Raw genomic sequence first — 116,003 nt, 5'->3', positions numbered from 1 at the left:
GGAAGTTGTACATCTTGATGATGGCAAACATCTTCAAGAAGTTCTGGTCTTTCCTCTTGAACAGAAAGTTGAATTTTGCTTGGTCCTGTGTTTTGTAATACTCGCCCAGGATCTGCAATGCCATCTTGGTTTGCATAGCGTCATGTGCAGAGACTTTTACTATGCCACTGGGAGGGTTTTTGCGTGAAGTGCACAGAAATTTCCAATGTCTCTGGTATTTATCCTCCTTGGTCATATCATTCTAAAAATAATCAAAGATCATTGTTTGAAATTCAGAAAATGATTGGAGTATGGAACCTTTCAAGGCACTTGGATCACTTTCATCTCCTGATTCAGGTCCTGGGTGATTGATGTGAAATTTTTTTAGCAGCCAAACATGCAATTTTGAATGTTCCTTCTCCCTTAATTTGTAATTTTCATTCTCTTTCTGAGGATCAAAAGGTGTTTTTTGGGTAGCCCATGCCTTGGTAAATAATTCAAGAAACTGTGTATTTCTCAAGTGGATTTCTTCAATCAACTGCCTTGTCTCTTGGATAACTTCTGATTTAGAAAGATCCCCATATATGATGAGGAGTTGAATCAGATCTGGAAGAGACTCTTCATCTATTTCTTCTTTTTGAAGATGATTCCACAGTGTGCTAACAACCTTGACATGTTGCTTTTGGTATTTGTATGCATCTTTTGCCACTTTTCCTGGCATCTCTGTTGTATTTATCCAGGCATAGGTCTCTAATTCAATCCCTGGTACACAAAACAAATTTGCCTGTTCATCGTTTTCTTCAATTGAATTTCCTGATGAAGACAAATCCAAGTGGTGTTGGTTTTCATTGCTTAGCATTTGTTGAGACAGTCCAATACTCTTGATAGGACTGTTGCGACCTGGAAATTGAATTTACATGATCAGTTGAGTTCCAAAGCAGCCGGTAAAATTGGTTCCTTTCCAAAACGCAAACAAAGGTTTACTTACTTGGTGAGTATTCAGGTTGGTAAATGGCCTGTTTTGAAAGCAGTCCATTCTTAAATGACTCTGGATGTAACATATTTGAAGCATATTGTATGTCCAATTGACGTTCATAGTCAGATAACCTGACAGGGTAATGGCCTTGGGGTGCAACCTGCAAAGGTATATTTTTATGGCTGTACTCGGGATGCTGAGCCAAACTGCCAGACTGGTTTTGATCACAGTGTTCAATTGTGTAAATAAATCTACTAGCTTGAGGTGCATCCTGCAAGGGTGAGTGAGATATATGGTTACTTGGATGACTGTACCCTGCATACTGAGCCAAATTTTCAGGTTGATTATGATCCAAAACTTCAATTGTGTTAATTGTGTTGCAAGTGTTGGGGTCATCATGGTACAAACCATTGATAGGAGCCACACTTTCAGGTTGATTGTGATTCAAATCTTCAATTGTGTCAATGGAGCCATAAGTGTTGGGGTGATCATGGTAGAAACCATTGACAGCTTCCATCTGGATTCCTGGGGGTGTAACAGGGATGTGAGTATCCCAATCCTGGTAGAAAATGGAAGGAGTATGATGTGCATTGCCTGATGTTGGTGATGTCAAGGCAGGGATGAAGTTGTTGATGGGCAGTTTTTCTTCTGTTGCTGCTGCCAGCCCAGCTGGAAGATCATCAGATCCATAAAAAGCTGGATTGATGTACCCTGGATGCTGAGCCAAGCTTTGAATATGATTCAAATCTTCAATTGTGTCAATGGAGTTGTAAGTGTTGGGTTCATGATGGTAGAAAGCATTGATAGCTTTACTTGCTGAGGGTGTGATGGGAATGTGAGTGCTGGTGTGAGCATACCAATCCTGGTAATTATAGCTGGAAGGAGTTTGGTCTGAGGCTCCTGAGTGTGGTGATGGCACGGCTGGGATGAAGTTGTTGATGGGCAGTTCTTCTTCTGCTGCTGTTGTTTCCAGCCCAGCTGGAAGATCATCAGATCCATAAAAAGCTGGATTGATGTACCCTGGATGCTGAGCCCAGCTGTGACTATGATTTGAATCTTGGATTGTGCTGATGGGGTTGTAAGTGTTGGGGTGATGATGGTAGAAGGCATGGATAGCTTCGATGTGGCTCTCTGAGGGGGTCATAGGAATGTGGGTGCTGGAGCCATCCTGGTGAAAACTGGCAGGAGGATGCTCTAGTGAAGCTGGTGATGCGGAGGGGTGGTTGATGATGGCCGGGAGTTCTTCTACTGCCTTCCCCGCCGGAAACTCCTCGGACTCGAGAAAGTTTGGCAGATCATTGACTTGGAAGCCCAAGAGCTCTTCCAGCTCAGCATTGCTCAGGGGGATGCTGTGAGTTATCCTGGGTGGTTTGTGATGGAGCATGGGCCAAGCATTGGTGAGAAGATTGAAAAAGATGAGAATCAGCGGGCAGCCATGCAGGATGAGTCTTCTGGCCATGTTGGTTGTGGTTGGATGATTGGAAGGGAGAAAGTTGGCCTTACCGGCCACTGTTGGCAGTCTGAAGTGATACTCAAGATGGGAACAGTCCCATCGACCCGATGCGCTGAGGGTACATATGCTTCAATCGGGTGTGCCCTCCCTTGGAGTGGCTGGTGCTGCCACCCGCCGAGCGCCACTTTCCATGGCTTCCTCGCACTCCTCCGCCGCCCCGCCGCGAGCCAGGCACGGCTCGGTCTCCAGCAGCCCAGCAGCCCTCGCCCCAGCCCCCCGGCTCAGCACGAGCAGCTCGCTGGCCAGTGCCCGGAGCAGCACCACCTCCGTCAGCAGCCCAGCCAGCCCACTGATCACTGCCAAGACCCCCTGCTGACTGCCCGCTCCCCTCCCTCCAGCCCGCCCTCACCCCGTTCAGCTCCTCCCACATGGAATCCACCGTCACCCGGCTGCTCGTCGCCACCAAGCAGCTGCTCGAGTCGCTCACCGACTGGTCCCAGGGCAAGATCGACGAGGGCGGCGTCTCGGACATCTACGTCCGCCTCGGGAACGAGTTCAACGCCGCCAGCCTGGCCTTCACCAAGGAGGGCATCAACATGAGGTCCGTCCCCATCCCCTCTGCTCCGCCCGCTCGCTAGAGCCCAGCCAGCCAATACTGCCTTTCCCCCCACCCAGCGATCTCAACTCGGTCCCAGACGATCTGCGCACCTGTCTCGAGGCCGCCCTGTCCGAGGAAGCCAGCCCGACCACCCTTGACCAGCACCTCCCCCAGATCCGCCAGATCGTCGTCCATCTCCTCCAGGGCCTCAAGGTCAAGCAGGCCAAGTGGCGCGCCGCCAAGCGCCAGCACGAGCACGAGGCCTCCTCCTATACCTCCACCCGCCCGGGCTCGCTCCGCGACCATCCCAATCCGCCCGACAGGCCCCCGCTGCCTCACCCTTCCATCCGCAGCGGGCCTCGCTCGTTGAATGCCGCCAGGAGCAGAGAAGATCTCCGCAGGGTCGCCGTCGTTTCCACCTCCTCACACAGCGACCACCATCGCTCTCAGCCCATACATGCACCCAGCCCCGGCCCCAGCAGCAGCAGTACCACCCACCCATTCTCCCGCTCCGTAGGGCCCTTAGACCATCCTAGCACCACCACCACCACCACCACCACCACCAAATCAAACGACCCCTTACCTGGTACCAGAAGCTCCTACGACAATCCATCCGCCGGCCCACCCGTCCCTTCCAAATCACGCATGTCTCCCGTCAGCCGTGCCGTCCGGTCCGTTAACGATTTCTCCGAACGCCTCCGAGGTAACAACAAAGTCTCCCCCCCGCCGCCCGCCCCGCCCCCACCACCCCCAATACCCCCTCAGTTCGACCCCTCCATCCCCCGCTCACATCGACCCGATCATATCCCTGCACCTCGATCTCCACGCTCAGAATCCTCAAATCAGGCCCAAGCATCATCGCTCGAGGCCTTGCGAAAGGCGGACATGCTCCAGAGACGAGCCTCAAAACGATTCTCAACTTACACCTACAACAAAATCGCTGCAACCGCCTCGCCCCACAAACGATCCGGCGAATCCCAAAACAACTTGGTCCCCAATGTGCCCGCCTTGCCACGCTCGCCCATCAGCATGAACTTCTTACTCCCCCGCGACGATGTGGAATCGGCCCGCGAAACCAGCCAAGCGGGCAGAGAGCTACTCAGAGCATCCAGCAGTCAAAGGTCGCACGATGGTCAATCAGTATCGGACAAGTTGGGCTCCGGCTCTCGGCCAGGCTCACGTGCTACAGAGGTGGAAGGTCAGCTCATCAATCTCCTGAGAAATCTCTCAGATGTCCCCGCTAACGTATTACCCTGAATAATCAATGCCTGATAGATTCATTTGACCAAGCCAAAGATCACATTTCCACAATAGCTGAGGAAACACAGCAGAGTATACGCATCAACCCAATGACACCAGAGTCCTCAAACACCTTCTCCAACTTGATATTAACACCACCACATCACAAGAAGCATGTTGGCTCTTCGGCGAACCTGGCTGATCAGTCATGCACGGTTTTCCTACAGCTGGGGCGGGATGTAAAGAAAGCCAAGCTGGATTCGACACCGACGATCGCCTCCTTGAGAGTCTTGTTCATGGATCGCTTCCAGTTCAATCCCGGATCAGACAACTTCCCTGAGATCTATCTCAGAGATCCCCAGAGTGGAATTCAGTACCAACTGGAAGACATGAGCGAGGTTAAGGATCGAGTAGTTTTAAGCCTAAATATTGATGGTAAGTCCAAGCCCCTCTGCACCAACCAAGCCAATCTCCCCCCATCTCACAAACTGCCTTTTGAATTTCTCAATAATAGCACTGGACCAAGTGAAGACCCACATAGATTCCGGACTATCGACTCTGGCCAGGGAAATCAAAGACTTGAAATCGACTATCACCACCCTCCGTCGACAATCCGTCCCACCTCCACCAGTATCAACTGTGACCGTCTTGAAAGCCAGCAGTCGTCCTTCGACACCTATTCAGCCGGCTACTGATAGCCAATTCAAACAAACTGCCCGTCAAGTCATGAAGTCCACTGAGAGCAGCGCGATACTAAACACCCAAAAAGCCGAGCAACTCGGTGAATCCAGCTCCCCCCGACCGCCCAACTCGGCGAGCAGTTCATCTGATTTGAGGCTACAGCAACTCAACGGAACGTTCAAGAACCAGTACGGCGAAGTACAGGCGCTGCGACGGGACCTGGGGATCCTGAGGCAGCTCTATGGGACCTTTACGGGAGAGACGAAGAGTTTGTTGGCTGGCCTTCGTTCTCAAGCCGAAGCTGTCAAGCAAGCCGCAACTGCCAAAGTGGCATCCTCACGGACATTCATCGACGCGGGTAAGGTGAAGCTCGAGAGTCAGAGTCAAGACTTGGTGACCAAGGTCGAGTCGCTACAAGACACTGTTGAAGATCTCAAGCAGGACGTCACAACTCGGAAGATGAAGCCCAAGCCATCGGCGATGGCCACCGTCTCTCAGTCGATCCAGACCGTCAAGGCCGAGCTGGAACAACTGACGAACCACATCACTACGATCAAGCCGGCATGGAAGAAGTCGTGGGAAGATGAGCTGCAGAACATCGTGGACGAACAACAGCTACTGAACTACCAGGAAGATCTGATCAAGGACCTCAAGGAAGATCTCGAGGCGGTATCGAATCTGTTTGGCCACGTGGAGCACTATCTGGATGCACGCAAGGTGTCGAAGGTCAAGCCGAAAGAGTTTATCCCCATCCTCAGTCCGACCTCGGCCGGAGGACTAATGACGGATCCGAGGGGAGGGTTAGAGACGGTATTGATGCAAGTCAAAGGACTCGAGCCGAACCAGGAGAGCCGGCTGAAAGCGATCGAGGCGGCCGAGAAGCTCCGGGCCAAGAACCTGACGGAAGTGCAGAAGGACAACGAGTTCGCCCAAGAGCTCGCGGGCTTTGTGGGCAACAAGAAGCTGAAGATGACCGGCGGGCACGAGGAGATCGAGCGGCTGCGGAAGATCAAGTCCGAGGCCACGTTGAAAGCTATCGCCGGCACGAGGCCGGCCCCCGACGCCCAGCCGCTCGACGTGCTCCCCGAGCCCGCGCCCCCCAGCCCCCCCGCCCCCGCGCCGACCGCCGCGCCCTCGGCTGATCCCCCCGACCCCTCCGCCCCGCTCGCGTCCCCGTCTGGCGAAGAGCCTCCGGACACCGCCGCCCCGCCCGGCCCGACATCCCCCGCGACTACGGACGCCGGGCCCGCGGACTCGCCGCCTGATGCACTCGAAGACACCGGCGAAGCCGGAGAAGGCACCGCAGAAGCAGACGCCGACGGGCCACACACGCCTGGTGCTCATCCGCCCGGCGCAGACGGCGCGGGCCCGGGGACCGAGGACGCCGGCTCCGCCGGGCCAGACCCGGGCCAGGAGGCCCCGTCTTGACCCTCCCCCCCCCGCCCGCTCTCCTTTCCCCCTCTTCCTGCCCAACCCTCCATGCATCATCATCTCTCTCTCTCTCTTTCTCTTCGAATGTGTTTGGGGCTTTGTCGTTCTAATATATATGGTATGTGAGCATGCGTATACGTGTATTGTGTATAATTCAGTGTTGTGTGTGTGGGGGCGGCGGCGGCGGCGGCACTGCCAGCTTATTTGGCTGGGGTGAAGGCATCCCGGTTTAACTGGGATGCACTCAACCAATTTAAACTTGGGCACTCTCAACTGATGAAATATAAATCCAAGGTACCCGTGCATCCCAGTTTGACTGGGATAACCTCAACCCAGCCAAGTATGCTGGCAGTGCGGCTGTGTGGATCTGAGGTGGGGGGCTCTTTTCTGGGAGCAGTTGAGAGATGTGGCTGTGGCGGTGGAGACCGGGGGGCTTGGGTGGGCTGCAGCCTGTGTGGTTGGCTGGTACTTGTTTAGGTCAGAAGGATTGGGCGGGCCTTGACATTGATGTATGTACGCTGAAGGGGATATGAAGAGATATGTATGTCTGATGAGAATGGAGGGAATTGAATGTGGGCATGTGGATGAGAAGAGTCTTTAGTGGGCCATTTTTGGTGAGCAGAACTGGCAATGCGGGACGGGCCAGATGACCCCAGCTGCAGCAAAACAACATCATGGACACCAGGCACAGAACTTTGACTCTGTGGCAACCCTTTCTGTGATTCTCTCATTCCCTTTGCTCCAGTCTCTATTCCCTCTCACCTTCCTCCTTCCCCCTACTCCCCGCATTCTGTCACAGCTTTGATCTCTCATGTAAGTCATGTCCTTTTTGTGCTATATTTGTTTCTTTGTGGGACTTATCCCAATATAGCTACATTATTTGATAAAATGCATGTGCATAGTGCACAATGTCAAATCAAATGATCTGCACTTCAAAAAAAAAAAAACCCCTCTTGGATCCTGGAGGTGAGCACTGTTTAATGTTTCCATCTGCAGGTCATAAGATCAAGATTTAATGCAATCACAGAGGTGAATAAAAGATGCTTGAGATAGCTTTTCCATCATTACACAATATTTGGAAAGGAGAAACAAAGGAAAACATGAAACCTTGTGCTTTTGATCTGCTGAGGAATCATGAATCATGATCTACTTGATTTTCAACCAAGCCCCAGTGAAATCTATTGAGCCTTTGTGAAAGCATTGATTGTATTATATGGTTACTTCTAATCTGATCTCTCAATGACAGTTGATTAGGGTCTCTCTGCCAAGGTAAGATCTTCAATTGTTCCAGCTGTTGGCCAAGGCTCCAAGTCCTTCCAAGGTTATTCTGGAAGCTGTCCATCTTGATCAGCCCAAACACTTTCACGAAATTCTCATCATTTCTGCCAAACAAAAACTCCCAAGACTTGGGGTTCTTTCCCTTATAATACTCGCCTAAGATCCAGACCGCAGTCTTTGTTTTCACGGCTTCATGTCCAGAGACCATGTATGGACCCCTACTTTTGTTTTCGTTGTAAATGAAATGCCATTTATTTTGACCGTGCATTGTGATGTGTGTATGTTTTTCCTCAAAATAAGAAAACACCTTCTGTTGGAATTCAGATAATGATTCAAGTATGGTATGCTTCATGAGGAGCTTTGGGGCACTGGGACTTGTACATTCAGCGCTCAAGTGCTTGATGTCAAGGTTTTCGTTCATCCATTTATGCAGTTCCAAGTACTCTTCTCCTCTCAGTTTTTCATTACAGTTCTCAATTTCCCAATCAAAAGTGTATTTGTTTTTGGGATTACCAGGTGTAGTGAAGAAATTGAGGAACTGTTTGTTTCGCAAGTCAACCTCTTCAATCAACTCCTTGGTGTCTAGGATGACTTGGTATCTAGGGATATTTCCATGTTTGATAACCATTTGAATGAGATTTGGGAGCATGTCCCCCTGAAGAAGAATCTTCCACAATATGCTAGACCTCTTGATAAATGAATTATTTTTTCCTGGATTTACCTTTCTGTATGTATATCTAAATTTGCTTTCTTTTTCAGGGAATTTGACCGTATTGATCCAGCCAAAAGCCTTCAATTCAATCTCTGATACATCAAACACTTTCTTTTCTTCACATTCTTCTTCAATTTCAATCAATTCATGTGACTCTCTTCTATCTTGGATATCATCATGAATTTCGCCACCTTGAAGGTCAAAGTAGTTAGCATGATTTCTTACATAAAAGAAGAAGTATTCTTACTCACTAGATGGGTTTTTGAATGATTCAATCTGCTGATTTGAAGACATGTGATTCTGAAATGAGTTTGGATCTGACTCTTTGAGTTTCAGGATTGTATCATTTGAGGATGAAGAAGAGGGTATTTCTGAGCAATGCTTGAAGTCATATAAACTTCCAGGAGTTGATTTCTCAGCTTGAAGTGCAACCTGTGAGGGTGGGGGAATAAGGTAATGATTTGAATGGCTGTACCCATTCTGAGATGTAATCAAAGGCTGATTGGGACTCATATCTAGAATTTTGATCATGGTGTTGGAAGTGTTGGGACTGTAGTGGTACAAACTGGCCAGAAAATTGATTCTATTCAATGAGGGTGTAGTAGGATTAAGGTTTTGTGATTGGGTGGACTTATCCTGTTCAAAACTTTCAGAATTATGATGTGGAGTTGCTGATGTTGATGATGCAAATCCAGCAAAACTATCCTTGGGCAAGTCTTTTGTTGTTGTTTTTTCTAACTCATGATCAGGAAAATCGCTCAAATCAAAAAAGTTTGGAAAATCATCAAAGTTATGATTCAACACTATGTCTATCTCAGAATCAGTTAGTGGTGAACTTTGGTTCAAAGTTATGGGGGCCTCATGATGGAATGAAGGCCAAGAATTGCTGTGATGGAATAGATTTTGAAGTATGGGAGAGCAGATGAGTGGAATCCAAAATTTCTGGGTGAACCTGGCCATTCTAAATTGAAAAGTTTCTCCACAATTGGTGACTTAGGGAGGGAAATGAATTCTCCTGGCCTCATACAAATTTTTCAAACTGCAAACTTTATTTTGCTACAAAACATGGATCAAGTCACAATGAAAACAGAGATAAATTTTATAGATCCATCCCGCCAATATAAATAAAAATGACTGTGCCTTTGTGTATACCAGGTCAGGTGTTTTTTGCCATTATTGATTGATGACACAAGTGAGCTAATTGGAAACAAGTTTCATGTAAGAATGTAAGTGTAGAGGTGGAGTGCTTGGTAATTTGACTTGATGCCGCGTTTGTTTTCATATTCCAAGTGTCATAATATAGATTCTTGTGCAATGTGACACCTGATGAAGCTTTGGTGGAATTGATCAGGTGTTGCACAGCATGTCACACAAACTTTGTCCTATTACACTTGTAATATGCCAATGAAAAATGTGCACCCCCAAATTCTTGAGGAACTGAGTTGGAGCCTTCATTAGAGGGTCTCCCAACAGAAATTCAAAAAACTTGACAATCCCATGCCAAGCTGTTTACAAACAACCATTTTCCAAAGAAAGAATTTGTTCTGATTCCTCAGAAACCAACACTATTTTACAGACTTCCAAAACCTTCTCTGCAGCAAGAGGTAACCAAAATACTTGGTGTCTAAAAATGCAGAATCTTTGTACATCCAATTTTTTGTGAATCCAAGATCTGCAATATTGCAGATTTTTTTTATCTCTCTCTATCTCTTTTTTTTTTTTTTTTTTTTTTAAAAAAAAAAACAATAGTACAGGTAGAACTGTTGGGATTAAGGAGATAAGACCAGAACCAAATGAAAGCCTAGGTCCAGAAGCATTTTTGGGCTCTGGGGCAGTTTAACAGGAGCCTGAGGGGGAGGTGTACTGAGGCTTAATATTTTCCTTCTAGCTATTTGTGATTTCTTTCTCAGCCAAAAATTTGACTTTGTGTGCAATTCCCTCTCTGCAACAATGCATCATCTATTATGGTATGGTTAGCATGTAATACCCTAATTTAGATGGTTTTTAGTACCACTATGCTAAACTCAAATTCTATTACAATTACAGCTTACAGAACTTATTTCAGCTACAAATTACAGCTAACTTAGCTCACATTTAGCGTTAGCAGTTTTTAGCTGGTTGGCATTATGCTAAAACTGAACATCCTAAATCATTTGCAGCAACTTATACACTCTATTTTTAGTGGAACTAATTAAATTTAGCGCACTAGATGCATTGTTGCTCTCTGTGGGCTGACAACCCCAGAAAGCCTCCACCAGGGCAGACTGGTGTCAAGTTAGGTCTTGAACCAACACTGGCACACTGAGGTGTGTGCTTCTGGTAATGGGGCACCTTATTGGGCTCTAGACCTTGGCACTTTGCAGATGTGAGACATAGCAAAACCCTTGCAATGCACTAACAGTTCTTCCTGCACAAACCTGGCCTAGGGCTAGGCTTTTGAGCCAAGCACTGCTAGGGATTCTAACTAAAGCCTCAATAACAGGATATTTGATGCTTGTCAATATCATAATGCCGGCGGGCTACGTTACCTAAGTCCCTCAGGAGGTCGCACCTAGAGGGACTTCAACAATTTTGCCGCTTGGTATGCTAAAATCTAACAAAATTAGGGAGTTTGAAAGTTGGCCAGGTGTGACTTGTATGCACTTTTGCAAGTTGGTGTTCAAGTTAATTTTTGAACACTGAGTTGCAAAAGTGTATGCAAGTCACATTGTAATCCACCCCCCAAAACTCTTTGAATTTTTTTTTTGAAAGTTGGTATTCAAGAAAAGCCTTGAACATCAACTTGCAAATGTGCATGCAATTAACGTGTGGCAAACTTTGAATCCCCCTTTATGTTTAATAAGAAAATGAAATACTCTTCACCAGCATCTAGGATTTCCCTTAGGGAACCATTATGAAACAGTTAGTTTGATCACCATCAGGGCGCACAAGCAGGTGAAATGACAATAGAAAAACCACTTGCGCAGTTACTGTAGAAGTGAAATTATTTTTTCACATCCCCTTGTCTAGTAGGCAACACAAGAGGTGTATCTGATAGCCAGTGCCAGTGGGGGTTTGCTTAGCATTGAGACACTTGAGAGCATCTCCAAAGGTCTGGAAATCAATCACCTTAGTCACAGTGCTTATAGGGAAGGCTCAGAGAGGTGTGGGTGTATGTGCTCCCTCCTACATAGTATGGTCCGGGTGCACTTGTCCTTAGACAAGGGCTCAACATGTAGGTGTTGCTTCATGATAATTTCAGTGAAATATATTGGTCAACTAGGCCATCCCACCAGTCAGAAATTCTTAGGCCAAATCCCCAAGATTTTCATCTTTTCATCAATTGTGATCACACCCTCAACTCCGGTCCGAAATCTCTTCTTTTGACCCTCTTACCTTCGATGACGCGTACGCCTTGACTCGTCGTGGTGTGGAGTCTCAGTATGCCCCTCTGCTCGTTATTCATGGATCCTGGGCCCTGTAGGATGTATTCCTACCCCTCTCAATGAGAGGTGTTGGTAGGCAGGGGATCCTCGTACCCGCGAGAATTCTAGTGGGTGGATCCCCTGGAGTCAAAGGACGCTGCCAGCGTATTCCCTCGTATTCAATGCGCCAATTCTATAGTCAAAGAAGGCTTAACCTTTCTTTTTAGCCAAGATTCTTTTCAGCTACTGGTCACTCTAGAGACCTAGCCTGACACTTACTCTATCAAATTCATGGCAAGCGGTCATCACTGACCCGCGCTCGAATTCAACCCCGAACTTATCCAAGTCCCTCCGAGGAGGGCCCGACGGTGCGCGCGACCTCCTCGGAGGGACTGCGTTAAGTTCGATTCAACCCCCACTGCGAGGCTGACGCGCGCCAATCAAAAATATCGACTCCGGGGTACTCTGGGTCCAACAGGTTAGATGTGCAACTGCGGATCGTAAAACATGGCCGACTTGAAAAAGACGGTCAATAGTTGCGTCAACATGAAGCCGTCTGGATTGAGGCATGCCCGAGCAAGGTGGCATTATCAAGATGAAACATGGATATAAATCACTCGGGAATTAATTAGGTCCCATGTTTATAAATGAGGGGGAGCTTTTGAGCGGGCTGGAATTTTCTCCACAAACTGGATATCCCAAAGAGAATCTTTACTCGAACCTAATCAGTATGAATGAAGCTTTTCATCTCTGGTTATTTGGTGTAACTTTTGCTTTTCTTTCTTCTTTAGAGTTCTCAATCAGTACTCTTCCCCCACCATGTTTTGTTGAACCGGTGCGACCAAAAAACGGCGGCACCACACTGCGTAGATCACCACTCAGCCTCCATGAATTCAGAGCTCAATCTTTGGGTCAAGATGGCCGGGCAGAAGCCAACACCTCCGGGATTCTTGAGATTGATTTGAATGAACCTGCATGCGAAGATTTTCACAAAGAATGTAAGCTGGAATAATGTCTCATGTCCTAGTGTTTATCACGGGGCTGAAGTGGGCTGTTGGATTTTATTTGTAAAAAATGAACGCTTTTTAGATCATTCCGGATGGAGGGAAGACCTTTTGGGTAATTCGGGCGATGTGCCTCAAGATTACACAATCCCTTCATTAATCTTGCCTGTTCAATCAAAGAGTGAGTCGTACATGTCTTGATTCTCAACTACCCTGCATGCCTCATCCCTTGCCCTGACACAGATGTGTTGATTGGGATCAGAAGACACAGAGAAATTGAATGTTTTCAAATCCAACGCACCAGCGGCTAATAATGGCCAAAGTGCTTGGCAGGCCAGAGCTGTGACGGTTTCTGTTAAGCGTGAGAGGGGGGAAGATCAGACCAAAGAATCAGAAAATCCTCGTCAAAAAAAATTAAAGAGAGAAGCACAAGAGGGTGGGGAGCATAATCAAGGAGCTCTGCCCATCTCTGTGAAGCAGGAACCAATTATGTTTCCAGTTAAATATAACCCAGGGGAATTCAAAATCATTAAATTGGATGAAACTTGGGATCCCCTGTTTAATTGGGCTGCAACATACCTTGGAGATACTGATCAGTCACCAGTCATCAAGGCTTTTTTATTGGAATTTTCAGATAAATTAACACAAATAAACAATAAGCTACCAGCTAATAGGTTTCGGAAAAGGATCAACTTTAACAGTGTCCCAATTGAGCTATTTAAACCTTTATGTCTAACAACAGAACAGCTGAATCCCAATTATCATGACTTTCTAATCCTACCAAAGGGATATAGAGGCAGGGACAATAACTCCCATAGAACCATGCACTATGCAAAAGAAAAAACTGCCCAAATCCTTGAACTATTGGTACTTTTTCATGGACTGTCCCTTTCATGTGGTTTAAGCCAAACAATTCTGGGCCCTAAGGTTGAAAACAAGTTGGAAGACTTGGTGAAATGGTATAAGAACATATTCTTGGAAGAAACGGAAGATGGTCTTCCAATATTTGGTTGGTTTGAGGGGACATCAAATGAGGCAGAAAAATTAGATGAAAGATTGGGCAGCATTAAGAAAGAAATGGCAATAGTTTTATCCACTTGGCGTTGGAACAGAAAAAGATTACATGACAGAGCTGAATTGGCACTTTCATTGTTAGGTTATTGGTATACAAAGAAGTCTGATTTGAAACTTCATGGTTTGGGAATCACCTATCAAACTAAAACTTATTGGAAGTTGGTTTCTACAATGAGGGAAGCCTCAAAAGCATATTTGAATCAAGACAATAGTGTCATCTATGAAACTAAAGACAAATTACTATCCATCACTCATGATCAGCATGAAACAGTTGCAAAGTCATTAATTTCAATGAAATACCTCTTGAAAAAGGAATACCCTGGTATCCCAGACACATCAAGAGCATATATTGCAAAACAAGTCAAGATTTATGTGGAAAGAGGCCGCTTTGATTTAGATCATGGAGAAATGAAAAGCTTGACTGGTTTACCTCTTTATCTCATGCCAGTTGCTCAATCCAAAGATAGTTGTGGCTATCAGGAGGCTTTTGTTGGATTGAAGGGAATTGAAGCAAGGCACAATCAAAAGCGGCATAAGATGAAGTTACTTACAAATAGAATAACAGAAATAGTTGAGTCACTTGAGATTATCCACATAGTTGCAAGCCACCTTCCTGGAAATAGAATGGTGGAAAACCGTGATGACCTCATAAAATGGTTCCTAAGACTTTTGTTTCATAAGACAGATGATAGTTTACCAATTTTTGGCTGGGTTAAAATCAAATTTCAAGATATTCAGTCACCAGAAAGCTTGTTTGATTCTGTACACAAATACTTGTCAACAAGACTGAACCATCCAGGAAAACAATCACCACATCAGACAAACAAGATTTCAATCTCACTGTTTGGATTTTGGTATGAAGAGGTAGCATCAAAATACAATGCACTTCATCCAACTTATTCTCACCTCCCTTCCTATCAAAATATTCTGGACCAAATGAATTCTTTTTTTCAAATTCACAACATTCAATAAATGCTACTTTGAATCATTCATTATTCAAAATACAAGACTTTCAGTGTCCTCCTAATTTGCATTAACAAATCCTTGAGTTGGTTGAAAGTCATGTTTTTTCTCATTTGTGATTTGGGCATCTTGAATTCATTATTTCACTTCTTTGATTTGTTCTTTGTTGGTTCACCATGGCGTTCCAGGACTAGTTGGTTCTCAAATTCAATAAACCCGTATCATAGTTTTTTTATTTCCTTCATTGTCACTTAAAATAGGAAGTATGCAGTTTTGAACTTTCCATCCAGAACAATCCATTTGGCCATATTTATTCCTTCAGTATTGGAAGATAAACTCTGAAAAAATATCCAGAAAGAGTAAGATTGACTCCACAGAAATAATAGGGGGGGGGGTTCACAATAGAGATGTCAGCAGGTACTTGTTTGCGGGTACCCGGCACCTGTTTGCGGGTACCTGTTTTCAAAGACAGGTACCCGCAAACAGGTGCCGGGTGCGGGTGCGGGTGTCAACTTTTGAGGTGAAAATTTGGCAAGTACTTGGACCAAGTACTTGCCAGCACCCACCCAATTTTGCTGGTCAAGATATGTATACATATATCTGGACACATGCTTATAGATACAAGCATATTGCTGTGTACCTGACTCAACCCCGTCGCCGGAGAATAGAGATCCGTACTGTCAGTCCCCTCTTCACCAAATCACCATACCACTCAGCCTCCACCATGGGAAGAAGCAGGAAGCGCCACAAGTCAACCGGATCAACATCTTCTTCTATCTCAATCCCGGCCAGAAATCAAGAACCTTCTGAACCATCTGGAAAAAAACGAAGCCGCACAATAGTTGACGTACCCGACGATTCTGATGGAAATGAGAATGTCAATGACTCCGAAACTCCAGCAAGCACTCAGAACGGAAAGGTTAGAGGGCTTTCCGATGAGCAAGAGCTCAGTAAGTCAAGTCAACTTTTACTCAAGATTAACCTAAAAATTAACTTTAGTCTTTATGACTTTGTGACCTTCCAGAAAAAGCACAGAGACTTCACGGAAATCGTCTCAGCTCATGCTATGCTGCTTTTGAAACCCCGCAACTCTCCGATTTACTCGACAAAAACGGTCGGAGGATGATTGCTTACCCTTGTAAAACGTAAGTCAATTTCATCGCCGTTATTGTATTTTTGTCCTACCTGTATCTAATGATGATCGATCATCATCTCTTTGAATTTTTTCAGTTGTGGCAGCAAAATACATCGGCCGATTTACGACACTTCCCCATCAAATTTATCTAAACATGTAGCGAGCTGCTCCAAGAAAGAACGGGAGGCAAGTCATAACCAAAAACTGGCTTCCATGGGGATATCTGGGACAGGTGATATTGATCCGCGAGAAGTGAGCCAATTTTTTCCCTTTCCCTTCCCGAGAATTTCAGCAAGTTGTCACTGAGTCTGAATTGATTTCCAGGTACCCCAGCTGTGTGCCGTTTGGTGTGCTGAAGCTGCCCGACCTTTTTCAGCTCTTGGAGACGAAGCTCATCGACGCTTATTGCACCCGGTGGTCCACAACTTGATTGCTGAGGTGATCTTGCGACCATTTGGAAGCCACAAAAGCAATTGTACCGCGGCAAGCTCACTCGATGATGAGGACCAAGAATCTGACGATAATGAGGAATATGAAGATCCAGAAGAACAAATAAAACTGTAAGTTTTAATCTGATTATAAGCTCTCTGCGACATTGGTACTGTGACTTATTTTTACACATTTACACTTAGGTTTACTACTGATGAATCAGATCATGACTATGATGACAACCGCGACGAAGGCGAGGACAACCATATCTTGGCCGCTGAGCTCACCGGTGAAGATGAGATTGAACTGGAGGACATTGATGTGATTGAGTTGAGCGACGAGGAGGAGGATGATCGATACACTTCCAAATCGTGCAAGGAGACCTTAGCCAAGGTAAGCAACCATCTCCAACTCATTAATAATTTGATCAATCAATTACTGAAGATAATAAATGAAGTTCCGAGCCATTTCCAGGAAGTTGAATAAGTCTCCAAATTCAAAAACTCTCTTCAAAGAGATCTGTCAGGATTGTGAGTGTTCAACACCACATAATGTTGGGCGTGACATTCGGACCCGGTGGAATGCAACTCTGGAACAATTGAAAGATATACTGCGATGCTCAGCAGCAATGTGAGTCAATTTTTTTTTCCTACTCGCAACCTCAACTGTCAGTGCTGATTGATACTATTCAAATTCAAGCCTTGAGTGGCAGAAAGACAAACGCCACGGTCCAGCGCGACAATATCACATCCACCGGGAGGATCTCGACTTAGCGCGTGACCTCGTTGAGGTTCTTCAACCTTTTTATGACATTACTCTCCAGGTCTCAATGCGTGGAGCTGCTCGAATTGCCGACATTGTTGTCTTCATTGACCAGATTACTAGCCATCTTTCTTCTGCCATCTCAGATAAGCGCGACGATTACCCCCCGGCATTGAGAAATGCCTGCCGTGCTGGACTTCAGCTCACAAATAAATACTATACTCTGACCGACTGCTCTCCATTATACCGGGTTTCTATGGGTATGGTTTTGATAATTACTGCGGATCTCTTATTTTACTGATGGTGTTTCTACAGTTCTGCATCCATCGTTCAAAGATGACTACTTCAAGCTCGCTAAGTGGCAACCAGAATGGATCAAAGAATCAATCAGGCTCACTCGTGATATGTGGGAAACCTATTACAAACCTGTATCTCACCAGCCATTGTCTTCACAAACACCAATCTCTTGTCCCAAGGTGAGTACATGGGATAAGTATATCATAATCCATCGATTCCAATTTGATCTAAACTGAATACCTCACTGTAATACAGCCCCAAAAAGGAGTTCTTGCAGGTTTGATTGGTGCCTCCAAAGCTCGAGGAGGTAACGCATCAAGCGATCCGATTCACATGTGGCTCGCTGGAGGGTTAACTTTGACGGCCGATGGTCAGCCGGTGAATCTCCTCAAATGGTGGATGCGACAAAGGCGTGCAGGAAATCATCACGGGGGTCTGCTGCAGATGGCCCTTGATGTCTTAAGCTGTCCTGGTAAGGTTTCCCTCTCCTGGATGTCTGGTTTGCTTCGCCAACAGCCTTACATCTACCGCAGCAACGACCATCGATGTTGAACGATTGTTCAGCTTTGGGAGGGATTATGTTTCCCTCCAAAGGCACCGGCTCAGTCCTTCGTCAGTCACGAAAGGTATGGCCGTGGCTTTTTACTCGAAGAATGGTATAATTAAACCGGGAGTGTTACATAAATGGAAGGCAAATAAGGTGAACGAGGCAAAGCAGCAAAAAGCAAAAGAGTCTATTAGGAAAAGTCAAGGCAAATCGGCAAGAAAATGAAGGGTTAGGATTTATATATATATATATGATATTTCTTATTAGCAATGCAAGAGTCTTCAAAAAGCGTCAGCACCCGCGGGTACTTGCCCCTGCCCCCCTGCACAGGTGCGGGTGCGGGTGCGGGTATTGAGATTCTGGGATTTTTGAGCCGGGTACCCGCACCTGTTTTGGGTACCCGGGTATCAGCCGCCATCTCTAGTTCACAATTCAAATTTGCTTAACTTTAGGGTAGATTTTAAGGTGTTTCTGAATAACTTTTATAAAAATTGACAAGCTGCACTGATTCATCAGAAGCACTTCCATGTGGACAGATTTCCAAACCTTATTTATTTTCTTCATAAACCCCTTAATATATTATTGAATCTCAAGTTTTGAAAAATTCAATTGTGAACTCCCCTTGGTGATTTGCACTGCCAGCATGTTTGGCTCATCCCAGTTTAACTGGGATGCACTCAACCGATTTGAAATGGGTTGATCTTGACCAATGAAATATAAATCCAAAGGGGGGACCTTGGATTTATATTTCATCAGTTGAGATCAACCAAGTTTAAATTGGTTGAGTTCATCCCAGTTCAACTGGGATAACCTTAACCCAGCTAATTTTTGAGCTTCCCAGCCAATTGGATTGAAGAGCTACGTTTTCCATGTCTGCCACTCAAGTCGTGTTTGTTACCCCCAATGAAGATCGGTAATAATTACGAACAAGAACGATAGAGAACATGGCGACCAGCGGCGGAGGATACCGGCTGAATAAAGTGCTCAACAGGATCGTGCCGAGCTTGATGTTTCTGATGATCTTCTTGGGCTCCCGGTTAGTCTTGAACCACTCAAGTTGAGTGTCTTCGATAATCGACTCACATGCAGATACACCGCCGAACGTATTTTGTGTGATATACGTATTAGTACCTCACTTGCTGGCGAATTCTTCGGGCGACGGCCATCGTTGGATCAGTGAGTCCCCTCTTCACCCTCCCAAGCGTCCAGTGTAAAGGCAGCTAACCGCATGGCTCTTGGTTCGGTAATGATGTGTGGTCAGAGCTCTACAGGCTCGTGTTCATCTCCCAGCTCTCGTTAGCCGTGGGATGGTATCTGGCTATCTACTTCGACCTATTCGGCCACCACCACTCCTCTGCAAACGTTACATCCTCCGCCATCGTCCAGAAAATCATCAACAAGTCTATCGTCAGTCTTTTCTTCTCTCTTTCCTCTCCACACCCCCTGGATGAGGAAGAATAAAGAGCTCACCCTCAGTGTGTTGATTCTCTGTACACATCACTCTGACAGGTCTATCAGTGCGTCGATCAGATCGGGTCGCCTCTACGTTGTCCAATTTGTGATGATCAGATCGTTCCAGTGCGTGCCCGTCATTGTTTAGACTGCGGAATATGCGTGTCAGTCCAATCTTGTCCTCTTCATTTTTCAGTGTTATGATATTTGTTTTTCCGAAGAGTGCGGGAAAAATGCTGAAGGGAAGACTCTGATTCTGATCGCCACAGGCCAGGATTTGACCATCATTGCGTCTGGTTTGCACAATGTATAAGCATCACGAGCACGCTCAAGCCATTCATCCAAGTGCTGGTTCTCGGAGCAACGACGATCGTCGCCGGGGCCGGGCCCATCTACCCGATCGTCGTCCAGCATGTCAAGCAAGTCGTCCGGCTCACCTGGAGCGCCCAATCAAGCGGCGATACGTTGCGTCGAATATGGTGGGATCGGTGGTGGGGTTGGGCTGGCGGCCCCGTCTATAGGTAGCTATCTGGATCCCCTAATCTTTTCAACCCATCCCATTCATAAACGAATCTCGTCCTGGTCTCCAAGCCAGGCATTTAATTTTCGAACGGCTAATTCACATCCAAACTTTGTTATATTCGAATGAATAAAGCGCCATTAACGCCTTTTATGTTGCCAATTATGTAGATACATGGGCGGGCTTTGTCTGGGCTACCTATACTATCATGAGATAAGCCCGCAAGATGCGTCTCCTTCGACCCCCGCGGCCGACGACAGGCCAAAGACTAGTCCGAAAGGGAGTTCAGTGTTGGATGAGCCATCGCTCTCGGTGCTCATGATCATATTAGCAGCGACGATGGTCCTGCTGGTGATTCTGGCAATGCTGACGATAGTATTCAAGAACAACATCCTCAATGGACTTTCGACGATCGAGATCGAACGCGCACGGCGCTCCAGGCGCTCTCCCGGAGACGCTCGCCTCATCAAGCTCTGGGTCCCGCCGTCTGCTTCGGCCGGACAGCCCACAGGAAAGGTCGTCCTCGTCCCGCCCGGCTTGCCCATCTTCGACCTGCGTCCTAGTCTCAACTTCCAGCTCATCATGGGAAAGCGAGTCTGGCATTGGTTTGGTATGTACTCCTCACATCTTCCATCCGGAAAATTCAACATTTACCCACACACATCAACACTATTTTCATCTTCCTCGCTGCCCAAAACCTTTCGGCTTAATCTCTAATGTTGCCTATTTATCTTTCTTGATATCAACCCCGTTTTAATTTTATCTGTAGTGCCGTGGAAAACGAGCGGGACCCCCGACGGGGTTGAATGGCCGATCTCGGATCAGTGGCTGGGCTATCTAAGATCGCTGGATCCGTACACCGAGGAATGAGAGATTATCGGTACCTCGTCGAGATTGACAAACATAGATCAAATCTGTAAGGTTGATCGAGATGAAGTGAAGGTTTCGGTCTCTTTCCTTTGACGTTTGAAGAGTAATAATGTATGTACAGGAATCGACGGGTGTGGTATTTTCCACGCACATTACTTTTTGCCTTTTTTCCGGATTCTAACAATCGCAGCTCTTGGTCATCATTAAGAAGAAAGTCAAATTCAAAGCTCATGCTTAGCTTTCCTTGGGCCTCATCGTTTTATGCTTGAAGTCCCGATTATTATATCCAATTGATCTTTGGGAGGAGTGTAAATATGACATATTCTTCCTACATTATTTCCTTGGCTGATTGAATTTTTCTGTGAGTTTACAGTGATCAAATTGTCTGAGGGCATCAATCTAGATGAGTCAACAGAGCTGCTTAGTGGCAATCTGTTTTTTTATTCGTCAAAATCCTAGATGTATACAAATCCAATGCTAGACCTAGCAACCCGTCACTGGAGGACATTTAGAAGAAGGCTCTAAATCTTGTTTGCTGGTGAAAATCAATGAGTGAAAATCTCATTGATTGTCAACTTCAAGTAAGATTTTTTGGCCCTTCCTTCTAGCTTGACGACTTCATACAGCGGAAAGTCCTGAGCTCAAACTTATCTTTCTTTCAAAGTTTAGTATACGCAAACACATTTGTTATTTTTGCAGTTGCAGCCCCCTGATTTGACTACTTCTCTAGAAATAAAGCACAGCAAGATGTTGGATAGAAGATGTTATATCGGCTTCGTCCAGACCTCTTTGGGCAAGTGAGCATGTCGGCGGTTCATCGTGATGCGATGATTGGCCGTTGAGTTGAACGTACTATACAAGACTGAGTCCAATCACCTAAAACAGGAAAGCACTTGAGACCCAAATGCGCGCATGTACGAGCACCACATGTTGTGTATATTTCTGTGATTGCGAAAGCAAGCCATCATTGTAAATATTTATTTATTTATATTAAATTTATCATTGGTCTACCACTGAAGCATGTCAGCAGGAACCCGGTGGCATTGATCGTCAGCGTATCAAGATACATACGATTTACCAGACCGCGAGGACGAGTGAGGGTTTGCGTCATTGGTTGAACAGGTGGAAATAAATTACGCTTTTAGCCGAGAGGCTCTGGGAATTCTAGATGGTGTAAGCATCGAGCACACAATCGCGATAAAGATGCATCAGCATCGTGGTACAACGACTCAGCGGGGGAAATGATACAGTTGGCGAGCTGGCCAGTTTACATTCAAGATGCATAGAGGATAGATTGCTCATGAGGAATGTTGTTCAAGGAATTCTAATCCAGGGTCCGGAATGGATGCCACAGCGTGGTCAGGAGCCCCTTACCTAAATACTTGATAGATTTCAAAGAAGTTGAAAAAGCGAGAGGCTCCCAGGGCAATGTGAGCCCTTGGTCCAGTGAATCGGCCGTGGCTTCGCGGCACACCTCCCACGCTCGCCCCCCGCCTCTCGCCTTGCCGACCAGCGTTCTCACCGATGGGCGGAGGGGCGGAGCTTGCACACCATCGGAATGCTCTGTGGGCATGTCAGGTGCGGAAGGCTCAAAATGGTCTTCGCCAGTTCAGTGCTTGTTGCTTTCGGCCAGCACGTCCAAGCCGTCTTTTGTTTGCGTGTTTTCTGTTTCTCCACTAGAGTGGGTAATACTGTTGGACACACAGACCCAAGGACTGATAGCCAAAGGGGTATGAGAACTCGGCGATTCTTGAGGATACAATGGTTACCAAGTGAGGGTGATAGTGATACCACCCATCTACATTGCTCAAGGAAACCTTGAGAGCACTGCGTTCGGAATATCCGTTCTCCCCCTTGTTCCAGCCACCTCCTCTACCATTATCCCCTCCCCCTTTTTCTTATTTTTTTAGAATCTACCGCCAATAACATAACCATTGTACATATCAACCACCAGCTCCCCTGTCCTTCGGTGTTGTTGAGGCACACCTACCTCATACGAACCTATCCGATCAGTCAGCGGAGGCGTCTTCGGTAGACAATGACTGCTGAAGCTAGTTTGTCCTAGATATAACTCCTTCCTCCACCCAAGCTTTAAAAGCCCTCCTCAGCTTCTCACCCTCGGCGGTCACACGACTCTCGCTAAGCTCGGCCTGACACCTAAGCTCCCTCAATTAATCCGATCTGTTACCTCATTAAATAGATACCAGAGCTTTCTCATTCAAAGCTTTCGCTATCTGTCATCTGGGGATAATTCTCTTGCCTGGCTATCATCTCTACACCCTTTGTCACTCCGCCACCTCTATCCCAATTTCCGGTGCTTTTCTAAATTCAAACCATGGTCACGTACACTGCCCCTCCGACAATGAGCAAGGCTCACAACAGCTACCCTTTTCCTCCCGGAAGTTATCATCCAACCGACCCTTCCTCGGTAGGACCTGCTCATCCAATCACCGGCTCGAAATTTAACCACAAGCTCAAGAAACTCTGGGAACGCCGCCCGAAATTTATTGCTCCCGTTGGCACCGGTAACACCACTACCGCAACCCTGCCTTCCCCCATTCTCCCGCACTCCTTGAGCCCCAAGTTTAGAGGCAAGAAATCTAATCGTCGCGTGACAATTGGCACCGAGAAAATCGGACACCCTCGGGACTTTATTCATTTCAAGCATGTCGGAATCCACGATGTCAGGGAAATTGCCTACCAAGTATGTGGAAGGCTCTATCTACGCTAAACCTCGCGCCAAAGAGAGCTCGCCCAGATCCGATACTGATAACTTCTCTCTGGATCCTATCAGCCTCGGCATTCAATTGGCGCGGGCGCATTGTTCGATTCTGCAGGCTTAGGCTCGTCGCTCTATCGGACGACGGACTCGGAGCCGGAGTCGCAATCGGAGGAAGACCAGAAGCCGGCAACGATGCCTATGACCCGGCGCCGCTCGCACCACGACCGGCGCTCGCTCGGCTCGCCACCCGTCATACCCGCGTCTCTGCATGAGCTCCAGTCCATACCTCCTCCGCCCCGGTCCAACAAAGTCAAGCGGAAATCCGTCCCCATCCATATCCTCCAAGACCTCCCCGAATCACCGCCTCCTCCACCCCCCAGATCCGTCCGCCAAAGTGAATCTAGCCCTCCGAATCGCTACCGCTTCTCCTGTCTATCGATTGAGGATTCTATCAAGGAACTCATCAGCTACGCCGACCCTCCCGAGCCTGTGGTAGATGAAAAGGGAAGACCACTCCATGTGGTTGGCGGGGTACGAACCTCTTATGTTTTCTCTTGCTTGCTGATTCTTTACATCATCTCAAGCCGTGCTCTTTCTTGCGTAGGAGTACATGTCCCAGACCGTCAAGGCACGATGGGACGAGAAGATGGCCGAAATCGCCCACTCGTTGAAAGCAGAAGCCGCCGCCTCCTAGCACCCCCTCTTCCTCTCCTTTGACTTTTCCCTCATTTTTTTCTTACAAAAAAGCAAGAACTTTTTTTTTTGAAAAACCACTTCCCTACTTATCTTTCTAGGACGTGTTCTTGCTTCTCTTTGTTTCTCTTTTTCGTTTGATGATCGTACATTTCATATATTATCCGATCTATTTGTCCAGCTATGTGTGTAAAAACCTTTAATGATGACCTGTTCCACCGACTGTTATTTTTCAATCTAATTTTAAACTGCTCTGTATATGTAAAAAAATCAGACTCTTTTTCAATTTCTCTTCTTTTTCTTCTGGATCTCTTATTTATATATGTTTATGTGACAAGCCAAAGCACGATTTGTCGATCTCATGACTCTCATTAAGCACGTTTACTACACGATTTTCCATTGTTTTCGATTTGTATTTTCAATATGATTTTGGTTAATTGTTGGTTGCCAGTTTTTTTGCTTTTGAAAGTTTGCACGCTCTTGTGACAGACGGAGAGTCATATTTATCTCATGTGACGCACCGTTGTTTTTGCCCCTGCTATCCACACAAGTCGGGTGGGAGGAGCGTAGCGCCAATTCTATAGTCAAAGAAGGCTTAACCTTTCTTTTTAGCCAAGATTCTTTCCAGCGACTATTCACTCTAGAGACCTAGCCTGACACCTGCTCTATCAAATTCATGGCAAGCGGTCATCACTGACCGGCGCCCACTCGAATTCAACCCCCACTGTGAGGCTGACGCGCGCCAATCAAAAAAATTGACTCCTGGGGTACTTTGGGTCCAACAGGTTATAAGACGTGCAACTGCGGATCGTAAAACATGGCCGACTTGAAAGAGACGGTCAATAGTTGCGCAAACATGAAGCTGTGAAACTGAGGCATGTCCGAGCAAGGTGGCATTATCAAGATCAAACATGTATATAAGCCGCTGAGCAATTAAGGCCCCATGTTTATAAGAAACTTTTGAGCAGGCTGGAATTTTCTCCACAAACTGGATATCCCAAAGACTATCTTTACTCAAAACTATTCAGTATGAATGAAGCTTTTCATCTCTGGTTATTCGGTACAACTTTTGCTTTGCTTTCTTCTTTAGAGTTCTCAATCAGTACTCTTCCCCCACCATGTTGTGTTGAACAGGTGCAACCAAGGAACGGCGGCACCACACTGCATAGATCACCACTCAGCCTTCATGAATTCAGAGCTCAATCTTTCAGTCAAAATAGCCAGTCAGAACCCAACGCCTCCGGTATTCTTGAGATTGATTTGAATGAACCTGCATGTGAAGATTTTCACACAGAATGTAAGCTAGAATGATGCCTCATGTTCTAGTGTTTATCACGTGGCTGAAGTGGGTTGTTGGATTTTATTTGTAAAACATTGAACGCGTGTTAGATCATTCAGGATGGAGGGGAGACCTTTTGGGCAATTCAGGCAATGTGCCTCAAGATTACACAATTCTTCCCATCTTGCCTGTTCGAGGAAAGAGTGAGTCATACAGATTCTCATGTACCTTTGCATGGCTCATACCCTGCCCTGACACAGATATGTTGGTTGGGGTCAGAAGACACAGAGCAATTGAATGTTTTCAAATCCAAATCACCAGCGGCAAATAATGGCAAAAGTGCGTGGCAGGCCAGAGCTGTGACAGTTTCTGTTAAGCGTGAGAGGGGGGAAGATCAGACCAAAAAATCAAAAGATTACCGCCAAAAGAAATTAAAGCAAGAGGCACAAGAGGGTGGGGAGAAAAATAAAGGAGCTCTGGCCATCTCTGTGAAGCAGAAACCAATTATGTTTGCAGATAAATATAACCCAGGGGAATTCAAAATCATTAAATTGGATGATACTTGGGATCCCCTGTTTGATTGGGCTGGAACATACCTTGGAGATACTGATCAGTCACCAGTTATCAAGGCTTTTTTATTGGAATTTGGAGATAAATTAACACAAATCAACAACAAGCTACCAGCTCATAATAGGATATGGAGAAAGATTAAATTGAAAAGCACCTCAATTGAGCTATTTCAAGTTTATGGTATAAAAACAGAATGGCCAAATGATGATCATTATGACTTTCTAATCCTACCAAAAGGATTCAGAGGCCACGCCACAAACTTCAGTAGAACCATGGGCTATGCAAGAGAAAAAACTGTGCAAATCCTGGAACTATTGGTACTTTTTCATGGACTGTCCCTTTCATGTGGTTTAAGCCAAAAGATTCTGGGTCCTCAGGTTGAAAATAAGTTGGAAGACTTAGTGAAATGGTATAAGAACATTTTCTTGGAAGAAACTGAAGATGGTCTTCCATTAATTGGTTGGTTTGAGGGGACATTAAATGAGGCGGAAAAATCAGATGAAAGATTTGGCAGCATTAAGAAAGAAATGGCAATAGTTTTATCCATTTGGCATTGGAACAGAAAAAGATTACATCACAGAGCTGAATTGGCCCTTTCATTGTTAGGTTATTGGTATACAAAGAAGTCTGATTTGAAACTTCATGGTTTGGGAATCACTTATCAAACTGAAACTTATTGGAAGTTGGTTTCTGAAATGAGAGAAGCCTCAAAAGAATATTTGAATCAAGATAATAGTGTCATCTATGAACCTAAAGACAAATTACTATCCATCACTCATGATCAGCAGGAAACAGTTGCAAAGTCATTAATTTCAATGAAATACCTCTTGAGACAGGAATACCCTGGTATCCCAGACACATTAAGAGCATATATTGCAAAACAAGTCAAGAATTATGTGACAAGAAGCCGCTTTGATTTAGATCATGGAGAAATGAAAAGCTTGACTGGTTTACCTCTTTATCTCATGCCGGTTGCTCAATCCCAGGACAGTTTTGGCTATCAAGAGGCTTTTGTTGGATTGAAGGGAATTGAAGCAAGGCACAATCAAAAGCAGCATAAGATGAAGTTACTTACAAATAGAATAACAGAAATAGTTGAGTCACTTGATATTATCCACATAGTTGCAAGCCGACTTCCTGGAAATATAATTGTGGAAAACCGTGATGAACTCATAAAATGGTTCCTAAGAATTTTGTTTCATAAGACAGATGATAGTTTACCAATGTTTGGCTGGGTTAAAATCAAATTTGAAGATATTCAGTCACCAGAAAGCTTGTTTGATTCTGTACACAAATACTTGTCAAGAAGACTGAACCATTCAGGAAAACAATCATCACACCAGGCAAACAAGATTTCAATCTCACTGTTTGGATTTTGGTATGAAGAGGTAGCATCAAAATACAATATACTTCATCTAACTCATTCTCACCTCCCTTCCTACCAAAACCTTCTGGACCAAATGACTGCTTTCTTTCAAATTCACAACATTCAATAAATGCTACTTTGAACCATTCATTATCCAAATGTGGATGCAGAAAAACTTGCAACCATCCATTGAAAACAAATGGGCCCTCACTGGATTGCAATTTGCAGGAAGGCTTTAATTTTCAACCCAAAGTTGTGTTTTTATTTTTTGGGATCCCTGGAGGATTGTCAAAGGGTCTAATACCCCCCTGCAGTGGCAAAGCCGCCTTGGCCTCTAGTTATCCAAAATACAAGAATTTCAGTGTCCTCCTAATTTCCATGAATAAATCCTTGATTTGAAAGTCACTTTTTCTCACATTTGTGATTTGGGCATCTTGAATTCATTATTTCACTTCTTCAATTTGTTCTTTGTTTTTTCTCCATGAAATTCCAGCACTCAAAAAGCTAGTTGGTTTGCAAATTTAATAAACCCATGTCACAAATTTTGCATTTCCTTCATGTTCAATTATGATGCAGTTTCAATTTGGAGAAATACAGTTGGCCATTATCCTTCTAGATTAGAAAAGAGATTATTTAGAATTATCCAGGAATAGTGAGAGTGACTCCTCAGGAAAAAACAGTGATTTGGTGGACCATTCCATGAGTGTGGTTTGTTGTATATTTTGTGTCAAAAAAGGTATGGCTTGATTTAGATGAAACTGTTAACAGGATGGTGCCAAGAAAGGGTTCAAACTACCCTGTTGTGTACTCTGAGTCTGAACCATACAACTTAAGTGTCATCCCAACCCATCCAATAGCCCTAGCTCAACTAAGCCTCTCAAACAGAGAGCCTGAGGCTGGAGGACCCCGCCCAGAGGGCTCTCCATAGGAGAGGCTTAAGCATAATTTCTACAGGCCCACAGACAAATGAAGGTTTTCAATCCTAAAAACACAAAAGCAAAATTCAAAAATTGACAATTAACAAAGAATATACAAAGAAATCTGAGTATACAGGCTTCTTGGTGGTACTGATGGGACCCTCCCCTGAATGTTTGTGGTCAAATCTTTATTACTGACTTAAGGAACCTGTTATGAAGGTCAAAGGAATCCTGAAGGTTTTACCATTGCTATGAAGATCCATTTTTGGATTTTCTGATAATATGCAAGTTTGAATATCCTACCTGCAACAAATTGTAACAATTTATTAGCTAAAGGTGTAAGATATACAAATATCTGGGGGTTTTTGGATTATGGCCATTGATCCTTGTTTACATTTCTTCATTCTTTCTGTATTTTTGAAGGATGAGTACAGGGAAAACAATTGGGATTGAGGAGATGATACCAGCACCAACTGAAAGCTGAGTTCTGAAGGATTATTTGGCTCTGGGGCACGACAGTAGTAGCTGAGGCTGGCTGAGGCTTAATATTTTGCCTCCAGCCATTTGCCATTTCTGTCTCAGCCAAATATTTGACCTTGTGCACAAGTTCCTTACGCAGGAGGGGTGTTGTGGAATTGTAAAATATTGGGAAAGAGCTGTGAGGGGAGATAGTCAACTAAACTACCAATAATGTAGAAGAGGCTACAGGTGCTGGTGAGGCTGCCCTCTTGAATAATGCTGATGGAGAGATGGTTACACTAAGAAAAAGAAAAAGTGTGTATGACGATATCTTTGATTTATATGGCTTTAAAACTAATGGGTTTGAGGTGTATATTGATCCTACTCAGTGAGAGCATAGAAAGGAGATTTCATCTTTTTTTTGTTGTCCAATTTCTGACAACATTTTTCTCTTGTGTTTCTCTAGGATAACCTCAACAAACGGCCTGACCAGTGGAAGCAAGATCATACTGCACTGTCTGATGTAATCAATACTTCAGAAGGACTTGCCAATTTTGTAGATTGATTGCTGATCTTTTACAGTATTGACAAACTGTGATATGGCGAGTCCTCCATGAAATCTGCCTTCAAACAAAATAATCTGATTTATTTCTCTTTTCTTTTGCTAGCTTCTGAAAAATACACAGGAAGCCAAGATAAAGGTTAACACTCCCATCCCTAATTGCAAGGATTTAATGAACAAAGTAGGTAAATAATGAATCCAGAAACCCATAAATATATTCTTCTAATTGATTCTTAATTTCTTGCTAGATATACAATAATCTTCCACCAAAAGGACACAAGCTAACTAAGGCCAAGATTGTGCAACAAGTCAAAGATAACTACACAATTTGGGCCTAAATTTGCTACTGTCAAATTTCCATGGTGTATTTCTTGGTACATAAAAGCAGGAACAATTTGAAATTGTTGGACATTGATGACTGATTGCGCATTCTACGTGGTTTGTCATATGCCTTCCAAGAATAGTAAGCATTACCTCATTATCATTCCATCAAATAGGTATTCTTGCTTTTTTGTAGAAGCCATTTGGTGATTGTCTTGAACAAAGACTTTGAGCTCTTCTCTCACAAATGGTATTACAACAAAATTGGCAAAACCAAATTCACTGTGCCTACTATTGAAGAGGTCCAAGCCTCTGTTGACACCAGAGTTTTCCCAGCTATCCTCTGCTAATCCTCACATCCCTTCTGCCAAAATCTGACAATAACCAGAAATGAACTGTTTTCTTTTCTTTATTTTCCTCATTTTTTTATTTTGTCTGGTTGTTTGATTTCGGTCTGGCCAAATTTCCCTTTCCTTTTGTTTTCTTTTTTTTAAATGCTGCAGTTAGATTTATTTGTTTCTCTTGTTAAATCCATTGGTTTTTCTCAAAAGGAAATCCACAGGTTTTTCTAATTGGCAGTTTGCTGCCAGGGAAGATCCGCTGTTGTTTTTCAAAAAAAAAAAAAAAATGCAACTCATATCTCATGTTGTGTTTGGGCTAACGGCAGGTTTCTGCTGTTGGTGATGTTGGGCAGCTCACGACATCCAGATAGAAGTTAAATCCTGTGCGTCTTTGGTGGGTCGCCGGACAGAAGCCCCACGTGGGACAAAAGACCAACACGGCGCCCACGGCAGGCCATTGTGAGGTTTCTTCAACCGCAGGCCCCGCATGTGGAGAGCTGCACCAACCACGAGCTTAACAAAGCCTCTCAAACAGGGATCCCAAAGGGACTCTCCGTAGGAGATGATTACCTCCAAAGTCACCCGCGTGGCCTGAGCACTTTGAGAAAATGGTGAACTTTTCACCTCAAGAATCATTTGAGCAAAAACCAAGCCCTTCAGAACAATTCTGAATTGGCAAAGTTGTAGCCTTGCTTCTCAGGCATCTTTTCCTTGTTTTTTGGGAAAAAAACAGTGCAAAATAGCTGTTTGCTTGCAATTTGCAGTTGGCCATGTTTGTTCATTTTGTGAAGTCAAGCTTGACAGGTGGGGAACTGTTCAGATCATTGGACCATGAACCCTCTCATGCGAGTTTGACCATGACCCCTGATTGACCCACGTGACACGCCAACACAATGTGTTGGCGGTGTTGGCTTGACATGTGGGTTGGATGGGTCAGACCCACGTAGTTCTGACCCATTGCCGGCGTCAAAGCGTCTCCGTCGTGAAAAGCAGGGAGGAGAGGTCATGCCAGACCTGTTCCTGACCCCGCAGCCGAGCCCACACGCTGATTCAAAATTTATTGAGCGGTGGTGTAAAAGTGAGGTTGTATGTATATGTAGCCTGCAAGTGTAACCTCTAGTCCTGTAGATTCCTGTCCTTGGGCCATAGTCCGTGATTCCTGATGAATAATATGTAAAGAAAAGAAAACAAAGAATTTTTTATTTATTTTTGATGTAGTGGAACCTTTCCGTCTACCACATCGGCTCTGGCTGTTGTTGTGACAAGCAACAAGTGGTACCCCCCATGAATTATTGATTGAAAAATTTAACTCCTGCATTAATATGAAAAACAATGGTGTGTCCCTGCCAGAGCTTGGGAGGCACTTGTTCAAGTGTTGGGAGCCCAGTGAGGTCCAATTGGGTTTACAAGAGAAGAGTTAAGAAACAGAACAGGGATGTCTGATAATCGTAACCTGCTTCCCCAATACAGTGTGGAGAATCTACAAATGGGAAGAAAAATTATGGTTTTGAGCAGCTGATGGATCACAGGTAATGGTCCACTTGACTGTCAACCAAAGCCCAATTGAGTTTATTGAGCCGTTTCAGAAGCTTTGATTTGATGAGATGCTTATCCAAAAACGGATCGTATGAGACTTGGTTCAGGTCTCGCCGCCAAGGGAGGATCTTCAAGTGCTCTAATTCATGGCTCACTTGCCAATTACTACCAGGGTAATTATTGAAACTATTGTTCTTGATCAGCGCAAACACTTTCAAGAAGTTTTCATCATTTTTACCAAACACATATTCCCAAGCCTCCCGGTTCTTCCCTTTATAATATTCTCCCAGAATCCACATTGCAGTCCTGGTTTTCATGGCTTCATGTACAGAGATGGTGTATGGACCCCTGCTCTTAGTTTTATTGTAGATGAAATTCCATCGGTTTTGGCCAGGTATACAGCTGGCAATGTTTGTACCTTTCTCCTGAAAATAACCAAAGAGCTTCTCCTGAAATTCAGATAATGATTCAAGCATGGTACCCTGCAGGAGCTCTGGATCACCATCCTGTGCATATTCAGTGCTCAGATGCTTGATGTGAAGTTTTTTGTCCAGCCATCGATGCAGCTCCAAGTATTCTTCTGCCCTCAATTTTTCATTAGATGTGTGTTTTTCCCAATAAAAGGCTTTCAGGTCTTTGGGATCACCAGGGGTAGTGAAGAGCTTGAGAAACTGCTGGTTGCGCAAGTCAACCTCTTCAAGCAACTCCCTGGTCTCCAGGATAACTTGGTTCCCAGAAAGATTTCCATGTTTGATAACCATTTGAATGAGACTTGGAAGGGTCTTCCATTTAACAGTTTCCTTCCCAAGAATCTTCCACAATATGCTAGAGCTCTTGAGGGTTGATTTATCCTGTGCCGGATGGGCACACTTACCCAGCGTTTTTTTGGGTGCAAGCCTTACTGTGTTGAGCCATGCAAAGATCTTCAATTCGAGATCTGATATTTCAAACAGATTCTTATCTTTGTCTTCTTCTTCAATTGATGAGCCCCTCAAAATTTTATTCAAGAGGGGGAAATCTTCAGCATTTGGGATCTGTTGGGACTTTCTACTATCTGGTACAGGACTGCAGCCATCTTGAAATTGAATTAGAATGGATTGAGTTAGTATTCTCATTTTCCATATGAAACATAAATGTTTGCTCACTTGATGGCTGATTCAATGCATGACTTTGTGGACTATCTGCCGGGGGCAGACTGTCCAAGCAACTACCAGGCGGATTCTCTCCGAGATCTTGCATGATCCGGCTCTGGCTTCGTGCTGAACTTGGAGGGAAAAGTGTCCCTGACAGCTGCTCAGAGCAAGATGTCCAAGCAGTTGTTTTCCGTCGTGAATTATGCTGGTTTGGAGACATATCATTCTGGGTTGATTGTGGATGTAAGCGTTTGAGCGGCAGGCTTGTATTCTTTGGCCCTGAGGATGAGGAAGAATGTGTCTCTGGGAAACTCTCGTGGTCAGATATACTATCTTGAAGTGCAACCTGTGAGGGTAGGGGAAAGAAATAATGACTTCACTGAGAAAAAATTCAAGGCTGGGTGATGGTACTCACATCTTCAATTCTGTCCATGGAGTTGGACTTGTTGGGTGGAAGATTGATCCTGTCTCCTGAGGCTGTAATGCGAATGTGTTTATCGGATAGGTGGTCCAACCCAGCAGAATGATGACAAGGAGCAGCCGACGATGGGGACGGAAATCCAGAGAAGATATCCTGGGGGAAGCCAACGTCAGCCGCATGATCCAAAGGAGGAAACGCATCCGGCTCGAGAAAGTTGGACAAATCGTCGAATCTGAACGCCAAGACCTCGTCTATCTCGGCGCTCGTCAGCGGCGCCTCGTGGGCCCAAGCGCCGCCTCCTGCGGGGGCCTCGAGACGGAAAGACGGCCCGGCGGTACAGCGTGGAAACAGCGCCGGGAGCAGCCGGCCGCAGAGGATCAGGATCCGACATTTGTGGGCGACATGGGCCATCTTCATTCGGCCGCCAGAGTGTGCAAGCTTGGCAATGAAAAAAATCGCTGTGCTTCGCTCAAGGGGAGAAATCAATTCACCAGCGCCCAACGAACTGTTGGCGCAAGTTTTCAGTCGAATGATGTTGCTACATCACATGGATCAAGTCACAATGAAAACACACGAGATGCGTTGCTCCGCTCTGACCAAGGCGAGCCTCGCCGATGGGAAACAAGTTTCAATATGTAAGGATGGAAATGTAAAGGCGGGGTGTTCGGTGACTTGTACTCTGTTACGTATGCACATGCTCGGAGGTTCCGGGCGGAGGCCTGCCTTGCGAGGACGAAGGCGGTTCAGCCGCACGTCTGGAGGGACTTCGAAGTTCGAGCCTTTCGTGCAAGTCTTGCACGTCTTCTGTGCGGGAAATCTGGCCCCCGCCTCCAAATTTTCACACTCCGATCTCCACTGACGCGAAGTTCATCCTCCGTCCGCCCTCCCCTGCTCCTCCCATCCAAGGCACACACAACATGCACATCCGTTTTATGTATTTTCTACGCTTCAAGGGTTGTAGCGGACCACTATTCACCAAAAGCAAGTGCAGGGGGCGAGAAGAAAAAGGAGTGAAAGATTATAATAAGTTAACGATTATGTAAGAAGAGACCACTGCTCAAACCAAGTATCTGAGAGATAGTGTATATAATATATAGGTACATGGACATATGAACAGCTATGGTTCCCGCTCCACGCCCTGCTTCAGAAGAGAAAAGAGAATAAAGGGAGGTGTGTATGTGGGGGGAGAGATTACGGCGGCGACGGGGGTTTTGAGTTTGTATATGATACAGGTGGTCTTGTTTTTATACGAAGAGATCCGGATGCACAGCGGTTGAAAGGAAGGAAGAAGTGGATAAATAAATAATGGGGATGATGAACATTTCAACAAGGAAAACGAAGATAATCCGAAAAGAGAGAGAGGGAGACGTTGATGATGTGGCAGAGGAGAGGGGAGTTTGGAGGGCGGATCTCACGGGGACACGTCCGAGTTTTATGATATAAAGAGAGGCAGAGAGGTGGATGGAGGGGGGGATCAAGAGAGAGGGCGAGGGCCTACGGCTGATGGGAGTCGGCGACGGAGCCCATCTTGGAATGGATGTACCCGAGCCGGAAGGCTTTGTCGTCGTGGACGGCGGCGGGCTCTTCGGCGGGGACGCTGCTGTCTGCCCATGCGTAGGCCTGCTCGAAGTCCAGCCCGGTCGCCTTGGCTTGCTTCGACGTCGACCGTGTGTAGGGCTTCCGGGACGCGTAGTCCTTGAAGAAACCTGCAATCCAAAGACTCCGTCGTCAGTTCGCTGTCTCTTCTTTCAATCAACGGAGGCATGGGACACGCACATAGTGAGATGTACGCCTCGAACAGGAAATCGCCTGGAAAAAACGGAATAAAAGAACAGCTTTCAGAATGCACGGGTCTTCTTGTGCAGGAGAGTTGGTGGCGAGGAGAAAGGGGGGACGACGGACTGTAGTTCTGGGAGTTGAGGAACGAGCGCCATCCGGACGTTGTCTGTCCCGGCTTCATGGCCTTATACGACTCAGCGGAGAACGAGAAGATCATGACGATCCTGCACCAAAAAAGGGGGCCAAAAGGCGATGAGCGATTCGAGTCAAGAGAGAGAGAGAGAGCGTGTGGAAAGACGGACGAGAAGACGACCATTTCGATCGTTGTGCAGAGTGCTTGGAGCCCTTCGCTGACGTTCGTCGGCGTCTGTGGCGGTATTCGGTGGGTGAGATGGGGATCAGGAGGGGAGCAGAGATGGGATGGGGGCGACTGACCCAGTAGAGCGAGCCCTTGATGATCCCGTGTTTCTCGAGAATCGAGAAGACGAAGCCCTGGTAGAACGTGAAAAACACGATCCCTGCGCCACCCCCGAGGCGATGCTGAGTGTCAGTATGGCGTGCCGGGAGGGGCAGGACAGGAGACACGCGCGCACCTTTGATGGTCAGGAACTTGGCCAGCGGGGATTGGCCTTTGAGGTGGATCTTGGTCACTGTGTAGAAGACCATCTAGGGTGTCAAGGGGGGCCGGGACAGTCAGCTCTTGGAGGGCGCGAGAGGCCGTCATGGAGGGCTTACGAGGCCGTAGAGTGCCAAACTGAAGACGATGAAGTCGATCCTGTGAGAGATGATATCGAACGGAGTCAGAGCGTTGGATTGTCCAAGAAGTGGTCAGGACGTACGCTTCGAGATAGACCTGGGCGAAGTAGACGCTGTACTGGGTGGCGCAGAGCACATGGTTGGCCTCGCAGATGATGCCGACGATGGTGATGAGGGGGCGGAAGATGCAGTACTGGAGGACGAGCCACTTGATCGCGTGCAAGAAGTAGGGCTACACACGCACCGCTTGCTCAGTCTCCGGTGGAAGTGTGAGGGGGGTTGGGGACGGACCTTGGAGGGCCGGTAGCGCCAGAAGCAGAACGGGAAGGGCACGCTGCGTTTCGGCGCGCTGGCGAGGATCTGCCGCTGGGAGGCGGGGGCGTTGCCGATGTACTGGACCAACAGAAACAGAAAGGCGCCGATGGCGAAGGCCTCGTAGACCTACATGGGCGGAAGCGTCAGTACGGGGGGTTTGTTTTTTTTTTCAGAAGGGGTTTTTTTGTGGGGTGGACGGACAGTCTCGACGAGTTGGTAGTAGGTGAAGGCGCGGAAGAAGCGGTAGCTGAAGAACGAGATGACCGCTGTGGGGGGGGAGGTGTGTTAGTGTCTGTTGCTGGATGGATGGGAGTGAGCACTGACCGTATACGGGGGGCATGAGGATGATCCGCTGCGGGGCGAACAGCGTCAGAAAAGCACGTGGGATGGAATGGGGAGGGGATGGGGAGATGTGCTCACGATGATCTGGCGCTGTTCGGCGGGGCGATGGTAGTGGCGGGCGTGTTGACAGACGGAGTAGGCGGAGATGATGATGGTCTGTGTGTGTGTGTGTGTTGCATCAGCCGCTGTTTCGAGGAGGTGGGGGAGGAGGAGGGGCTGCTTACGAGGATGGCCATGGAGCCGGCGATGACCCAGCCGATGCGGTGTGCGTCCCAGTTGATGGACTTGTCCGAGAAGAAGTCCGACTCGTCGGTGATCTCGGTGTTGGTGGCATTGCAGACGCGTGCGTCGAACATGTTGGGCTTGAGTAGGAGAGTGCTAGAGACAGATGGAGTGGTGGTGGTGGTGGTATCCTGGATGGTCTTGGTTCATCGACAGCGGGGGGGAGGTGAGTGTGTGTTGTGGTTCTGGGATGGCTGGTTGGGCTGGTTCGATCGGCGGCCAGCTGGGTTGAGTTTTGTCTGGCTCCGAGTGCGGGCCGCGCTTCCCAAGCTGGCTCCGGCTGAGAGTCGGGGCGGGGTGGGGTGGTTGTCAGTGGGGATCTGGTCTGCAGCAGCTCTCCTGCATGGATCGGCTCGAGCACCTGCAGACTCCAAGGGGCGGTGTGCTGACTGACGGCGGGAGAGGAGGCAGTGGTCGTGGGCCCCGGATGCACCAGTCCCGCCAGGGTGCGAGGCCCAAGCCGGGGCCGGGCCTGACGAGGCCGCCGGCGCCGTTCGTCCCTACAAGATGCCAACGCAGGTCCTGGTGGAAATGATCCATGGGCGTTCACGGTGTTTGGGATGTAACTGCACAGTGCGGTCCAGAGATCTCTTTCGAATTAAACCCGGGCCACCCCAGAGATAATTATTTAGGTAAACAACATATTCGTGTGTTCACATGATGTTCTCCGCCCGCCGCCAACAGGAAACATCCAGATCACTCTTTGGGGGATCCACTCTTCATGGCTCCTCCTGCTCTGGTGCCGGCAGGTCCGATTGCGCCGGCTGACCCCAGTCAGTGTTCTGAAACTCCGAAAGCGTGAGGCACCAACTGCTTGTGTCTCCCAGCAAGCTCCTGGCCTGACCAGGGCACCCCCAAACACTCCCTCGGAGAGAGAATCCTCGCGCAAACACACCGACAAACATCCCTCATTGAGAAAGCGGGACGCCCACACAGCAACTCTGCGGCTGGCCTGACGAGCCAGCCAGACTGGTCGCCTCTTTTCAGCCGGAAGCGGCCTGGGCTGGCGGTCCTTCCCAACTGGGCCCAAACCCCATTTCACATCCACGCCAGCTATTAACAGCAATGAGATCCACGCCGCTTGCAGTTGCGCTGCTCTCAACCATCTTCTCTATTGGCCCCGCCAACCCCCAAGCAAAACCCGACCACCCGCACGGCTCCGAAGGATGGCAGAGACCCGGATGCGCGGGGTGCCGCCAATCAGGCGGATGACTCTCTTTAACTCGGCCGTCCTTCTCGGAGCGATCGTCTCGCGCTTGGCCAATGGCCTGGCTCTCGGAGAACCGCCGTGAGTGTCGACAGAAAAGCAAAGACAACAACCACTAAGCTCCCCCACTTGATATTTGGTTTGCAGGGATGGCAAGGCTTACTTGGCCGCCTGGACGGACGGCTCGGCGCCGTATTATGACTCGCCCTCGGCCTTCAATCGGCGCATGTGAGTCCCGGGCCTGGCCCACACATAATCAGAGGAAGAAGAGGAGCTGAGGCCTGCGGAACTTCCCACAGAGGGCAGAACACGTATGCCTTCCAGCTGGCACAGACGATCCCGCTGACGCCGTACAACTCGACCACCGGGGCGGGCGGGCCGATGGACGCCGGGCTGGTGGGCCGGACGGACACGGCGGCGGCGATCTATCTGACCGTCTACCCGCAAGCGATCGGGCGCGTCAGCGAGCTGGACCTGCGGCTGCTGGCCCGCCAGCTCGCAGCCTACCAGGCCGCCGCGCCCCCCAGACAGGTCTTCCTCCGCTTCGCCCCGGAGATGCAGGGCAGATGGATGCCCTACGGCCTCCAGCCCGCCGGCTTCCTCGCCCTCTGGAGGCGCATGTTCGACATCATCAAGGCCACCGCGCCCCACACAATCATCGTCTGGGCTCCCAACGGCGCAATGGTCAGCACACAACTTCTCATATATTCATCATCTGCTATCTTACACACACACACACACCCTCTCAATTAGGGCTATCCATACGGAATCCAACTCTCGGATGTCTCCTCAAAAGCGGACCAGGATCTCCTGGACACCAACAAGAATGGTCAACTGGACTCGAATGATGATGCCTATCTGCCGTACTATCCTGGGGATGCATATGTAGATTGGAACGGGATCTCATGGTGACCACGACCTTTCTCTCAAAACTTCATTTGTAAATAACATCTAAATGGTGGTTGTGCTGTATGCAGGTATTGGAAAGGGAACGAGTATCCCTATCGTGTCAACCAACTCGTGCCATCCGGATACACGGCTGGCGCAATGACCGGCAAAACTCCTGCGGGCGCGATCGGAGCCGGCGGGCCCCAGACATTCACGAGTTTTTACGACACCTACTGCCAGAACAAGCCCTGCATGTTTTCGGAGATGGGAGGTAAGGAACATACATAAACTATAGATAGATGTGCTTGGCCTGACGCCCCTTTGACATCCTGGCGTGCACACACAGCCGCATTTCATACCAATTCGACAACAGCGACGAGCCCGGCCGTGAGCCAGCAGAGTCTCCAGCAAGCTTGGTGGCGCGACAGCCTGACGTCGAGCACGTTCATGAACGCCTTCCCCCGGATCAAGATGTTCATGCTGTTCGAGCACGAGAAGCCGGAGGACGGCGGCGACATGAGAGACTATCGGATCGCGACCGACGCCCAAGTCCGCTCGGCTTTCCTCGACGACTTCCAAGGTATGTAAATATGGACAAAACCAAACCCATCCATCCCGATCTTATCATTCTTGACGCCATGCTTTTTTTTTTGGGCGTGCGTCGAGGTAGCCGTCCAGTCTAGATTTATCTGGGCTGATAACGCGACCGTGGCCCCAAATGCAGCAGGGAAAGGAGCCAAGGGATCCTCAAGTGAGTTGGCTGTTTTGTAGTGGTTGCCTCCCAGAAGAGTAATGTTTCCTTTTTTTCTTTCTTTCCAGCACGTCTGGACAGGTCGCTGGGATGGCTGCTGTCTGTGGCTATTGGATCCACAGTACTGGTCCTGGATTGGTAGGCCATTCCCGGGTTGTGGTCCCTTGTTTTTTTTTGGCTGGCTTCTGTGCCGAAAGTCCATTGATTTATTTATTTGCCTGCACAAATTGTACTTGCTTGTACCTAATTGTCCATGATAAAAATATGTGTTTCTTGTATTTCTTCAAGGACGTCGTTGTTGTTGTGTTTCTAGCAAATTGCATATAAATACATATAAATATTTCTGACAAGAACTGGATGTGCAGGGGAGTCGCCCGACTTGCACGAACCAGCGCCAACATGCCCACAGCACCCGACGGAGACAGCAAGAGGCCCGAAGAGACCAGCACGTCGGTCTACGCCGGCCTAGCGAACAACGCGAGCTCGAACCTGTGCTTCCTGAACTCGGTCATCCAAGCGCTCGCATCGACCAGCGATCTGGAGGACTATCTCCAGCAGCTCCGGGCGACCGCCGAGCACGCTGCTGGCGAGCCCGCCGGGATCGTCGACGGGCTGCTCGAGATCATCGCCGAGCTCAATACGCCTCGGGACCGCAGGACCGTGCTCAGGCCGACCAAGTTCATCGAGTGTTTGCGAGCCAACAACGCCAGCTCGGCCCGCCTCTTCAACTCCAACCAACAGGATGCACACGAACTCTTGGTGATGATTCTCGAGGCCGTGGAGGACGAAGTCAGTCGCTCGGCCCGCCACCGCTCCTCCTCCTCCTCCATCGGCCTCGCCGGCCTCCTCGATACCCACCCCTCTCCTCCTTCGCCTCCCAAACCCGACCGTAAAATCCTCCGCAACCCCTTCCGCGGACTGATGGCTAATCGGATCGCTTGTGCTGCGTGTGGCTTCTCCGCTGGCATTCGCCATTCGCCCACGGACCATCTCTCAATCACTCTACCAGTCTGTGTGAGCCCAGATCTTCTTCATCCCGCCTCCCCCCCCAAAAAAACCCCTCTTAATACATGTCTACCAGAAGAGCGAAACAACTTACCCAGGATGTTTTCGTGTGTGAGACAGGCAACATGTACATTGGAGGATTGCTTGAAAGAATACACGGTATTGGAGCTACTAGACGACTACATGTGTCGGAAATGTACGCTATTGAACCGCGAACGAGAGATGAAGACGGAGCTAGAGGCCTGTCGATCCAAGCGGAAACGGGCCGAGCTCAAGAACGATCTCCAATCGCTCTCAGAAGCCATCAAAGTCCATCCTGAACAAGAGCTCCATCCGCTCCTCGAACACTCTCTCAGTCCGATTTGGAGCCCCATGTCGACCAAACAAACCATGTTCGCTAGGGTAATATTCAAAAACCTCCTCATTCACTTCTTCTCGTCTTTCAGATCACCCGATTGAAGACAGCGAGACGAGACTTATAACGTTCCCTTCTTTTGCGGGTCTTCTTTTATTTTTCACCGATAGCCACCCAGGGTCCTGACTGTGCACGTTTCGCGATCGACGGTGATGGGTGAAGGACACCTGACGAAGAACTACTGTCGCCTAGTGTTCCCCGAGCTACTCATTCTCGACCGATTCACGACCACAGAACGGTTGAGTGCCCGAGCGGAGGCGCCGATATCCCGGCCGCCGGGAGCGCCGAGCGACCGCACCCCCGCCGTCTCGTATCCCTACCGTCTCCTCGCCCTCATCGTCCACCAGGGAACCCATCTCTCCGGCCACTACCTCACCTTCCGTCGCTCCCCGCAAGGCTCCTGGTGGAGACTCTCCGATCAGGACGTCGATCGCTGTCCGGTCCGTGAGGCTTTGGATTCCAATCCTACACTGCTCATCTATCAGCGGCTTGGCGACGAGGATCAGCCGTCAGTCTTTTTTTTTTCTTTCTCGAAACCATCAACTTGCGTACTAGTGATCGCTCCCATTTGTTAAATTGGCCCATTCCTTTTGTTCATCTCACTAGTCAGCTCTAATTCATGGCAATTGATGAAGCATTGGTAAATACCTCGATCCATCTTATAAAATGTAATGATCAATTGTAAAAAAAATACAAGGAAGGGGTTGGAGTCAATTGGTGGAGGGGATCAGAGCGAATATGAAGTATGCCAATAATTGATCTCATTCCTCGACCTCGATTAGCTGTACATCTTCATCGTCGCTATCGTCGTCATCATCGACTGATGGCAGGCCAGCGTCGAGGCGGAAGGTGTCGGTGGCTCCTCGTTGCTCCTCGACCACCCTCGTCGGATCATCCTTGAACAGTCGGATCAGCTTCACTCGGGCGAGGAACGACCGGTCACATCGGTGCTCGTCCTTCCATTGCTCGAGCAGCTTCAGGTTCTCCGCTGTCCGTAGATCCGGTATCACTGTTTGTCCATTGGTTGGTCAACAACAGACATTGCAAGTCACGTCAGGTTTCGATTCCTGTTTGCGCTGTAAATCCTCATACCCTTCGAGAACAGAAAAAAGAGGTCAAGAGAGCAAGACAAACCGAAGCCATTTGAAGTATATTCGAGCATCTCAGCCCGAACCAATGATTCGAGCTTTTCCAAGCTGGTTGATTTAGGGCGATTAGAAAAATGTTTGGATCGTTTCGAATTCTCTTCATTAATCAGAACAGAATTGCGAGCGATGAAGGCATTGATGAGGGCGTGGAGGGCAGATAGGTCTGGTAAGGATGGTTGATTGCACTGTCCGCTCGGATCCTGGTTTCTGGCTTCTTGTTTGTGTGCTTCGATGAACCAGATCAATCTGCTCGCTTTTTTTTGATATGAACGGCCATAAGAATTTAGTCAGCTTCGTCTTTCGATTGAAAGAGGTGGGCACATGTCCCTACTAAACGCGTTCCCTAGTCTCTTCTTTTCTTTCTTGTTGAGCGCTAGTTTGTCATCTCTTAACGCGATCTACAAACATAAGGTTTTTTAGTCGACAAAGAGCAGATGAATGTCAGGTTTAACTTTGTGAAACAAGATGGAAATCAGGGAAATAAGCTGTGGAGAATATCATTCAAACTGACTCTTGTGATTTGCTTGGCTCGTCTGGAATGTGGATGCAATTTCGAGAGAACTGCTTTGCCTTTTTTGCTCTGTAAGGCCTTAGTCGTTTTCACTCTGCGGTTTTCAGTTGGGAAATTGTTTTCGGATCATGGAGAGTCACAAGGGAATATCAAGAGGCAGAAATTCAGTTCCCTCCAACATTGAGTCGGAAGGGAGGAGGGAAAAAAAGAACGGACCGATTGTTTGGCATGATTATTGTCTAGATTCGCTCACGAAATTCTGGTTATGTGCCTGCGCTGTTTCGTCAAGTTCGGGCTAACGATTGGGTTTTGGGTTTGGAAAAAGTGATGGAAGCGAGCTGCAAGTCGCTTGTGATATATGCATCCGTCGGTGCGCAGCACTATTCATTATCCGTCCTGTTTGCTGCCAAGCAAGCGAACTCGGAGCTTTGAAGCTTTTTAGCACACCGAAATTTATCTTAATGTCCAAGCTTTTCTGGTAAAACACCCGAGCCTAGGAGAGAGCATGTGGAAATCAAAATAAGGCTGTTTAAACATCCTCTAGCCAACAGTCCTACTGAATTCCGCCTGAAACTTGTTGATTGAAAGAATTTGCAATGAGGACGTGGATTATCTTGAATGAAAACTTCACAGTTTTCACTACCGCAATCCAGATGAAATTATATTGATATAGGCAAGTTTTTATACTGGTCCTCATCTTCATTTACATACGCTCCTCAATCCTGAGCAGAAGGAACGCAATCCATTTACGCCCAGGGAGCGTGATGTGCAAAATCCAGTGGCGGACCGCGAACACCACGTCTGCACGCAAAACTCAACAAATGGAGTTTTGGTAGAGGGGGATGGTCAAACTGGACAACCAACACGTCTTTTTTTGCAATAGGTACGTGTTGGCGGCTTCTACCTCCATCTCTTCTCAAGTCTAGCCGGAGAGTAACTTGGACAACAGGCAGAGTCTGAGAGAGACCCAGGCAAAGTGCAATGATGCTAGGCCAAGCGCCTATATCAGCATTATGGATATTTAATTGTTACCCAGGGGTCAGCACACCACAAGAGTTTTCCTTAGAGCTCTGGGAGATACAAATACGGAATTCTCTATCCATTATAAATGGGGACATGTAGATCAAACTTCAAAGGATCTAGACTGAAATTTCTTGGTTGCATAGGACATAATCATTCTTGAGACTGAATATTATGTTCTAGAAGAAGTCTTTTACAAGAATAAAATTAATTATTTGTGCTTTGAGATGCGCAGCTCAAGAATAGTCGATACGGAATCCTAGGCGAAGGATGATACGGGTCCTACACAAGGGGCAGTTTAAAGTACCTCGTAGCCATTCCTGAAAAGAAGAGGTGAAAGAATGAGAAACTTGGCGGCGGAGGGATGAAAAAAAAGAGAAACTGACTCACATCAAGACAAGGGAGGTGGAAGTGATGACTGATGTGGCAAGGTAGGCGAGTGATGAAGTCATGTGGCTCATAGCCCTGCAGGCAAATGGCGCATTCAAGAACGTGCTCCTGATACGGGTCGTTGGAGACGATGTCGAATCTATGAATTACTGTATGCACATCCAAGTAGGCCTGGACAAGCAATCTGCCGCGCTCGTGCGGCTCTATGTGGCTATCGACATTATTGATGCTCACCGTGTGGGCTAGGGCGACTAAGAAGCTATTCAATTCTTCCACGTACTCGGAAGTTAGGGCCGCGAACACCCGGTGCAACGGGGCTATGTCTCCGAATGCAACCCCCATTTCCTCGCCAGCGTTGTACTTCCAAGTTGAACGGGGGAGAATCAGCCTGGCGGTGATTGCAGCGTGCGCGTCGGAGAAAAATGTGCGGACGGTCACTTGATCATCGGGCTCGAGGGTCTGTATCATGGGTTCTATTAAGGTCAGGTCACTCAAGTTAGGTATTCTGGCCCGGGGGGCCGGTGGTACTTCGTACTGGTCCATGGCGCGGAGCAATCTCATGATATCAAGGGCATCTCCCCGCAGCTCTACGGGCACTTGGGCAAGGTTGAGGATTTGAAAGCTTCCCGGGTCTACGAGCAGAATGACCATGGGTCCTAATCTGTCTTCACCAGGGGGGAAAGTTTCGTTCAGCGGGGGCGGCGGCGGGGGAGGCTGGTTATTTCCTGGAGGGCCACCGGGGCCCGGAGGTGGGATGTCTTCCGCTGAACGCTGTTGAGTGGAATTGGTGTTGGGGTCCATGTTTTTTTTTTCAATCTGAATTCTTTCGGATGGTTCGTAACGTTGATGATCGTGACTGGAGGTGCTGGTGATGGTATTACTCCCGGCCTGGGGAGTTGCTGGCATAAGCTCATGGGAAGGTGACTTGGCTTATTTTATATCTTTCAGAACGCCGCAAAGCTGAGCCTCTGAGGGCTGCTGGACGGGCATGTGTACATTTTCGAGATGTGGTGTACCAATAGTGACAGTGGCATTCAATGTGCGTCTGCTTTTGATGCGTACATTTCAGGGTCACCTCAGCCAAGCACAAAGAGCGTTTCCGCGAAAGAAAGTCTTGCTCTCATCAAAAGCTTGCATTTCCTCTTTCTCTGGAGAAACCCGGTGCTATTGTGAACCGAAAAGTCTGATTCCTTTGTTGCTGATCAGGGCTTGATTGGCCAACTCTTCTCGCCATGACTTGGCGCATACAAGGCTGGATGGGTGGTGTGGATACCTCGTGGATCTTCCTCCGCAATTAAAACTCACTCGGATGGATCAAGGGCGTGGTATAATGGAATAATCTCAGCTATTCTATTCGCCAAGGCGCCAGTCCCTGTCGCCGCACTTTCACCTTGCGATTACACGCTTCTGAGCTCCGCACCAGCCATGTACCTCTTTGTTCGCGGCCCTGGGCACTTATAATCTCATACTTGGGTCGGGCGAGGCTGTTCTAATTACTGTCAGGACAATTTGGTTGCTGCAGCAGCCCTAGGCCTCGCGTGGTAGCTATTTTTAGTGAATATCAGGCTACCTCTATGAGGCCGGGCACAGGTGGAAAGGATGTTACTTCTTTTGGCGGATTTATCTAAGTGAAGGACAAAGTGAAGTCACGCTGTAAACTAACTTCTGGGACAGTTTTGTCCAAGCAGTTGTTGGACAGACTTTGTCCGACAGCTGCTTGGACAAGACTGTCCGAGCAGTTGACTTCTGCAGTGAGTGGAGTAGCATTACTCTAGTTTGTAACATGAGTATGGGTTCTAAGCCAAAACTCCCCAAAAAGACTCACAGCGTTCTTTCATGAATAAAGGAGGACCGGGCTGAAAATTCTCCTCCTTCCCCCTGTCTGTATGGGTGGATGACATTTGAAAGTTTGGTAGCAAATTCTAGCGCCTTCGCAGCTGTCTCTCATGGGCCCGGAGAAAGGCTACTGAGGTACGGAAGAGAAATGTAAATTGAAAAATTGGGAGACAATAACTGAGAAGAAGTTTAACGATGCAATGAGTGCTCATGTCCGCATCATCAATAGTTGTCACTCCGCACATCGCGGGATTTTCCCCAAAACCCCTTGAAGGTACAAATATGAAATTATGGAGATGTGGAACTGAGATCAGAAGACCTGGGCTATGATTTTATGGCTGCAAAGGTTCCGCATATGTGATTTAAGGTTCTATGCTACCAGCATTAGTCAGGGCAGATAGTGCCGGAATCCTAAACGGAGGATGATAGAGGTCCTGCACAGAGAGCAATTGAGCTTATGTCGTAGCCATTCCTGAAAAGAAGATGCCAAAAGATGAGAAAATTGGCGGAGGCATGGAAAATGAACTAAAAAGAGAAACTGACTCGCTTTGAGACAAGGGAGATGAAAGTGATGACTAGTGTGACAGGGTAGGCGAATGATGGTGTCATCTGGCTCATAGCCCTGCGAGTATATGACGCATTCGAGTCATGGAGGTTGGTGATTTCAAAGTCTCGCAGGTCGAGAAGGAGAATGATCATGGGTCCTAATCTGAACTGCTCTTCAGCTGCAAAATCTGCTGGAGATTGGGTGGAGGATGCGATATTTGGTCCCTGCGGTGTAGCGTCGTCTGAACTCAATCCATTGGGAACTATTGCACCTGGTTGACCGTCAGGTGGGAAGGTTTCGCTCAACGGAGGCGCTGGCGGGGTAGGCTGGTACTTACCTTGAGGGCCATTAGGGCCCGGAGGTGGTGCTGAACGCTGTTGAGTGGGATTGGTGTTAGGTTCCATTCTTTTTTAATCTGAGTTCTGCCTGAGGATTTGTTGATGAGTCTGGCTGGTGCTGAGGTCTTGGTGATTGTAGTTTTGCCGGTCTGAGGACTTTCTGGTATGAGGCCCAATGGGAGATGATTCTTCTGCTTATATCTATATCTCCAGGCAGCAAGACTGAGCCCTTCAGCGCCACTGAAAGGAAGCTTTTGATGCATGCATCTCTCCTCAGCCAAGCAAAAAGAGTCCTCAGTCAAGCAGAAAGAGCGTCCCTCAGTCAAGCATAAGGAGCGTGGGCAAGACAGACAGTCTTACTCTGATCAACACCCCACATTACCTCTTCCCTAGAAAATCCGGTGCTCTTGTGAGCCGTCAAATATGATGCTATGATTTCTGATCAGCGCTCCCTCTCCGAGAATTGGCGCATGTGACGAGTGCTGTAAAAGCAACGGGGATGTTCCTCGGTAAGTGATCCTCCTTCGGAAGAACCATTTAAAGTGTAGTGTAATGGGACAAGAAATCCATGTTCACATTTCAATTCTACTGGATATCAACCGGATCAAACGCGATAATGCTTTTCCATTTAATCCGGATGAGAACAAAACCACCACCTGCAGTATAATAATAGCATTTATTTGGAAAGGAGCAGTGGAGCAGAGAACATAGGTCGGCGATGGTATATGAGACCGGACCTAGTCGACGCTTGATCAGGGGCAGACCGAGCTACTATGTGGGAATCACTCGCTGAGAGTGAGAAGCGCATGCCTATTACACGTATCTTCGTTACGGAGAACCAGAGGCTCTCCACAAGGGCGAGAATCCGGACAGCCAGACAAGTCGATGGCTAGGTCGTTCACGAGCAGGACGTCTCGGGATAGCGCGCCCGAAATGATGTCTAGTCTACACAACAAGGCATGGTTCCAATGATCCATCGATGGCTGGATAGGTCTAGAAACCCACCTCGGCCCATGACAGTGCACGTCGCAAACATCATGTGGAAAGAAGTGACTGGAGGTTCAAGTCCGACGGAATGGTCATCAAGATAAATACGTTTGAGACATCGACGATCACGCCCCGCCCCGATCCATGCCCTACGTTTTGCATATATACCAGTTACCAGGAGGGTGAATATGAAAGCAGTTGATGTGGGTAAGGAGGTATCGTACGCGTCATGTGCTTTTTAAACGGAATGATTTTTACGACCACCCCGCGGGGCCTCGAACATGGCCGAAGCATCACGGAGGCCGAGCCCCCGAAGGGGGTAGCGGTCGACCCGGGTCCCAAGATTGCTCCTGAGTTATCTCTTTCTTGTTTGTTACCGGGAGCGCCAGCGGGAGGTGGGTGGAGTCCATGGTGGCCGCCCAGCCCCGCCGTATGAGCGCCCTACAGGCGAGACACGTGACAGAGAACTGTTTACAGCGTCACGTAATACGACCTGGTAGAAAGGGGGCGCATACAGGGCGGAAGGGGAAGTCGAGGACAAGCCTGACCCTACCCAGGAGCTCCCGTCCTCTTTCTTCCCCCCAGAGGCCTCACTCGGATCCTCATCCTTCCCGCTTTCCCCACCGTCTTCCATCCGGAAATCCCCAGCTCCATAACCCTCCTTAGAGCCCAGATTTTCGGATTCAAACTCAAACTATCCCTTATTTCACACCCTCCATCAACCAACTTCCGCGAATCCAAACAACCATAACTCTAAACCACCCTTACCTAACTCAATTTTCAAACATCCAAAAACCCACAATCTCCAAACATTTCCATCAACCTGCAACCTTCCTCCAAAAAAAAAAAAAAAAAAAAAAAAAAAAAACTCCTCATCTACGATCCCCCTTTTCCACAACTCCTTCTCGTCACAACACCCCCCCCCCCCCCCACCAACCAAAACCCCAAAGCAATGTCAGATTTAAACATCCAAGACACCTCGGACAGCGTGAGAGCCGCAGCTCAAAACCCCCAACCACAGGGCGAGCAAAGCCAACCGGCCCACCAAATTCCTCCCCAAGAGCCAGGCGCGAATACGAGCACACCAAACTTGTCGTCACAAACCTCCGGAGTCCAACCCAAAGCCCCGAAGGCCCCTAAGACGACCAAACCAGTCACCCGGGCAGCGTCAAAGAACAACCCACCCGGGCAACAGGCGGACCAGGAAGCTGGGGAACCCTTGAGAGAGACCCTCAAAGATCCCGACATCGCGGAGATACTCGCAGACCCTAGCGGTAAGCAAAGAGCTCAATACAAGCGTTTAAGTCAAAGGAAGCTGATCAAAAAAAAAAAAAAGAGAAATCTGTAGTACCAAAACGTCCCGAGAAGAGCTTAATCGTGAACGATTCTGATTCGGAAGAAGACAAAGATTGCGAAACCCGAACGTTCCTAATGGCACGTCTGATGAAAGCCGAGAAAGCGGGCGATGAAGCCGCAATAGATCGATACTCCAAGATGTATGAGGCAGTCTTAGCGGACAAAAAGAAGAAGACGAAGATAGCAGTGGATAACGACATCCAAGTCGTATTCCAATCACCCGTCATCCCTCAGAAAAGACCGTCGGTGGCTGAAGAAGCAACACAAGTACGCAACGTGAAATTTATCGTCGGCCGCTCCAACTCTCACGACGACGGCGGGTTTACCCCATATTTCCACAAGTTGCTCCTAGAGTGCAAAGGACCGCTACCCCTCACCATTTTCAATCGCGAATGGCAAGAGAAAGCTCTAATCCACCATTCCCAGAACCGACCTAAAACGGACGAAACGGCCGCAGAGAAGGGACTCCGCTACCACGGCCTCCCGGTCCCGGACGAATTCTCGCAGTCGTTCACAGACTGGACCCTAAACCACCGATGCTTCCACTTAACCATGAAAGACAGGTACAACTACCCAGTACTTGCAGACTGGATACTAGCGCACAAGGGCCACTGCGACCGTCTCCACAGGAAACACGGTTTCATGGTAGCTCTCAGGTACGACATACAGATCAGAAACAACGCCTTTGCGTTTAGGGTGGAAGTCAACGGCGAAGAGTCCTTCTCCGATATCTCTAAGTTCAAGCAGGAAACAGCTGATGAAGCAATATCCCTTTGCCGAGACTTCAACGAGGTTGGCCTTCAAGAGAATCCCTACGCTATCGGAGAAGGCCGAGTGGGCGGAGACCCACTGAAAGGAATCCGACCCCACAAACCATCCAGGGCCAACCACCAAACCCAACCAAACCCACCAAAGACCAAGACGAGTCAGAAGCAATCGGCCAATGAGACACCGTCTTCTTCACACGGCCCATCTTCCTCCCAGCTAAACCGGAACAAGGCAGAGGCCCTCCCGGCAGCGGGTACAAAGGGAACAATTTCAATCCCAATCACACCGGCGGTAGTGTGCGCCACAAAAACCGTGACCAGTAAGTTACGACCACCTTTCGCATTTGATCCCTTTCCCCCCCCACCATCGTCCACTCCTCCTGATCCAGCCACCCTTACCTTCTTTCAAATCCTCCCCCCCCGTCCGTAACCAAAACAGAACCGCACCGTTCTAAAGGAAACCATTGAACCAGGATCCCTTCCTTTGTCTTCCTCAGTCTTCCCGCCTCCCTAGTTCATCTCATTCTTGTTTCTCCCACCCTTTCCTCCTCTCGGCGTATCCGCCTTCCCCAGATTGTTATTTCCAAATGATTTTGAGAAATAAAAATGTTAGGCAAAAAATTCTAATGAGTAACCTCTCCGGTACACCCTTAGGGATTACGGAGCGGGAGAGAGCCCCATTGAGACACCAATGCACATCGAAGAGCTAGAAACGCTTCAGACCAGGCCCAGGTGGCCCATCAAAGTGTCGTGTGAAATGAATATAGGAGAGTGGGAGGAATCCTTAAGGAAAGCAAACCTGCTTGAAGAGTACGCGGACGTGATCCACGGTTTCCGCAACGGTTTCCACCAGGGGATCCCAGAGCACAACCTAGGCCCAGGATTGACCCACTACACCCCTCCGAACCATCAAAGCGCTCTACTCGCCAGAGAGAAGATCGAGGCCACGATAGCTAAAGAAATCGAAGCAGGCCGCATGTTCGGACCGTTCTCTCACAAGGAACTGATGGAGAGATACGATTTTTTCAGAACAAACCCCCTGGGAGCCGCAGTAAACGGAGACGGAACCATCAGGCCCATCAACGACCTGTCATTTCCCAGGAACGTACCGGAGATACCGTCCGTAAACTCATTTGTAGACAAGTTAGACTACCTTACGACCTGGGATGATTTCGAAACAACGTCACGCTTCTTCCGACGCCAAAGCCAACCCCTACTCCTAGCCATCTTCGACTGGGAGAAAGCTTATCGCCAAATTCCAACGGCCAAGAGCCAATGGCGATACCTAATGGTCAAGGACTTCAACGGAGGAATCCTAATTGACACCAGGATAGCTTTCGGAGGAGTAGCCGGGTGCGGCTCATTTGGGAGACCAGCGGATGCCTGGAAAGACTTGATGAAGAAAGAATTTGACTTAGTTGAAGTCTTCCGTTGGGTAGACGACAACCTCTTCATCAAAACCAAGCAATCAGTAGTCGAAATGGACCAAATAGTGAGCCGATCGGAGCAGCTTGGGGTGAAAACAAACGCCACAAAATTTTCTCCCTTCAAAGAAGAACAAAAGTACATCGGATTCGTTTGGAACGCAACCAGGAAAACGGTACGACTACCCGACGACAAAAAGTACCAACGGGTACAACAAGTTAAAGCATTCTTAATCCCTGATGCGGAATTCTCGTTCGGCCAGGTAGAGCAGCTCGCAGGCCGTCTCAACCACGTCTCCTATATCCTACCGCAACTCCGCTGCTATCTGAACAGCTTGTACAGATGGATGAACAATTGGAAATGCAAACACACAGATCGTACCCTTCCCAAAGACGCCCGAACGGACCTCGAGTACTGGCTCACAACCCTCCTCCAGTACAAAGAAACCCGCATGATCCAAAACCCCGACCCAGTCGAAATCGGGTGGGTGGGCGACGCATCTACTAGCTTCGGAATAAGAATCCTCATCGGCAAGAGATGGGCCCAATTCCAACTGGCGGAAAACTGGAACAAAGGCCCAGAACCCAAACGGGATATCGCGTGGCTGGAAACAGTAGCGATAAGGCTCGGTCTAATTGCGCTAAAACAGATGAACATCCGACCGGGGAAGACCCTCATCGTCTGGACCGACAATACAACCACAGAGACGGTCATACGCCAACGGAAATCCCGACACCCAGCGGTCAACGAAGAGTGGAAACTCATACAGAAGACCCTGGTGGAAATGGAAATTGATATTGTGTCGAAACGTGTCACCTCCGCCGAGAACGCAGCTGACGCCTTATCGAGAGGAGACAGATCAGGTCACGACGCAAGGTATCAGATAGCAGTGGTAGTCCCTTGGGACCTAGAATTCAGACTTTTCCAAGTGTAACAAGTTGTACCTAGCCCTAGTTTCTAACTTGTCTCGAATCATGTCTCCCCCCAATGTTCCTCTTCGTTTGCAATTTAAATAGACCACTGTATGCTCCAACTGAGATAGTCTGACTCCCAACCGGAGAAAGACCCTTCCCTCCGAGAATCATGAACTCAGCAGAAGACCCCCCCAACCTGACCGCCTTAATCAGGAAAGGCTCTGGACCAAGAGACATAACCTCGGACGACAAACACTTTCTCCTCGGGTACCGATGGAACACCCTATCTTGTTACAATTCAGCCGTAAAGAAGTACCTGAAGTTCGCACAGACAACAGGACGAATTCCTTTCTCCCTACCCCTCTCGGAAAAGGACATTTACGAGTTCTGCTGCTGGGCAGGAAGAACCTTCGAGTCACCTAAGCCCCAAGAGGTATCCTCCGTCACTTTGGCGAAGTACATCGCGGGAATACAAATGTGGCACACTCTTCACGACGCGAAATACCCCCAAGACACAAAAAATAAGGTCGCCGTACTCCTCAGGTCATCAGCATACGTTGACGCAGAATCCGCCCTTAGACCCAGGAAGAAGGCCGTAATGATAAGGCACCTGGTCATGCTCACCACCGCCTGGATCAAAGGAACAGAGTTCCAGAAGGCTCTGCTGGACCTTTGTATCGTGGCATTCTGGGGACTCGCTCGTTTAGGCGAACTAACCTACAACGACAGGACCGGGACCCTCCGCCGCTCTGCTTCCGTCATGGTTAGCGACGCGACCATCTGGGAATCGTTACCCAGGAAAAGAGCGGTCGTCAGCATCAGAGGAGCCAAAACGGCCGGCCCCGGAATTACACAAGAGCTAAACCTGAACTCCATCGATCTGATGCTCTGCCCGATCCTAGCCTTGGAAAGAAGAATCCAGAATGCGAACGGCCAAGACACCTCACTTTTCGGCTACTGGGAATCGGGGAAACGCGTACACCTCACCAAATCAGACGCCTGCCGTGCCCTGACTCAATTTTGGATGTCGAAGGGGTGCTCCGGGATCTCAGGACATTCATTCAGGGTCGGAGGAACATCTTTCAGACACTCCACGGGAGCATCCAAAGAAGAACTCTGCGCATTAGGGAGGTGGACCTCAGACTGCTACCGACTATACATCCGAACTTATTCGAAAGAAGAGGATGAAGATAGCAGTAACATATTGCGCGAGCTCAAGAGATGCTGGAAGAAGTAGTAACCTGTAGTGTAGATTGTCCCCACAATACAACTACCTCACTTGGCCCTCAGAAGGTCTCATAACCCGAGCAGAATCTATCGGCGCCCGGCTCTGGAACTACGTCCCAGAGAAATGGGTCTAGCGCCTCTGCCCCCGCACCCTCGGGTGCCTTTCTGCTCCGGGAGGCTCCGGTCTGCTGACGTCTCCTCCCTTGGGAGCTTCTCCCTGTGCTTTCCTCCCTCCCGGAGGACCACAGGAGAGGAATGACCAAGTCAGCGGATCGGGGGAAGATACCTCCCCCCGACCCTCACACGGGCGTCTTGGGAGACCACTCCCTGGTCTTCGGGACGCCCCCAATGTAAGCAGTCTGGAAGGGAATAGACCTGAACAGAATCCTGTGTCTACCGGCCGCTGGCACCGCGAAAGCGAGCGCCTGAGAAGCGGACCGGTCACGCTCACCGCGCGCGAGAGCTATCACGCAGCAGCTGCGGGAGACCCCCCCTGCGCTCAGGGATACTCTTCAAGCGCGACTTCCCCGCGGCGTCCAGGCCAGGAATGGACCGAAATAAACTTACAAAATAGCACCTGTTTTTGGATCAGATGGACCAAGGCAGTAAATGGCTGCATTGTGAATTATGTCAAACATTGCTGTTATTTCTTTCGTCAAGAGCTATCAATCCTTTCATACATCTGATAATAAGTTGAAAGATAGAGACACAGTTCTGGGGGTTAATCAAAAGAGATATGTCTTAAAGATATAACTAACTCAAAATGGTGTTGTTGATGATGTTGCTGTGCGGGGGGGTAGGAAGTAATAGATAGATGGAGGTACATACAAAAATACAAAAAGAGACACATAAATTATAAACTACATGATAGAGTCAGAGAAATAAAAACTAAGACTATGGAGAGAGAGCGAGAGAAAGAAATGATAGAATCTATTGAAATCATGCGCGCGGCAGGCCGCGGAACGAAAAAAAAGAAAAAAAAAACGCAGGATAGGGCGGGATAATTTTGGTGCAGGAAAAAAAGGAGGATGCCCGAGAGGAGGAAGATTTACGATGTAGCGGAGGAGGGCGGCGGGGGCGGGTGTGATGGCTCTCGCGGCTCGATCTTCAGGCTGCGCTGGTAGAGCTCATCCGCCGAATCCTGGTAGCTCATCAGGTTGCTCATCGAGAGGCGGATATAGGCTGCGATTTGCGGGACTTCGGAGAAGTTGAAGGGCGCTTGAAAGCGCTCGATCTCGTTCATGATTTTCGTCATTTTCTTTTACCGGAAAGAAAGACAGCATTAGTCTTGTATGTCGGATGGAACTTGGATAGCGATTGTCGAGACTCTCACCTGATATTTGTCGAAGTTGATCAACTGCACCCCCGGTAGATCAGGCGAAGCACGATGGGTGGGATTGCCCTCATGACAGAAAGTCATGTCGGTCAAGTAGACGCCCAGGAAGGGTATGCATGGGGTGCGCGCGTGGCGGAGGGTGGCGCGGTACTCGGCGTAGTTCCGCTGGTGGCTCACCGCCTTGTTCATGTTCTCGAACTGCACCCGGGCCTTGTTCCCCACGCCTTCCCAGGTCCGCTTCAGTCGCAGAATCGTCGACGAGTTAAGCGCACTCATCACCGACATCAGTGCGTTGTAGTTCTGTATCTCCAGTAGTTTCTGGATATCCTCGGGAAGGTAGAGAAGAGATAGATAAGCTATCGGCTTGGGAGCTGGATGCATGGAGATAGAAGAAAATGAACTCCACTCACCGCGCCCAACTTAATCAAAAACTTCAGGATCTGTGTTCGCTTCCGAAGATCATCTTCATTCAGGATAGTTTCAGTGAACCAGCCGGTCATCTTAGTGCTCATAGCGCTCATAGCGCGCACGTTGACGGCCGCGCCGGATTTTTTATTGAAGAGTTGGCCGATGACCTCTTCGGGCTTGATAGCGAGATAGATCTTGGACTCCATCAGGGTAATCTGGCGGGCGAGCTCGATGGGATCGAAGTCGGAAAGCTGGAGGGCCGAGGGCGTGAAGCTGGAGGCCCGGAACTGGGACATCACCGCCTTGGAGATGATCGGCGATGGGCAGGCCGTCTTCCCGTAGCTGTCCTCCTTGCCGGCGCCCAAGACTTGCTTGGCCTTGGTCCGCGTCTGCAGCCCTGCGGGTTGGATCCCCAGTTGACTCTCCTTCATCCGCTTTTGAATCAAGTCAACCAATCGCTCGGCTGGGACCGGTAAGGCCGTCGATAGCTGGCTGTTGGCCCACCGCATGATCACCGGTAGGACAATCTCATCAGTCTCCATTCGCCAATGAAGCTCCAGCCAGCTCTTCATCACGTTGTACACTCGTAGCCGGATGGGCGTAACCCTCGAGCTAATGTTGGAAGGATCACTCGGAGTAACTGGGGTATTCAGTTCAAAAGTTAATGAAAACCGGGCAATCAATGCGTTCGAGAATTCAACTGATGTCGTGAACAGTCTGAAAGTCATGAAGAATGAATGAAAGAAGGTGGCTTCGACCGGTGTGTCATGAGAGGTCATCCGACCAACTAAGCCACGAAGAGTGCCTCCGATGACTTGGCCGTCAGTGTTGAGCAGCAGCTCCTTCTGCCAGGAATCCGGGTTTTGTGAGCCTGACATTCCAGTAGGGATTTGAAGGGGTGCTAGAGTCAGAGCTTTTGGATTTGGCCGCTGCGCTGGGGTAGGGCGCCTGTCGGGGACCTGAATTGGATCATCTTCAGGATGAGAGACACTAGTCGAAGTGGCCGGAGAAGATTCGCGGGAATAGCGACCATCCGATGAGTTGGCCGGTGAGGGCGAGGCGCGTACGAATTCAATGCCATCCGATGAGCTGAGCGTCGACAGACTGGGACTCGTACTGGGCGCTGGTGTGCCTTTCTTCGCCGCTTCTGTGGTCTGTGTCAGGAACGAGGTGTCGGGGGTATACAGCGAGTCAGCGTCACTGGCCGCGCTTGGCTCCATCGACCTAGCCTCGAGTGTGAGCGAGTTCTTCCAATCTTGCGAAACGGCGCTCCAATTGGCCTGGCTTTCGGCCTCGAATGGATTCCGAGTGAAGGCTAGGGCACTCGCCTTCCGTCCAAGCATCGACAAGGTGTGGCGAGATCTCATGGAGAGCGATCCGCTAGCTTCAGCGTATGAGCTTGAGCTGAAGCAAGAGTTGAACGAGGGACGCTTGGACGAAAGCTCAAATTCTGCATAGCCTGGATCCATCCTTGCCAGACAGTTCGACACAGCGTCCATGCAGTTGTTGGTGGCCCGAAGAACAGCAGTGGCAGCCGAGAGTAACGAGTCCGCTTCCTCATCCTCCACTGGTGTGATGGGGGTGGCCTGGGGAGATGAGGATGTCGCTACGCGGGTGGAAGTGACGAGACCAGTTGTCGAGACGTAGAGTGACTCACGGGCTACACCCAGCGGGAGCTCACCCTTAGCCTGCTGTTGCGCACGTACTACGGCATTTTTCGACACGCACTCGACCATCACCAGCATCTCGCATACGTTCTCGATCACGTCCCGGGTCATGTCGATCAAGTGGGCATGGCTGCTCGGGTGGGCAGTCGAGGAGTGGAAGTGCGCGTGACCGATGAAAACGGCTACAGTCGAAAGCACTTGGTCGTGAGCCTTCTCAATCAGATCTCGGATGTAAGTCGTAGAGACAGGAGTGACGACAGCGGATGATGGAGTGGAGATAGTGGATTGCACCGAAGTTATCGAGTCCAGTCGACGGTGTTGGATCATAGACAAAACTTTGCTGGACTTGATTGACGGAGTGCCTTTGCTGGAATTGATTGACGGGGTGCCCTTACTGGACTTGATTGAAGGGGTACCCTTGAGTGATTCGTAAGAAGAGAAGTGGGCCAAGGTTCCGACACTTTTGCAGGGGCGTATCAACCGGGGAGCCTCCACCTCGTTAGGATGTGGCGGATGCGGCGAGGACAGGGACATGGAGCGTTGCCCATTGGCCATGGCCAGGCTTTCTGAGGGTTTGGGAGGGCTTTGAGTATTCGAGCTAAGACCACAGCACTTGGCAATGCGTAGAAATTCACGGACGTCGGAAAGGACTTGATCGGCAAGCCTCAGAAGGGTCTGTTTTGCTTCGTGCTTGCCAGACTGAGATTGCAAGGGATGATTGATTGTCGGTGAAGGAGAGGGAGTGATCTCGCGAGCCTGCTCGACCAGGGATGACAGAGCAGACAGGAGCTGCTTCCGGGCGCGACTGAGATTGGGATAGAGGCGTAAAGCAGGGGCGTGACGGCCCAAACATCCTATGGAGTTGAGCGCGGCTCGAACGGCTGAGATAATGTTGGCGGTGGCCGGTTGGACGTCGAAAGTAGGATTCTTGCGAGCTTCGGAATGTAGAATGCGGATGGCAAGGGCGATTGGCTCCCATACTGAACTGTTGTCATTTGATTCGGATGGGGACGGCTGATTTGTAGAGGCCAGGGTCGAGCTACTTGCGGCGCGAGAATGGGTAGGGTTGAGGTCGGGTAATGTCGAGTTCAATGACAGCAGGGGTGAATCAAGGAAGATGTCGGTGGCGGTGGCAATCGACGAAGCGAAAGAAGCTGCTGATGGCCGCTGGAACACAGGGGGAATTGAGGGTAAGGATTGTGTCTCTTGCTAATGAAACAATGATAATGGTATATAGAGAGGACTCACTCGGACATGTGTTGATTTCTGGGTGAGCTCGAAGCTGGCAATATTCGAGGTAGGGATCGGGCTGACGTAGTTACTTGGGAACCAGCCGCGTCTGATGGGCAGGAAGCGAGTGTTTGAGGAGAGGTTGGCAGGTTTTGTCATTGATGTCTGGATCATCTCGCCATCCCACCAGCCTGACTGATCACGATTGACGACGCGTATCACCTGTCCAGCCTTGAAAGATAAGCAGCGGTTAGTCGAGGGCGCTGTTGCCGGGAAATCATATAATGCTAGGACGAGGTCGTCGGCGGTGGAAGGGGCTGGCGGGGAGATCTTGGAGAGGCTCCTAGCTGACGGAGAGCCTGGAATGGCAGCCATTTGATTACGGGAAAGTAGCAGCAAAGAGGGCAAAAAGGATTGTTGATGATAGTTGGAAGGGGAAGGGGAGTAGGGACAGGAAAGAAAATCAAGGGCGGTAGTCTAACTGCAGATGGTGACGAGCGCCGGGGACGGGGACAAGGCAACAAAAGAAGAAGAAAAAAGACAGATGAAAACTGCTGGTTGGGCACGCGAAAGCAATTGCGGCCGTGCGTGGGTATGAGCTGATGGAGACAGGGCAGGGCGCAATGGGCGGGTTGAGCGATGGAAGTGGGGAGGTCGGATTGGCTATCAGACCAGGCGTGGGCTGCGAGCTTCAAAAAAAAAAAGCAGAAGCAGACAGAAAGCTGGTGTGAAGGAATCAAGCCAAGCGGGATTCTGGGATCGAAGTAAGGAGTGAGGATCGGATATGCCGGCGAGATGGGGAGCCAAGTGTTGAGGATTCTTGGGCGCTGGTGTTGAAAATTGCAGGGCTACATGCCATCCTTGGGATGCGCGGCTGTAATGCCGAGGGGCTGCTGGGGGGAGATTCCTTTATAAATAAGAATGCTCTTGCCGGCCAGGCTATGGCGAGTGGCCAAGCAGCGATCTGGCTGTTACTTCATGAGCTGAAGCGAGGGAAATTGTGGAAGTGTGATTGATGAAATAACAACCATTGCGAGTGTTAAGGGGACTAACAAATTGTCGCGATAGGAACCGAGTGGGATGGCGGCTGCGGCAGTCGAGTGCCACTGTCTATCGATTTGGATACCCGAATCAACGCAAATTGGTCAACACGGCACCTCCAAAATGTGTCCGTCTGGCCACCAGGGATGAGTTGAACCCGTACGGCCAGAGAGAGAAGAACTAACCATGAGAATGGACGTGGCTCCGACTGGATTCCGAAGAGAGGTTGGAGTCCGGACCAGCCACAGGAAAGCCAGCGAACCTTGCAAGCCACTCCTCCCAGCTTGTTAGCCAAGGCTCATGTGGGACACCATAAAGGCAACTGTTTTACATATTTACATACACATTTAAACAGCGTGCCATGCCTCCGACTATAATCGGCTGATCAGTGGAGGAGGACGCTAGTCGGATGCATGTATCCCACCGGCCGCAGCTGGCCGATAAGGGCGCCCCGATGGCGACACAATACTCAAGTGCAAAAACTACAATATGTGTCCAGACTGTCCTTCAGATGACGGGCCATCTTCACAGGAAGCAGCAGGAGCCCGATCTCTCCAGTCCTGTGTTGTGTGGGGCATGGCATGGCATAGGACTCGTCTAATCTTCCAATCCAAGGAATTTGAGCGAGTATCATCTCGTGGATTTACGGCAGTCCTCGTCCTCACTCACCATCCCACTCCGGCTCCTGCAAGTCTGCATACACTTGAACCCAGCAGCCGGCCGAGCCATCCGGCTCCAGGAGATGTCCTGACTCCTGGGGGATGCCTATCACAGACCGACATGTCCCAGACAGTTGTCTGACTCTGGCCAACAAACGGACCCCACCAGCGTCACTGGGGGTTGTGATGGCTGCGAATGCCGCGTGGGCAGCAGGGCAACTGCCACGCTACGAGTTCACGACCGGGGCTGCCCGGAGTGCAATCAAGTACCCCAGCGAGAAGAGAAGATGGATTGGTCCGGTCTGGTCTGGAGAGCACAAGGGATGGAGAATCCAAGCAAAAGCAGACCCATCACCTGAGCAGGGAGAACCAGTCCCCCCTTGTCCGGAAAAAACTTTGCATCACCTCACTACTCGTTTCAAGCGCCAAGTTATTAATCCATTACAATCCCAATTATTATAATCATCCCGGTATCCTCTAATACCACCCTCACGCTCGTTCACACCTGCCCGCCTCAACATGACCTGCACCTGACTGCCGCCTGGAGCGGCCTCATCACCCTTTCATCGATTTCTTGTCCATCTTCATTGTAATCACAACTTTCTCGCCAGAAAAGCGCATCTAAAATAACCCATCCATCTTTTGTGCTCTGACGACCCAGCCGCCAGGAGAGTGCCGACATCCTCAGATTAGAAATGTCTCGACGCGCCTCACGACAGCGCCGTGCTAAGTTGGGAGCTAGGGCGGTCCCCCAAACAGTCTCCCAACTTACCGGCGGGCTCCCCTCAACCTCCTTCTTCACGCCCAACAACAGACCATTACCAGACCCAGCAAGCAATAATCCCCAGCCTGCAACAGTCCCTCAAGCCCAGAACGACAACACTCAGGCCGCACCAGCACCTACCAATCCTCGACCTCCGACGCCCACAGCTCCGCCATCCCTACCACCACCACCTCCGACACCGCCGCCGCCATCACCCCCTCCGACACCCTCACCGACCAATGTACCAGCGACTCGCCCGACTCCCTCCCTCCCCATCCCTTTGCCGCACACAAACGCGACCTCTGATCCAAGCCTTCACATACCGGCGGCCAATAACAGCCAGGTCTTGGCTGGAAGCACGTCTCCCAATGGCAAAAACCCCCCAATCAGCTCCCCGCAACAACTATCTGCTGCTCCCGAACCTACCAACAAATCCGTTGCAAATCTTTCTTCAGCAGCCTTAGTCCACAACACCCTCCCGCCCAACTTAATCGAAGCCATTGTCGTGGTCACAGTCGCTTTGGCTTTGATCTTGGGCGGGATTTTCTACTACTGCTTTAAGATCAAACGGAGGGAGAAAAGAGTGACTCATGAAGGCGCATCGCCGTCCTCGGAGCCCGACTCAGAATCCAAAGAGAGCCGGACATATAACAATCTGAACTCTCTGACACGTTCCGGATCCACCTCTTCCTCATCGCACCGGGTCCTCAACTGGCCCATCGACAAAAAGACAATCAAGGTGAAGAAGAAAACCCAGAGCATCATCAGCTTCGGGCCTGGTCCGGAACCAGAGGCCCCCGGATATCCCAGCAGCGTAGCTACTCTCACCGACGACCCTCGACACTATCTCGAAAAACATGAGTTCTCTGATCAGACATTTAATTCAAGCACCAATCCGTACGGGCCGTCCAAGCAACCAACCCAGTAAGCTCGCAGCACAGATCCCAAGATGGCTCATAAGCGCGTAGAGACTGAGACATTTCTTTTGTAGACCAACTGAATACAATGCAGCCGACGAGATCTCGCACATCCCGATAAGCTACGAAGCCAAGCCGCCGAAAGCGCGCCCTGCGGCACCGCGAGACGAGCCCCCGTCGGAGCAGGAGCCAATCGGGCGTCCTACAGACCCTGCCCATCTGGTGCACAAGAAGGCAAGCACGAAGCGTTACAACCGGATCTCGAAGGCCGCCCGTAAACTCGTCCCCGCCCGGCTCATCACCGGCGTCGGCATCGGCAAATCTCCCCCGCCGATGCCCGTCCATGGCCATCCTCCCAAGAGCCAGCATCATCAGCCTTCCCCTCCTTCTAAACCTCTCCCAAATAACAAAGCCTCCGTTTATCCTGATGATAACTATCCTACAAATTACAGCTACTATCAGACATAATCCAATTCAATCATTTTCAACTAACTAAATTTTCCTTTTTATTTTTCTCTCTACTTTCATTGACCATACTTTTCTTTGTTTGCTTACTTTTTTTTCTCTTCTATTTATATTTTCATGTACAAATTTGAGATTTTTAACAAAAAAATAATGTGTTTTTATTGCATGAGAATTGTTACCTATCAGAATACACAGTGATTCTCAAACCAATTCTGACTCTCTTTTTATGAACGTAACTCGATGCATTTTTTTAGGATTAGTTTGATTTATTGTGCTTCTTTTTTGTTTTGGGTTATTGACCATTGTCACACCACAATAAATTATGGGTCTTGACTAACTGACTCCCAACAATTTGACTTCTGACTCCCAGAAGTTGCTGACATCCAGAGGACCGTATTTGGACGTCTGCCCCGGGTCCACCAGACCAAAAATTGACCCGGGGTGATTTTGGGAGTTGGAAGTCAAATTGAAAATATTATTTGGGAGTTGGATCCTCAATTTTCCAAACATTGGCAAAATAAAAATAAAATTTACAAGGGTAAAAAATTTCCCTGAAGAGCACATGGCAAGCTGTATGGAATCAGCACACCTCAGGAAAGGGGTGTGCTACTGTGCACCCATTTTGGCAGGTGTCTTACTAAGGATCACCACCAAAACCTTACCCAGTGCCCCAAAGGGTCTCAATCTTTACAGCACACATAATAACCTCTGAAAACAATTTTTTGATCTGCATGACATTAGAAAACCTCATGAAGGGGGGTGTGCTGCTGCACACCCATTTTGGCAGGTGTCCTACTAAGGAACACAACCAAAGCCTTATTCACATCACAATTATGTGCATTTGTCAGTTGCAGCAGCAATTGCATAAGTAAGTACATACAAATCACTGGCCCAATGGCCGGCGCAGGCTGGACATTGAGGGGAGTACATAGTACATATACACCCCTTGATGGCCAGACAAACGGGCCATTGAGAGGAGTACAGACTCCCCTTGATGGTTGGCACTGACTGGTCATTGAGAGGAGTACACACTCCCCTTGACGGTTGGCGCAGGCGCCAAAGGCAACTGGTCCAGTGGTCATTGAGAGGAGTACACAACACTCCCCTCAATAGTTGGCACCAACTGGTCATTGAGAGGAGTACACACTTCCCTCAATGGCCAGTGGCAGATGCTACTGGTCATCAAGAGGAGTCCACACTCCCCTTGATGGCTGGACTGCACCTCCTCCAACACCCAACACAAATGACCAGCCCCATTGAGGTACTGTGTACATTAATCCCCTTGATGACCGGTCAGCACCGGCCATTGAGCTGACCAGTCAACAAGAGGAACACACACCCTAGAGATTTTTGATTTGCATCCGCTGCAGGTATCCGCTATCTGTTGGCGGGTGCGGGTGCAGAAGAGGAAAAAGCCGGCGGGTACCTGGGTAATTCATTCCACACCCGCCCGCACCCGCACACCTCTTTGACCGGAAGGCCTGATCCTTCCGGTTGCCAAGGGTTTACAGCCTTGGCAGCCAGAAAAACCTGCCTGGTCGCCGAGAACATCCAACCTCATTGACCACGAGGGACTCCTTCTGGTCGCCCATGCTTCATCTTGGCGACCAGAAGGAAAGAAACCCTCCCGGTTGCACAGGTTCTAAAACCTCTGCGACCAGAAGGATATTATCCTGATCACAAAGGTTATACGGCCTCGGCGACCAAGATGAAATCCTCCTGGTTGCAGAGGTTAGAAAACTTTGGCGTGCAACAAGAAGGCAACCTCCTGTTCGCAGAGGTTACCTCGGCGACCAGAAGGAATCCTCCTGGTCGCCAAAGTTACTGGAGGGTGCCCGCAAATACCCAAACAGGTACCGGTTTTTGCTATCTTGACACCTGCATGATGTCATCTGTCAACTGTCAGACTGCAGCCCCTATTACACTAGTCTGCATGCACCCGCATAAGCCTGCATCAAGTGTGCATAACACTGCATGACACTGCATGACATGTGCATAGCACAATGTAATGAGTGCAGCTGATGAGGTAAAGTATATGTAAATGGTAGACAAGCTATCAGAGTGGTTCATGTAAAGGATTACATGTCCTGGGTAAGTGTGGTTCATGTAACGGATTACATGACCTGAGTATGGTGTTTGTGTGTGTGTAACCAACTGATGGTGTCTTGAAGGGGTTGTAACTTGTGATCCAGAGGTGTGTAGGGTGTGTTGTCCATGGTGTCCTGTGTAGTTTTGGCTGTAGAATCCAGTGGTGCTGCCATATTGTGTGATTTGAGAGTGTACATATGAGAAAAAAAGGAAATTTTTGAAATTGGCTAGATGGGTAACCATAAAGCATACCACAGCAGGCAGGATTTGGGGGTGACACATGGCATCAAAGTGTTGCTGCACCCAACAACGGGTAGGTACAGTACATTTATTGGTAACGTACCAATATTGTAATGATTTTTCACTTGTTAATGTTAGCATTAACCGTAACAGAAGTGGGTTACAATATTGCACACCCAGGAATTTCTTTCTTTGAAGTCTGCTACAATATATTCCCGCCCAGAGGGGCAGACATTGGACATTATACTAGCCAGAGGAGGCCATTTGCCCCTCTTTATCTTGTTATCAAGCAGTTAGCATGTTACGTAACTAGTAACACGAGTAACACATCAAAAAATTCTGGTGCGTTACAATACAGGCCTGGGCTTAAAACTGGCTTTTACTGATAATGCTAATGTCTGAGGGTAGTAATGGCAAGAGTTACACTAGGCAGATAGTGGTGGTTATTATAGCGTATTGTAACTACCCATTGCTGCTGCAGGCAAATGTTGTGTGGGGTTTGAATCCCACTGAATTGTCAGATGTGGCTGCAGACTGCATCAACAGCAAGATGCCCGTGGTGTAAACTCATTATCCAAATGCTAATATGTTACAAAACTTAGCAGGTACGTTATCCAAAAACACAAAAAATAAAAAATAAAAAAGGTTATGTTACATTTCATTACCAAAAAAAGTTATGTTACTCAAATGTAACATTTGGATAAATAAAAAAAACTATGGTATCCAAAAGGGCCCTGTAATGTACTGCAATGCAACTGCCCACCCTTGCCGAAAATTTGTAGAGTGAATTTTCATCACTTTTTAGTGGGTGTTCTACCACCCAAACAGTTGCTTATGTGAAATTCCCTCCCACCACTTCCCACCAAATCTCCCCCATAGCTCCCCCGAATGGAGGGAGTGACTTTGATAAGTTAGATCCCAGTTGCCCAAAAGGGCCCTGTAATGTACTGTAATGCAACTGTCCACCCTTGCCTCAACTCTCAATAATGGGAGGGACAGCTTTGAAGCTGCAGGCTGGAAAATTTGTAGAGTGAATTTCCATCACTTTTTAGTGGGTTCTCTCCCACCCAAACAGTTGCTTTATGTGTAATTCCCTCCCCCCACTTCCCAAATCCCAATGGTGGGCCGCTATGCTACGCCAAAAAATGAGCTAACAGCAGATTACGCGGCCCTTTCCACAGCATTGAACCACTTAAACTGGTGAGAATATTCTAGGAGCCTCCCTGATCAAAATGGTCCAGCAGGACCATTGCATCAGGGAGTCAGTACATACTGGTTACCAGATGCAGAGCCAAAATTCCATCTTGAGGACAGTTCAGGTAACATGGTCTGTTTTGCAGCATTCAACTGCTTGCCTTGTGTGGATTGAACTATAAGCCTCCCTGAGGGGTCAGTCAATTAAGGCTGCAAAATTCAGGGAGTTTGGAAAATCCTGTTGCCAGCTGCGCTGCTGTAATTGGCAGTTAGCTGATTTCTAGCGCAGTGTAGCGGCCTACCATTGTGAATCCCACCAAATCTCCCCCATAGCTCCCCAAATGGAGGGAGTGACTTTGATAAGTTAGATCCCAGTTGCCCGCAAGCTTAACCAAACCTCTCAAGGAGGGAAGGAGAGGCTCATAAGGACTAAATTCAGATTCTTGGCCTGAGGCTGACAGGGGGTTTTGAAGAAAATCAGGAACTTTGCATTTACATTTATTTTATAATTAGCTCTACTATTCTACTCCAAATTCCAGCTGTCCATGTTGTAGCCCTTGATATCAGCTATCTTCATTTTTTCAAGTATTTTCAATCAATTTTGGCTGCTCAGCTGCCATTCTTGCTAAGGCTGTTCCTGGACAATTCAATGGACCCATTGCTTGGGCACAAGTTCTCACAGTTTTGGCCTCACAAGACCTCCCAAGGCGTCTTACTTCCAAGTGACAAGGATACAAGTTTGATGGGGTGCATGTATGGTGTTCAAAATTGCATATGTCACGGTTTACATAAAATCATAAAGCCAATTTTGGCTGGGAGATGTCAGCGTGCATAAAACTTCAAGTGACATCTCCCAGCCAAAATTGCAGTTTATGATTTTATGTAAAAAATCTTATGCAATTTTGGACACCATAATTATGGTGTTCAAAATTGCATATGTCACGGTTTACATAAAATCATAAAGCCAATTTTGGCTGGGAGATGTCAGCGTGCATAAAACTTAAAGTGACATCTCCCAGCCAAAATTGCAGTTTATGATTTTATGTAAAAAAATCTTATGCAATTTTGAACACCATAAATGGTAACATGTGCAAAGAGAAGCTGATTCTAATGGTACCGGAGGCTGTGAAGAATCTGTGAAGTTCGAGTTGCCCGGTAGTGCATGTTCGGGAATCCTCACCGGCCAGTACTCCCCGGCTCTACATACCCGACCCGTGTGTCGCGGCCGGGGTCGATGTATGTGACCATCCCCTGTTTAGTTTTATCTACATAAATATTTGTCCAGATCTCCATCCAGCTCGACATCCACGATGGCCAGCGCTCCTGTCCAAAGCAAACTGACGGCTTTCTTGAACCATCCTGCGGGTTCAGTACCTCCCTTATCTCTCGGTCTCCCTTCCTCAAAAGACCCTTTATTTTTTCTTGTCGATCGATCGAGTTGACGGCTCAAGCTGACGCATTTCTTGTGTTATTTTGAATCCCCATTTTGTTTACAGGTCCCAAGTCAGTTTATCTCCCTCGCTGTGGTCCAAATAACTGATGTTGAAAGTGATCTTTCGAAAATACAAATCTCCTCTCTTTTGTTGGGGGCGGATTTTGCATGGACTTGAACAAACCCGGTATGCGATGCTAGAACGATTTTCTTTTGGGCGCCGATGTTCAAGTGGGGACTTGTGATAGCTGGAGTGAAAGATCTTAGCAGACCAGCTGAGAAACTATCGTTATCCCAAAACATCGGTAAGCTTATACACCTCCAAGGCGCAATTTCTCTCAGTCAACCCCAATAGCTTATGTTTGAATGTATGCGTTTTTCAAGCTTTATCGGCAACAGGATTGATTTGGATACGATACTCATTTGTGGTAGGTAAAAAAGACAAAAAAGACCCCTGGCCAGAGAGATTAATTGAAGCAAATCAATGAACAATGGCGCGCGAGAGGAGAGTGTATTGTCGAGAGAAACGAAATATCTAACGAACACCCTGTTTGAACTTGGCTCCGGTGATGATCATTAACAGATAACTCCCATCAACTATTCGCTGGCTAGTGTGAACACCTTCGTCGCGGCTACTGGGCTAGCACAGCTATACCGTATTTGGGAGTCAGTAACCCCTCTTTATCACTTTCCCTTTCCGGATGATCAATCATTCACCTCTTGTACCCGTCTCTTTTTTTAGCTATCGCAGGAATACCCCGTCGGCCGTACAAAGCTGATCATATCAATCTACATATAACTAAAGAAATAGGCCCCTGGAGCCAAACAAACACCTACAATTCCTGACATGCAATGTAACGCCGGCGTCGGGATACAATGTAACGCCGCGTCGATGCCCGACAATTTATATCAACCCAGTCCGTTCAATCAATCTGCTTAAACGGACTGGGTGAGACATCAATAACCAAGTGTATTCAAGCAATTTACTTGAACGGGCTCTCAATTCTACTGTGGCACTTGAACAAGTCACAAGTCTATGACACTGTTGCATATACAACGGGTGCACTAAAATTTGTCGGATAGGGATGGAAAAGACTTCCTGGTTTTTTGAAATATTATGCCAAACTTTAGGCAATTCACTGTGAAAAAAACTCAAGAAACTGCTGCCAGTTGAAATGCAATATTACAAAGGCGCCTTTGTAATATTGCATGTCAACTGGCAGCAGCTTCTTGAGTTTTTTTTCACAGTGATTGTTGGGGAAAATAATCGCCAAACCCTTTTGCAAATATTTCCTCACAAATTTATTGCAAACCAGAGATTAATAGCGGATAAAAGAGAGAGGGGAAGAGGGGGAAATCAGTTGTCATTTTCTTTCACCATAGACAGGAGGCACCCAGTGAAGATGAAAGTAAAATAGGTGCAGAATAAATACATGTAAAAGGGTTTTCATTTCCAGTAGGAAAATCTGCAAAGGAAGGTGAGAGGGTGACAGCTGATTTGTATTTAAATATTTACATGGTTGGTTACTGCTGTCTTAGGTGTTAGTCAAAAGGGAAGCTTATCAATCTGTGATACACTCGGCCCTTTGGGGACTGCTCTCAGCCTACTCACATGTGTCATTGGAAAGCTTGCTTGAGTGCAAAAGGGGGTTTCAAAGTTGAAATCAGGTTGCACAGGAACTTGTGCAGGTACAATTTCCAGGAAAGAATTTCACTGCCAAAAACACCAACCTGGGGGCTTTAGTTTGAACACCCCCAAATGCAAAAGATTCCTGATCTTGCATCAGGAGTTTCCAACCTGGAGAATCTTAGATAGAAACAACTTTTTTCCATAACAGGTTATCTCCCGGAGTCCAGAGTCAGACAGACCGGTCCTTCAGACCAAATGACCAGTACATATTGGACCCGGGTACCACACTGCTTTCTGGCCAATCTCAGGTACCTAGTACCACACCTGGCACAGCCTGGGGGGTACCAAAGGTACCGCCTGTGCTATCTTTGGGTGTGGCAGAATCCTTTTTCCTCCATCCAGCATTTTGCCATCACTTACAGTAATCTGGAAGGCAAACAAGCCAGTGTTTGCTGGGAGGGACTCCTCCTAGCAAGTAAGCCAGTGTTTTCTGGGAGGGAATCCTCCTCTTTGACCAGAGCCCTCTGGTCAAGGAGGAATACACACCTCTGGATGGAGCTCTGGTCAAGGAGGAGTTCACACCTCTGACTGGAGGAATTGATCTGTCTGGTTGGAGGCATCTAGAACACCTCTTTGACCAGAGGAATTCCTCTGGTCAAAGTGGTAGGTCCACCCAGAGAGCTGGATATGTGTCCAGCTTGCCGGGTGGAACTCCCTTGCCAATCTGCAGCTCACCAAAATGACTCATCCCTTGCCAAGATGGATACAAAATATCCAGCTTTCTGGGAGGAGTCTTCTCAGCAATCTGGATATGTGTATATCCAGCTCAGATAGGGAGATCTCATGGCAAGCTGGGCAAATCCAGCTCCCTTGGAGGATTTCTATTTGCAATCTGGATACATATGTATCCAGCTCGGCGAGGGCAGTCCTCTCCAGCTCATCAAGAGGTCCCTTGGTGGCTGCAAGCTGGATAAATATGTACTAGAGAACTTGCGGAGAAACTCTTCAAGTCCTTGGAACTGGATCTGTGTAAATTCTGTGCTGTGGTTCCCTAACTCTGAATATGGGTACCTGGCTTTTGGCTAATCTATGTGATTTTCAACCTGAAGTTTGTTCTGAACGTAGTATCTGTTGTATTTATGGTTGTTGCCCGTCTGCTTTGGGGGTACCCACGGGAGAAGGGTCAGGCTTTCCCAAAGTGGCCAGGCAGTCCAGCCCTGGGGATGGAACATTCCATATATCTGGTTGTAGTGGGCTACGGGTGTACTGGACAGTAGTACATAACCTTCCTGTACACTCAGGACTGTGAGGAGTACATACACATAGACTCCTGCCTGACACAGGAGGTGCACATGCTCCCTATGACAAATTGGGGCTTGGCCCGGCGTTGCAGCCTGTACAACTAGTACAATCTCTCTTTTTTGTCCTCCTTGCCACAGGAGCTTAGCACCCCTTGTTTTGTTCTCTTGGCCACCATTGCAACGGTGTATCCGCTGCGCTACGCTAAAAAAAGCGGCCTTTTAGCGTAGCGCAGCAGTTGACCGCTACGTGACCAGACCAAAAAGCAATAGCGCAGCGAGAACACCGCTGCGCTAATCGCTACGCGCAGCAATTGTCCGCTACCCTCCCAGGGCCATTAGCGAAAGCAAAAATTTGCTACGCTACCCACTAAATTAGCGTATAGCGGAACAGTTTTATGTTCTAAACATGTTTTTATGTATGTTAAACCCTTTTTCCTTTTTTTTTTTTTGATCCCACATGGCATAGAGAAAAGCGGTGCTGACCGCTACGTGATCGCTTCTTTTGTGCGCTATTTTTTTTTTTTTTTCCGGGAAAATCAAAAAGCGCGTAGCGCAGCAATCTTCCCGTTGCGTGTAGCGCGTAGCGCAGCAACCCAAAAATTTGCTGCGCTAACCGCTTTGCTACGCTATATGCAGCGCAGCGGATACACCATTGACCATTGGCATATAAGGTGTCTCTCCTAACATTCTCCTCAGTTCTATAGTCCTTTCTCTGCCTCAAAATCCAAAGATTAGGTTCCTCATCATTTTTCTGTACTCACGCAATTTGCCTCTAAATCCCATCAGCTGATTTTGCCTCACTCACCAATCACATCTGATACATCCGCTAAGTATCAATCACACATTGCCAGCCAGGGTGAGCCCCTTGTCCCTCAGTAAACTGATTGCTTGCATGCCTTGAGGCTGACACAAATCATAGTACAAAGTGCCTCGTGTGGTTTGACCGCCTTCAAGCACTCCTTCTCCGCTACATAAATTTTGGGTCTTGATTAATCAACTACCTAAGGCTATATTTTGACTTCCAACTACCAAACGGCGTGTACATTGGGAGGACCGCTCCTCAATGTTGCATACAGGCTGTGGGGACCAAATATTTACCCGGGTGCATTTTGGTAGTCAGAAGTCAAAAATGAAAATGCCAAAAGGTAGTTGGAAATATATTTTGGCAAAAATGGCAAAAATTAAAAAAAGAAACTCCTCACTGTGTCGTCCAAGCCCCTCCAAAATTTTACAGATGGAAGAAATCCTTCTCCACATGACATGGTGATTTGCATGGAATTAGAACTACCCAGGAATGGGGTGTGTCACTGTGCCCCCATTTTGGGAGGTATCCTACTAATGAACACCACTGAAACCTTAGCCACAGTTCCCCAAAGGGTCCCAAAATTTTAAAGTGCACTTATTAAGTCCTGAATGAAATATTATGAGCTGCATGACATTAGCAAACCCCAGGAATGGGGTGTGCTACTGTGCACCCATTTTGGCTGGTTTCCTGCTAATGAACATCACCAAAACCTTAGCCACAGTCCCCCAAAGGGTCCCAAAATTTTACAGTGCATAGATAAAGCTCTGAAAGAAATAAGAGGAGCTGCATGGCATTATAAAACCCCAGGAATGGGTTTGGCTAAGGTTTTGGTGGTGTTCCTTAGTAGGACACCACCAAAATGGGGGCACAGTAGCACACCTAATTCCTGAGGTGTGCTAATGCCATGCAGCTCATCATATTTCTTTCAGAGCTTAATCTGTGCCCTTTAAAATTTTGTGGCCCTTTGGGTAACCGCGGCTAAGGTTTCAGTGGTGTTCATTAGTAGGATACCTGCCAAAATGGGGGCGCAGTAACACACCCTATTCCTGGGGTGTGCTAATGCCATGCACACCATGTGCCCTTGAGAGGGACTTCTTGTTATATTCCATTCCTGCTCTAAGCATCCTGACACCCACTCCTGCTCTAAGCATTCTGACACCCACTCCTGCTCTAAGCATTCTGACACCCACTCCTGCTCTAAGCATTCTGACACCCACTCTTTCTTTGACTTGATGGTCCTGATATATTGATCAGCAATGTAAATAAGACTTGTCCTCCCAGGATTACATACAAGCATAATGGCAGATAATTTATAGACTAAACGAGCACATCATGCATCAGCGCACTTAGCTTGGCGGTTAAAGCAACATTCATGAAGTTTGGAGTCATGGGTTCAAATCAATTCCCATAGTGCACACTATTTTGGTTTCTGACACATCCGTGTACTCCCCCCCCCCCCCCCCCCCCCTCCCCAGAAATAAAAATATATTTGGCAATGTCTTTTGCTGTAACTTGACTCCAGAAAAAATAATTGTATTGCTTGGTCCGTCTGGCCAAAACCCCGGGCCACCCAAAAAATATCCAGTGGGCTCCTTGCCTGTCAATGTCCGGACCATTTTTGGGTCCTGCAACCGGATCACATTACCCATGCGATCCAACAGATAATCTATCAGCCCACAATCACCGTGTACAAAAACTGTTCATGTTACGTAATCAGTTTGCCTGGTCCTGAAGTTGTTACATGAAATTCATTCCGCAGGCAGTGGCAAAGTCGCTGTGGATTGAATGTCATGTACACCACGGAGCGCACCCAACCGCGGCTCAACGTGGGCTCCAATGTAGAGGCGACCCCCGCGACCCCGCCCTAAACTTTGGGTGTGCCTCTGAGCGGGAGGTCACGGGACCCGCGGTCGGCACAACCCCTCACGTGGGCCCCACATGCAGAGCCCGTGGTTGGAGAACTGCCAACGGTGGCTTGCCGTGGGGCGCCGCAGTCGGTGTCCGGTGAGCGGTTCAGGAATGGCCGGCAAAAAGTATAACTTCCTACCGGGATGGAACCCGGATCAAAGCTGCACCTCGAGGAGGAAGGCACTATCAGCCTTGCCAACTCGGACATCACACATTTCTATGGTAGTCCCGCAGTTTATTGTGTAATAAAGACCGGTTTTCTAAGTTTTGTCAGACAAAGTCTGTGGATTTGGACAAGACTCATCCATTTTTTCTTTTGTAATTTCTCACTTATGTAGCCTTTTTCCAAACATGGAAAGAGGCTCAGAAAATATCTTTTTTTTTTTAAAAAAAAAACTTTTTTTGCTTGGCCTAATGCGGGCTCAACCAGAGTGCAACATTGGTGCGCTACTCAGCGCCAGCCATGATTGACTTGGCCCACCCACTGAGTTAAGCTGTTTGGGCTCTTGTCATGCCCAACCAGCTTTCCCCGTGGGCACGCTGATCAGATCCGGGATGGGTTGGCTGGGTTAGCCACGGCCGACCCATCCAACCCAGTGGTGGCTGAGTTGCCCCGCCCGCGGTGCTGGATGGGTCGGGTCAAGGGGGGCCCGACCAATCTTCGACACAATCCGATCCCGCGGTCGAAGTCTGGGCGGGCAGGTTGGCGCCCACCCGGGCCAACCTTTCGCCGACCGCGCCGTTGGGCCCACGTCAACCCAAGCTCGAATTCGAGCGGTGGTGTAACAGCTTCAGGACCATGCAACCTGATTACCTAACAGGGACCGTTTTTGCACGCGGTGAATCCGGTTGGAGCCCCGGGTCATACGGTCAGAAGCGCGCTCCCGGGACCCACTTTCCCAGTCGTGCAACTAGAGTTCACGGCGCCACCTTTGAGAAAGTGCGCGCCAACGGGCGCCTAGAAGACCCGCTCAAGGGGCGCGCCTTTGGCTGGCGCAAGGGCGGCGCACCCAGGCAAGGCTCAGAGGGCACGACTTTACGCATATTAATGATTTTATTTGATATTTTGGAACTGGGAAGTTTATTTTTTTTTCCTGGCTAGGGTATCCCCGCGGGGTCCCTCACAGAAACTGCCGCAGCTGGCGGTTCCCGAACGCGGGCACCCCCGAGAAAACCCCCGAAGTTCGATGGCGCTCGCAGATTCATGCAGGAGTGAGATGCGCGCACACCCCGCCCAATGGTGCGCGCCCGGTGCGCGCGTGCGAGGCGCCCGCACATCGGCGCGTACCAGGGGTGGCGCCGTCAACTACGTGCAATCCAATCAGGACCATGACCGGTTACGTCCCCAATGCGCGAAACCTGACTACCTTGACTAGAGCGCAGCCCGACGTCACCTTTTTGCAGGGTCGCGGCGACCATCCGAGTGCGTCACCGATTGGTCGCCGTGGGCCCGCTGTGTACCTAGTACCGCACTCGGCACCGCTGCGCGAGTGCGAGGCGGGTGCGAGTGGTACCCGCCAAGCGGTACTAGGTACCCTCCGCGGGTACGGAATGACTATCTCTAAAAATCCTTTTCTAAATCGCTTTTTTCTGTTCAGATTAAAGAAGAGAAGCAAAAGATTATGGTTTTACACAGCAGAATTCCAGATCATTTGTGGTCAAGTAAAGAACTGGAGTTCAACTTTATGCATTTGGAACCTTTTAATGAAACTGAAGCAATCAAATAATTATTGATCAAATGTGGAAACTAAATATTAAGGTATTAGAAATTTGAATTATTAGGGGTGAGGATGTTGACGAGTTACCCAAAGTTTAACTTTCTGGCTTTGGTGTCCCTTTGCATGTCCATGATGACTGGAATTGAGAGTAAGAGGTCAGATACAACTCCATCAGCTGTAGAAAGTACCATTACTTACGTCTCTTTTGGAAGGCTCCCCAACCCATTGATAAAGATCTTCAAGTTGTGTACCCATTCCTAGACATTCCGAAACGTGCATAAGCTCATAGCCCGCCTTTTGTAACACAGTCACGGCATGTGGTGTCACTTTCCGAGCCGTATCTTTGTAAGTCTCATGGTTTAGAGCGATTTGAGGGGCTGGATACTTCTTCGCCAATTTGGTATATATGGATTTTGATTTCCTAGCCGAAGCTCCCATTGAATCTTCTGAGTCACTTGACCAGTCGACTACCACATATCCTCGTTGTTTTAATATTTTCAAATTTTCCTTGGTATGCTCGCCTAATGGTATGATGATGTCGGTCAGGAATGCAAGCAAGGGAAGACGTGGTTTGATCTCATGAATATTGAGCAGCTTACCGTAGGGAGCTCGGAAAAATTTAGGTTTGATTCCTAGAATCTCTAAAAAACAAAAGAGTAGGAAGAGTAGGAGTCTCATCAGGAAGACTCGGCCCAAGAAATTTCAAATAGATTGGGGCTTACTTTTTAATGCTCGTTCATTCAAGTCAAGTTGCTCATGAAGCTCGTCCGCTGACAAAGTACTAATATTTGTGTGCGACCAGGCTAGACAGAAAAAACGTTCCGGCTGAATTCAGATCATTGCTCAACAATACATCACGAGATGACTTTGAACTAACTGTGTGAGCCAATCAAGTGACCCTGTGCGAACGCTGAACAAACGAAAAAGATAGGATTAGCAAGAGGCGTTAATACATAGAAGCTGGTTTTAAAGACTCACTGTTTCTTAAGTGCTTAACCACCTCCTTATCATAGATACAATTGTAGTTATGTCCATTCACGAAGAATGTGCCTTTGATGTCTCGTTCATAAAGGTAGTCAGATATCTTGTTTTGATAACGATAAGGTCCATCATCGAAGGTAAGAGCGAGTGTACCGGGTTTCGAGCAAGTGGAAAAAACAACATGCTTCGAAGCCTTGGCGTGGTGAGCAGATTGGACGGATGAATTTGACACGAGCACCACTAAGAGGCTGATAAAATGCTTTGCGATCATGATGTTATTCTAGGGATTTGGATTGGTGGTTTTATTGAGTGAGAGAAGAAATTTATGTGAGACTTCCTGACAGAGTAGAACCAGCGGATGATATATTTGTTTGGTAGAGAAGGAGGAGTGAGGTGGAATGATGAGGCCAATGGATCACATCCAACAGGTGTCTTTATATACCCATCTCTTGACTCCTACGGAACGGGTCAAATTTGCGACCCATTTCGATAACTCACTCGAAGTCCCGGGCCGAATAGATCTCTCGGTAGGGGAAGGTGCGCCATGAGTGCGCCATTTGATGTGTCCAAACCAGTTTGGTGCCTTGCAAAAGATGGCACGCTTTTCAGGAACCGTAGGAGGTGCCCCATTAGACACCTCGCAGATGTTGGTTTCGAGTCGCAGACCCCTCCGGTCGGCGCGCGAACGACTTGAGTCCAGACTCCAGACTCCAGCCCAACCCCAGATGGCTTTCAGTCCTTTCGATCGGTCAAGCATAGAGTCAGCCCAAACGGACAATGTAACTGGACCGACTGCCTCTGAGTAGGGACGCCGTCCCGCAGGGACCCTCAGAGGGAGGGTCTGGATCCCTCCGGTCGGCGCCCTCCGCCAACAGGACATGAGTCCAGACTCCAGATTCAATACTCGCTTTCGGTCTTATGACTTGGACAAACATAGAGTCAGCCCAAACGGAAAATGTAACTGGACCGACTGCCTCTGAGTAGGGACGCCCTCGCGCAGGGACTCTCAGAGGGAGGGTCTAGATCCCTCAGGTTGGCGCACTCCACCCCGGAATGAAGGGAAACTGGTTGTGATCGAGTCAACAGGACTTGAGTCCAGACTCCAGAATCCATACCACCCCCTGCAAATCTGCCTTATGGCCAGCCACCTTGCATCTGGATGGCTGGATTGCAGCCTGTCCGGAGTACTGTTTGCCTCAGCATGGTGGTATTGTGGTGAGGAAATGGCGGTACTCCTTGTTACCCTTTCCGCCACTATATAAACACCACACCGTCCCCCCATAACGGGACATCATCCATTCTTCACTTGCTTTACTATCTCACTACATCGCCACGACATCTGCCTTCGTGTCTTGATATCATTCGATCAATTCTTCCCACAGCTATAGTCTGGTCCACTCCGCGCAGTACCTTCTCCCCCTCACGTACCCTACTCGTCTATTCCCTCCAGTTGCCATCCAATTGTTACATCCTCAACAAGTTTTAATTTATTGGGGTCTAGCTTAAGCACTCCCTTATATCCCACACTGGCCCTATACCGGCCGTCCTTGTGATTGACAATTAAGCCAGCTTGAACCAACTCACCCTCTGACTTTTCACGCCACTTGTCACCGGACTTACCAGATCATTACCCTTCTGTGCGGACTTCCTTACGGCCCTTTTGCTTGTAAGTATATTCCATCACATTGCTGGTCAAAGGATGTGAAATTGATTTGTCTCATGTGGCTGCACAGTCCATACTCACGGTCAGGAATTTCAGTTGTCATACCCGCAATCTCGGTTACTTCCTCGGACTCCATCCTTCCTCGTACACTTGACTGGCATCATGCGCGTCTCAAGTGAAGTCGCCAGGTCTGCTCGCTCTCGACATGTCCGTCGGATTATTATGATGCACCCTCAGCATCACCCCTCTACTTTGCCTCGCCAACCTTTTGTGGCCCGAACTTCAAGTCAGGCTGACCTTCAAGCCGAGATTGCCGAGTTTTTCTCCACTGTCTGCTCCAGTGGACCTTGTCTTTTGCCCACATCCACCGAGCAACTCTTAGCGCCGGGGCATTCTGAGGCACCATTAGGCGAGTCTAACTCTGACCTTGTATTTCATGATCGTGCTACCAAGAAGGGTAAAAAACCGAAGAAGGCTAAAAAGTCAAAGAAGGCTAAAAAGTCAAAGAAGGCCAACAAGCCAAAGAAGGCCAGAAAACCGAAGAAGAAAATTCAGAAAAAGCCACTTCACCACGGCGCCAAACCCATCACGCCCGTCCCTCATAATCCTGCTAAACTCATCCAACCACTCGTCAAAAAACCAATCCACCCCACATTGCCTGACAAGCTACTCACACCAGTCAAACCACTCACACCAGGCAAGCCATTGAAACCAGTCAAACCACTCACACCAGGCAAACCATTGAAACCAGTCAAACCACACAAACCGGCGAAGCTGTTGAAGCCATTCAAACTACCTATTAAACCTATTGTACCGGTTCTCAGCAAGAATATTCCTTCACTTCCTGTCAAGCTAATCACACCCATTGTTAAAAAACCTACCAAGCTAATACTACCGGCGAAGCCAGTCACACCTCTGAAGCCAATCAAAGTGCTCCCTCACAAACCTCTGAAGCCTTTGAAAACAACCAATCTATCACCTATCAAACCTATTGTACCAACTCTCAAAGCGTCTATTGCTACGCTGCCTGTTAAACCAATTGCACCCACTGCTGCAGCGACTGTCAAGCCATTACCCCCGGCTAAGCCACTCAAACCACTGATACCAATCAAAGCACTTCCTCACAAGCCACTAAAGCCCTTGAAACCAACAAAACTAGGACCCCTCAATCACGTCGTCCCGGCTCCAACAAAACCCATCGTCCCGGCTCCTGTCATACCTTCTCTGGCAATTTCAGGTCTGCCGGCACAACTTCCCACTAAGCCTCCTCCGGTAATTTCAGCAATGTCGCTGCCTGTTAAACCAATTGCACCCACTGCTGCAGCGACTGTCAAGCCATTACTCCCGGCTAAGCCACTCAAACCACTGGTACCAATCAAAGCACTTCCTCACAAGCCACTAAAGCCCTTGAAACCAACAAAACTAGGACCCCTCAATCACGTCGTCCCGGCTCCAACAAAACCCATCGTCCCGGCTCCTGTCATACCTTCTCTGGCAATTTCAGGTCTGCCGGCACAACTTCCCACTAAGCCTCCTCCGGTAATTTCAGCAATGTCGCCACAAGCTGCGACTAATCCTCCCCCGACCATTTTAGCCAAGCCGGCTCAAATTCCCACCAAACTTCCAGCTACAAAAACTTTAGCCAAACCGGAGATTCCTGCCCAGCTTCCCATACAAGTTGTCCCTATCTCGTCCCCGCCTAAGGCGCCCGTCTCAGTCACTGTGAAGCCTACTGTTCAGGTTCCTATCAATACGGCGACTGTGCTACCAAGCAAACCTTTGGTCCAAACTCCTAGCAAAATATCTCCAATTCTTACTCAGTCCACACCTATCAAGCCGGCGGCTGTGATGCCTAGCAGACCTTTGGTGCAAGCTCCTACTAAACCCAATTTGTCTCCTGTTTCTCATCCCCTGCTTGTTCCGACGCCGGCCTCCGCTCACCCAGCTTTGGTCCAAACTCCTATTAAACCCTATTCTCCTATTCCCCAGCCCGTGTCCATTGCGGTTCCTCTGGTGCATGCCCCCGCAACAAACATCGTTTATGCCGCCGTACCCGCTATCAGCCACCCATCTCAAATCTCAACTCCCATCCAACCACTCCCTGTTGCCGCACAGGTCAACCACACCTCTGCTACACCGGTCACCGTGCAAACCGGCGAAAAACATATCCTTTCCAATACCAAACCTTCAACACCTCCATTAACAAATACAACTCTTATCCAAGCTTCACAAGTAACTACTTTACCTGAAAATCTAGCGACTACTCCAACATCACAAGCAACCATATCACCTGCTGTTGAAGCTGAAGTACCGTTACTGCAGCCAGAAGCCCCCGCAACCAAACCCATTGCCCCAACTCCTCAAGGCTTGCCGCTGCCAGAAGCCCCGTACAATGTCACATCTCAAAATTCAACGCAGCCAGAAGCCCCGGTCGCTCAACCAAACACAGTATCTTTAGCTCAAGACTGGACCCCATCTCCACCCATGGAATCTGATTCGCCTGTGCCGATTGTCGCTGCTTCCCAAGACACTGTCCAAAATGTTGACACCCCCTTATCTCCCACCGCCGATGGTACTACCATAATTTTTCCAGCTCCTGCTTCGCCACAAGACACTGTTCAAGTTGATAACTCCCCCTCACCTCCCACCGCTAATGGCGCTAGCATACTTTCTCCGGCTGAAAATCAGAGCGCAAACCCCACTATTCCGGGTCAACTCTCCCCCTCCATCAACGTTACACTAGACTCGGTCACTAATGCTACCTTGCTGAACAACGGAACACTTCTCAACAACGGCACCATTCTCAACGGTACCGCACTGGCCAATAATACTGCACGATCCAATAGCTTGCATGGCATGTAAGTTACTTAATCCGCTTCTTGTAATTCTCCTCCGTCCATATAATTGACTCGTTTTCCCCTTATACAGAAAGCTAAGTAATTCTTCCCCCAACATATTGGCCGCTGGACCCTCATACCACACTGGCGCAGCCGTGGGTGGAATCTTTGCATGTTGCGCTTTGATTGCCATAATGCTTGGTATATTTGCCTTAGCTCGCCGGCGCCGGCCCCAAAAGGTGGACAACGGTTTCAAGGGCTTCATGGACGGCCCATCAAATTGTCCACCATCTCAGATGGCTCAAGCACATTATCCGACTAGATCTGAAGGTCACACAGGCCACCAGGAGTTTATACAAACGGGCATCGAACAGGCTGGGCCAATCTAATAATAATCATAATAATAATAATAATAACGATCATAATAATAATAAATATCCGTCTCAATAGAAATAATAATATCTGTTCCACTAAAATAATAATTTTTCCTTTCAATAAAAACTAATGTTTATCATTTGATATGATTTACGTTCCAGTAATTTTGATGTTTTCTGATTTTGGGTTTTATGTTTTATTGTATAATTGTTGTTCTCGTCGTTTAGCTGCTACCAATGATCAATATCTTCCCCTGAAAATGACACATGGAAAAAAGAAAAGGAAATGTACATCCAGTACAACCCACGAGACTTCTTCCAGCTCGATTTCTTGCGCGATATCGACCCTCCTCTACGTTTTTCTTGGCTTGCGTTTACACATCTCTTTCGAGCGAACAGCCGCATTGAAAATGCACGACTGCTTGAAGAGTGACCATGTTCATGTTGAAACATGTCAACCCTTATTCGAAGTGAATTCTTTCAAGTCAAACTATTGAAAGTCGATTTGGAATTTAAGTTTTATGGAAACCAAAAACACACACGAAAGGGTATCTCCATCTTTATGACTACCGCTAATTAGACGTTCATTCACTTTTCCTGATTGAGAACCAACCTCAGCATTTCGGATTGACTGTATCCCTCGATTTACACCTTTTTGGCTTTTTGATTCTCGCTTGAGCACAATGGTCACATCATCCGCAGGGTAAAAACACCGATGAAAATCAGTAACCAATCTGCACGGCAACTGGAAAACGCGTTTTGGGTGTATTTTATGAGTTCATAAGGATGATTGTTGATGATCAAAGCAAGGAAAGCAGAGACGGCGACCTTGTGTCAAGTTCTGCGGGCCGGTGGCCCCCCTCTCAAATTTGGAGGTGTCTCCGGCGCGAACTTGACTCAAGTCGCGTCGCGCCTCCTCGGAGAGGCTTACATAAGCTCGTCTCCGGCGCCTCTTCCAAGTTCCGAGGACCGAGAATTAGATGCAGGGGAACCCCCTTGACTGCGGGCCAAGGGGCTTGAAGTGGCCGCCACAACCAACTCGACAAAAGTCCCTCCCGCCGGGAGGGCTTGGTCAAGCCGCCGCCGCCTCAACCACCTCAGAACGTCGGATGTGAGATGATCAGTAGTTTCTTCAAATGTAACCACTCTCCACCGATTCATCAGCTCATCAAACCAAGGCCTAGACCTAAACGAATCCTGCAACGACCCTGGACGAAGTATAATCTGAATCCCAGCCAAATCTCTCAACTTCAACGACTGGGGAATTTACCCAAGATGGAGAAACGGGTCAGGCCAACCGATTCAAATCGCTCAATCAATCCTCCCAACCAGTTCGAAATCACATTCCTCGGGACATCTGCTGGTACTCAATATCTCGCTTTATCTTACAAAACTCAACATCGAAAATTTGGCTCAACGGAATTGATTTAGGTAAACCAACCATCCAACGTAACCCATCTTCATTGGCACTCCGGATGGATGGGCAAATGTAAGAAACAGGTTATCAATTCCCACACATCTATAGTTGTCTTTAGAAATCTGTATATCAAGCTGCCAAACGCTAAGTAAAATAAATTTGAATGCGCACAGCTGGATTTTTGACTGCGGAGAAGCAACGACCCATCAGATCATGCGCACCAATCTTAAACCTAGCAACGTTACCAAGATCTTTATCACACATCTTCACGGTCCGCCTCCCTCTTGGGTTCACGTCTATCATCTCAGAAAACCATTGGACTAATTATCATCTACGATGGGCTCTTCATAACGAACTCAATTAGGCGATCATGTTTTGGGATTAATAAGCTTTCTATCTCATATTGGTGATCGAGCAGAGGCTGACCTAGCGAGCAAGAACCAACATCCTTTTTCCGTAAGGTGTCGTATTTCTTCGTTTGATTCCACGCCCTCGCGCTTTCTTACCTTTTTGTATCTTTCAAAGAGTTTTTGAGCATTTTGTTTACCTATGAAATTGGTTTACCAACACAGGATTCCAGCGACGTAGTAGAAATCTTCGGCCCATCTGGGATCCGCGAGTTCGTGCGATCGACTCTCCGATTGACAAAAACGCATTCCCTCTTAAAGATTAAAGTAAACGAACTTTTAAGACATTCAAAGGACCATGTCTTCACACCCTCACTCAGCAACCCCACCGGGCCCGGTCGGCTGTGGCATAACGAAGTCTTAGGAGAAGATATCTGGTCGGATCAGAATGGGCTTTGGAATGACGTGGTCGAGGTGAACCACTGCGGTGTCCGTGTCAGTGCAGCACCCATTCAACACACCAGTAATCGATTTCTGCATTTCCTTCCCTCGTCTTCCTACTGCGTGATCAATGTTTGATTGGTCTCGCCCCTTCTACGCAGTTGAATGTGTAGGCTACTTGCTCACGGAAGCCAATCGGAGAGAAAAGTTTGACATGGTTAAACTCGAGCCGATCCTTGAACGGCATGCAGATGAAATCAAAGGGATGGGATTCAAAGGTTAGTTTCCGTTTGTTACATTGTTGGAAACCCTAGCATAAGCCTTCTGGCAATGGTGACCTCAGCTATGGCCGTTCCTTTGCAACAGTGTTACCAGCAATCCTCAGTCATCTCGAAAAGACACGAAAGCCAATCAGTTTTTCCACTGGGGTCACCCTCCACCCACCAAGTCTTTCGATTCGAGGTCGACGGATCATGATTCTAGGGGACACCTGCGACCCGAGTGCGATGGCAGCTTTGATAGAACATGATGCGGAGGTCCAGTCTATTGACTTGCTGGTCCATGAAGCTACAGGCACCTCTGTGCCCGATGCGCATGAGCGAAAGCAAGAAGAGCGTCAATCGGAGTTTCAAGTGGCCAGGAAGATGAATGAACGAGGTCATTCTACCTCATTCATGGCCGGCCAGTTCGCACACCGAGTCCGAGCAACTCGCCTGATCCTCAACCACCTCGGGGGGAAATTCCCTGCACCCCAAGCTGCACTTTGTCCCAGCAAGTCCTTCCCACCTTTCGCCTCTTCTTCTACTCAGCCAGAAGACCAGAATGCAGTCAAAACAATCCATGCTGAGATGTGGAAAAAATTCGAAGAGATGGATCACCCTCGACGAGCTAAACTTGTCGAAGAACTCGCCTGGCTAAAAGCTGTTGAGAACGATGCGCTCGATGGTTGGCGCTCCGCCGCTCGACAACACTCCCGCAACTTGCCCCAGAACAATAAACCCGATATACCCCCAAACATCAACCATGAAAGAAATCCTGGAAAATCGGCTGATGATCTCCTTGTTTCTGTTGCTTATGACTTCTTGCAAATCAATGTTCCCAGGTCCGACCAATAACTTCTTCTGTTACATCAATCCTCGGAACCATTATAATTTTTTGTTCAAGAAACATTTGTTGATGTTTTTTTTTGTGATTCTTTGTTGTTCATTATGTCTAACTCTGAATAAGGCTTTTGTGTCAAAACCGTTATCTTCGACTAGATTTGGTTGGAAATATGCACACTAGTCATGAAGGAAGACTCACAGCCATTAACTAATTCTTAAAACGTTCCCGGCGTTCATAGACAACGTGGCCGAGCGGTTAAGGCGATTGACTAGAATGTTGATTCTAAGGTTCCACTTGGACTCTGCCATCAATTGGGATTTTCCCGCGTAGGTTCAAATCCTGCCGTTGTCGTATATTTATGCCATCTTGCCTAGCACTTTTTCTGGCACCCTCAGTGAAATGATTCATTCTTATCTGAGGTGTATTTTTCCAATGGGAATCGACCCCGGTGATCAAGTTTTTTTGATTCTGTTCTCGATCTCCATCCATGTCAAAATGGACAGAAATCTCATTTCGAGTTCAAATCTACATTCCTCAGAGTCACTCACCACCAAGGTCCGCAAGCCCCCGCCCCCCGGCCAATGTCACAACATGACTCAGATAAGCTGCTGATCACCGCTAGATTGTTCCGGCTGAGTCCAATACTTTGGGAGCCCGTAGTAGTACCGGGCTGGTAATCTATGTACTTGAAGTCCTGGCAGAGTGGTCATGGGATCCAGAGAAGCAGGAAAGAAGGACTGCGTATTGAGGTTGTAAATCCCCCAAACGTTCAGGTCAAATGGAGGGGAAGTATAATCCGGTAGGGTGTTGGAAGCCACACTCGAATTCTCGACTGTTGCCGGCGGAGCGCCTCTAAAGTTCACACAACGGCTTGCGGATCTCTCAATGTGGGCACCTGGCGCTGGAGGCCGTACCCTGGGCGCGGGGGCATGCCCCGCGGGACGCGGGACGCAGCTTCGGGACGCCTCCTGCGGTCCACGCTGTACCCGGATCGTCGGGGCTTACCGTGCCCCGCGGGAAGGTGAGCCGCATTTTCTTGGCCCGGATGGCGCAACTCGTCGGACAAACTCTGACCGACAACTGCTCGGACGAATTAGCTTATGCAGTGGCAGTTCATCCTGTGGCGTACGGCTTGGCTTGTCACGGGGTACGGCTCACCTCCCCGCGTGGCATGACAAGCTCCGGCGGTCCGGGTACGCGGCGTTCACCGCAGGTGGTGTCCCGAAGCCCCGTCGCGGAGCCAAGGTACAAAGCCGGACACCCCAGGATGAATCGGCGTACCCCCGGGTCGGCAGGGTACACTCGGGTCCCGGACGGTGCCGGGGGATATACTCGATTTACGAGACTTTGTATCGGCAGGGCGGGTATGCCCGTGTGCATGCATCTCCACAAAGGGAATAATTTGGCGGGTACTCCGCGGGTTCCAGCGGTGAGGACACCATGATGATTTGTGACACGATTCACAGGATACGTGTGAGTGAGGTTTAATTGTGCGGGTCATAACATACGTGAGCAAGTTATGGGGGTGGGATGGGGGACGTTGAGAGGGTTTTTGGGGGGAGGGAGACAAGAAGTACAAGACGATGAAGAGGTCTAAGCAGATGCAGCCTGGAAAGCTTGGACCTTGGCCTTGACGTTGAGAGCCCGTTGTTCCTTGGTGATCTTCGAGGGCTTGTTCTTCTTGCTGGCCTTTTTGTATTCTTCCAGTTTTGACTTGTCGGTCGGTTTGGGGGAGGGGTCGGCCCGGATGGCCTTGTGGGCCTCCGTGTAGATCTCCTCGATGTCAGCCGAACCAATGTCATCGGCGAGGTAGGTGGCGAATTGTTTTTTGAAGCGCTAAAAGGGCAGTATGGTTGAATAGATCAATGCGGATTCAAGGATAAGCCGCCTGGCTAAGTCGAAAAGTTTAGGAGACTTACTTCGTCATCTTCTTCTTCTAGGGCCTCCATGTATTCAGCAACATGTCCGCCGTAGATGTAACTTTTCAGCATGTCGGCGTCCAACTCCTTGGCTTCAGGGTCGTAACCGGGGAATCGGTTTTCGGAGTGAGGACAGAAGATACCACCATCAGAAGCGCCCTTCATGGCACCAAAGATACGGGCACCGGTGGAAGTCCGTCTAAGACCGACGTCAAGGAAGGCCTTGAAAGGACGGGGTCCCTCGTCGTTGGCCTCGGTGAGGACCAAGTCACCCTCGGGTTCCTCGACACCCTGGTATTTCTCGTCCAGGCCAAGCTTGACGAGTGCCCGACGGGCGACCAACAGACCGGTAGCGTATGCAGCGGCCCAGTTCGTCAGACCGTGTTTGATACCATAGCGGGGCAGTTCGTGAGAGTAGGCCGCGGCCAGGACGAAGTCTCCCTGCAGCTTGGCGTGGACAACTTGGCAGATGATGTCCCGGTTGGTGATTCGAACCACCAGACGGTACTTGGGCGAGTTGTACTTGTTCTTGGCCTGGGTGATCAAGCGTTTTCGGGCATAGTAGTCGGTCTTACCCTCTAGAGAAATGGGAGCGTAGGTAGGGTCAGTTCGAGGAATTCAGAGTGAGGAGTTTAGAAGCAAAGAAATTGATGTGGACGTGATGGATCAGATAGGAGCGAAAGACTATATGATAGATAAAGTGATCAACATCGCGCCGTGGCACTCAGTGTGAACTATGCATGAATCTCGGAAAATCATCATTTCGAGGTGGATGGGAGGTTCTTCAAGAATGAAGACTGAACAATGACTAACCTCGGCGACGACGGTACTTGACCTGAAATCTTGAGTAGTATGCCGAATTCTTGACGACCTTGACGAACGGCATCTAGAATGACAGGGCAAAGTCGGACAATCGTGTTGTGAGTTGAGAGTTTGAGTGAGGATGCCAAGGATGGCTCATGGTTTGGGGTTGAGCTGAGGGACAGTTGCTTACCTTGAGGGAGAAAAACGATGGACGTGAGGATGGAGGGAGACTGACCTGGGGATGGATGACTAGTGATGATGCCTGCCCATATCGATCCAACCGGTGGCCACCATGAGCATCACCACGTTAGGTTTCGCCCGCCCACGAGCGCACGCCCGCGAGGTGGGTACCGGGTCTGGCGGCGGGGGCTCCTTCGATCCACCCCCCGCGGAACCCCGGCCGATCTCCGGAGTGAAGTCGTCCCCGACCAATCGGAGACTCCTTCCAAAATTAAATGACCCCATCTCAGGCACCTTATTCAGCTTCGCACCATCAACAGTGCCACCACCGAAGTCAAATAAATCAACTTGGCCGGGGTGAGCTTGCCGCAGAAGTCCGTGATTTGGACATTCCACTGTTAGCCAGAGACAAACAAGACAACATACAGCTCTACATGTGTGAATCTATTAATTGACAAGTACATAAAGACAGGTTGAGAAAGAGATTGGAGAAGGACAGAGTGGAAGAAGAGGAGAGAAAGGAGAAAGGCGGAAAGGGTGAGAGAATATGAGTTTGGGTAAAATGGAGGACTTCCTGCCAATCTGGAAATCCAGATATGAGCCAACAAACAGATTTCAGATTTTGCAGTGAAATCTTGGTCCCCAAGGCTCCATGAAGTGATTCAGAGTTTCAGATTCCAGATTCCCCTGCAAAATCTCAAATTCCAGAGTTATTTGAAGTCAACAGGAAGTCCTCCAATGTCAGGAGTAGGCAGCATCATCCAAACCCCAAGCCAACAGGCATTAATTAAACGGTAGGTTGCTACACTAAAAGCATCTCCACTGCGGGCCCTATATGGCTTGAATAGGGTCCCAAAAAAGATATAGGACCCGAACGAATTCTCTTTCTCCCCAAACGGACTGTATTGACCAATGTCCTGGTGGAGTTGAAATGGCATTGGAGCAGTTTTGGAGCTGAGATGCACCATGAAAAAAAGAGGCATTTGATGGCAAGTGACATGATGCAGCTTTAATTTGGTCTCAGCTCCAACACTGCTCCAATGCTGCTCTACCAGCACATCTAGGGCCAGGGCTCACATGACTGCAGCAAAGCACTAAATCTGACACAACCAGCTGATTCTCAGCTTTGGCTCTGACTTGGATTTGACCATGGCCCATCTGATGCTCCACTTTGGCCCTTTGCCAGCTTGTCAGCCTTAGAGTCAGTGTAGCTGACCTAAAGTCTGCCTTTATCAGTTATTTCTACATGAATTGTCTGATAAATTTTTAACATCAATATTTGAGCTTGATTTGAAATAAGATTCTGTTTTCTCATGCACTTTATATAATACCCTAGTCTTCACTGACTACTTTTCGATAGCTCCACTCCTTCATGGTTTTTTGTGTTTCCCAGTGTGATGTGGAATTCTGCTGCAGTGAAACCCAGCTCCCCAACCACATGTACATATGTGATTATGTGAGCCAACCTTGAAAATTTTTGAATTCAGGATCCCCCATGCAGCATGAGGATCCACATACTTCAGGCAACCAGAACCACACCCCCGGATAACCCAGGATCAGCAACCAAAGGCCACTATACTCCCAGTACACCTTCCTTCACAGGTGCCAAGGATATTAAAAGTTAGTACCCTTTTTCACTGAAACTTGATTAACTTTGAGGTACACCTCTCTGTCTCTTGACTGTTTTCTCTCCCTGTTGGCTTTGCTCTTTTCTTTTGATCACAGGTCATCATATATCCATACCTCTTATCCCAAGGATGCCTCTGATTGCATATCCTTCTTTTTCTGTGTCTTTTGTCAGTAAAAAACCACATAGTTTTCCCTTTAAAGAATCTTGACTATCTTTTGGAATTTTGAATCTCTGCTCTGTGCTCTTATGAATCATTTCCGCTCCGGGCTCCACACCTGCTCTCCCTCATACTCCTTCTATTCCGCACTTGCATCCTCTCAATTGCCCGCTCCTGATATTCTTCTCTACATTCTCCTAGTTTCACCTCACTAATTCACTCAGCAGCCACCTCATCAATCTCAACAACCAATCTTCTCCACCATTCACCATTCACTGCTCAACTCATCACCTCCCACTTCAACAAACATTCACATTCACCCTTGCCTTTTCCCATCCTTGTTTCTTCATTTCCTATCTCTCTTCTCCCTCATCATCCAATGCAATCAACAACAACTACACTTTAACTATCCCTCAACAACCTCACCGCTCATCCTAGTCCCGCCTATTTGCTCATTTGAATTCATCAATTGGTTGCTTCCAATTTGGTGAGAAAAAGCTAACCAACTTGCGCTCACCGTGTTCTTATTAAACCTGTTCTTCCCTTGTCTTTTCTTTGTAGTGTCTATTATTTGATCTGTGGTATGCTTTATTCCTTCAAAACTGAAATGTCTCCTTTATTATTGTTCGTCTTCTGAATTTTTTAAATTAAGTTCTGGTTCTAGTGTCAATTATAAAAACTGTTTTTTCTCATTATCCACAGAGAAGTGTAATAAATTGTGGCTGATTAGAATTTTCTGATTCAGATACCTTCCTCGTTTCCATTGTGAGAAGAGGCTGTTGCAATCTCTGGCACAGCTTGGAAGCACTCTCTTAAGAAGTAGCATTGCTAGTGGATGTTAGTTCCAACCTTTGGGTCCACAGAGCCTTGATTATCATCATTCAGATCTTCTATTTTCCTCTCTATCTTTCTCTCTGACTGTTTGTTGTTTCTTTATCCCAAGGTATCCAAACAGTTCCCACCCAAAAAACCTTGTGTCCTGTTGTACTTTAGAGATGTAGGCTCACACAGCTGATTCTCTATCAGTTGGGCTACAATAAGAGAATAGATCCCAGCCAACACCAGGGAAGAAAGTGTTGCACTCTCTAGAGAGTGCCAGGCCATAATTTCTGTCTAGAAGTCTGCCAGATATGAACCATTTCCCCATGTCTAAATGAGTTGTGTGTTGGCTGTGTGTTCATACTCAACTCATACTGATCTTATCTGTATCATATCTTGTTGGATTTGGTGAATTAAACACAAATACTGGCTTTCTCCACTTGACATCAAGTACACACACGGATTCTCCAATGACAGGTGACATGGCCACAAATTCAAGACAAACTCCAATTGCTTACTGGGTTACATGGCCATCAAGTGGAGAAACCCTCCATGTGATTACTGTTTTAGATGGCCATCAGGTGGGGGTTTCTCCACTCCATGATCCTGTGTGTTGGCCATGAAGTGCATAAATCCTCCAATTGATGACCATTTATACCAGCATTTGAGTGGGGAAATCCTCAACTCAATGGCTGTTGTGTATGGCCATTGAGTTAAGGGATTCTCACAACACTGGGTCGCTACGCTAACCATAGCGGTTAGCGTAGCGTAGCGCAGCGCGAATGCGCTATTTTTTAGCGTAGCGTTAGCGCAATTGCACGCATATGCGCTAACGCTACGCGCACGCGGTGCGCAGCTATTTTAGCTGATAGCGTAGCGTTAGCGCAGATGCGCGCAATTGCGCTAACACTACACATGCAGGGCGCAAAAGAGCGCGCGCTACGCTGCGCTACAGCGCCTTTAGCGGGAAAAAAGGGCATTTTTTCCGCTAAAAGCGCTGTAGCGCAGCGCAGCGTAGCGTAGCGACTGTAGCGGCGCGCTAACGCTAACAAAGAATTGGCGCGCTGTTAGCGCCGCTGAAAATTAGCGCAGCGTAGCGGCGCTAACAGCGCGCTAACGCTATGCAAAATAGATGGGCGCTTTTTGCTGCTACGCTAACGCGTAGCGCAGAAATAGCGTAGCGACCCAGTGTTGATTCTCATATCAATAACTGGTGTATACTGGCCATTGATTGGAGATGGTATCCACTTGATTAAAGGTTACTGGGCTGTGAGCCGCCAAGCTCAATGAAAATTACATGAATTTATCAAGGAGGGCTTTTATGATCTTGAAAAACCAGTAATTACTATCAATTGTGCTGGGTAACTCCCAGATCAATACACAGTAGATTCTGGCCATCCGGCTGGGCTTTTGCGAGCTGGATGGCCAGTATATGCTGCCTTGGGAGCTTAGGAAGGCTGCCTCGATGACCAGTATGGGGTGGTCCTCGGGATAGGGCATTCATGTGATGTCCAGTAGGTACTGGTCATCGGATTTGCCTTTGGGGAGGAAGTGGATTGATTTCCACACTTGTCCACCCTATTGTATGGCCAAAAAATAGGGTGGACAAAATAAAGGGGTCCCCGAGTCGGGGGAGCCCTCTGGCGATGACCAGGACATACTGGCAACGGTGGGCCGCTCCGCTACACTACACTACAGGGCCACTTAGCGTTAGCGTAGCGGCAAAAAGCGCCCGCCATTTTGAGTAGCGTTAGCGCGCTGTTAGCGCCGCTACGCTGCGCTAACAGCGTGTTAAACTATGCAAACTCGCACAATTACGGCATGCTATGCATGTATTATGCATATACTCCGGGTTGCATGCATTGGGCTGAGGCTCTGTTGATTGATCGATTGTCATCGACTTCGGACTTGTAGAATTTTTTAACCAACTTCCTTTTTCGCCGACAAACCTTCTTCCCCTTCTGATCTCTTTATCGCCAACAAACTTTCTTCCCTTCCTAATTCCTTATCTTATCACTTAAACTTTGGGTCAGCCTAAATGCACTCCAAAAAAATCCCAAAAGCACTCCAAAAGTGAGTGTATGGAGTGTGCACTCCAATGATTGTTGGAGTACAGACTAGAGTACTCCAAGTCAATTGGAGTGCAGAACCGGGGACTCACGACTCTTTGGAGTGCACCACAAAGAACTCCAGTGGCCAGGAAATGTAATGAGTGCCCATGAGTCTCACTCCATCAGATTGGAGTGCATTCCCCCAGCACTCCATTCCTGATATTTCTCCTCCTCAAAAGGGGAGTGCCTACAACTTCAACCGGGCTATGTACAAACGCACCCCACTTGATCCTCCTGATATCCATGACCGGTACAGACCAGCATTGAGCGGATTAACATCTCCTCTCAATGACCGGTCTGTACCGGACCGCCGGTCATTGAGGGAAATCACCGTAGACCGGTCATCGAGGGGAGTAACATCTCCTCTCAATGACTGGTCTGTGCCGGTCACCGACCTCTTGATGACCAGCGCGGACCGATCACACCTCCCAATGACCGGCACAGACCGGTCATCAAGGGGACTCACACCTCGATGATTGGTCACACCGGTCATCGAGCCTAATAACACCTCCTCTCGATGATCGGTCAGTCCGGTCACTGAGGGTAATAACACCTCTTGATGACCGGTCATCACTGGTCATCGAGGTGAGTCACATCTCTCAATGACCGGTCAGACCGGTCATCAAGGGTAATAACACCTCTCGATGACCGGTGATGACCGGTCATTGAGGGGAATAACACCTCCTCTGGATGACCGGTGTGTACCAGTCATCGAGGGGAGGTGCTAATCTCGATGACCGGTTGGTCTGACCGGTCATCGAGAGGAGGTGCTACTCCCCTCGGTGACCGGCACAGACCGGTCATCGAGGGGACTCACACCTCTCGATGACCGGTCACCACCGGTCATCGAGAGGACTCACACCTCCCAATGACCGGCACAGACCGGTCATCGAGAGATGTGACACCTCTCAATGACCGGTCACCACCGGTCATCGAGAGGACTCACACCAGTTCACACCTCTCGATGACCGGTGGTGACCGGTCATTGAGTTGAGTCACATCTCTCGATGACCGGTCTGTGCCGGTCATCGAGGGGAGTAATATCTCCTCTTGATGACCGGTCAGACCGATTGGTCATCGAAAGTAGCACCTCCCCTCGATGACTGGTACACACCGGTCATCCAGAGGAGGTGTTATTCCCCTCGATGACCGGTCATCACTGGTCATTGAGAGGTGTGAGTCCCCTCGATGACCGGTCTGACCGGTCATCAAGAGATGTGACTCACCTCGATGACCGGTGATGACCGGTCATCAAGAAGTGTTATTACCCTTGATGACCGGACTGACCAATCATCAAGAGGTGTGAGTCCCCTCAATGACCAGTCTGACCGATCATTGAGAGGTGTGAGTCCTCTCAATGACCGGTAAAGACCAGTCATTGGGAGGTGTGACTGATGACCGGTCCGCGCCGGTCATCAAGAGGTGGGAGTCCCCTCAATGACCAGTAAAGACTGGTCATTGAGAGTAGCACCTCCCCTCAATGGCCAGTACACACCGGTCATCAAGAGGTGTGACTGTTGACCGGTCCGCGCGGGTCATCGAGAGGTATGAGTCCTCTGGATGACCGGTCGTGTAAGTCCCCTTGATGACCGGTCCAGACCGGTCATCGAGGGGTGTGATTGCTGTGGGCACTCCAAAAAAAAGGAGACTTGGAGTGCACCCCAATGCACTCCATTTGGTATTTGCCAGCTGTAGTGCAAAGCCAAATCCTTCACTGAAAAGGTGAAGTGCTTGGGCTTGCACTCCATTTTTTTTGGAGTGCATCTAGCTGCACTCCCCTATTTTGGTCAATTTTGGAGTACCCAGTTGGGTACTGCAATAAACATGGAGTGCCCATCTGGGGACTCCATGTTTTGGGAGTACAAAATCAAGGCACTCCAACTTTTTTGGAGTGCTGGCCCCCCAAAGCCAAAAATGTGGAGTGCACGAAGTAAAAGTTTGGGGTGCATTTAGGCTGACCCTAAACTTTATCCGCTTGATTACCGAACAAAAATACTCGAAGAACATTCTTTGTTGTTAACCAATCAATCATTTTGATTCAATCAAAAACCCAATCTCAACTGTCTTCGATCTCTGACATTCAGGAGGAGCTAGATTCAGCTTCTGGGCAGGCTGTTTTGTTGTAAATCTCCTTGTGTCTTATATCGGTGTTGTTGTGGTTGTGTTGCAATTTTTCTTTTGTTTTGATTCCAATCTTTGAGTGTATTACTTTTATTGAGTTCTAATTAAATAACTGTTTCAAGAAAGTAATTGTTCTATGATTTTTACATGGTAGCAAGAGCAATTACTTGACAGTTATTAGAACTCAAAATAAGAATTCACTTCTAGATAACAAACAACCGAGATGGCTGAACTTCCGGTAGACGTTCCTCGAGCCGATGATTCTTCTGGCAGCAATAATGATCATCGGAATGACAAAATCCGTATTACAAAGCTCCGTCGTGATAACTGGCCGGAGTGGAAGAAGTCATTCAAGCATCTTGTCGTTGGCCAAGGTGATGAAGAAGTATTCGACCCGGTATGGTGCAAAGCACATAAAAACAAGAAGAAGTTTCGGAAGAAAACCTCAAACGCATATACCCTTCTCGAACTATGCGTTACCGCCGATCTGTATCCAGTTGTTCAAGCAGTCGATACGTTTGCACAAGCTATGCTAGATTTGGCTGATGCATGCGGCGAAAACTCGTTAATCAAACTTGGCGATAAATTATTCACTCTCATTCATCTCGATTATGCTCCCGGATTGTCTATCGGTGATCATATCAATAAGTTTCAGTCTATGTATACATCGTTGAAGTCAGCACAATTACAGCAAGGCCAGGAAAGCTTGCGGGTCCGGCAGCCTGAAAATCGACCAAACAACTTTGTTGATTTCAGCCACCGGACCTGTATGCCCTTCCAAACCTTCCAACTCTTCCACCTTCTTCCACCTCCATCCCCCCCAATCGCCCCCCCCCCCCCTCCAACAAAAATGCCCCCCGACCCATTTCCCCCTCCCCGCCCAACCGGACCCACCCACAATCCAGCCAGCCAGCCAGCCAGCCACCCGCCAAACCAAAAAAAAAAAAAACCGCTACCGGTGAGCAGGCCATTCCACTCCGCCGCCCCCATTCTCACCCGTCAACAGCTGACCCCCCTTCCCCCTGCGCCCTTCCTTTGCCCGGCATCCAGACCCGCACAAGGCCTTCCCGCCGAGCGACTTTTCCGCCGGTGAGCAGCCCTCCCCCCCCCCCCTCCATTCATCCAGCTGACCTTGTTCCCCCGTCCTTTTCCCGGATTCCAGGTCCGCACAAGCCCTTATACTGCACCGCCGACGAGTCCGAGGACAACGCAGCCGCTCAATCCGATCCCGCTATTGGTGAGCCCCGCTTTTTTTCCGTGCTTGCTTCATGCTCCCCCCACTCACCAAATATTTCCCTTGGGTAGGCCCGATGGTCTTTGTAAAGTACTCGCGCGATGTCAAGGTAATTGTTGTCAAAATGGCCGTGCGAGGACGGACCCTTGCCGAGATCAATCGGACTCTTGACCACAAGGTGTCCGAAGACTCCCTCCTCCGGTGGAAAAATCTGTACCGACACACCCGCAATGTTGTCCGAGACCCGGCACTGTACACCAAGCGGGGTCGCCCTTTGGCCTTCAGCCGCAAGGAGGCCGAGTTTGTGCTCGCAGCGCTGGAGGCAGAGCCAACCCTGTACCTGGATGAGATTCAGAATCACATCCAGGTAATGACCGGCACCCGACATCCCCTCAGCACAATCCAAGCCGAGTTGAAGTTTCGACTCCTCATGAAGAAGAAAACGGCCCGCATGGTCAACCCAAACCAATGCCCCGACGCTCGGGCGAACTACATTGCCCGCGTGGGTAATTACCCGGCGGAATTCCTGGTATTTGTCGGTAAGCAAGACTGGCGGCCACTTTCTGCCTGCCTTTTGCAGCGTTACTAACCCTTTTGTTGGCCTCCAGACGAGGCTGGAGTATCGCTAGGAACACACTCACGGGACAAAGCTTGGGCCCTCTGAGGGCGCCGCACTCAACGCATCCCTAGGCCCCTGGGTGCCCCACGCGTCTCGGTTCTCCCGGCGGTCTCATTGGACGGGTGCATCAAATTCATTGCACAGGTAGGAACAATGCGCCGCATCGACATGGAGTATTTCCTGGAGGACGTCTTGGTATGTTTGCCTCCCTGTGTCCTTATCTGCCGAGTTCTTCTGATTTTTTTGTGTCTGGCTTTTTGTGTCCCCCTAGATGCCTGTTATGAATCCATTCCCCGGCCAAAACAGTGTCCGTATCATGGACAACGCGCCAATCCACCATGGGGGTCGAATTGCAGAAATATGCGCAAATGCGGGCGTGCTCCTGTTGTATTTGCCAACATATTCACCGGATTTCAACCCTATTGAATTTTTTTTTGCAACCTTGAAAACTTACCTGAAGCGACTGGAGATTCTTACTGGCACCCAACAGGACGCTCGCATCATCAAGGAGGTCCTCCCCAACGTCGCCAATCCTCGGATGATGAGGAACCTCTTCCTCGGCAGTGGCTACTCGGCAGGAGTGATGTGAGAAGACGCGCGGGGGGCCTGAGTATCTTTTATATTCTCTAAGACTTGTGGCTGCTCTGTTATCTTTCCTATTGTATTGAATTATCTTTTTATCTTTCCTATTGTCATTGTTGCTTGGCCTTCGACGCCCAAGCAACTGAAATTGCTTTTATGATGCTAAATAAAAATGCATGACTTATCCTACCGTACAAACAATGAGCATCTGTTCCTCGCCGGTGACTCGGGTAGCCTCTGGCGGCGCAAGGCCTCTGCCACCAAGGCCCAAGTCGCCCCTGGGGGGGCATTTGATCTCGCGCATATCCGCCGCCTAAGTCCTTGCTTGACGCTGGGGTCCCTGGGCCCTGTTCCTGCACACAAGTCATCAGTCGTCTCTGGGTGCGGTTTTTGCACTCAAGTCCTCTCTTGGCCTCTCTCGGCCCTGGGCGCCGTTTCTACACACAAGTCCTCACTCGGGCCTGGGGGCGGTTTCTGTACACAAGTCGTCACTCGGCCCTGGGGGCTGGTTGTGCACAGCCAAGTCCTCCCTCGTGCCTGGGGGCTGATTCTGCACACCAAAGGCCTCCGCCTATGCATTGAGTTACCCCCGGGAGGCCATTTGGATCTCACATGGCCTACATTTTAACCAAGTCCGACCTGTTCATTACGGTATCAGCAGCGGGAAACAAAGTGATAACTAAAAAAGGATCCAAACAATAAAAGGAGGATAAAAACAGTAAAACTATTTGGTGGCGGCACCGGTAGGCACATCACGCGAAAGTGGAAGCGTCTGCAGGGATGTCCAGGGACCCAGTTGGCGCGGGAGCAGCAGGACCACTGACGCAGGCTGACGCGCCGGCGAGTCCTACGGTTGCCGTGCTGGTGGCCTCGTGTTTGGAACCGGTGGCTTCAGGGACATTGGCGGGGGGGTGGACGCCCAAGTCTGGTTGGGTGGCCGCTGTGGTATGTCCTTTTGGGTTTGGGTCGATCGCGTTTGGGACGATGACGTGGGTGGGGATCAGCCAATTGGCCCCCTTGATCAGTTGGCAAGCAATCGGGTACGGGAAACCGAGTTTTGTCTCCAACTCCCGTGGCGACGTCTGGAGGAAGAAATCCCATCGGCGGATGTGGGACATCGCCAGTAAGCCACGGGTGATCACATCGCCCTTTTCAAAGCATGATAACTCCAGGAAACCCTCAATGGTGAGGGCCTTCCCCGCGTCGTTGAGCGGATAGTTCGCCGTGGGTACAGACTCGGTGATCCAGGAGGCCATTGAATCCGAGCGGGAACGAGAAGCGGGAGTCTTACGAGTGGGCGAGACGGGCCGGCCCCTGTAGGCAATCGAGGCCTGCCAAAGTTTAGGCGGCTGATGGTGTGGGCAATCCCTTCCCCGTGTGGGCTGCGGGCAATCTTGCGAGCGGGAGATCGGTGCACGTAGCCCTTGCGATCCACCTCAGACTTTGGAGGCGGGAGAATCTCAATATCTGTACTCGCCAGGCTGTTGTGACGAGTCGAAACCCCGCGCAGGGAGGCAACAGGGCTGAATGGGGCATCCTCTGAGTCGGAGATCTCGAGCTCGTCTGGCCCCCCCTCTGTCCCGATGAGCGGTGGGATGACCGGATGCCCAGAGGCCTTCGTGGGCGACGCAAAGGGCATGCCGTCCGCGGCCGGGGGACAGGGATGCACACCTGGAGCGGATGATACGAGTCGGGGCGGTATAAATCGGCCTGACACGGTTCTTCGGGCCGGGGTATACACAGGCGAGGCCGGCGTCGAGTCGCCGCCGGCGGGGGGCAACGTAGCCCGGCTGGGGTGGGCTGCGTCGGCAGGCGAGCGTGGGAGGGTGGACGCCACCCCAGGCAAGCTCGGTTGTCGGGCCACCGAAGCAAAGACGGGTGGGCGAGGCGGCGCCTTCGCCACAGCAGGGGCCGAGGACACGTGCGTCGGCGGACCGGATGGCGAAATCTCTTGGGCCGCGGCGGCGGACTTGTGCTTAGAGAGCCGATTGGTCGCCTGAGCCGCCAACTCGGCCAAGGTGTACACGGCCTTGTTCTCGGAGACAAACTGGTCGGTTTTTGGTGGGGTATCCTGATTGACCCTGCGCGCGCCGTGCAAGATCGCCATGCTCCACGTCTTATACCCATCGGCCGTCACACGGAAAGATCTTGCGGGGTCTGCGGGGTCCTTGACGCGCATTGACTCCCGATTGCCCCCGTAGAGCTGACGGTGATATTTGTACAGCTCTTGGGTGATCCTCATCCGTTCCTGGGCATCAACATCCGCATGGGGCTGACAAACCAAACAAATCAGCCCCCTCCCAGGTATGAAGGTAACACAACAAAACAAAAGACTTACGTTGCGGGCCACTCGGGCGCTGGTCCTTTTGAGGGCCAATCGGTCATCGTTGGACCCATAGGCTATCGCCAGGGCATCGGACTGAGCGTGCTCCGGCCCAGCAAGTAGCACGTCAGTCCGAGCGGGAGAGTGCGGAATAGAAAGATTGCGCGAGAGAACTCACACTTTCGCGCTCCTTGGCGGTCCGGCGGGAATCAGCCATGATCACCCGGATGATGACCTTGGAGTTTGGGTTAGCTAGGATGGCGTCCACGTAAGAATTGAAATCCGTGTCGGACGCAATCACTGTGTTCCGTCCAACGCCAAATACGGCGTGCTTCTTGACGGCCCCCTGCCACTTGATGAGACCATTCGCATCCATGAGGTCGATGTGGGTCCCAAGGTGCTTTTTTGTCTTGCCCAGCGCCACCGCAACGTCCAATTGGAACTGAGCCCACGTGACCCGCTGCACAAGCATTGACAAGACTGCGGTTCCGTTTGGGGTGACCTTTTCCCAGTGCTTTTGCACCTGCGCAAGACCTTGCTTCGTGTGGATCACGGTGTTTGGATTCGCCATGGCCAGCTGGCCTGCAACAGTTCGCTGAAATAAGCAGTGCTTGATATGGATGTTTCATGGCTGCTGGGGCGGCTCGGTAGCAGTAGCGGTTCCAGTTGCATCAATCGGATTTTTGGCTTCGGTGGGTGATCCCTCGTAAAACAGCTTGCAGGCTGCAGCCTGCGAGTCTGGTGGCTGGGAGGGACCAAGGTAGGACTCCTGAGTCTTGCCCGGCACGTTCTGGAACGGAAGCGGCTCCAAAGTCCCGCGGGTGAGGGTGAATCAAGGGTTACTGGGGTTTGAATTTGGCATCGTCTGATTGCACCTTGATGGCCAGCCGGGGACGCACTGAGCAGGGGGGGGGGGGGGGGCGCAGACCAACGGATTGGCGGAGAGATTTAATCAAACGCTGTTGGTGCAAATGCGATGCATGTTGGCTCAATCTGCGGTACCTCTGAACTACTGGGATGAAGCGGCAAAATTTGCTTCATCTTTAATCAACATGCTGCCAACCTCTTCTCTCGGCTGGCGTTCTCCAAATTCGGTATTGGTCGAATCGCGGGCAGCAATAGAACAAGTAAGAAATGTTCATACATTACTGCCCTTCGGACTCAAAGTCTATGTCCACACCCAATCCCCGTCCTCTAAAATTCTTCCGCCTTCAAAACCTTTCCTGTTTCTCGGTTATGAACCTCGTTTGGATGCAATGCGGTTCTTTGACCCCATTTCTTGTCGAACAGTGATTAGTTGGGACTTCACTCCATCGATTCTTTCCTTCCCATATAACTCACAATCTGCAATGATTAAGTTGCCTGCAACTTTGCCCACGTCATCTGTAGTCGGACCGGCTGAAGACATTTTGATTGACATCTCCGCAAAAAAGCGAACATCTGTTCCACGTCTTCCTCCGCGTCTTCCCTCCCCCCTGTCCGTCTTTCTCCTCCGCCTCCTACGTCGACTTCGGTTTCCTCTTCGTCTGCGTCTTTGCCTCCTGTTTTGCCTCCACTTCCTCCTTCGCCGTCGCCTGAATCCGCCGCTCATCGTTTTGTTTCTTCTTCGTCAAAACAGCCGACTAAACATTTCACTTATGAATGGGGTTTGAGTAATCAGGTGGCCCCAAAGGAAATTAACTCCAACATCAATCCATTGAACATTGTGGAGGGTTCACGTCGAATAAGACCGGATTTGCCGGATATCAATTTTGCTTCTCACGCGGAATTCCCTGAGCTTAGTCTCACGCAATTGGTCACCATTAATGACGCAATGAATGATGTTTCTGAGCTACCTAACTGGGAATTGGCTTTGACTTCAGAGTTCAACTCGCTTCAGTCCAAAAATACTGGGACGCTGGTTCCGCCTCCCTCCGACGACAAAACTATTGGCGGTATGCCAATTGTTTGTTAGTGTTAGCGCGCCGCTACAGTCACTACGCTACGCTGCGCTACAGCGCTTTTAGCGGAAAAAAAGGCCTTTTTTTCAGCTAAAAGCACTGTGGCGCACCGTAGCGCGCGCTCTTTTGCGCCCTGCGTGTGTAGCGTTAGCGCAATTGCGCGCATCTGCGCTAACGCTACGCTAACAGCTAAATTAGCTGTGCACCCTTTGCGTGTAGCGTTAGCGCAGAAAGGCGCAATTCCGCTAACGCTACGCTAAAATTTAGCGGAATTCCGCTACGCTACGCCACGCTAACGCTACGGTTAGCGTAGCTGGCCCACCGTTGATACTGGTCATCGCGCTGGCCTTTCCAAACTTGTGAGTCAGTATAAGCTGTCCACAGAGCTCAGAAGAGACCATATGGATGGCCAGCTTGTGATGGCCAATGAGAAGGTACCTCCCAGCGCAATGAACAAAACTCACTGTTCATCAAGTCCGGGGAAAAGTGTGATATTTTAACCATGTCCGCCCAAATGTTTGCCCGAATATAAGGGTGGACATTGAACAAGAAAATCAACCCTCCCCGGGGAAACAGGGGGATTCTAAGCCAATCTGTGTTTCCCCACGCGTCCATAGTTCACTTGTGACAACCTTCAAACCCCCAGACACAATTTTTTTAACACTTTTCCTCACATACTTGTGTCACTGCTGCTGGCCCATGGCCAATAATTTGAAGTGGTCTGGATACAGAAAGCACACAGTGCAGAAGTCTTTAAATAACAGCCAGTGATAATTTAGCAACATTTTATGAGAGAAATATACACCATGTTGTTGCGCCATACACATGGAAACAAAGGGACCTGTGATGAACTAATTCTACACATAAAAGAAAATTGATGGAAAATGGTGGAAGAAAAGTTGTAAGATGATCAGTCTACAAGAAAAACGGTGCTACCCATACTGTGATTTGTGTGGGGAATTAAGAATTGACTGTTCAATTTGGAGTTCTCAGACCAGCTGTTGAATTATTTCTCCAGCTGGTTTCAGAAGCAAAGAAAAATTGGTGCACCTTTGATTATCCACTACTCTACCCCCTTTCCCTTGAGCAGCCTTCATGAGGATTCTACACTGCATTTTTCAGTTAGTTGTAGTTAAATTTACAAAAGTTTACAATTTGTGGTCATGTACTAGGCAAGGTGCATATTCCAAAATGAACAGCTATTGACACTGAAAACTCAAAAAATTATGGTTGATCCCTTGGTAAATATGGTAGGGAAATCTGAATCCGGTATTTTCATATTTCATATTGCTGAGAGTTCACCTGCATGTTACACAGGTTTTCTTAGCTTTGACATGTTTTAATAGGGGGTTTCAAAGTAGACCCGCGCGTGCATGCAGGTCACTTTGCATAACCCAGTTTTGCGGGGAGACTGCAAGTTGACATTCAACATTTGAGTTGCACAACGGCTTGCCTTGCCTTGCAAGTGGTATGCACGGGTCTACTTTGAATCCTGCTAATAGTTGAAGAATAGAAATCTTATGTCAAACCACTTTCCTGCCAATTTGATTGGGTAATTGGCATGTCAGAAATATGCCACAACGATTCATCCGCCAGTTGGCAGATCCTCTGAATGTGCTATTTCTTACAAGTATGTTGCATAATGTGATTTTATGTGGGTTTTGAATGAAAAATTCTGCAAATAAAAATATTCCCTGGCACTTGGCTAAAAATATATTTGAGCATAACAATAGGTACATTCTTTGAAAATTTTGTGTGCAATGAAGCTCACTTCTGCAATTGTAATCATGATGAAACAAACAAAAAACTTCAGCAGAGAGATGTTTGTGTGTTGGCATTGAGTTATACATCATTTCACAAAGACTTGAACTACAGTTACAATTGTATTGGGAAGAAATTGAACATAGAGGTAAATTTAACAAACTCACATCAGACAACGCAACATACAAAATTACGGCCTGGCACTCTCTAGAGAGTGCAACACTTTCCCCCCTGGTGCAATGTAAAACAAATGAGCTCTTGAAGTGTATCCAAGAGCACCATAGATCAGGGGCAGCACAAGCCGCATAACAGACCTCTGTCTGGTCTAAGGGTAACTCCTATACCCAGTATCACTGCAAGAAAAATTCAAGAAACTGCTAGCATTTGACATGCGGGTTACTTCTGTTATAGCTCCACACAAACACGCATATGCTTTTTCTGCAAAGTCACTGTGCATTGAAGCTTGGTCAACAGTAAGCCTTGAAAAAGGCTTTTGTAATACCACAAGCTTGCTTGGAGCTCTCAAATGTCAATTGCTTGCAGTTGCTTGAATTTTTCTTGAGGGGTATGGTGACAATAACTGGGATAGGTTTCAGATTTACAATATACACAAAAATAAGGAGTAGCAAGCTTCCTAAGAAATGGAAGCTAGATACCATGTGGACTGCCCTGCGGTTCAAAGGAAAATTATATAACCAGTAACAGTCACCAGGATAGGATTCTTATTGTACAATCAATGATGAATCCAAGGCAGATAAAAACCAAACAGATGTGAGCTGCTGGAATGAGGAGTCTGAATATTGAGCAAGTGGAGGGGAGTGACAGGGATATGTGATAAGTGAGGCTGGTGATGCACCAACAGCCAGAATGGAGGACTTCCCGTCAATTTTGAATAAATCTGGAATTTCAGATTTCACAGGGAAATCTGAAATTTGGAACTCTGGATCACTTTGGGGATCTTCAGGGACCTAGATTTCCCTGCAAAATATCAAATCTGGCTGCTCAGATCTGAGTTGCCAGATTTACAGGAACTCCTCCAATATTAAGGCACGGTATGGGCAACAGAACAAGGAACAGTGAAACAAATACAGTACATGTATTTTTATATGCCACGTATTGCATGCACAGCATATTTGTATTGGATTTTTTATCCAATGCAGTTACAGTCTTCAAAGTTGAATTTCATGCATGTATAGATGCGTAGATCATAAATTCATAAAACTTGGCTTGCAGGGGATCTCACCAATCTGATTATGTAATATTTGGCTTTCCCAGCCAACAAAGATTTATGAATTCATGATTTACACATTTATGCATGCATGAATTTCAACTTTGAAGACCATGAATACAACATATTTTGTCATTGTGTATTGAACTTCCCATATGAAATGACTTCTGGATTGGCTGAGTCAATACATTTTATTTGTATTGTATTGTATTGGGTTCCAATTCCTGGTAGAAGTTAGAACCTTAAGGGACAAACCACTGCCATTACAAAAAAATGGCTTGCAAGACAACTATGTGAGGACCACTGATCCTCACTTGGTCTGCAACCAGGGAAACTTAATTGGATTGCCTCACCCCCTCTTTTTATACTCTTGAGGGTAGCATTTAAAAACTTGCAACCTACACCTTTGTGTGAGATTACATGCCCAGGTGAACAGAACCGATCTCATAAAATGAGAAAGGTTTGTGATCTAAATCAGCTGTGGAAACAGGTAAGCAAAGTGAACCTTTTTCCGCAGTCCTAGCTGTGTAAGCGGGAATGGAAAACTGATCACATCAATTGATGCATGCAGGAACATTGGCAGCGACACACAAGCACAGACCAGAAAACAACTCAGGTCCCCAGTCACTCAGAGAATGGATCACCGCAAGCGCCAAAGGTGAGCAGCTGTGGTCTTGTATTGAGTGTACCAGATGATTGCTAACCACACAAATCAATTTTCTTAGACACATTTGCGCAGGCAAAAACTTATCCTGATTCCGCACAAAGTGCAGGAGAGACAATTGGTAAGTGGAAATTTCCACAGCTCAGGAGTAATGAAACAAAGAGTTAATGGAGAGCAGAACTTTAAATGCACAGATAATTTTTTGCTGCTCCTCAGCTGTTTCACCGACGCAAAGAAAGACGGATCAAACTAGCTGTAAGCTAAAAACCGTGTAAGAAAAATTATGTTTTCTAGAGCAAGCAAGAGAGCTGCTGCTAATGAAGTTTGATGATACACAGATCATCAAGCAATATCAATCTAGTTAATAAGGAGCAAGCTAGCTCCTTGTTTTTTTCTGTTTCTCTACACAAGTAGTTATCTCAGTAGAGAGTTGGCCACTCACCTGCTCTTAGGTGAATATCTAAGATATTTTTTTATTTCAAATACTCAATCGTCTTTATCTAACTAGGAATAAACATCTCTTAGTAGTTGTAATTCTTTCATTTTGCACCATTTACAGCAACTCATAGCTCAGCTTGATCCCTTTTTTGTCCTTTTACAAAAAGCGGATTGCTAATCCAGGTGTGCACATAATACCTACTGTGAATCCTCCACTTCTTCCTTCCCCAAAAGGTAATGGCACCTGCCCTCTCTCTCTCTTTGTACGCCACTCTTGGCCTCTTACCTCGGTGACCGCTCTTGGTATCTACTATATTCATACTTCCTTGTTTAGCCGCTCTTGGCCAATCCTAGATATACTGCCTTTTGCAGCCTGCTTGAATCAGAGTTTCTTCTTTACTGATATCCTAAATCCTGTACATTAGTCTATCTATCTCAACCGGACTTCTCCAATTCCTTTGTATCCTCTCAGATTCCTATGAGCTCATCCAATGAGTATCCTCTGTTCTTATCTTGCGTCTGTTTCTTTCTATTTTCAAGCTGCCTCATCCTTTGGTCTATAAATAGACTGCCTTCTCCCTGCAATGGATCAACAACAAATTTTGCTCACACATTTCCTGCTCTTGAAACTGGTGAGCATCAAACTATCTTGTGATGCTGTTCCCCCTCCTCGTGCTTTACCACTTTTGAAACTGCCATAGAATAATTGCATTGGTGGACACAATAGACTCCACTGAATTCCTTGGGTTATTGATATGGAAAAAGCATTACCCTTGAACAATCCCATCAAGAGGAGTTTTTACTTGCCTCAATGGCACCAATGGGAGCCCATCCACCTCTAGATGCCATCAAGGAATGGTTAACTCCTCTCAATGACATTGAGAAGAGGACACGCTCCCCTGCCGGCCATTGAGAGGATTAATTGATCCCCTTGATGGCCGGCCAAAGGTGGTGGCGTGCCGGTCAATGACCGGCCAAAGCTGGTTGCGTGCCGGTTGATGGCTGGCCAAAGGTGGTTGCATGCCCAAGTACCTGGCTCCCTGGCAGGGGATGAGTGGTACTTGGGCACAGTGCCTGTGTACCACACCAATTTTTGCCAAAAAAAGGGCACCAGCACCGCTGGGCGGGTGCGGCTGGTGCCAGGTACCTTTTCACATTCTCTATGGCAAGGTCAACCTGCCTTGCGCTTCACCGTCAGCACCTGAGTATCTGTCCTTCTTGAAGAATCTGTTGACTGGTTCTACATCAGGTAATGTATTTGCTTGATGTGTAGGCAGTAATATACTAACAAATTTTTGTGTGTTATCTAGAATCCAAAATGTTTGCTTCATTTTATTCTCTTGGGTTTACTTTGAGTGATCAAGCTACAAAAATTCCTGGTGCACCATTCTTCACTATTCAAGGCAGTTCAAGTCACAACATCGGCTCAATTCAACCGGCAGCTGATAAAGAGGCACATTTTTCACCAGTCTTTGCTGTCAGAAATGGAGGACTGGAAAAAGCTAAACATCCCAAATATTGTGCCCTTGAGGAAAACTCAACAAAGTTCCCCAAGCCCTGAGGAGACAAGATTGTCAATTGTGCTTATCCATTGTACAGGAGATGGGAAAATGGATGTACTATCCAGAAAGAATCTGTATCTCAATGCTACATGGGTATATAGGGCCTCCTGAAGGTGAGGGGACTATAATTCTCATGGTGATGTGCTTCATTGACTGATTTGATTTTTTTTTAACTAATTTTATTGATTGTGATGTCTCTAGCTGTGTGGCACTTATTCCAGTCTGCTTGAACACCCTCCTGGTTCAGCTTGAAAATTGTGTCAACATTGTTTGAGCTGCCTTGCCCAATGCCACCTCCCCACAAGTTTCTTCAGTTGATTTGTAGCAGATTGCTTGAGCATCTTCTGCTTGTAGTGCCAGCAGCTGTACCACAGGAAGGCGGTCTTACATTAACACTACAAGCAGAAGATGCTCAAGCAATCTGCTACAAATCAACTGAAGACACTTGCGGGGAGGTGGCATTGGGCAAGGCTGCTCAAACAATGTTGACACAATTTTCAAGCTGAACCAGGAGGGTGTTTGTCAGCGTACGTCTCTTAAGTGATGGTACACTGAATGCTATAGATACTTGGTATCCTTAAGAACTACGCTGGCGAGGCGGAATACAACTAAACTTAGACCGGAGTCTGTCTCAATTCTACCATTGATGCAGGAAGAGGAGCCACACCTCAATATGAGGGGCCTAGTAGAGCGGACTCTTACTGGAATCCAGAGGATTCAGACGCTGGGGATAACAGAGAAAGATGGAAGAGAATTCCTTTCTGGCCTACCTAGTCGGTGACTTACACAGACCCGGTTAGTATGGCAGAAAGGAGAAAATCCGAGGTGGTTGAGTTGAGTGAGAGGTGATCAAGAGATGGAGAACGGCGGTTGGTTGAGTTGTTGGGAAGCAATAAAAAAGAAGTGTGGTTGGAGTCAAGTTGGAAAGGAAAGCCCCAATTGTTGTTGAACAACAATAAAGACAGGCTTGGTACCAATCAACTCTGGGGGAAAACTCTCCTGAAGAGAGTCCCCCTACTATATGGGAAAAGTGGGCTCCAATCCCGGAAGCTCTTCTTCCCCCAACTTCCTGCCCGCTGTTAAGCGGACATACTATTCAACAAGCGTGCTGTTGTGCTACTCAACACCGCAACAAGGTCAGTGCGTTGCCGAAGTATCTATAGCTGCGCCCCATTCCGGTGGCAGAAGTCATTCTTGCGGCAAAAGGGGCGTTCCTTTGCAACCCTCTGTGCTGTCAGGACTAACAGAGGGTTGACAGTGTTCAAGGCCTGTTCAAGAATGCAAGGGATTGTAGTAGACAAGGATGTGGGAACAATGCAACACAAAGCTGAATTAAGTCCAGGCAGTGGAGCCACCTCAGAACTCTAGTACAATACAAATACACCAAGCCCTTTTGCATTCACAAAAAAATACACTACAATGTATATGCAGATGCAATACATGTACTGTATTTGTTTCACCATTGGAACAAGGGATCTACCCATATCACAACTCATTGTCCCTAGTTGTTAAGATTGCCACATCCTCTACAGAATTTGGCCCCATAGAAACAAGTACTGGAAAAAACAAACTACAAATATAAAAAACAAAAATGCTTGTAGGTAGATATCATGATATTTATAGTGTGCAATGCCAAAGGCAACACTTACACTTGAAAAAAGGGGATCTATCGAACTAAGAATCTGGAAATCCAGATCTGACTCTGGAAGGCCTTCCAGATCGACGGGAAGTCATCCATTCCGGTTGGTTTTATCTTGATTCGTCTTGTTCATTAGACTTCCAAACTTTTTCTAACTCTTGACGTTTCTTTCTTCCTTCTTTCACATGAGCCGAAGATCTTGCCATTCGCTAAAGATATGATATATTTCGAATCCAACCGACCGTCCGACGGCGTGGACCAGCCAAACAAACGAACGAGCGAGCGGGATCATCAATCAATCATTAAACACGAATAACTCCGCATCAGTCTTTCAAGCCTTGGGAAATTATAGAGAGAGAGGGGGGACAAGACAACACCTCGGCGTGTAAACATTTATCCAGCTGTCGTCTGATATCGTTACATCCCCCGGTGTAGTAGGTCCAAAACCCACTCTGGTGACATTGGTGTAAGGCTTCTATGATCGGACCACATGCTTTTGTTTCGTAAAAGAAAAATAATTATTGCAGTTAGTTCTTGAGGTAAATATGTGTGCGTGTTTTTGATCGCCAATCGAGATAATATTAAGGGGTATATATCCGTGCTTTTAATGATTGCCAACTGACCTTCGACCTTGTTTCCGGTTAGATGAGGATGCATATCGGCCTTCTTTCGAGCTGGAGAGACGTGTTTGGTGGTGTGAGTTGGAGAGATAAGTCTGTCCGGGCGGGCCTACACTAAACCCGCGAGCTTTCTCTGGAGGAGGTCCCCGGGGTCCGCAGGGTCTCGGACCCGAACTTAAACACAAGTCCCTCCCTGTGCCCGCGGGGCGCGAGCCTAACTTAACACAAGTCCCCCACATTGGAGGGCCCTGGTACAGCCTGGGGTGGCGCGAAGCGCCCTCGCGCGAAGCGCAACCTCCAAAGGAGGGACTTGGGACTAATAGGGGGATTCAAAGTTGGCCATGCACGACTTGCATGCACTTTTGCAAGTTGGTGTTCAAGGCTTTTATTGAACACCAAATTTCAAAAATACATTCAAGCAGGCTTAGGGGGTGTAGTACAGTGTGGCTTGCATGCACTTTTGCAACTCGGTGTTCAAGAATGAACTTGAACACCGACTTGCAAAAGTGCATGCAAGTTGCATCTGGCCAACTTTGAAACCCCCTAATGTCCACATTTTGGCCTGAGGGTTTGAGGCCTTTTGGTGGGGGATTTGTGCCATTCCAATTTTGACCTTGTTCCCAAATAGCCCCACACACGCCCTTTGGACCATGAGAATCCTCTGGTTCTTCCCCATCTTTTGACGCTACACTCATCCCTGAGAGCCCAACCCTTCTCTTTCCATGCTCCTTCAAACTTTTGGTTTTGAAGGTCATTCTGAGCTGTATCATGTGAATGTATTGAAAAACAGTACAGTATTCAATTCAATCCCCAGGAACCAAGCTCTGTTTTAGATGTCTTGCCCAATCCAGCTTGTGCAACAGACTTTCACTTTGAGGACAGGAACTGGGAGCCAAGAAGCTTGGCTGTTCCACCCCTTCATAGCTTCACCCGGGTTGGAACAGTTTTGTTGTGTGAGGGGAAAAAGAAGAAATATGGCTAGAAAGCCACAAACAACCCAAACCCTCAAGCCAAAATTACAACATTAGTCATAAGCCTCTCCTACAGAGAGTCCCTTTGGGACGCGGGTGTCCCCCCCTCTGTTCAAGAGGCTTAGTTAGGCTAGGGCGCGAGCACCCTCCTGCTTGCGGGAGGGACTTGTGCCTAATGTCCAACATTTGGCCTGAGGCTGCCCAGCCAAATGGCCAAAAAATCCTTCTAATCCACATGTCACCGCATACCCCTCGGATTTCTTCACAGCCTCCAGTACCGTTAGAATCAGCTCCTTGTTGTACATGTTACCATGTATCCCATCAAATTTGTATCCTCATCCCTTGGAAGTAATTGTGATGTAAAAAAACTGCCTTGGGAGGTCTGGTGATCCAAAATTGTGAGAACCTGTCCAATCTTGACCAGCAAGTGGCCCAATGGGTCCATCACATTGCTCAGAAACAGCCCTCGCAAGAATGGCTGCTGAGAAGCCAATTTTTGTTGAGAATACTTGAAAAAATATGTACAAGATAGCTGAGATCAAGGGCTACAACGTGGTCAGCTGGGATTTGGAGTAAAACCGTAGAGCTAATCATAAAATAAATGTAAATACAAAATTGCCCATTTTCTTCAAAAAAACTTGTCAGCCTCAGGCCAAGAATCCGACTTCAGTCCTAAGCCTCTCCTTTGGAGATGCTTCACGCCTCCTTGGAGAGGCTTAGTTAAGCTTGTCTTGGACCTCGGTCTCACAGAGAAGCTTGCCCCAAACCAAACTAAGTCCCTCACACCTACGCTTGGGGGGGGCCCAAAGGGAGGGACTTGCATCTAAAGTCAGCTTACAAGGGGGAGAGCTACCAGCCAAATGGCTTGGAGGTGATCTCACCCCCTGATTTTTCCACTAATCCTTCCAAAAACATCCCCCCGTTGGCACCATTAGAAGTGCAAGATTCCAAGAACATAGAATCCAGCTTGAAATTCCTAATTAGCTTCATCCCTTCTGAAAAAACATTCTGTAAATAAAATTACACCGTAAACAATCCGACTTCTTCAAGCCCGGATATCCCAACGGATGTATCTGGTGTTATATACATAACCAAGTATCACACAGCAGACAAAAAAATACATATTATTTATGTATTTAACATCAGCACCTGGCTGTAGCGAGTCAAAATCCTGTGAGAGGGTTCATGGTCCGATGATCCAAACAGTTCCCCACCTGTCAAGCTTGACTTCACAAAATGAAAGGATACAGCAAGGCTGAAACGCTGCGCTGCACTACAAAAAAGCGGTCTTTTAGCGCAGCACAGCGGGGAGCCGCTGCGCGGTCAGCCAAAAAGCGGCAGCGCAGCGGGCGGGGCCGCTACTTTCAGCGCAGCGCAGCGGCCACCAAAACCGCTGCGCTTCACGCTGCGCTGCGCTTTTTGAAGCGCAGCACTTTCACCCTTGGAAACAGCCAACTGAAAATTGCAAGCAACCGGCTATTTCACACCGTTTTTTTCCAAAAAACAAGGAAAAGATGCCTGAGAAGCAAGGCTACAACTTTGCCAATTCAGAATTGCTCTGAAGGGCTTGTTTTTTGCTCAAATGACCCTTGAGCTTCAAAATGGTGAAACTTTCACCATTTTCTCAAAGTGCTCAGGCCACGCAGATGACTTTGGAGGGAAGCCTCTCCTACGGAGAGTCCCTTCGGGACCCCCGTTTGGGAGGCTTTGTTAAGCTCAGCCCCAAACCAGCATATGAAAGTCCCTCCAAGCGGCCCTCTGCAGGAGGGACGTAAAGGTTAACCCTGTGTTGGACCATAAGTTGATTGGTATCTCCGCCAACGCTAATGGCAAGCCACGCCAAGAGGACCCCGGAGAGCCCCTACCAAGCCGGCTCATGTGGTACCCCTTAAGGCTGGCGCCCAAAAAGTACCACCCAGGTGGAGCCACGTGGGTGCGGGCGCTCTATTTATTTTGAAAGTGTTATTGATTTCACATATCACACTATGATCTACAAAAATTTTAGCTGTATACAAATTCCTTGTGATTAAAAAGCAAAATCTGGTTGATAATGTGTAAAATGTGGATGAAAATCTGCAAAAGAGATAAAATTCACAACTGAATTGTGTTTAAAATATGTTTGAACTTTGCCACTATAAAGCAGGAGAGAAAGAAAGAAAAAAAATGATGAAAAAGAAACATAACCAAAATTGCATGTGAGAAGAAATGGATAGAGCAGATTTGAAAGTGTTTCAAAGTTTGCTGGATTCACTATTTTTAATAAGACAATTGATACTAAATGGGGAATGTTTGTAATGAATGTTGTCCAAATCCACTGGTTGTTTCTTAGTCTTATCTTTGTTTATGCATCTATGACATATTCTATTGAACTCAATGAGGTTGCATTTTGTCAAGTTATGAGCTTTACCACATTTGAAGCATGTTGGTTGGTTCTTGCAACTGTGTGCTAGATGTCCAAGTTCCAGAGAAAGCATTGTGAAGGACCTGATTTTTACTTTGCACCACTTAGGGATGAAACTGCGTTGGGTTTGGGTTGGAAAACAGTGCCCAAACCCAAACCGGAATTTAGTGCAGGTTGGGTTGGGTCAGATTTGAAAATATGCTTCCCAAACCCAACCCAATGTCTTACTGTTTTGGGTTAGTTTCTGAACCAACAGGTCTTGGGTTGACCCAACCTATTAAGTGCCAAAAACTCCCAAATTTACTGTTGGAGGTGTTCTAGTTGGGTTGCAGGCTGACCCATTTAGAAAATAGGCTGCCCAAACCCGACCCAAAAATCTGGCGGGTTGGGTCAAAAACCAGTTTTTGAGACAAAAGCCAACCTGAACCCAGCCCCAGACCCAACACAGGTTGGGTACCCAGCGGGCCAACCCAACCCACTTTCAACCCTATCACTGTTCATTGGGTGACCAGCAACAATAAGGCTTCCTTTGCTGATTTTTTGCGCACATTTTTTGTCAAGTAAGTAAACGACTAGAGTTCCTGCTGTTTTCTGAGAATTGGAAGGGTTTTTCAACCATTAGGCTTTTGATACTAAATTTGAGGGGATACTTTTTACAGAGCACAATGTTGAAATGTGTGTAACATTGTTTGGATTGAAATTGGCTGGGCAAGAAAGTATTAAAACTGGGTAAGTTATTGGAGACTTGATAAAATTAGGGTTGGCAAGGTGTTTCCAGTTGTGTTTGTGTTTCAAAAGCCAATTGGTGATTGTTTGGTTTTGAGTGTGGAATTTGATATCCCCACTTGGAAAGACAGATGCCATTTGAACAGTTACTGCTGTGTTTTTGATTCTGATTAATTAATGCAAGGGCCTTGTTGGCCAGGGTGAAAATTTCTAGTGGAGTTTTGTTCACAAAAGTTTTTGGTGATCCTTGCTTGATTCAAACGGTTGCATGGCTTTGTTTGAATTGATTAATAAAATCCAAGTCAGGGACCTTTGGTAATGAAAGCAGACCACTAGGTTTGATCTGAGCCAGGTTGGTCTTCTGTGCCTTCCGTTTGGTTGCAGAGGCACAAGTATTTGCTTCAACTTTGATAGGTACTTCAGCAGTATTGGTAAAAATCACTACACTATCCGTGCTCTCTGAATCAGTCTTGATGTGGTTTTCTATTGCATCTAGTCAAGTTGCAAGGTGATCTATTCTAGTCATTACTTGTTGAACAACGTCTTGAGTAATCAAGTCTACAGTTTGGGCTGATATTTTGGCTTGTTTGGCTTCTATCCTGTCAAATAGTTCGTTGAGTTTTTCAAGTAAGCCATACATAGCGCTGAGTGTTTTGTTTGATTCCAGAAGTGTTTCATCCTGGTATTTTGGTTTCCCCATGGCTGGGTCTTGAAGCAAAAGTAGTCGGGCAAAAGGTAGAACAATTCGAGTAGAAATCAAGTGGGGCTTAGGTCTTGCTTGGTGTTTGGCTAGAGTGGAAAAAAGGCAAAGTAGTCAATTTGAGTCATCAATAGGATCCTATTTGAGTTTTGTTGATAAAGGATGGTGAGTTGGTGGTAGAGTGGAAGAATCCCCCAGCACTGGTGCGGGTGCTTGGGATGAGACCAACACCAGGGTGGTTTGACAGTACATTATGGGTGGGCTTTCAAGTTCATTTGGAGGGGCTTGAGCCTTGGGAAGGTCCATTGAACGGGCTTGCGAGGCCAATTGGACGGGCTTGGGAGGTTAATTAAGGTTTTTTCAACCTAATTTCTCTGATGGGGCAAGCAACTTCCCACTATGGGTCATTTGGATGGTGTCAAGGACAGATAATGTCCAGGCTGACCCCCCACCCAAGCACCTGGGTGCCAGCCTTAGGACCGCTCACATTTTCAACAAAAACGTTTACGCTGCCTGAGTATTAGTACACCTTGCATCCTGTACCCCGCTTAGATCTTGGTCTGGCTACATCAGGCTCTCCCTTTGATCATGAGGCCACTGGGGATCAGATTAACTGAGAGAAATAGCACCTCAACTTAGATCTTGGTCTGGCTACATCAGGCTCTCCCTTTGATCATGAGGCCACTGGGGATCAGATTAACTAAGAGAAATAGCACCTCAAGCATATATACCGGAAAACTTCCCATTGAGTCTGGGAGCCTCCCAGATCTCAATTTACAACCAAACTCTTAATCTACATATGACTAAAGAAATGGCCTCTGGGGGCCAAACAAACCAGTACAAATAGATGTCATGCAAGTAATGCCAGCATCAGTATGCAAGTAACACCTGTGTTGATACTTTTTTGTATTAACCGCGTCCGTTCAATGCAGAGTCTGTTCCCTCTGAAGTGACTCTGCTTGAACGGAATCCTGGTGCGACTCTACCTGAACGGATTTGGTAAGAGAGTTTGCTCTTCTGCTTTGGACAGACCAGCGACTCCATTAAAGCAGAGTCATGTTGTCAAGTCTGTTCAAGCAGACTCATCAAGCGGACTTGGTGATCAAATTTCACCAAGTCCACTCAACCATATTGCATGAATGGACTCTTATCACACATCAATAATCAAGCCTGTTCAAGCAGATTGCTCAAAAGGACTCTTACAGACACCATTTCCATTCAAGCAATGTTAAACTGATAATTGGACTGCCTGAATTCAGCAATAATAACACCTACATAATTGCCCTCAGCATATATGCTCAACAATCCCATCATCATCAACTTTCACCCTCTCTTCATTCTCAACAATCCCATTGTCATCAATTCTCACCCTCCCATCATTACCAGCAATATCCACATTCCCATTTTCTTTTTCTCTGTGGCAGGAGCACCAATGTTCTATTTCTCAGACTCAAGATTTTCCTCATACTCAACAATCAAAGAATTCAAAATTCAAATCATGAGTGGTCTTCATCCCCAAATTTCCATCAACATTGACAACAGAACCCTGCATAAACAGTATCATCAAAATCATGAATCTCCTAACAATTTCAATTGTCAAACACAAAACCAATCTTAACACAGTATCATCTAAATCATGGATCTTCTTACAATTTCAATCTTCAACCACAAAACCAATCTGAACACAGCTCACACAAATCTCCATCCCAGCATGGAAATAACAATCATGGCAACCACACCTCCAGGTTGTCTATTTTTAACTTGCTCCACTCCCAGAGTGCTTCACCAAGAAATATGCAGAATCCATTTCAAACTTAAGAATATTCTTCAAATCTATCCCCTGTGGAAATACCCGCAAACTGGAATGACCTACCTGAAATTGATTTGGGCCTTATTCAGGAACAAATTGATTAAAGGTTATCTCAAGAGCAGGATTTTTAAATGATCCCCCTGCTGGAAAGTTGGTTGAACATGATTTTACAGGTAACCATTCCTTCAGAAATATTCCAAGAATAATGTAAACAGACTGCATGCATGGTGTTGTACTGAACCTCCTGGATTCAGGCCAGAAACTTTGAGGGCAGTGAGACGTTGTGTGAAGTGTCAAGCCATAATCTTCACAGGATAAGCAACCTAACTTTGCTGCCACCAAGGCAGGATCACTTTATAAAAACCACCCCACCCCCTGAATTGCTTCAGATCTTCAAAATTACATATCAACATAATATACCTGAGGGAAATCAACTCATTCTATCCATCTTTTTGATAAATAGCAACTTCACATTTAAATATCTTGGAGTCAATGCCTCAACCAGAGATGAACTCAACAATCAAGTTGAAGGTATCCATACATTCAAGGTGAATGGTAAAATTCACCATAACATTGGAAGTTTGCTTCCACTTTCACGGGAATTCCCCAAATTCTTACAGCTGGACATATATGACACAGAAAATGAGTTTGAAAACCACAGAGTTCATGTTCAAGATCTACTTCCAGGACTTATGCAAAGAATCTAAATAATCCTTCACCTTTAATGTCCTCTCATGCAACAGTTTGAATTTGTTCCATCTGAAATAAATCCAAATCACTCAATAAGGCTTACTGATAATGCTACAAATGTGGATCAAAGAGTTTACAAACTCCCAACAGGTGACCAAATTGCTTAATAATAATTCTCAGGAACCTTGATTGGACAATGGGACTTTGTAATGGAACCAGGTTGGGCCCAAATGCGATTTACGCAAGAGTTGTATCAGGTAACACAGAGTTAATGATTCTGTGCCCATCCCTCAGAGTCACATTCCTTTCATATCTGACCCAGATAAGTCTGGAGCTGTCTGGACTGCCTTTCAAGCTCATACACAAGAAATTTCCTGTCAATCTGGCCTCCTCCCTCACAATCAATAAATCTCAAGGTCAAACAATTGGTAATTTTGGTATTGTACTTCATGAACCTGTGTTTTGAATTTTCAAGAAGCAAGTCAAGCCAAACTACTAAGGTAGTGATTACACAGCCTGAAAGTGGCCAGCCTTCATGTTAAAATTCAAAAATTGTTTAAAAGGAAGTTCTCTCACATTTTCAGAGTTTTTGATTATCTCTCATCACCATTTTTCCAAACATTTGCTTTTCCAGTAACCAATTTTGTGTCTTTTCCCAAAACAAAATGCCCTTTTTTCACCCAGTTTTCACTTGAAATGTTGTTTTTCCACCCATTTTTCAGTTGAAATTTGGTTTCTCCTTTGACTGAATGCATAGTCACCCTAAAATTGCATCAGCAAATGTTTGAAAATTTTATGCCATTTCCTTTGCTCTCTCCCATTCCCTTTTGGGCCTTCCACATCCTGTGACTTTCACACCCCCTGTAACCCCAAATTTGGGGGCTATGCCCTTGGTTTCATGATAAAGGAAAATGCTTTCCTAAGCCTTTAGTTTTTTGCTTTCATGTGTGCTATGAAAGAATACACACAAATAAGAGTAGTTTCATTTCTTGTTAATCTAATTATTCAACAATAATGAAATACAAGTTGACGTGAGATAAAGTCTTTTTACCTAAGAG

At 47.9% G+C, this 116,003-nt stretch overlaps 19 protein-coding genes across 19 annotated transcripts; 9 read left to right on the top strand and 10 right to left on the bottom strand.

The window, feature by feature from the left end:
• Nucleotides 1–959: 959 nt before the first annotated feature.
• On the bottom strand, nucleotides 960–2,414 carry PtA15_9A127 (uncharacterized protein; the record flags this gene model as incomplete). Its single annotated transcript, XM_053172303.1, has 1 exon — nucleotides 960–2,414. The coding sequence occupies one exon, from the start codon at nucleotides 2,412–2,414 to the stop codon at nucleotides 960–962; it is 1,455 nt and encodes a 484-aa protein (XP_053023557.1).
• A 184-nt stretch (nucleotides 2,415–2,598) lies between these two features.
• On the top strand, nucleotides 2,599–9,955 carry PtA15_9A126 (uncharacterized protein; the record flags this gene model as incomplete). Its single annotated transcript, XM_053172302.1, has 7 exons — nucleotides 2,599–2,736; nucleotides 2,807–3,009; nucleotides 3,084–4,204; nucleotides 4,282–4,680; nucleotides 4,760–6,182; nucleotides 7,157–7,170; nucleotides 9,924–9,955. The coding sequence occupies 7 exons, from the start codon at nucleotides 2,599–2,601 to the stop codon at nucleotides 9,953–9,955; spliced, it is 3,330 nt and encodes a 1,109-aa protein (XP_053023556.1).
• An 8,951-nt stretch (nucleotides 9,956–18,906) lies between these two features.
• Nucleotides 18,907–20,804, top strand: PtA15_9A125 (uncharacterized protein; the record flags this gene model as incomplete). The annotated part of the gene is made up of 7 exons (XM_053172301.1): nucleotides 18,907–19,018; nucleotides 19,091–19,138; nucleotides 19,224–19,369; nucleotides 19,472–19,578; nucleotides 19,684–19,935; nucleotides 20,105–20,544; nucleotides 20,704–20,804. 7 exons carry the CDS (start codon nucleotides 18,907–18,909, stop codon nucleotides 20,802–20,804), a joined length of 1,206 nt encoding a protein of 401 aa, XP_053023555.1.
• A 2,335-nt stretch (nucleotides 20,805–23,139) lies between these two features.
• PtA15_9A124 (uncharacterized protein) lies at nucleotides 23,140–24,220 on the top strand (the record flags this gene model as incomplete). Its single annotated transcript, XM_053172300.1, has 3 exons — nucleotides 23,140–23,508; nucleotides 23,599–24,057; nucleotides 24,131–24,220. 3 exons carry the CDS (start codon nucleotides 23,140–23,142, stop codon nucleotides 24,218–24,220), a joined length of 918 nt encoding a protein of 305 aa, XP_053023554.1.
• Nucleotides 24,221–31,557: 7,337 nt separating this feature from the next.
• PtA15_9A123 (uncharacterized protein) lies at nucleotides 31,558–33,535 on the bottom strand (the record flags this gene model as incomplete). Its single annotated transcript, XM_053172299.1, has 3 exons — nucleotides 31,558–32,645; nucleotides 32,716–33,049; nucleotides 33,119–33,535. The coding sequence occupies 3 exons, from the start codon at nucleotides 33,533–33,535 to the stop codon at nucleotides 31,558–31,560; spliced, it is 1,839 nt and encodes a 612-aa protein (XP_053023553.1).
• A 1,083-nt stretch (nucleotides 33,536–34,618) lies between these two features.
• Nucleotides 34,619–36,672, bottom strand: PtA15_9A122 (uncharacterized protein; the record flags this gene model as incomplete). Its single annotated transcript, XM_053172298.1, has 13 exons — nucleotides 34,619–34,830; nucleotides 34,901–34,933; nucleotides 35,027–35,087; nucleotides 35,259–35,270; nucleotides 35,339–35,421; nucleotides 35,497–35,569; nucleotides 35,639–35,678; nucleotides 35,743–35,891; nucleotides 35,951–36,100; nucleotides 36,176–36,240; nucleotides 36,299–36,326; nucleotides 36,395–36,406; nucleotides 36,541–36,672. The coding sequence occupies 13 exons, from the start codon at nucleotides 36,670–36,672 to the stop codon at nucleotides 34,619–34,621; spliced, it is 1,050 nt and encodes a 349-aa protein (XP_053023552.1).
• A 72-nt stretch (nucleotides 36,673–36,744) lies between these two features.
• On the bottom strand, nucleotides 36,745–37,138 carry PtA15_9A121 (uncharacterized protein; the record flags this gene model as incomplete). Its single annotated transcript, XM_053172297.1, has 2 exons — nucleotides 36,745–36,937; nucleotides 36,993–37,138. 2 exons carry the CDS (start codon nucleotides 37,136–37,138, stop codon nucleotides 36,745–36,747), a joined length of 339 nt encoding a protein of 112 aa, XP_053023551.1.
• A 626-nt stretch (nucleotides 37,139–37,764) lies between these two features.
• On the top strand, nucleotides 37,765–39,586 carry PtA15_9A120 (uncharacterized protein; the record flags this gene model as incomplete). Its single annotated transcript, XM_053172296.1, has 8 exons — nucleotides 37,765–37,886; nucleotides 37,953–38,033; nucleotides 38,105–38,489; nucleotides 38,559–38,713; nucleotides 38,783–38,964; nucleotides 39,040–39,273; nucleotides 39,364–39,444; nucleotides 39,513–39,586. The coding sequence occupies 8 exons, from the start codon at nucleotides 37,765–37,767 to the stop codon at nucleotides 39,584–39,586; spliced, it is 1,314 nt and encodes a 437-aa protein (XP_053023550.1).
• Nucleotides 39,587–39,843: 257 nt separating this feature from the next.
• Nucleotides 39,844–41,480, top strand: PtA15_9A119 (uncharacterized protein; the record flags this gene model as incomplete). The annotated part of the gene is made up of 4 exons (XM_053172294.1): nucleotides 39,844–40,233; nucleotides 40,570–40,851; nucleotides 40,975–41,372; nucleotides 41,471–41,480. 4 exons carry the CDS (start codon nucleotides 39,844–39,846, stop codon nucleotides 41,478–41,480), a joined length of 1,080 nt encoding a protein of 359 aa, XP_053023549.1.
• A 145-nt stretch (nucleotides 41,481–41,625) lies between these two features.
• PtA15_9A118 (uncharacterized protein) lies at nucleotides 41,626–42,753 on the bottom strand (the record flags this gene model as incomplete). Its single annotated transcript, XM_053172293.1, has 6 exons — nucleotides 41,626–41,646; nucleotides 41,746–41,873; nucleotides 41,999–42,265; nucleotides 42,344–42,410; nucleotides 42,524–42,617; nucleotides 42,740–42,753. The coding sequence occupies 6 exons, from the start codon at nucleotides 42,751–42,753 to the stop codon at nucleotides 41,626–41,628; spliced, it is 591 nt and encodes a 196-aa protein (XP_053023548.1).
• Nucleotides 42,754–43,841: 1,088 nt separating this feature from the next.
• Nucleotides 43,842–44,839, bottom strand: PtA15_9A117 (uncharacterized protein; the record flags this gene model as incomplete). Its single annotated transcript, XM_053172292.1, has 3 exons — nucleotides 43,842–43,863; nucleotides 43,934–44,008; nucleotides 44,049–44,839. 3 exons carry the CDS (start codon nucleotides 44,837–44,839, stop codon nucleotides 43,842–43,844), a joined length of 888 nt encoding a protein of 295 aa, XP_053023547.1.
• Nucleotides 44,840–46,131: 1,292 nt separating this feature from the next.
• On the bottom strand, nucleotides 46,132–46,720 carry PtA15_9A116 (uncharacterized protein; the record flags this gene model as incomplete). The annotated part of the gene is made up of 2 exons (XM_053172291.1): nucleotides 46,132–46,203; nucleotides 46,313–46,720. 2 exons carry the CDS (start codon nucleotides 46,718–46,720, stop codon nucleotides 46,132–46,134), a joined length of 480 nt encoding a protein of 159 aa, XP_053023546.1.
• Nucleotides 46,721–47,870: 1,150 nt separating this feature from the next.
• Nucleotides 47,871–48,392, top strand: PtA15_9A115 (uncharacterized protein; the record flags this gene model as incomplete). Its single annotated transcript, XM_053172290.1, has 2 exons — nucleotides 47,871–47,995; nucleotides 48,227–48,392. The coding sequence occupies 2 exons, from the start codon at nucleotides 47,871–47,873 to the stop codon at nucleotides 48,390–48,392; spliced, it is 291 nt and encodes a 96-aa protein (XP_053023545.1).
• A 5,986-nt stretch (nucleotides 48,393–54,378) lies between these two features.
• On the bottom strand, nucleotides 54,379–58,346 carry PtA15_9A114 (uncharacterized protein; the record flags this gene model as incomplete). Its single annotated transcript, XM_053172289.1, has 4 exons — nucleotides 54,379–54,588; nucleotides 54,664–54,984; nucleotides 55,077–57,908; nucleotides 57,990–58,346. 4 exons carry the CDS (start codon nucleotides 58,344–58,346, stop codon nucleotides 54,379–54,381), a joined length of 3,720 nt encoding a protein of 1,239 aa, XP_053023544.1.
• An 852-nt stretch (nucleotides 58,347–59,198) lies between these two features.
• Nucleotides 59,199–61,819, top strand: PtA15_9A113 (uncharacterized protein; the record flags this gene model as incomplete). Its single annotated transcript, XM_053172288.1, has 3 exons — nucleotides 59,199–59,237; nucleotides 61,192–61,358; nucleotides 61,426–61,819. 3 exons carry the CDS (start codon nucleotides 59,199–59,201, stop codon nucleotides 61,817–61,819), a joined length of 600 nt encoding a protein of 199 aa, XP_053023543.1.
• A 12,407-nt stretch (nucleotides 61,820–74,226) lies between these two features.
• PtA15_9A112 (uncharacterized protein) lies at nucleotides 74,227–75,384 on the bottom strand (the record flags this gene model as incomplete). The annotated part of the gene is made up of 6 exons (XM_053172287.1): nucleotides 74,227–74,268; nucleotides 74,331–74,653; nucleotides 74,732–74,773; nucleotides 74,855–74,935; nucleotides 75,010–75,042; nucleotides 75,111–75,384. The coding sequence occupies 6 exons, from the start codon at nucleotides 75,382–75,384 to the stop codon at nucleotides 74,227–74,229; spliced, it is 795 nt and encodes a 264-aa protein (XP_053023542.1).
• Nucleotides 75,385–76,938: 1,554 nt separating this feature from the next.
• Nucleotides 76,939–80,152, top strand: PtA15_9A111 (uncharacterized protein; the record flags this gene model as incomplete). The annotated part of the gene is made up of 4 exons (XM_053172286.1): nucleotides 76,939–79,634; nucleotides 79,705–79,768; nucleotides 79,830–79,943; nucleotides 80,150–80,152. 4 exons carry the CDS (start codon nucleotides 76,939–76,941, stop codon nucleotides 80,150–80,152), a joined length of 2,877 nt encoding a protein of 958 aa, XP_053023541.1.
• Nucleotides 80,153–81,103: 951 nt separating this feature from the next.
• Nucleotides 81,104–83,307, top strand: PtA15_9A110 (uncharacterized protein; the record flags this gene model as incomplete). The annotated part of the gene is made up of 7 exons (XM_053172285.1): nucleotides 81,104–81,350; nucleotides 81,419–81,476; nucleotides 81,578–81,675; nucleotides 81,769–81,860; nucleotides 81,977–82,274; nucleotides 82,354–82,470; nucleotides 82,559–83,307. 7 exons carry the CDS (start codon nucleotides 81,104–81,106, stop codon nucleotides 83,305–83,307), a joined length of 1,659 nt encoding a protein of 552 aa, XP_053023540.1.
• Nucleotides 83,308–84,889: 1,582 nt separating this feature from the next.
• Nucleotides 84,890–86,101, bottom strand: PtA15_9A109 (uncharacterized protein; the record flags this gene model as incomplete). Its single annotated transcript, XM_053172283.1, has 3 exons — nucleotides 84,890–85,132; nucleotides 85,216–85,793; nucleotides 86,029–86,101. 3 exons carry the CDS (start codon nucleotides 86,099–86,101, stop codon nucleotides 84,890–84,892), a joined length of 894 nt encoding a protein of 297 aa, XP_053023539.1.
• Nucleotides 86,102–116,003: the final 29,902 nt, after the last annotated feature.

The sequence above is a fragment of the Puccinia triticina genome, chromosome 9A (assembly GCF_026914185.1).
Source record: "Puccinia triticina chromosome 9A, complete sequence".
In the NCBI taxonomy this organism is placed as follows: domain Eukaryota; kingdom Fungi; phylum Basidiomycota; class Pucciniomycetes; order Pucciniales; family Pucciniaceae; genus Puccinia; species Puccinia triticina.
The sequence above is the reverse complement of the archived record's forward strand: the minus strand, read 5'-3'. Positions and strand labels throughout refer to the sequence as shown.